This window comes from Struthio camelus, chromosome W (genome assembly GCF_040807025.1).
Source record: "Struthio camelus isolate bStrCam1 chromosome W, bStrCam1.hap1, whole genome shotgun sequence".
Classification (NCBI taxonomy): domain Eukaryota; kingdom Metazoa; phylum Chordata; class Aves; order Struthioniformes; family Struthionidae; genus Struthio; species Struthio camelus.
The window spans coordinates 19,671,117-19,777,105 of NC_090981.1; the positions used below are offsets into that span (position 1 = coordinate 19,671,117).

At 40.5% G+C, this 105,989-nt stretch overlaps 3 protein-coding genes across 5 annotated transcripts; 1 reads left to right on the top strand and 2 right to left on the bottom strand.

Moving 5' to 3' along the window:
• Positions 1 to 5,592: 5,592 nt before the first annotated feature.
• Positions 5,593 to 32,923, bottom strand: LOC104150266 (lamin-B1). Its single transcript, XM_068925776.1, has 11 exons — positions 31,996 to 32,923; positions 20,062 to 20,218; positions 19,105 to 19,230; positions 17,816 to 17,986; positions 16,150 to 16,275; positions 12,991 to 13,211; positions 11,846 to 12,071; positions 9,197 to 9,301; positions 8,615 to 8,734; positions 7,702 to 7,818; positions 5,593 to 6,348 (listed from the first exon to the last, which is right to left on the bottom strand). Exons 1-11 carry the CDS (start codon positions 32,346 to 32,348, stop codon positions 6,307 to 6,309), a joined length of 1,764 nt encoding a protein of 587 aa, XP_068781877.1. The 5' UTR covers positions 32,349 to 32,923; the 3' UTR covers positions 5,593 to 6,306.
• A 24,549-nt stretch (positions 32,924 to 57,472) lies between these two features.
• Positions 57,473 to 68,769, bottom strand: LOC104150265 (phosphorylated adapter RNA export protein). Of its 3 annotated transcripts, XM_068925778.1 has the most exons (6): positions 67,805 to 68,082; positions 67,649 to 67,717; positions 65,675 to 66,294; positions 62,658 to 62,778; positions 60,614 to 60,697; positions 57,473 to 58,894 (listed from the first exon to the last, which is right to left on the bottom strand). In XM_068925778.1, the coding sequence occupies exons 2-6, from the start codon at positions 67,649 to 67,651 to the stop codon at positions 58,625 to 58,627; spliced, it is 1,098 nt and encodes a 365-aa protein (XP_068781879.1). In that variant the 5' UTR covers positions 67,652 to 67,717; positions 67,805 to 68,082; the 3' UTR covers positions 57,473 to 58,624. The 3 variants fall into 3 exon arrangements, with proteins under 3 accessions (XP_068781879.1, XP_068781878.1, XP_009682700.1); XM_068925777.1 differs by lacking the exons at positions 67,649 to 67,717; positions 67,805 to 68,082 and adding an exon at positions 68,509 to 68,769; XM_009684405.2 differs by having other exon boundaries at positions 67,649 to 68,164.
• Positions 68,770 to 74,976: 6,207 nt separating this feature from the next.
• Positions 74,977 to 92,110, top strand: LOC104150298 (alpha-aminoadipic semialdehyde dehydrogenase). The gene is made up of 18 exons (XM_068925779.1): positions 74,977 to 75,234; positions 75,602 to 75,655; positions 76,645 to 76,710; positions 78,392 to 78,472; positions 80,138 to 80,261; positions 81,463 to 81,595; positions 82,231 to 82,275; positions 83,294 to 83,371; positions 84,315 to 84,412; positions 85,116 to 85,157; positions 86,445 to 86,539; positions 87,500 to 87,584; positions 87,878 to 87,984; positions 88,769 to 88,885; positions 89,325 to 89,422; positions 89,588 to 89,661; positions 90,659 to 90,734; positions 91,607 to 92,110. The coding sequence occupies exons 1-18, from the start codon at positions 75,031 to 75,033 to the stop codon at positions 91,659 to 91,661; spliced, it is 1,632 nt and encodes a 543-aa protein (XP_068781880.1). The 5' UTR covers positions 74,977 to 75,030; the 3' UTR covers positions 91,662 to 92,110.
• Positions 92,111 to 105,989: the final 13,879 nt, after the last annotated feature.

Consider the following 105,989-nt stretch of genomic DNA (forward strand, 5'->3'; position numbering starts at 1 on the left):
ATCACACACTTACCTTTCTGCAGTATACCCACGAGAAAAGCAAGCGTGTGAAGTATGCTCTTTTTAATAAAAGGCAAGAACAGGAAGGTGGGTGATGCTGATGTCTTATTCCTACTTCTACGCTGAACTAAAGACCTAGCAGAAAGGCGGCTCCTCCTGGCTAGCGTTGCTTTTCCTTCCATTAGTTGAGGCTTTTCTTGCTATACTGCGTCCAAATGTGGATTAACAAATTTCACAGCTGAAACGCTACAGCAGAATTCCTCCAACAGCAATGGCATGCAATATTTTTTGCTTCCTAATAGAGGTAAGAAACAAAATTAACTGCAGCACTAGCTAGAGCTAGCAAAGCTCCTGGCAGTACAATGACATCTTTGTTATGCTGTCCTTAAAGGCTTTCCAGTTAAGCAAAAGTAGAAGTCAACTCTCCCATCCTTTCATTAAAGTTAAAAAATAAATGAATAAAAAAGGCTCGATCTTTCCCTATCCTTTCTTTTGCAGCTGGCCTTGCCATTTGCATTCTTTTTCCATATGAGAAATGCTAGAGAGGGGGTAGCATTCAATACTTTGAGCTGAAAATGATAAAGCAGCAGCAGCAATTTAAGCCATCAAAAAACTACAGTCTGAGAAGCAACAGACATAATACAGTTCTGTTCCCTTCTTTCACATCCTCCTTTCTGATGATAAAGATTGCCATCCTAAGTGTTCAGAGTTGGCCACCCAGAGTCTACTACAATTCAGTGTTAATGACATGAGTGCAACGCAAAATGAAGACAACAAATTTCACTTCTACCTAACCTTTTCCCTGAAAGCTTCGTCTATCACATCACGCCAAACAACAAACCCGACAAAATTCAAGCGAGGGTAAAGCAGTGGTATCTGATAAAAGAATGGTAGTGAACAGACAAGATATCAGGAAGCTGTTCGATTCCTTAAATTTCTACTGCAGTGAGAAGAGTAAAATAGAGGAAGCAAGAGTGTAACAGTTTCCTCCTCAAGAAGAGGGGGAAAAAGCAGCACACTGCAATAGATGAAAGAAATTGATTTGGAAGAACGGAAGCGAGTTTTCAGAGACAGAGCAGACCTCTGTGTTCAACTAGAAGGAAGTCACTGCACAAGCAGGATTAAGAGCCTTCAGGTTTTTGCACTCCACTATGTAAGTCTGTCAGATTAAGACTTCAAACTGTCATTTAATTTTATTTATTAAAAAGAGCTTTGCACCAGTCACATAGTAGGAAATAACACAGGGTGATTTGACAGCTTAGCACGGTAAGAAGGGAATCAGAGCCCATATACGTAACAGGCCTTGATGCCACAAAGATAACCAGAGCTGCAATCAGAGTAAGATATGAAAAGCTACTGGGAAGACCACTTAGGCATAGAAAAAGAGCTAAAATTCCCTTTCAAATTAAAGTAAGTTTAAAAAAAATTTACTGTTAATAATTAAACTCTTCATCTGCTACTGCTTATGAGACCAAGCTCTATTTAACACCCAGCTGCTTAATTAAACAAGCATTTTCCTTACAGACAGAATGGAATATTGCTGATTTTACTGACAAATACCGGTTCAGGGCATTCAAAGGTATTGTAAATACCTTTAAAAGGTATTAGCATATGCAAAATGTACAGCTGAGGCCCCCTAGCTTTGTAAATACCTAGCAGGCCCTTAGAACAAGCCAGCCTACAGTAACATTTGTGCTATGTGACTTAACTCACAATGACACCACCCTACACGCTGTCTCACTGTTGTCCCTCCATATTTCTAATTTCTCTTGCTTTCAAACAGAGCAATAAGAAAATGTTTTCAAAACCAAAAAGCTACATCTCTCAGCAAACAGCTGCCAAGTTTAGTATTTGTGATTGTTTCCAATTCTTACCAATTTCTTACTGACAGCCTCTTAGGCCTCATTGTGGCTATGCTGCAAAACATTTTTTCCTCCCTTTGATGTTTAAATGTTACAGAACCAATTACACTTTTTCCCAACTCTTTATCATAACTGTACAAAATATTTTCATAATAAAACTTGTTAAAAAAGTTAATCAATGTTGGTATTCTATCCACAACTTCCCATTTCAAAGACTACCAAAACACACTATCTTCAGAAAAACACTGCGTTGCATAGAAAACCGATGTTGCAGGGTTATTCCACGATCTGTATTAGGGACAAAGTTGAGTCAATTCCCAATAATCTCTTCTGTTCATAAAACTCAGTCAAGTTACTAACTATGAAAACTCAGAGCCAGAAGTTAACAGATAACTAGAGGAAAATCAGGAAACTCATCACACAACCAGTTTAAGCTGAAATGCTCCTTTAGTGATACTCCCAAATGTAACCTTCCTCTCTTCAGAGCTGGTCACAAAGAGGCCAAAAAACCCCTTGCATTTATGCAAATCTGTGAAGGAAACTGGAAGAACGCAGCACAGGACTTGCAAGAGACTGCTCTTGTAGTCTCAATGTACACCAACAAAATCAGACTTTAAAAAAAGCTAACTTCTTCCTTAAGCCAGTGATGGATCCAGCAGAGTATCATCACCTCAAGGGAAGAGCGGGACCCTTAATTTTCACTGCCCTACGTCAGGGAAGCCTACTGAGCATTCCCATCCATCATACATAGCCTCCTTCCCTCTACAAAGCCATCAGTTAGTGTCCTATTTGGTACAAGAGCTTCAACAGTTTTTATTCCCATCAACTACTTGTTTTCTTCGCCTGGGGAAAAGTACTTCATAGTCAATTAGCAGGCAACTGCTTCTTCAAAAGAAGCACTCATGTCTTTCCACTGGACGTACCTATCCTGCTTACAGTGCAGTATGAATATAAAAGGCACTGCTACCCAGATTTGGAGTTTCCTCATAAAAGCACCTTCTGCACTCCAGAAACACTCAAATTAGTTATCAAAATGATATGCTGATAAAACATTTAAAATTCTTCACGAGATTTTAAGACTGGTATTAAAGAGTGTTCCTTTTACAGGATTAGACAAGCAAATCATTAACATCTATTAAACGGGAAGATCCCTTTCCATCTTTTGCTGTCTGCTTGGGCAAATAGGATGCAGGTAAATGCAGCAGAAGGAAAAAGGTCAGAGACAGAAGGGAATTAGCAGCATCGAGCTGCAAATGATTACACTGCAGTTTACTAATAAACTTGCCCACCGTAATCCCAGGATGCACTTTCAAGGTTTGCACCTTTTGCTACAAACGGATCCAGACTCAAACTTTCACAGAATTGAGATCAGCTGACAGAAACACATAACTTGCCTCAAGAATGTTCACAACACGATGCCAGGGCTGTAAAAATCAAACCAGCTACTACTCAAGACAGTTCTTCGTCTGATTTTCACAGGAATCAAGGTATTTCAGCAGAGAAGTATCTAGCAAAGGGTTTTACTTGCTGTATGCAGTACGTCACTAAACAGTTTTCATCTGCCAGAATAATTTTTATCTGCAGAGAATTGTCAACTCTGGAAAGGTCCGAATTTACCTAAAAATACGCTTCATATATTACAATAAAAATAAGTAATAAGAAGCCCTACCAAAACTTTCATCACAAGTTGATTGTGTCTACAGAGCTAACTAGGGTACTATTTGCTTCTTCCCCGGCTCATTACCTGAATAACGACCTCCAGAAAACAGCGAAGAAACACATTTCACGTAACATTGAGTATAGCTAATTAGCTCATTTTTCAGCAGTCAGATCCCTTTACCAAATCCATCAGCCTGCATTCTCTCTCTCTCTCTCTCTCTCTCACCCACACAGGTATGCGCATGAAGGCAGTAACCCACAACACCCAGGGTGATGTGTTCTGCATGCAACTCCCAACTAGCAGGAACAAGAGTTCTTATCCATGTTCTGTGTGACTGAGGCGGGGGGAAGGGAATTAGTATTCCCACAAAAATCAAATTTTCATTTGCTGCATACAGTGGCCACGCATATCCCTCAAAACTTTCAGCTGGTGTCAAAATTGTTTTCCAATAAAGTAATTAAAGGCTCAGACTACCTTTCAGCAATCAAAATGCACTTCTGGACTTCGGGCCAGGAAGGGGAGAAGGTGGAGAAGAACAGAAATTCATTGTTCCATCCAATGAGGCAGAAACTTTCAAACGCTATTTTGGAACTTGTGGGAAAGACCGCAGGACACACTTTAAAGAAACACTTTAATAGCAAGATCTCCATCTTGTGGTAGGATGCTTCACTCTAAAGATGAGCAGCATACAAAACAGAAGGGTCAATTTCCTAACACTTTATGCTAGTTTACAGAAATACTTGTAACAGCAGAATCATCCTTCCAAAATAAGCATTTTTCCCCATCAGCATCCATCACAAGAGTGCTGATTTACCAGAATATTTGCAAGACTCATCTAAAAGCTCTCAAGTAGCAGCTCCTAGCTATGCATTCAGCTGAGACACAGTTACAGGACTTTTCATAATCCTGTGGTGACAAAGCACAGCCTTTACAAAATCTAGAACCAAGAACATTGATTACACTGGAGTCTTCCTATTATGAATTAAGATGGCAACTAATGGCTACGTGCAAAAGAGCCCATTAAGACTGTTGTTCTTCATCGCTGATTGGAGGGGCTACATCAAGCCGCTACTGGAATATGTTGCTAGCTTCCGCCATTAGTTTTAAAAACAATAAACAATGAATGGAATTAACAGTTTCCTACAATAACATAAAAGGAGAAGTGTTCCATTTAGATGGGAATACTATAGATAACCGAGACCATAACGAACTGACAGCTGTTAAGAGATCAAATTTAGAAGGATGCAGAGCATAATAGCATACAGAAGCGATACTTAAAGGGAAATGTTTACACAGAAAATATTATAAGAAATTGCATTAAGGTTTACACTGTGGTTTAACGCAGTTATTTAAGCCAGCATTACTGCCGGGAGAAGCAATCCCACTAATCCTTGCCCCTAAGCCAATCCCCTCACCTTGTGCTGGCACGAGGTCTTAATGCTACCATGTAGGTAACCCTGATGGCCAACTAAGGTGAAAGACAAACGCAGAACAGTCTAGCTTTGTTACATAAGAAATACTTCCAAATTAAGACGAAGATAACTACAGTATTTCCAGAATTCCACCAGACAGTGCTTAAACGGCTCAGCCTGGTACTCGCATTGGAGAAAAGGAGCCCGTCCAGTAAGAACATACAAGCAAAGGCAAGGCAGAAACAGTTACACAACAGAGAGAATTCGAAAAATGCTCTAAAAGAACTCATTTCCCAAATGTCAAGGTAGGTCACCCGTGATTTTAAAGAGAAATCTTTACACGTCAAGTGTCACCGTTTCACTTACACAGATGCTTCTCCAGCTTCAAAGCCTATCAATTCTAAATATCCAGTACACTCATTCAATTTTTAGCTCAGTTCTATTGAAAAACAAATTCCAAAAATTTCATATCTGAACTGTCTCTATAGAGACACTTAATTTTTTATTCAAAAGCTTTTTCAGAGATTAGATGAATGCAAAAAAGACAGAAAAATTTTCCACACTGCTTGAAGTTACAATTATATGCCATACAAATCTAGACTAGGTTCCTAAAAGACGTATTTTTGGAGCTCTTACAAATTGTAAACAAACAAGACAATCCATATTAAAACAGCCTTTTATTTGTTAATATCACATAAGAAAATTTAAGCCGGTTACACTATCTTAAAAACACAACTAACGCGTTTAACATGAGTCCCCTTCCTGAATAAGAAATCTAAGTAAAGAAGAAAGTACCAATAAAAAACAAGTTTTGCTGCATCCTTCATCCTCTGAGCGCTTACATGATCAACTGGGCTACGTTCTGTACTTTTTTTTGAACAAAGCTGTTCTTTTCTATAAAAAATTTTGCAACCTTGATAGCATTGTAGAAAAAAAAAAGTCTTCAGTACAAAAAAGTTCATAGTATCGAAAATGCCTTCCCCTTCCCCAACAGCACCTAAATATAAAGAGGTCAACAGCAGATGGCTAGTCTACATGGTGTAATCTAAAAAACCAAACCCCAAAACACAGTGGCATATTCCCATTTTAACAAGGTTTAAAAAAAGACTGGCATAAAAACTGGGTGGGTGGGGATGTCATTTTTCAAACAGTACATAGTTCAGTGTCAATAATTCACATCTTGCAAGAAAGTTACAGATAATGGTTTCTTTTACAAAACTTCCTTTTCAGTGACAAAGGAAATTAAGGCCATCAGACTCGCAGCTTAAAAATTCACATAAAGAAAATATAAAAATATGTTGTGCTTCTGAGAAGGCTCCGTTCTGTAGGCAAGGATTACCATAATTTGAGGAAGATGGCTGACGGGAGGAGTTTACATGATCGCACAGCTTCTGTTAGATGCCCTTGGGTCTCCCTGTTATGAACAGAAAGGGGGGGGGGGGCGGGGAGGTTAGCAGCTCCAAATAACATACTGCACATTTTTAATATAGGCAGTTATGTGCCTGGCATAGTCTTAGCAAGAGTCAGTCTGCACCAAAGCTGTAATACAGCCTGCAATCCCCAGCAAGCTAGACATCCTCTTCTGTGAGAGGTAATGGAAGATGGGTACCAGATATACACAAGTTAAATAATTCTTATTGGAATCTCAAGCTAAAAATATTATTTAGTTCAGATAATTGGTAAGTACTGTGAGAAGCATATGCAAATATTTCTAGGCTTTTTCATCAAAACTAACTCACTCTTGCTATAATATTTTTACTTGAGAAAATAGCAAGACATGCATGTTAGCTGAACTACACAGTCCCAGAAATCAGAAGAGTAGCTTGAAGCACTTTAGTACTTTTGCGTAACTGCAATAAAAATCTGTCTATATTAAATTCCACAAAGTTATGATTCAGTCAAAGCCTCAAAAAATTTGGCTAGCAAAAACAGCCATTTCCAAAGCAGCCCCAACTCTCTCCATTTTTTGCTTGTTTATATATGCACGCTGAATTAGTGGTCTAGATTACTTTGCATAACTGACTCGTTAAGATATATACTAACTGAAACGCAGCAGAGTTTTAGCCAAGGTAAGAAACGCAAACTTTGCATTACAAGAACTTCTTAATGTTTGTTACCTTTATTATCTTTTTAGAAAGGCTAACTTCATGGTCAAAATCAGAACACAATGGGTAAGGCTCAAAATGCACACCACCAAATAATATGTTATGTTTCAGTATTCTCTTACATTTCAAAACATTTTATGTTGTTATTTCAAGTTCAGACATTTCCACTGTCTTTAGAGCTGCATTTCTTCAGCATGCCCAAGGCATTTTTTCCTGATAGTGTATTAACAACATAGGAGATATGAGGTTTAAGTTCTCAAAGCAAATGACTATAGATTTATGTGAACTGGTTTAAGCCAAATTTCACCATAAGCAATGGGCCCAGGGAAAAATCTTACCTGAAAAATCATATAAGGAAAAATCCCACAACCCTTCAGCTTCAAAACCTTGTTTTAAGACAGTCCAATTCCCAGCCTCAAGGGAGCATGTGAAGCAATTTTTTTTTCCTACTAACTTCAATAACAAAGCTTCATGCTTTTATTAAATTACTGTATGGGGGGGGGGGGGAGAAAAAGACGAACAAGCTAATAGCAATGCTAAACCCCGTAAACTGCCCAACTTGTTGAGGTTACAAGGACAGTTCTTTCCCAAAATTTCTTACTTGTATATTTGGGTTTTCATCCTAGAAAAAAAAAAAATTAAAAGAGCATTTAACATGACACCTGCTGGTGAAAAAGGTCTTCCTCCTCCACAGCTTCAACTGCTTCTTCTTCCTCGACCTCCTCTTCTTCACCTTCGCGTAAAGTTGTTTTAAAGACGGTGCTTCTCTGAGCAACCTCCTACAACAGAGTTAATTAAGACTTGACTGCTCTAGTGATCTGGTACTGATCTCCTTACATTTTGAGAGAAGGGAGTTCCAGCTGTTGGGAAAGCTACCCAAGCACACTGTGACTGTGTACAGCTGTACACGAAAAGTATACAACTAGGATTCATAATGCTTTAGTTTTAAATCTCTTTCAGTGATTAAAAGGAGTTTTTCTAACAAGGACTTCTCAAACTTACTCAAAATTTATTTAAATATTTTATTTCAATTGCTGAATGTCACAGCAACTGATCTACCTGGCCAAAGTTGGAACCTCCACCTTCCCAGAATTAATGGCTCTTTGTTAAAACCAAATTCCACTCTAATTTTCCCCACTCCCCACAAATACACAAAAAGTGTAAATGAAAACTAATTTAAGGGACAGAAGAATCACTGAAAAGCATATAAACACCTTTAACCCTCAGAGTATACTTTAAGACACAGCCCAATTCATGGCATTAAGGGAATATCGGAACAAATAACTCTTTTACTACTTGTGCTCAATATAGGAGGAGGGAGAACAAATTCACAAGCTTCAAAATATTGCAGTCCTAATTTACTGTTAAGTTTCTGAAGAGAAGACAGAGTATGCTTAGTTGGAAAGCAAGAAGAGAAAGCCCTACTCAATGTAAGGCTACTGTTCCTGGGAAGCCATCTTAAAATCACGTTCAAAGCCCTGACAATGGTTCTGCCTTCACCTTTACTGGAGGAGACACTGGAATGGCAACACAGTCAACGAAAACAAGTTTAAATATATCCAAGGTATTTTTTACCTCTCCCTGAGAATTTTTCAGTACAACTTTCACATCTTCACCAGTGCCCCAAGAATTCTGGTTCTTCCAGATGAGGTCAGTGGGAGGGCTAGCAGTTACTCCAGCATTTGCAGCCCAAATCTGGTAAGAGAAGTTATATGTAAACATTACTTACTAGTCTTATACAATATATTTTCGTGTTATCTGTTGAGTTAACACATTCCATTTAAGTGACACAGGTGAATTTTCTCCAGTTAAAAAAAGCAAGCGTCTGCCTAGCCACTTCCAATATTTTTTTTTTTTAAGTATTAGAGCAGCCCCACATTTTTTAGGGCAAGCAGAAGAGCGTTTGAACAGCTACGCATCTATCTGCAATCCAAACTATTGCTCCATGCAGAAAGAAAGTTTCTGAAAAATGTGGCTCCATCTACCAAGAAATTAGTCTTCCCAGCAACTGATAAGATTAACTTCAATACAAATTGAGGAGCTTACTTTCAGAATACTTACATGAAAAGGACAAAACTAAAAACTGTGAGTCCTATTAAGATACATAAATTGTCCTAAAGCCTGCTTCACAGGAACAACTGAAACTTAATAACTTACTGTAACAGTCTGGCCTGCTTTCAGTACATATCTTGAGGTATATTTGTAAGTAGCAGAAGTGTCTCCTATTTTTCTGATCATCTCCCAACCTCCCATAGGTTGATCCTAATAAAAAGGAGGAAAAAAAAGAGTCAATTTCCACCAGCAGTTGTTTTCTGTTACATTTATGGGGTATCTTTCACATAAAACCATATGAGATGTACAAAGCTTTTAGTAACAACGTTTACTACCACTTTATCTTCAGTATGCAAATATCTATTGCTTTAGTTAGATTAGTCTTACTTTTCATTTCAAATTAAAGCTGAACACATATTTTTAATTGGTTAATTTGTTAAATTGGTTTTAACTAGTGATAAACATTTAAATTAGAATTTTGTTATAGCTTAGTCCATCAGATATGCAGATATGTACTGCAAAGTCATTATGCATATATATTTTTATATATGTAGTATTGCAAAGAGTCTTTATATATTTTTTCATATATAGATATAGACATACAGCTATCCATATCGAGATATATCTCTCTATACAAAATATAAAGACTCTCTGTAATTACATAACACTTCTTCAAAAGCAAGTAACTTCTTCTGGACCTACAGGATGGACACCTAAGCTTCTGAGAAAACAAAACATTCTTGCCAGTCTTTCTAAACTATGCACTTCTAAACATGCACATTCCCTCGCTACATACTCCTTTTGCAAGAACTACAACTATTTTTCCTTTCAACTACTTTTTGCCTATCAACTTACTTTGATAAGCAGTGGCAAATCTACATATAAGCCCGTATACAAGTCGTCATTATAGAATGAGTACCTCAAAATAAATGCAGATCTTTTTCCGATACTCCCTCCCGCCCCTCCCCCCAACATTTTCCAAACATCAGATAGTTGTCTCTGGAACCTGAAAACAGAGTTAAAAACATTGTAAACAAACTGTTATTTATCTTAATGAATATGGACATTCAGTTGGTCACTGTAACAAAATATACCATACTTGCATTAAAAGACAATTTTACATCTTTTGTATCTATATATATATTGCTCTATTAAACACTTCTAAACATTCCAATGCACAGCTTACTACACTGCACTACAGACAGTTGCTCAACTCTGCACACCTTCCCAAGCCCTGTAACCAAAAACCACCCAGGGCTACTGACAGTAACAAAACTGCTGGTATACTCACCAGAGCTCAGAGACTGACAAAGGGAATGAACCTCACACGGTACACAAAAGAGGGAAAAGCACTGAAAAACTCAAAGGGGATAACATTGACAGGTCCTAACTCACTAGAAGTAGGCTTTCATTTGTCAGACTTCAGCTACCTAAAAATTAGCTGTCTAGACCAGGACAGTTTGTCAAGGCTTCTTCTATTCATTAAACAAAGACTCCTTTGAGTCTTTGACTCCTTTTAGAGGACAAGTTTCACCCTGGATTAGGTGATTAAGATGCCTATAATGACGTACTGCCATCTAGGAGTTTGCAGGAGTTTGTCTCTCCTTTGATGAAAGGGAACAGAAACATTTAGAGCTAGTCTATTTTTTGTCGTTTAAAACGTCAAGAGAAGCTCCCTTCGAGCAAAGCTAACGGATCTGTCTACGTTACACAAAGTTTGCGTGTCACTGAAAACAAAGAATGCAGCTTATGCATTTCTAAATACAGCTTTGCTGCAGTCAGCACAGGTCAGGACAAGAGTTATTCAGCCCTTTTCTGTAACTGAGCCAGTAAGAAGTTAGGTCTTGTAATTCTGATGCCCTCCTGAGACAATGCTTAATCTCCTCTTCTCCTAGAGGAAAGATATTTAAGAAATTTCAGTCCTCAGTCTCCAGCCTCACCCTGTGATGATTTGTATAACTGCCTGTATGCAGCACAGAAACGTCATATAGAAATTACAAGTAACATCTTGAGGGGAAAAAAACATTGACTGCAACAGTTAATAACCTTTTGGGGGAAAACAGGAAGAAGTAGTACCCTCTGACCAATGAGGATACAACCCCCCCTTCCCCTGCTTAAAACAAACTCCACGCTATTCGGAAGCGGCCTGTTCAAGGATTTACCTAGCAAAGGACCTAGACGCTACCTAGAAAGAAATAATCTAAACAGCCAGTAGAGAGGAGGCTTTGCTCGGGCTCTGAAGGCTGCTTCTTTTAAAAACTACGGATGCAACCAAGGAAGAGGAACTGATTTAGAGAAGCTATATGCAAGTAGAAGGAACCTGGCAATTAAATTTTCACCTTTACTTTGCAATCAAGTATGCATTTGTTTCTGGCAGTGACAAACTTCTGAAAAGACTCCCACAGTAGTTTACATCTGCTTTCATTGCTTCCCGTCACTGACAACGTTAACTGAATAGTCAGATTACTTGCAAGAGACAACTATGAAGAGTCATTTAGTACTCCGGTGGGTGCAAAACCAAAACATTAAACTTTTGCCATGAAGAGCATTAAAAATCATCAAAAAAAGTCAGCATCAACCCAAAACGCTGTTTGAAAGAGCATTTTGGGATGCACCAACTCAACACCTTAGGGCCACCCCTTTTATACTGCATGCTTTAGCTACAGGTCAACATAAAGCCTCAAACGGGGCTGAGGATGCCTTATATTTCCAATAAGCCCATTGCAGAGTTGCATCACACGTTCATTTTCAGACCTGTTCAGAGGTGTTCTTCAAACGGATGAATTTCCCATCGACATCTATCTCTTCAATAGAGACGTTTCCTGTGGCAGAAGCCGAGTGGGAGATGCTGACACTACTGCTGGCTTCAGATTCTTCTACATCGATCCTCTTTCTCTTTCCTCTGGTTGTACGTACACTACGGCTCGATGAAGCCCGTGAAACTGTCACTCGAGAAGATGGACTTGGAGAAAGTTTCAGTCTAAATTGAAGAAAAGAAACAAAGTGCATAAGTTATACTTGATTTTACATTATTATTCCTTCATTTATAAAACCTTTTCTTCTTTCTCTCCTTCTTCCCATGAGGGAAGCCAGATACAACCAGGCTCTTTTAGCTAAAGATATAAGAATATTGTAAATAAATATTGTACCCAATAGTGATGGACTACTATATTAAGATCATAAAAATATCCACATACACTCATTAAGGCTCGCATTCCTAGTCTAATGGAGCAAGTAAAGAACGGAACCGAAGAACTGAAGTCATTGTCGGAAACTTGCGCAAAAAACAAGTCGCACAGCAACTTTGGCAGTTTCACCTCACGCTTAAGAAAAATCAGCACAGACTAGTAGGACCTAGTTCAGAAACACTGAAATATCAAACTACTTCAAATGACAGCTGTGACCCATAAAGCAAAAAATCCTTAATATTGCTGAACCCTGGAGTCATGTGTGGAAAACGTAGCTACCTCCTAAGCGGGGTAATCATAAAAGCGACTACTTTATTATTTCTATTCTATCCTTAAAGAAAACTGGCTGACAACTAAATAACCCTGTAATTACTTCTGAAAAAGAACATTAAAAGCAGTACCAAACAGATGCACAAATGACAATTCATTATGTCCCCAGGACATATCAGAGGAAACGATGTCAGAAAATCTTATCAGAGGAATGATGTTTGTTCCTCCAGAGAGCTAGTGGCCTGACACTCAAGCAGGATGCTTTCACAGAGACTTGAAAGTGTGCGCCGTATATGAGGGGGAGAAAAGAACAGCACCTCAGACACAATGGTAAAGCACCTAATGAACGTGCTTTTCAGCAAGAACTGCCTTTAACAGAGAATTAGACAAGCGAGTCAAGCACACAACAACACTAACATTCATTGCTACGTTCTTTCATACCTCTCTTCTTCACCCTCCAGCAATTTCCGGTATGCATTGATTTCCATATCCAGGGCCAGTTTAACATCCAGAAGTTGTTCATAGTCACTCAACTGCTGCTGCATCTGATCTCTTATCTCTGCCATTTCCCTCTCCTTGTCAGACAGCATTTTGCGACAGTTTTCCCTTTCCTTAGCCAAGGTGTCCTCAAGCTCTTGCATTCTATCTTGCCATGCTCTAGACTAGAAAGCATTGAAAGACACATCAGTGGTGCAAACAGGAAAGTTCACTCACACCTCCAAGCATTCTGCTATTCAGGCATCCTAGATTTCAAAAGTAAGATTAGATTAAGCACCCCCTCCACTTTCTGAATTCAGTCCCCTCCATCTTCAATTGCCTGTTTTCCACCTTATTTCCTACAAACGTAATGTCTTTAGTCTCAATGAAACTTGCACCTGTCACATACTCAAGCAATTGTCCATGCAATGCTTTAACAGACAAGCCATCTGCTCCTTTTTCCCAAGATCTGAAAAAAATATTACCTCAATCGAAGTTACTCAGTCAAGAAAAACAGAGCTTAATAGTCAGGCTGTGTTTAAGACACGCTAGGCAGGATGTAGAATGAAAGACTCAGCTCAAAACTTCAGATCCTGCAATAAGTAATTTCTCTTTAGCTTTCAGATGTCTGTCGCTTGCTTCAGTCTACTGCTGCAGATTCCAAATTCTGTTGGAAGATACTCTAAAGGAATAGGAGTTACTCTCAGTGAATATCTGTCTACCTATTATTAAAGTCTTCAAGGCTTGCTAGAAGTACAATGGTAACCGGTCCATGACGAAAGCTACTTTCTCACATACTTCAAAACCGTATCAGCCAGTATGTATGCATTGTACACAGAGAATGGAACGCTTATTAAAGATTACCCAAGTGATCTGACTTTTAAGGTTTACGTTCCCTGAGCATTTTTTCTTCTCCTTAGCAGGTTCTTGCGGTATTTTAGTTAAAGGATAGACATAGGAACAAATGCCCCACCCAGAATCACCTTGCCTGGTTAAGCCACCAAGTTTGCTAGGCAGGTACCCCATTCAGGAAGTCACCACAGTCTAGACATAACGAAAATAGGCAGCTTTAAAGACTGAGGAGGAATACCAGCGTAAGCAGTTGTTAGTCTTCAAGTCAGGTGAGAAGTTTAAGAAAAGGAGTTTGAAGCGTCACATGGAAGATTACACTGGAAGCTACTACAGAGTTTTAGTGCTGGTAACTCAAATCAGAGACACGCATCAGAGAGAAGGGAGTTGTCTTCTTCCAAGCAGACAAAGCTAGTTTAAAATTAGGGCTAGCAAATAGAGAACAGTCTGATTTCTTGGTATTTTAGTAAGTGACGTCACTCATGCTACGAAAGAGCGTGGCAGCAAAATTGACTTTTTTGGTAGACAACTGGTGTCAAACTGGCAGAGGTTGATTGTGATAGCCCTGAATTACATGACTCATACCTCTGCAGATTTAGAAACAAGTTCTCTGAACCCTGCTTTCGCTGCCAAGAAAGCAACAGAACACAGATATCCAACTAACACAAGAAAAAAGCTAAAAAATCCATGTTAACTGAAATACCAAAGAAAGATAGTGATAATCTAAAGACAGTAGAGCTAAGCAGACAAGAGCCTCAATCCAGCTCTTGTGCAACTTCATGCACGTTCATTACGTCATCTGATCTCCTCCAGAGATTAAACCATGTATGCATCAGGAAAACTGGAAAGACCCATTAGTATTTGCAAAGTTTGGGAGGGAATTAGTAAATAAGGCCCCTTGCATGTACTCTTCACTTGAAATACACAGAATTTGGAAATCCTATAGAAGTCTACTGTACAGTAGGAGGAATACAGTAGGAATTCAAAAAACATCACTAATTACAAAAATGACTGAAGTTAAGTACTATTAATAATTTATACTTTCCAAGGAGAGAAAAAAAAGCAGCTTTGTTCTATTTTCACTTGATTAATAAGTTATAAAAAAGCTGCTTTCAGAAGCAGACCTCAACATCTCATTTTCATTCCAAATTTTCCAGTGCAATGTGCATAAAGCTACTCCCAGTAAATAAGTTACTTCTGAATGTGTGGTGTATCATGGGCTGTGTCATACTTTCATATGTGTGACATACGTGCTCTGTGATCTGATTTTAAGCATATCTAGCTTAAGACCCTGCTCTACAGACACTCGAGAAGAGTTATTTGATATATTTCTCAGTCTCACATTTCGCCCTAATCCTGGCAAGATCAGCATATTTTTTTTTAAAGTTCTCTTACTGGCTCTAGGGTGAAAGATGGAGTAAGAAGGAAAGATACCAAATAGACAAAGGAACTGTGTACTCGAGCTCTGGCTTTGAATCTTGCTTGCTCAATGGAATTCCTATATCGGATGTTCAATTTTCTATAGAACAGAACTACATTGTTTAAAAGTGTCACAGACTCTTATCAGAGAGCCTGCACCTAACGTTGCCTCATCTATCTAGAAAATAAAGTAAGACTTCTGTTTGGTTTGCACAGAATCTAATGCAGTGGGATCAGATCCTTACGTAGCTCTAGGATATGTTACTTTAATTTTTCCTGCAGTTTAAGATTTTCAAATGACACAGAATTTCACCATTTCTTAATATGATTAAGAACTTACTAAGACGTCACATCGGCACGCACTTCCAGCAAGCGAACTTGAGGGGAAAAAGCCTGATGTTTAGGCTAGGCTCTACAAAGCACTCGAGGCTGGCTCAAGACTAGCACATGTAAAAGATCAGCTATAAGGCAGAGGAGGACAGATTTCCCTCATATATGCAGAATAACACTGGAATGAAAAGCAGCAGCAGAAACAGTTTCATTCCAAACCTTGTCCAGTAACCGATCTCTGTTACTTTTAAAGCAAACATAGTAGATGTTTTTTAAGACAGACACTAATTAACAGTACTGCCTTTCAGATACTCCCAGTAGCAGGACATTGCACAAAAGATAAACAGTTCAACTTTATCAAAAAGAAGTATTAAGGAATTTGGAAGTGTAGAGAACAGTAAACAGAAGACTAACGCAAGTCACAAAAATGAATACACTTAGAAGTTAAGGGAAAGAAGAAGTCTTTTATATTAAAAATCAGTAATTCTAATTAACAAAGCAGAAGAGTCACAAATAGCTCATTACCTCTTTCTGAAGACTGGCAAGCTGGGAAGACAGATTTTCAATCCGCATGCGACTTTCTGTCAGTTCTTCTCTTACCGAGTTGGCTGTCGAAGTGCTCATCTCAGAGGACAGTCTAGCATTCTCAAGCTGCAGTAAGTCACATTAAGACATTAGTTTCAAAGCAATTTTTATTAAAAGAAAAATGAGTCACCAAACAAAACCACACATAGCAGCAAGCCACAAAGTTCCTCTCTGCAGCTGTAACGCAGTGAAACATCTCTTTTTAAGGGTTAAATAGGCTAGCTCAATTACCATGCTGGATTGAGCTACCTGAAATCACAGTCCTCTTGAGTATTTATTGTAGGATTAAAAATTTGTTAAGGTTTCCCTTGTAAGCATTACTCAAGTTGGACTGCTAAGTTCCGTTTTCACGCTGGCCAATATTTAGCTTTATACTGTCAAATACTATAGCACTGTTTTTTTTTTTTGATTATGCTTGAATGATAGAACTGAAATTACAAATTCTCAACAAAAACCAAACAAACTAATGTTAGTTTTCAGCCTCGTGTAAACACATTGGCAATATGACTTAAGATTACAGTACCAGTGCCCTGAGTCACCACTTCTTCATTTTATCACTACTTCAGACTCAATTTTATCTGTTAATGCAAACAAAATGCGGACATTCAGTTTTTAAACCAGCTACAACACTCCTGTTGAATAACACCACATCTACTTAGACAGCACTACAGACTAATTACTGAATTTATAGCTTCAGATGAAATGAAATTCGAAAATGTAAATAAAGAAGTACCCCTAAGAAAGGGGACGAAAAAGCCTTAATTATGAAAAGGCTTTTTAGGTTAGTAAAAAGTCTAAACCAAATATTTTTGACCAGACTTTACTTGCAATCGTTTTCTTTCCCCTAGTTTTTCCAACTCACATTGAAGCCCTGAAGATAGGCAACTGCACACCATTAAGACTATAACTTTTCACTGAAAACTATACTAAGAAGTTAATACAAACTGAATTTATCTCTGTTGTAACACCCCACCTTGTCTCTAAAGATACCAACTGTGAGAAGTATAGCCACAGAAACCAGGTTCAGTTGAGACATCAGGATTCCTCTATACAGAAGTGATGAATCATAGTAGAGGAAGGAAATTACAAAGCATAACTGATTTCAGTTCAAACGTGTTTTCACTCTAGGAGAGTGAAGAGCAGAAATCACTGGGTGTGGTAAGGCTTCTACATAACAATGTCGCATGCAGGGTCAGAGTACTCAGGATGCCATCTTCTCAGAAAGCACTTTCATGAAACAAGCCTTATACAAAATATGGCATACCTCATTATCATCAAGATTGTGTTTCTACAACAGATTTATAATAAAAAAATTAATTCTCCTCGCATTCACAGTGAGCCCAGTACTAGTGACATTTTCCACACAGTCAATTCACTTTTACAGTCGCCACCCTCATTCAGTAGCTACGTTATTGTGCTTCCTGAGGTTTAACCCTGCTCCTCAAATGAAACCTGAAAATACAAGTTCATATTCAGAAGCACGATAATTTTAAACCAAGCTTCAGAATGAAATCCTCTGGAAGGCAAATAATTACACAGGTTATCCTTCCCTTAAATAAAGCAAAGGTAAAGTTTCTCAGACAGCTGAATGAAAAGATGTTCTCACTTTGGCATGGTAAGTCTGTTCCAGCTCTTCTTTGTACAGTTTCACTTGTGCGTCATGCTGCTCCCTTATTTCATGAAGGGCTTGGGCCAGTTTGTGTTCATACTCAATTTGACGCCCAGAATCAACCTCAACTAGGCGAGTTTCATGTTTTCTTCTCGTCTCATTAATTTCCTGAGAAAAACAGAAAAATAACCTTCAATGCATATTAGGCAAAACAAGTTTTAGAACACTATCAGCCAAGAGCAATTTGTTTTCTTCAGCAAGTAATACAGCTTCTGGCTAGCTTTGCAGATAAGCATTGGAGTAGTTTCTATTTGGCACTGTTTCTACTGAAATGAATTAACAGTAGTGAAAGACTGGAAGTTTCACAAGACCATTTCCCTAGTCTGATCCGCACAGGACCTTATTCTTTAACAGCGAGTCATTGAAATAAGAGCTAGGATATCATCAGCATGTAAAGTCACACTGCCTTCTGACAGTTGTCTACACTTTCAAGAAAATACAACTCATCATTAGCAGATCTTAAAAATACCACCCCTAAGGAAGCGAGGGAGGGGGGGCATCTTAGGTATCTTTCATGCTTGCACAAAATGAAAGTACTGTAAAATCAAACGGTCATTTTCACTAGCCAGTGTTCTGCCCCCACTTACTTGTATGCTTGCCCTTAGTTGCTGGAAAAAAGTGATTCCAACAATATGATCAAAGCTGAAAATAAAACTGGAGAGGAAATGCACATATAGAACCAGAGACAGTACTTTTAGGTATATTTGTTATTGCTCTAAGGCTCCCCCTGTAGTACTGTTAAGTACTACAGGGATAAAAGAGGGTGACAAGAAAAAGCTATAAAAGACAAGAATTCAACAAATTCTGGCTCTTTCAGAAAGCTATGAAACTTAAAAAAAAAAAAAAAAAAAAAGTTCCAGGTTCATAGCATCTGTTTTGGTGCCATTCTCCATTTTATTTCTCATGAAGACACTTGTGGGAAAAAAAAATTTTTTTTTAAATTTACTTTTTCATAACTATGAAGAGAAACATACATGGCACCATAGAGAGAATTTAATATAAAGGAATATGGAACATAAAGCTATGAAAACTTCTAAGTCCACATCATTTTTCTACAATAGAAAGATGGAAGCTTTCCAGCTAAAGTTGAAGTAAATCCTGCTTTGAGTAGGAGTTTGGACCAGATGACTTCCCAAAGTCCCTTCCAATCTAAGTTATTCTAGAATGAGCACCAGTTTTTTTTCTTCTCTTTAAAAATGTGAATTCTTGACACTGAATCACTTTACCTCCTCATACATATTTTTACGGAATTCCAAGTCCTCAATGAGGCTCTGACAGCGATTTTCAAGATCCACCTTCATTAAAGTTTCATCTGCAAGCTGTTTCTTGGCAGCAGCTAAAGAAACCTCAAGCTTTAAAAAAAAAAAAAAAGAAGAAAAAAGGATTCAGCACAGCAAAGGTTATAGAGCAGAACTCATGCGACACAAGGATCTCAGTTACTGAGAAGAAACAGCTAACTGTGAGTTAAGCCTTAACTTTAACGATTAAAAGTTAACAAAAAAATCAACCAAACAAAAAACCAAAACAGTATCTTTCTTTTAAAGTTACTTACACAAGTGAATTCTAAACACTGCACATTGATAACTACCATTTTAGTATCAGTTATGACTTCTCCTTACAAATCTTCAGTTTTTCTACTTAGCAAACACCATCTCTAGGAATTCAAATATCTCCTAGTCTTCTCCTATTGCCTAATGCTGCTAAAGATCACAAATCAAATATTTCAAAGGATTAACTAGCACGAGATTTTCTTTTTCTCCCTGTTCTATTACAAGTCCAGAAGATAGAGAAGTACAGGCAGAAGCAAAGGAGGGCACAGCGAATCACAAACTTAAAGCTGGGAGGCACTTTGGAATTTTGAATTCTGCTATTGACAGCGCCATCCCTTGAAATGTCATAGTCTGCAATTTTTAAAGGTGCTCTATTTCACCACTCACATCATGAGTAAGGTAACTGAACAATACTGAACACAGGCAGACACCTACTGAGTACTGCCTCCAGCTCCGACAGTGAACCATAACTTATTTCTAGTATTCGCTAGATGACTGCTTTGCTTCCATTTTTCGGCTATAAAGTTGCATTTTATCAGAATGAAGTGTAGGTCTTTCACTATGGATGTACCATACATCTATAAAACACATAATTTGATGGCAAAAGCTTGATAGTGTACCATTTCCTCTCACCTGTGCAATTTGATCTCTTAAATCCTCAAGTTCTCCCTCCAGGCTTTTCTTATCACCAAGAGCTGTGGCCAGTGCAGCTTCTTTAGAATTGAGGGCTGCTTCAAACTCTCGAAGTTTGACTTGGGCTCCATTAAGATCAGATTCCTTTTTTGCATAACTGTAATAAACCAGAGAAAGTGGTTAGGGAAGTCTAGAAATGCTCCAAAACAGGCTGACGACTAGGAAAACACGGTACATTCTGAATCTTAAAAACTTGAGTCACCTAACAAAAACATTTTGTCTTGGCTTAATTTGCTCTGTTTCAAATAAAACAGAACTAAGGAGTTTCTCATCCTATATAGCCACAGCGTAATACTGGGCCTGGGCTGTAGCAACCCTAATCTAAAGGGAACACAGTCAAAGGATTTTAGAATTAAAGCACACGTGGAAAAGGGAACAGCGTGTTTGTTTGCAATTAAAGACACCTTTTGTCATCTCTTTAGATAGCCACTGTAAAAGGTCACATCTTCCCCAGAAACTTAACAGGAGACAGGAAGTTCCCCCATCAGAAGGCCATTTTCGTAGGGCAGAAATAAGCAAGGTTTCCTCACTTCCTTTATCCATGTGGGAACTTGTGTGGATTCACCATCGGGGCTCCAAGTAATCCCTTTCCAGTTAACAGAATAACATCTTAATGAAAACTATGCTCAGTATTTTTAAGCCAGTTCTCCATTAATAGAAGCTGTAGCCTACTGAACTGCTTTGCAACACCCTTCTGATCACACATAATAGCAAAGTTCTACACATCACAGCAAAGATATCCAAATCCTGTCTACATAGTAGTCTGGGCCATCAATGAAACTGCACTGGTAAAGAGATTCCGGTGTCATTTTCCTCAAGAAGGCAGACAGTCAAGCTTTTCGCATTACTCCTCAAACTAGTTTTCACGTCTATACAAGTGGTTAAACAGTTTCCAGTGGGATTATTACTTAAAAATGCTTATGCAAACAAAGAAAACAAAAGAGAAAAGTAAAATACCTCCACACAAACCTACACTCTTCAGCTTAAATTGAATCATTCACAAACAGTGCTACAATAGGTTACTACCAAAAATAGGGGAAACATCTCAGGAAAAGCATACTCAGAAATCAAAATGACTGTTAATCTTTAGATGTCACATGCAGCTGTGTTTAAGTATGTGTAAGAAAAACTCTTTTGTCTTTTAGCCCGTTCTTTTCTCTCTGGGATTTCCACACATCCATATCTCGTTAGGAGAGCAGCATATAAAAGTCTTAATCTTTATAATCAAATTATGAACATTTTACATAAAGGGATAGGTTCACGCTCAACAGAACAGCAGCTATCAGGTTTCTGCTCAGCTTTCACATTTCTCTTTGCAGAAACGAATAAAACCAGAATTCACAACACTAAACTCGGGAGACTAAGAAGCGAGTGAAAGATTCTTAAAAACGAGATTCAAAGTGTTTTAAAGCATGAAAACATCCACTACTTTTTAAATCAAGATATCGCACTAACAAGAAACAATAGCAGAGCTTCTCAGCAAAATAGGACCAAGATCAAATCAACGTACAATTTTCAAAGGAGACTTTCAAATTTAGTAGATGCTTTTTCAAGATCACGTATAACAATATGCGAGTAACATTAAACTCGAGAGAAGTGTGTGCACAAAGGCTTCCAAAAATCATCTGTCCAAGTAAGTAAATTTTTAGACGATTTCGCATTGCAGCCACAAGATGGCGGGCTTTATGTAAGAGACGTAGCACTGGCTGATGTCCAAACTCTCTCGAGTAATCCCACATCCACCAAGGTGGCACGCTGCAAGAGCATGGGATACACAGGCTCTTGTATGCACTAACAGTTTTTGAGACAACTGAGAATCGTTTCTACTGTTCAGGCATATCTAGAAGAAAATGTAGTCCATCAACAGCATTTTACTCGCATTTCTTAGACCCGACAGTTCAGAACAGTTGGGTCCATAGATCAGACAAGAGCACAGGCTTTCTGTTTTTGTGTGCTCCTACTTCCAACTCTCTCCACTACTCACTGCAGGCCTACTAGCCTGCCCCTCCCCTTTCGGGCAGGCCTGCCAAGAACTCCAGCACGCAAGGAGGCCATCCGGCAGAGGAGAAAAAAGGAGAAAAGTGTCTCGCTACGGAACGTCTGCAACAAAAACCTGTCTGCTCATGTTATTGGGAAGGATGAGAGCCCAAATCAGGCTTTCCTTGGCTTGACCAGCGTTGAAGAACGCTTATCCAAAACACGCAGAGAGTACCTCATGCATGCTGTTTCACTAGGCTTCATGCTGAGGTCAGCCAGTCAAGCTGAATCCTGAAACTACAGTCACATGTACATAGCTTGCTTCAGCTGCACGGCCCCCAGGAAAGTACCCTGTAGTTGAAGAGGGAAACATTCCCCATACTCCTTACCTAAAGTTATTTTGTTTTTTATTACTCTGTAATGAAAATACCCATACCAATTACAAACAGGCAGGTAGCTAAAAACAGAGCTCTCGCAACTGGAACAACACTGGCAAGATGTATAATATATACTTAAAAATAGTCTGATTAAAACCCAATACACTACCCATAGCTCTAAATTAGGTATTACCAGTTACATCAAGGTATTCTCCTCGTTTATGTTTTTAAGAAGACTGACTATGAAGTCATCCTATAATTTAATTTGACTCAAGTCACAGAAGGGGGGAGTATTAAAATTAAGTGTTATTAGTGTTATGAGTTGTCTAATTAAAACTCATCTGAACATACTCTCAGAAAGAAACAAAAACTACAGCTCAACACCTCACACACTGAAAGCCAGATGAAATCTCAGCAACTCAGTGTGTCATCCCAGCCCTAAAGGAATATGGGAAAGCGCAACGAGATCACAAAAAACTTTCAATTATGAAAACAAGTACCCAATGTATACTACATCCTCATACCTAGTAATTTCTACCAGGAAGAACTTTGGTCTCTCAACAATAGCTAGCTTTTTTCTCCACAGAAAGTCAAAACTATATTTCAAAAAATTCTTCTTTCTGCAGTGTTCAGAAATTCAGCTAGAACTCCTTCGAATAGTTTGGCTCATGAGAGAAAGAAATAAAAGCAAAGAAATAATAGTTGACTTTCATCTTCCTCAAAGAATAAACTCTTTTTTTTCCTTCTCTTTTGACTTTAATCTATAGAAAGTATATGGATCTTCTTATCCATGAAACTGTAATTTATTTTTAAGTAATGCAGAACTAGGACCTGACTAAACAAAACAGCCATTTCCCCTTAATTTTCTCCCCACTTCAGGGAGAAATTGCACTTCAGAAATTTAACCTACATCGTTTAACTCATATAGATTCTACAGACACGTAAAGGATAAACACTCAGACTCTGCCTTAACTGATATTATCAGCATTTCTTTCACTAATGGAGCTGCACCCACAGATTGCAATAAAATAATAAAATCAATTCCCTTTGCCCAATATACTCCAGCCTCCCAAGCAGCTTGACAAAAGCAAGCATTTGGCACTGCTACTCTCAGAGGTGTACACCTAAGCCCCATGACTGCAGTTCATACACCTCACCAGTTTACCTTTATACAAGCTAATTTCTCATACCAGATTCAGTCCAGCTGAGACACGAGGCTCCAGACAGATTAGGCTGCTCACCATTCCCCAGATATACGCTGTAAAGTAGAAAAAAAATCAGCCCACGCACCACAAGCTACTGTGGTTGTGTCCAGTTGCCTGCATTACCTTATTTAAAGCTAATTCAAAGTTCTCAGAATTACAGATAGCTTAGGACAATTGCTGTTTTGGTGAGACTATGTGGCCCACTGGGCTTGTAGATCAGCAAAAATGGCCAAGCCACTAAATAACTCACAGAAAGAGGAAGGTTCCCTTTTCATGTACTTGCAATCACCCCTCCTCTTGTGTCAACTCTGAGGTTCACTTGATCTCCTAGACCGAATTTCTTTCTAAACTAGCAAAAAAAAGTCACCCGGGAAAAACATAACAATTTTCTATCTACTTAATAAAATGAATCGGTCCCCTGGAGCCAGATAAACCCCACACCCAATACAAGAAAAGCAGCAAGACTGCTCCTTTCAGTGGATAGCTAGATCTCAAGCCGCACTCGGATGTGGTTTCATACTCCCATGCACCTGACAAGAGCAGGATGCCTCCCTAAGGGAGGTCCTTTCCTATTCTCCCACACCTAACCCCTCATTTGTGCCAGCACTTAAGAGTAAGTCGGATCACAGAGCTAAGTGTTACCAACACTAACTGAATCCTCCTCAAAAAACAGTGGGTCTCAACCGCTACATGGCATAGCTACAGAAATGCTCTTGCCAGCAGCAGAGCTAATTATGATGCAGACCACATTTACATCCATACAAAATTACATGGTACTGCACCTTACTGAGCTGTTCTTCCACTCTAATTGTAGAGAAATATCAAAAACAAAAAATGGACCCTGGTCATGGATTTTGTGGGCTAAACAAAATATGAAGCATTAGTATTCCTGTTCCCCCCCTCTTAAGGTAGAGGCAACAATAAAGCTATGTTTTGCAAGGAAGCAGCTGGTAAGTGACATTGTTTGAAAGTGTTCATGTTTCTGTATACACTTATAAAAGCAACTGGACAAGAAAGACTGCCTTCCCTCCAAATAATATAGTGTTTCAGGTTATAACTTGGTTCTAGCTTCTTTCATCTTATCTGTTTTAGTCAACCGAAGACAGTGACCAAAGTGTTTGAAGGGCACATTTACTACTCAGCAGTAACTCTTCTCGAAGAGTTCAAACAGTTGACCGCTTGAATCCTTCTCCACCTTCTCTACCCAGCAGTCTTAGCAGAACTTTTATGCAAGAAGCGCACACATCAAGTCATTGACCAAAACTCACCACACTTAGGGGATTTGAAAAAGAGGAGAAGGTTACAAGTACAAGAACATACAGTTCATCTGAATAAAGCGTGATGTGCTTCTGTATTTGCAGAATAACAGATAATTCAGGATGCAGCAACCCATCTGAATCCAAGGGAGTGGCGTAGAGTCATTTTGCTGACCATTAACCTATCTTTAATGAATAAAGTATCTGGTCTCCTTTCCAGCATTTCATGTTACTTAAAAATATCTAGCTCATTAATATGAAATTAGGATGACTTTTGGGGGAAATAAATGGGGGATGGGGGGGGAAAAAAGATCAACAGTAGGTCTGCCATAAGAGCTCGCAAATCTTAACAGATGTGGTAACTTTTGAAAACTGATTAAAGATAAAAATAAAGGAAAACAGTCTCTGCAGATTCAAAACAAGGAACTCACTAGCTGCAGCAAAAATCAAATTGTGGTCACACAGATTCCTTTACCAGAAGATATATTTATACAATATATCAATATCCCCGTCAAGGGTACCTTAAAACATGTACCTGCAAAAACGAACAAAGAATTGAAAGTACTTGAAAGTGCCGGTCCTATTACAGGTCCCAAATACAGCCACAGCTTGAATTTTCTGTAACAAATCCATGCTAGAAACAGATCCCCTGTTAAATATCAAGAGGTAACCAAAATTTCTGCAGAACATATTTAATTAAGATTTTAAGTTAAATAAAATTCTATGGAAGGTAGAAGCCAGGTACTAAAGCCTTTCACAAGAACAGAAGAATAAGTTGTGTACAGATGCCTAAATAAATCTGAATCAAGGTGTGAACATCCAGCAGGGATCTCATCAAGTAATACACTTATAATTTCACTATATTCAATAGCAGGTGGTCTCAAACTCCCAACCTAACTAGTTGAAAATTATCCTATAGCCTTCTCCAAGCCTACTGTTTCAAGTTATCATTATATGTCCGCATATCTGAAAACAAACCTTTAACTCTCACCATCCTACCCTCCAGCACATCGTTCCTTGCATTGTTGCATGCAACAGGAAAGTCCCTACTGCATGGAAGACACATTCTTAGATTGTTCAAGTAATATTCTTACATTTCATTTGATTAAGTTATTGTGCAAAAAATTTAATTAACCCTCTTCCTTCTCTGGGATGCTGTCTCAAAGGCATACATCAGAGTTCAGATTAAAGCTCAGCAGCTCCCCAGCCACCAACCTTGACTTCACTCCAAGAGTGAAATACACTTCAAAATGCATATTAAATCAGCTTCCCCAAACAGTACCTCTAACATATTACAACGAACCACATGTGCACCACAGGAAAACCTGTAACAGCTGTTAAAACTTTGCCTGCATTAAGACAACATGGTTCTTCTGAGCAGTTGCTCAGTGTACCAGCTGCACTGGGCCAAACACGTGCCCAGCAATTGAAGCTATAGGCTGACATCAAGCCTATACTGATGTTTATTTTACTACTCGATCCTACCTCGGGAATTCACTTCAGCATAAAGATGGAGAAGGAAGACAGATTTAAGATACAAGGCAAAAAAGCTAAAGAAATCATTTCTTAAAAGATTAAATGCATTGAACTACATATAGTACCTTGCCACAATTAATTGACTATAACCAAAAATGTGTTGCAATGCAAAATTTATAGTGCAATGACAGTTATATCCTTTACCAATATCTTCAATGAGCTACATAATGCGCTACAAGTAACTCTGAAGAAAACTCTCCCCCCTAAGAGGACAGCTGATGCGCTTCAGCCTTGGACAACTGCCACAGTGAAATCTCAGCCTGCCACAAAGACAAATGTAAACAAGGAGTTTCCTAAATGAACTAGCGTAACACCAGTTGACACTCCCTAAAGGGCACAATCATCTCACGTGACACAGAAATCAGAACAGACAGACATGTCCAACTAGAAGCCTTAACCTGTTGTCCATCTAAATATATCCCCATCACAGCATTCATCCGACGAAATTCATCCTGAAACTTACTTGATCTACGAGCAGACACAGTAACATAACAGTAAGTCTGACTTACTGAACGGTCCTCAATCATTTTAACATGGCATTACTAGGTGACAAAATTGTGTCAAACTGCACAATGTAAACTGTCATTAGGTTAAGTGCTCAAGTTACAGAGCAGAATTTTTCTTTTGCCTCGACAACTCTCCCTGGTTAGCAGATACCGCAAACAAAGGAAGCATGACACACTCCCTCCCGTAAGAGGGAACTTAATCCTGCCTGTAGGATGCCGGAGCGATGGAGCAATTCAAAATTCTGCTCTTGCATTTGCCACTTACATTTATCTTTGTGTGTTTCATAATGTCATCATTTCCTTCACTGCTTTTTCAGTGTTGTCTGCTCAGCTCTTTTCTCAAAGAGCTCGAAACTTGCAGTATTTTCAAGTCCTGACCAAGGTTGCACAGTTCTGACACAGGAGGGACATTCTACCTAAAATCAGCAGCTAGGAGTTTGGTGCTGAATGGAGCTCATGAAAAGCTTTGAGATTCTAGCTGAAGAGTCAACTATTTCCAGGGTAATAGGGAAACTATTTAATTTCACCTTCATTATTCCTAGGCAAGTCAAGCAGCTGGAAATTCATTGCATAGACATTTTTTCCATGTATCAATGAAGCTTAGATGTCCAGAATGCCTTTAGTCCTGCACTCACAGTTAGGTTTGCATCCAGGCCACAATTCTTCACTTTGCCATCATCAATTTGAATCCAATATTGTTCTCAAAGAGACCATCTCCCACAGTGGCCTAGCTACCAACCACGGCTCCCCTGCCATAAACACTTACAAAGCTGTCCCTCCTCTTAGGGCTCTCCACCATTCCTCTGCACCCCTCTCTCAGGCCAACAGTGCCTGCATGATGGCCTGGCAAACAGGATCACAGCTCGTTTTCCAGTCAGATCTGTTTCCCCATCCTGCTCACTGTGGTATGGAAGCAAGAACACAGATCCCGGAGCTCTCAAGACTGTTTCTAGTTAGCAGGACCATCTAAGGTCATTCAGAACTACAACTCAAGTTTACTACAATTGCACATACCGTTCAAAGGAAGGAAATGCAGGAATTCTGTCACTGACAGGAAAGTATACAGTAAAGTCTTGCCTAATCAGGAAAAAGGAAAAAATAAACTGGAAATATTGTTAAACTGACAAGTTCTCCCAATTCTTTCACAAATGAGGGAAAGAAATAGGATTTCCCTCTTCTCCACTGCCCAAGAGGTGACCAGGAATGACATATGCCTTAACTCAAGGGTACCTGGATTTTTTTCCCGTAACAATCTTGAGATGAGATTTATTTTGGCTTATCTCCCGCTGTCCTGTCACAAGCCTCCTTTTTTCTTTCATAATCATGCATATCATCTCCCACCCATTCCTCAGAATAGAAGCAGAGAGGTTTTTCTTTAACCTCACTTTTTTTTTCTTGCTCTTCAAGATTTCTACTAAAGAGAAGACTACTACACCAGCACCTACTGCATGACAGGCACTCCCTAAAACCATAGTATCTAAGGAGTTCACTATATATAGGAACATCAAGTATAAAAACAAGCCACAGGTCTTTGTGAGATATTATAAATGTGAACAGAACAAGGCTCTGATACTTATGTTCAAAAAAAAACAAAAAAAACCCCATACATGAGACAGAAGCCAGATAACAGAAAATATAACAAACAAACTTAATTTGATTAGAAGAGTAAGAATAGCCCCACAGAATTTTGAAGGTGACAAGAAGCTTAAGTTTGATCCACTAATTAGATGGAAAATCAAAGAACTAAGAAATGGGTTGGAATAAAACAAGTACATAAAGCACTCCAGAACAATTTTGTACTAACTAGAGGACACAGAGCTGTACGTGCATCCAGGGAAACAAGAATAACCACCTGCAAAAATATTCAAATAGCACTGGAAGGGCAGCTAGACCAGGATTCATTTTGGCCAACTTCAGCCAACTAAACAGCTAAACACGTACGGCTCCTTCCACAGTTAGGGGACGTCTCCAGAGAGCAAGTTATCCTACCGTTTCTCTCCATTTATTCCAAAAGGAATCCAAGTATCCCTAATGACAACTAGTCATCTGACTCTTAGGGTAAGGCTACCAAGACATCAAGTCAAGTGAACAGCTTGCAGCTTGACGAAAGACACAGTCCTACTCAGTCCACTTCTCTCTTCTGCTGAGAGCCACACCCCATATGCCAGTTCTCATACTTCTCTGCTCAACCAAAAGAAAACTAGATCAGCGGGAAAGAGTGAGCAGCTTTCTGCCAACAAAACGATTCAAGTCAGTTTACTGAATAACCAAGACAAAAGCCAGAATCAAAACTAGGCCGGTAGCGTGCATGTATGGCCCCGTCTTCTGCAGTGGTAACACACTGCTAGACTGGCTCAGCTACCTTGTCCAAACGCAACCTTACGCAACTAAGGAGAGATGAGATGAACCTCACACCAAAGTCCAGGATGGGTATCTTGCAGAGAAGTGCAAGATTAAGTATACTCTAGAAGGATCTAACTAGAGCAGTAAGCAAGCCAGATTATTCCCAATGTCTTGTGGAGGAGAACTGAGCCAAACCTCTACTACTACAGTTACTCTGCTCAGTTTTTAAACTAGATGGAGCGTGTACACCACACTTCAGTTTTCTGAAAGGGCACAGGCACTCCTGTCATGAAGATGCAAACTTTCACCTCACATTGCAAAATGAGATCTCTGGAACTACCAGTACACTCATGCACGCTTGTGCAAAGTGTTTTAGAGTCTTTTTGTTAGTTTTTAATATGACTTAACAGCTGTTGAGACAGCCATCAGAGAGTGTTCTCCAAATCAATCTGAAAGCTTTGTTTTTAAGACTTTGGAAACGTAATTACGGATCAGCTCAAATATCCAGAAAATACCTATATCTTAAAAATACACAGGGATGACTTAAGAAACCGCATACCAGAAAAAGGTCTGCCACCAAACAACAACAAATAACCACAGACAGATTTAAGTAGAATCTAGCAGTCTCAAACAGTATTAAGGAGTTCTAGTTCTGAACTAGAAACTCATCGCTGCTTTGTAGCGTACAAAGACGATCTCTGACACAGGTATGGATAACTGAGAATATTGAGTAACAGCACTTCAGTCATCATAAAAGGCCACAGTTGCAGCACAAAAGCAATTTTACACTCATCAAGTTTTTGCTAAGTGTGACAGTACAGGAAACTATAAACGAGAACATGAAGAACTTCCATGTCCACATTATTAAAGCCCCAATTACAGTTGCAGAAGAGGCAGCTTCTACTGCAGATTGTCTCTTCTTCCCAAGCCCACACATCCCCCGTATTCTTCAGTCAGCTTCTGAGAAGTGTCAACCTTCCCCTTGAAGTCATCAGGAAAGAGACGGAAACTCTTGGCTTGACTGTCAGGTCAAGTCATTTTGACACCCATCTGCAGTTACACCTTGCTTTCCCTGTCACTATCACGGACCTCTTTGATTTTAGAGCTTCATAGGGGGCACAAAAGAGTAACCACAAGAACTATACTCACTAATTAGAAGCTCACAGCTTTCATTTTTGTTTTTTAAACAAAGCTAAGAACCCAAAAAGATATCAGAGCTATCTGTAGACATAGAAGAACATCAATGTACTAGTTTACCTATGAAGTATCTTTTTCATTATCAAAATCAGGACTAAGACTATATTTAACTGAAGGTCAAAATTAACAGATTGTGCAAGAGTAAAGTGAGACTAAAAACGTTGTTCATTGTTCTCTACCTTCAGCATCAGTCCACAGACAACTTTGTCATACTAAGAATGAAATTAGGCCAACTTTGCTGTTCTAACCGGACTTTCTGAAAGCTAAAAAAGGTAGAATCTCTTCTGGCAATAGAAAACTACAGTAGTTACAGAATTAAGAACTAAATTAAAAAACAAGTAAAAAAAACCTAAAACTAAATCAAGCCAGTTGTGCAAGCCACAAAAGCTAGTGGCACAAATTAGCTCTTTGTCAAGAGTGTAAACCTTGGGGTTGTGCCTTTGCTTGCAATTTTGAAGCTATCTGACCACAAATCTGCCTTTAATAACCTTTGAGTATCCAGAAAAAACAACAGAATTTTTTTTTGTTTTTTTGGGAACTCTACTTATAATACATTCAAGCATTTTTATATTATGAGAGTGCATCTTTTGGGAAAAAAAAAAAAAAGAAGTCTTTTAAAAAAGAGCAGAAAACCTACATTGCAGCACGACCAAAACCCTAGTCCACTTGCAGTTTTCTTTCCTCAAAGCCACTATGCAAACAAACCATCAACACTTGGCATTTTTCATCCTGAAGCACCTTAAACCTTACAGCGAAAATAGCAAGGAAGAACGCCAGGCACTCACTCACAATACCATTTATTAAGCGTACGCTGGATCGGGGAAGGGGAGAAGAAGGTCTTCCTCACTCAAAACCTGGAGCCCTCAAGCACTAATTATTTCAAGACGTATTCAGGCGAAGTTTCAAGGCAGCTTCCATTGCCGCTGTAGCCGAAGCGTTTCACGCTGCGATACGAACACGGGGGAAAGACGCCGTGTCTGCAGGGCCCCGGGGGGAGGGAGGGGTGCTGGGGCGCCCCATGGGGCACCTGCCAGCGGCGGCGCTGGGGCAGCGCGGCGCGGCGGGACGGGGCGGACCCGCCGCGGGGCCCTGCCCGCCGCCTCCCGCCGCGGGGGCCGGCCGAGGCGGGGCGGAGCGGGGCTGACTCGCTCACTCATTCATTCAAACGCTTAGCCCGGCGGCGGCACATGGCAGCGGCGGGCGAAGAGGAGGAAGCGGGGGGAACAGGGAGATGGAGACGCGCGCTCCCGGGCGCCCACCTCTCTCCGCGGGCGGGCCAACGCCGCCACGGCGGGGGAACCTGCGGGGAGCCCAGCCAGCAAGCGCCAGCGCACCCCCCCCCCGCTCCCCGCCTCCAGGCGAGAGATAAGCAGGTCGCGGGAGGAGGCAGATGTAAAAGGCGGGCCCGGCCTGTCAGACGGCGCCCCCCCCCCCCCACACACACACAGACACACGCAGTCCCTCGGCCCCCGCTGACCTGCCCAGCAGCTGCTCGTGCTCGGCGCGGATCTTGCCCAGCTCGATCTGCAGCTTGGCCCGCTCCCGCGCCGTGTCGTCCAGCGCCCGGCGGGCGTCGGCCAGCTCGGCCTCGTAGAGCGCCTTGAGGCCGGTGACCTCGCGGCCGCGCACCTCCTCGCGCTCGGTGACCTGCAGCTGCAGGGCGCTGTTCTCCGTCTCCAGGCTCCGCACCTTGTCGATGTAGACGGCCAGGCGGTCGTTGAGCTGCCGCAGCTCCTCCTTCTCCTGCAGCCGCGAGATGCGCGTGGGGCTCAGCGGCGTGGCGGGCGCGCTGCCCCGGCCCCGCGGCCCCAGCGGCGTGGCGGCCGCCATGGCGGGAGGCGGCGGCGGGGGGAGGGGGGGAAGGGAAGCTAAAAAGAGCTAAAAGCCCCGGTGCCCCCGGGCGGCTGCGGGGGGGCTGGGGAGAGCGCGCGGGGGGCCGTCGTCGCCGTCCGCGCCTCCTTCAATCCGGGGCCCCGCGGCCAGCGCAGCAGCGGCAAAAAGCCTAAAACGAAAACAAACAAAAAAAAAAGCGGAATAAATAGCTAAAACCCCCGGGCGGGCGGGCGGCGGCGGCTGCAGGGCCAGGAGCGAGCCGAGAGAAGCGGCGAGCCGGAGCGAGGAAAAAAAGGAGGGAAACCAATTAGGAGGCGCTTCGGCCGCGGCCGCTGCCGATTGGCTCGGCGGGCGCCGAGCAGGGATAAAGGCAGCTCGGGAGAGCCGCTGCCCCGAAAAAGCGAGCCGGGATGGCGGGGGCCGAAGCGGCAGGAGCAGGAGGAGAAAGGAGCCGGCTCCGCGCCGCCGCCCGCGCAGCCACCAGCGCGGCACCGGCGGGCTCCGCGCCGCGATCCAATATGGCCGGCACCCGCCCAGCGCCGCCGGCCCGCGCCCCCGACCCTCCGCGAGCCGCCGCCCACGTGGCCGGCGCGCGGCCAATCGCGCGCCGAGGCGGGCCGGGCGCCGCTCTTCCCTGCGGACGGGAGACTAAATTCAAAACCCGCCGCCGCCTGCAACTGTCAGCGGGCGCGTGAGGCGGCGGGCGCGGCCCCGGCCGGCCGCGCGGCCGCCCCGCCCTCCCCAACCGCCCCCGGCCCGGGGCCTCCTTTGTTGCCGCCTTCCCCCCCGCCCCCGCCGGAGCCGCCGCACAAAGGGAAGCGGCCCCACGGAGACCGAGCCCCCCCCTCCCGGGGCCCGGCCCGGGGCCCCACCGGATGCCTGGGGAATGGCGGCGTCGCTGCCGTGAACCGCGGCTCTCCGCCCGTCGCTTGAGCAGCCAAGCCCGGGGGAAGGGGGGGCCCGCAAATGGCGCTGGTTAGGCTCCGCACCCCGGCCTGGCCGAGGCTTGGGGGAGACGAGCTGCTTGAACGCGGGTGAAAACAACCTGCCGCGCTGTCTGTCGCGGATGTCCCTGCACCTCCCGTCCGGGGCGAGGCCGGCGTCCCCGGCTGCCAGCAGCCCCGGGGGCCGCGCACTCGCCTGCAGAAAACGCTGTTAAAGAGACGGGGAAAGAAAGGACGGTGCCGCGTCCGGCGTTCCCTGTTCCCAACCTTTCCCTGCAAGCGGCAAACACTTAAAATTAGGTGTTTGCAGGACCAGGCGTTAAGTTCCCTCAGCCGAGTACTCCCACTTCAGTATTCAAAGTGTCATTATTCTGCTCGCCTGGCTCGCCCCAGGTTTCAGCGCTAGCCTTTGAATAGTCCCTAGCTGGTGCTAGTCTGGCTCCTGAAGGTTTATCGCGAGTGAGTTGCCACGGCCTCAGTCCAAAGGAAAAGCAGGAGCCCTTCGGCGCCCTGAGCACAGCATTCCACCGCAGCCAAACGCTGTGAACCGCCCTCAGCAGGCTGCGGGTCCTGTAGCAAAAACAGCAATTGACAATTTTGACAGATAACTCCCCCAGTAGCTGGATAGTAGAAAGTAACAACTGGAAAGAGGAGAACAGCAAACAAGTCAAAGGCTCGGATCCTAAACCCCATTGTCCTCTTCACAGAAATCCCCATAGGAACGGCTTGTCGGGAGGAAAACGCTATGATTTTCTCCTACTGCCGCTTCCTCAAAATCATTTAATAAGGTTTTCCTCTACGCTAATCCATGACTATATCCTAGAAACCTGGCAGTTTTGCCCGGGACATGAGATTGCCTGTATGGAAGCTCGGTACCACTGTTAGTTCCAGCACGTTTGTTGTTCTTTTTTGTCGTCTTAGCAAATTTCCACTGTTAAGTGACATCCTCTCAAAAACATTTTTTTTAATGCTTTCTAATCGCAAAAGCACCTATAACTAAAGGTAATTTAGCTGTAGTGGGGAGTTCCCACTCCCCCCCCCACCCCATACCGCCTCTGTTGACACAAAACATCGTCTATCCCTTTCTCCTTCTCTGCCATTCCAGCTCTATCTTATCCAGCCCTCCGGAAAATAGCAAAGCTGGCTAAAAAGAGCAATAGCAGCTGGAAAAAAAGGCATTTCATCTCTGTAGCACCTGCTGCAACATAAAATTGTCAACAAAGTAGGATTATAGCCCAAGGTAGTTTTACACTGCAGCTGGCACTAGAGTGAAAGGATCAGTATTCACAGGCAGCACAAGAGCCAAATAAAATTTAAGATATTTTATTGTAGTACAAGCTGAGCCCTCTGCAGGTTTTTAATGCTGACTCTGATTCTCTCTGCTTCTGAGATTTAATTTAGCACCGGGTTTTAAATCATCAAACTTTCATTTAATGACAAAAAGGCGTATTATTTCCATGCTCCCCTCCCCATTATTTGTTTTGCAGTTAGTATGCCTGAAAAGAAACATATTGTTTTTCCCCAAAGAGTTATGAGTGGGATTCTTTTCATTTCACCTCCCTTTTAAAAGGATATATTTAAAATCCAAACTGTACTTCTTAAGGAGGCCTTCCTTTTCTCCTCAGGAGTCTCAAGCTTTAACTTTTTGCTGCTGAAGCTATTGCGTTTAACTCAGCAGCCTAGCACCGGAGATGAAATTAGATGGGGCTTACTCAGCAGACCAGATTGTCTAGTTCTGGACAAATTAGATGGAAACAAATGTAGTAGTAGTGGCTAGTCATCAGTTTCCTTATTATAATGACACAGTAAAAGAACAAAAGATTTTTCTTGCCAAGCCCATGTTTACTTTCTACCTGACTGTATTTTAGGTTTTTGGCTCAATCAAAAAAAAAAAAAAAAAACCACTGTAGCATTTCCTATATACACTTTAAAAAGCTAATAGTAGAGTCTATTGAAATCTTATTCTTTTCAAATGTCATCTTTTTTTATGGCTTCAATTACTGCATTAGCTTCTATACTGAAGCAAGTTAACCATCAATAATCACACCTTCCGATTTCCTTGCCATTTGCTTACCTCTGAGATTTCTTTCTGATGTTAGCGTGACTGATTTCATCTTGTTCAAGGAGGCTGAAGAAAAACTGAAAAGTTCAGCCTTTAAACTGTGTTTTCAGCCTTTAAACGAGTCAGACACTTGTGAAACTGAGTATCAACACTGTTCCTCTTTGCTCTTGGCAGCTTAGGCCTGATGCACACCACGTATATGATATACTTCCTTTGCATAAGCAAGCCTGAAAGTGCCATTATTAAATCAGCCAGAGGGGTCACTGCTCAGCAGCACAAGGCAACCATAAGGGGCTGAGCGTTGACACTCCCATGACTCCTCCAGACTGCTGCCCAAGGGGATCAGAAATGTTTTCCCTACCTCAAAGAAAAGCCAAGGAATGTGATGTTTACCCTCACGGCTTACAGCTCGACTCAAACATTTTCAACTTATTAAAAGTGAGGCTTCGATATGTTTTATACCTCTTCGAACCGATAGCTAAAATACCTCACAGGGACTTTAATACAATTTCTAAGTGCCACCTCATCTACAGTTTAATACACTTAACATAAATTGTCCGTTTCAGGCATGCATACATGTTGCAGACCCAGCAGGCTCTACTACGTTCGGACTCCACTACACTTCTACGATTTTTCACCAGGACAATACCGCATTCATTCTTCTCATTTTTAAAGAGGAGCCTAGGCGTTGCAGCACGCACCGTTTAACGGCAAAGGTTTGGTGTGCATGCCGATTTAAATAAACAGACTTCTACAATCCGAACAAGTTTGCCGAAGATTAATGTAGATTCCATGATTCCTAGTACATGAGTCATTTTTACTGTTGCCAAGTTTTTATTATTAAAATAGAAATTTTTATATATAATCATCATTTTTAGCTAGACTTTACCATTAGAGTAGCCAAAAGTCATGGTAAATACAATGTGCAAATGTGTCAGTACTCTGAAGGTAAACGTTACTGCAGGGATTCATATATGATTCTTCTAAAGAAGACACGGACAAATATTTTAAATTGCATGTTACCTAATCTAATATCAGTATTTATCAGTGAAACACTGTCTGTTTGTTTCCACTTAGGGAATGTCCGCTAAAGAAGAGTCCAACAGAGTAAATGCTGCAGTCTGAGCTTTAAAGAAGCAGAACAAAACGACAAAAAGAAGTATCACTGTAATAGAAATAGTTAACAAAATACGTAGCAGGACTGACGTTCCTCTCCGCTATGTTCCATGTTAAGCGTAACGTCACTGATCTAGTATTTTTATAACATCAGAGCACAAAATCGACTTGTACACACATGACACCACATCTAGGCAGGTTCCAAAGTCCAATTAAGTTCACAGCCCAGCGCTGAGAAAGGTCCCTTTCAGTCGATTTCCCCCCTCATCTGATCTGATAGTCCTACAGTACCTAATTCTGGCGAGTTAACCAACAGGTTAACTTTCTTACTTATCTAGTGAGGACTGGAGAGCACTTTTGGGGGCACAGCAGCTATGAAGCAGAACCTCGTATTTTCCCCTTGGCATGTTGCAGAGCGCAGAGTGGGGGGACAGCGGTGTTTGCAGCTGTTCACAAAGGCAGCGAAATCTGGAGACTCCTCACATCAACAGATGGGATAATGGTAATACTCCTCCCTCTTTTTTTGGCTCCAATAGCGCAAAAATTATGCCAGTCAGACAACTAAGTGCTGCACGGTCCTTGTGTTTCTAATTGCTGCTCCCTATTGCTCATGTATGACTGCATTACTTTTAATAGGTCCCCTCATGGGCAACTTTAAGACTTGCCTATGAAATATTCCTTAAAATATTAATTTTACACTGTAGCTGACCAAAGTTCAAACAAAGCTGTCAGTATTTCCTCCATGTAAATGAAACAAAAATAGATTCTGCAGTTCTTCCATTGCTGTTTAAGATACAATGGAAAGATCAGTTTTTAATTTCTGTAGAGTCTCTCACATTAAAAAGTTTTCTTTAATGTTTTGGGGGATCTCCTCCTCCAGGAGGAGTCAAGATTGGATAAATAAAAGGAACTGGGATACACCCTTGCCAATGTCTCATTACTGTATGCCTATTATACTCTTGAAGGGCTAAGAGAGCCGGGAGAGGGGAAGCAAACGTAGCCTGTAGTAGCAGTTCAGCTAAGAAAGGAGAAGCCAAAAATAAATAAATAAATAATAACAATAAAAATATATATATATATTCTCACCACAGTCACCACCACAAGAACTGTAGTGCTCCTCAGCATTCATTACTGAAACTATCACTGTTCAAATTGCCTTATTCAAGCAAGTCCCAGAGTTTCCAGTTGTTATAAGGCAGAGAAAGCCATTTCGGGATGCACGTTTAAAGGAATACACACAGAGCGCTCGTTGATTTTGGCTGAGATAATGTCCAGGGAATAGTCTACCTGTCCTGCCGAGGTGAGTTAAGTCACTTCCCACAGTGACTGCAAAACCCCAAACGGGAGAAAAAGAAACTACAGATGGTAAAGGAGAAACAGGAACTGATAATTATACGTGTAGCTCCACATGAAGATCTGCTGAGCACGCTAAAAAACAAAACAACAACAACAAAACATTATGCAGAACTAGAAAGATGTTACACTTCTGCAGAATAGGCAATCAGCTATAAAGCAAATTCCAAATAGAGAACCTCCTTGCTTATAATACGTTAGCACAGACGCCTCATGGGTATAAAAAAGTTGGAGTTTTTGGAAAAAGGACTTTTTGCAGACAAATTACAGAGGTATTAGCCACACTACTACAGGAGATTGCTTTGCTGTAGCTGGCGACAGAGTAACTCCGATTCACTTTGTACGGACAACGATTTAGACATCACATCAGTTGTTGCCAATTCTTATGATTTTTAAGGAGTTTTACAACTGGGTATTTTTCAAAGACTAATTACCTAAATTTCTCTGATTAATCACAACTCAAAGTTTTAGTGAGCGGAGTCTTGTCCTTTTAGCACTAGGGAAAAAAATATCGAAAGTCTGATTCACTACAAAAGCAAACATCTTTCATTAAACAGTTAAAAACTTGTTCTAACTCAAACCCAGTATCTGACAGGTAATACCAGGCATAGCAAGTTTCCAGATTTCTCTACATTAAGACGAGCTCTCATATAGCTGATCTGCTCCACATCTCTGAGCAAGTTTAGCACAGAGTTTCAAGAAGCTGGATTTTGATACCCTGTTGGTCACTCACGTATGCTGCTCTCTCACCAGTGATTTTACACATGGGAATAAACACGTGGAAAAACCATGGGAGAAAGATCCAACTATATTTAACACCATGAATCACAGCGCTCACCAGACTGGCTTCTCCATGCTGGCAGAGCATAAGAAAAATAGCACTAGCTCACAACAACAACAAAAAAAAAAACAAAACCAAACATTACAAGCCATGCACACTGATGATGGGATGCAGCAAAGAGTAAGTAACTCAGGTTGATGCACAGTATTAGCATTTCTTTGCTTCCAGCAAAAACCTAGCTCCAGGAGGCTTTAAAAGTTCAGTAAGCATACAGGGTAACAGCCATGTAATGCATCATAGCGTACCAAATCGGAGCTTTCTCTCAAAAAAAAAAAAAAAGCATGCTTTTTGAGACCTGCGATGAAAATATAGACATCCTGGAATACGGGCAGAGTCTGTCTGCTCCTGCTGATGCTGCTGTGAGTGACAAGGCAAATACAAGAAACCTGTAGCAAGTTTCAGGTGTAGACATGCCCTTACATTTTGTTTTATACCAATAGCCTCTTTTATGTGGCTGGGAAGATAAGGAGTGTCAGCGTTTGTTCTAAGGGTGTTGCAGCTTCCATGCAGGGGTTGGAAATGCCAGTTTTCACTTCATATGTTCAAGGAGTTAGAGGCATGTGAATACCTTATGTTTTTTAAAATAAATTAGCAAGACAGTCGTTATGATTTTAAAGCTTAGCATCTTGACTGTAAGGTTCTTTCACAGTGTTATTCTTAAAGCAGTCTTACAAAAACTGTACTATATTTCAGAGTTAGGAGCTATGATTACCTCAACGCTTCAAGGGATTTCCAATATGGAGTACTGGCGTAAGCAACGATAGTCAGATATTAGTATTTACGCACAAGATACTGTAAACTGCAGCACTATTACAAAGCAGTTTAAGACTAGCCTTCTTCCTAAGCATTTTTCCGTAAGGCAAAAAAAAAAATCCTTGATCCTCATTGAAAATAAAATCAGATAAGTTCCTTCTTTCCCAGGGCCTAATTCTGCTTCACCCGAAGGCGCTATATTCAATTGCAGGAGGATCCAGCCTACCAGCAGGATAACAAAAAGAGTGCATTGGTACATCACAGTCTTGTCACAGAAACGTTTTAGTATTTGCTTTATTAGTCTTTGAGTGACTAACTTGTTAATATAATCTCAATTTAACTGGTATTAACAGAAGTTAATAGGTGGATTGCAATAGTGTTATAATTAAAATAGGAACAAAGATCATTATCTATGTTTATTTTCCTCATAAGGCCAGAAGAAGGTAGGTGTGATTCGTCGGTTAGTTTGGCAGACCATTAAAACTTCGTAGCAGACAAAAGTATAATAAAAATATTGCAACTAATAGGACAGCAAGTCACAGTATTAAAACTGTCGTCTTATACTCACAAAATCATTTATTTAAAATATAGCATAAAAGATGCAATATCAAAAATGATCTTAAGTCCTATATTTTTAGGAGGTATGGAAGTGCAAAGAAGTACTACGAATTTCTTATCTGATACTGATAGATAAATATACCGCTTTGAGATTCATGCGTAAACAAATATCCAGCAACAGCAACAGGACCTTTCTGTTAGTTATGACTTCTTGCACTGGCATAACTGTAGCTGACAATTCAGAATAAACATCATTTCTCAGCTGTGTAATAGTCCAGAGACTATTTCTAACAGAATGCTCTTTCTAACAGAAATTCAATGTCTTTTCTGCTGCTTTTTTTCCACTGAAAATAGAATTCAAGAAACAGGCAGGCTTACTTCAAAGTCATAAGTTAATAGTAATAACTTGTTCCAATATTAAGCGTTGCTTTAGCCTAATCTGTGAAATCAATTCCACTTGCTCCACAGAGCAAAAAGTTGCAGTCTTCAAAATTGTCATAGCAGTCTCTTCCCAGCTCAGCTACTTGTAGCCCTGAACTGTGAGGTAGAGGGATTACGAACAGCAAGAAAGCCATATGACCACTCATGCAGCTGTCCTTTTTTTTTTTTTTTTTTTTTAATATTTTGAGAAAATTCACCAAAACTTCAGTAGGTAGTTGCAAGAACTTTTTTTTTCTTTGCTAAGATTTCAGTTCTTGGACTCTATGAATACCACAGTAACTAGAAGTGAACATAAAAGATTTTCAGCTCCACAGGTAAAATAGAAAAGATATTTACGGCACATTGTTGTACAGTCTCTACCACATCTTATTGTTTTTATACTGTAGCTGTATTTCATTGTGGTGTGCTTCCTCCTGCTTCCTGAAAGCAATTCAGATGCAAATGTTCATAGATTTTACTATTTTACTACTTTATTACTTATTACTCTTTAAAAGTAAAATCTTGTATCTACTAAACCGGCTCTGCCAGTACTTGCAGTATTTCATTTCACCCTCCTCATCGTCATAATTAATAGGCAGAGCTATACAGTAATAAAAACCTCAAACCGCATGCAGAGAAAGGATAAAGGGTAGCAGAGGAGCGATGTAGATGGTTGTTTATCTTGCATCACTCAGCTAATCTGCATGTAGAAATCTGAATGGTGAAAATAACATGCACACACACAAGCAGATTACTTGGAAAGCAGGATTTCTATTCCCGAAAAACCAAAGCCAAACTTGCCAATTCAGAACACCCTTCAATTCACCCAGCGTTGGGCGTTATAAATGCCATAGCAGCACTGTGCCTTACTGGGGTACTGAGCCATTCAGACTGCTTTTTATTCGCTGTATTTAAACAGAGGTAAGAGGCAACCTTCCTCGCAGCTCAGGAGCAGAGCCCACTTAGGTCCTGCCGTTCTGAAATCATAATTGTGAGTCAACAGAGTAGAAATTTCAGCAGCCACCGACCGCCTGTGTACATTTACCACCACACGCAGGCAAAGATTCACACTGCAGAAAGCGTTTTGCAATACGTAATCACTATTATATATGAGGGTATATCATTTTTTCTGGCTGACCAAATCAATACTGAGGAGTACACAGATGATGCATCTTTCTGGTCAACAATTCACTATGCAGTAAGAGTTATTTCACACACTGAGAAGACATAAAAATAGAATTTGAATTAGGTACAGAAATTACAAGCAGGTTCTCACCTTTTAAATTACCAGTAACATTATCATAAGCATCATTCTTTTACGTAGCAGCACAAAGTAGGAGGCCATGAGGAGTCTCTTACCAGCCCTGACTTCCTGATGAACCTCCCTACAACAACAGGCACTTTTCTTGGTGTTGATAGGTACAGGGCAAAACATTCAGTAACAAGGATGTCGACTATGCTAGCATATAGGATTTTATTGTACAGATCCTCTGCACTCCGGTAAAAGTGACTTGACGCTACCATGGCCTTTCGCGGAACAACAGATCATCATAATGATGCTCGTAAAGCAAGGCAAATTTTAAAAAGCCTGCTAGCTGTTTTCCCTTCACACGCACGCTAAACGATGCAAGAACGTCAAAAGTTACCTACAGAAAACGAAAGATGGTTTACTCCCTTTTGGCTTCAGGGACTGAAACCATGTTTTGCTCTTGCCTCCAGGATCCAGCAAGCAAGTTCTCTCAAAAGTCAGCTCATTACCCCAGCGTGAACGAGCAATTAAGACCACATAAGCCAAGAATCAACAATACAAATTCGATCTTTCTGTGCCCACGTGCATCCCTCTCGGGGGCTATATCCTGCAGTGCGTTGTGCTTACCCACTCCAAATTACATTTCGAATTGCTTGGCATTTAGAAATTTCCCTCAGCAGGATGGGCAAGGAATCAGCATTTTTAGTCACATCTCAGGCACTCGGTTAATCTTCTCTTGGGCAATAGTTTCACTTGGATCCTTGTAAAATTATTTTACATTCATCATCGGTTGCCAGGCACATGAAGAATTTTTGGAATCCTAAAGCTTAGTTCCTCACGGTTTAAGAGATTTGGGTATTAATTCCAAATGGCATTTCACAAAGGGCCAAATTCTATCCAGGGATAAATGACTGCTCATCCATACTGACTTTAATAGGATCTGCTTTGCTCAGCAGAGGGCAGGATTTGATAAAAGGCTCTTATTTGATTTTGCATTGATTGGCAAAAGCAAATACTGTATACTCCTCTTGAAGCATTATTCAAACAGCAAACAATGTTAAACACTGCAAAGAGGACAAGAGTACCAAATAAGGACTCGGGTTAAAACTCTCTTACTGATAAAGCACGCTTTAGAGTTAGTCGACAGAAACCTTATCTCAGGAATAAAAGGTACTATGGGTACTCCGCTTTGTTATAGCCTGCAAATGGGAAAAGAAACAGTTTCTGGTAACAATGCATTCTTTTAAATAACCTACTTCTACCAGGTTGTTATAAAGAAAGCAGTGTAGTGCAAATAAGGTAATTGCTAAGATAATGATATGCTGGCTGCAAAAAAAACCTCCTCTGCTTATCCAGAACTACATTTGCAAACTCTAAGAATCTGTTCATCTTCCAACTTCCTTGAAGGCTCAAATAGTTGCTCAACTGGTTCAAAAAAAATTCAAGAACATCTGAATAACTCTTTTGGGCTTTGCGCCAAAAATTGCGTAACATCTTACAGAGATGACTTAATTCTGAAAACATGCATACAGCCAGACAATAGATAACCTGAAAGATATCCTTTCCAAAGCTTTTCTGGGCTAATGACCTAATGGAACAAAATTCCATATTTCTTTTTTTTCTTGTCCACGAATCTCATTAAATATGCTGTGGCAAAACACCTTTTCCTCCTCTGTATGCTACTATCTAACAACATCACAGGAGAGAAATATGCTGTATAGGAGCAACTAACAGTGACTGAGGAAGTCGTCTTTTTTTTTTTTTTTTTTGGGTTCAGGATGCCAGTATAAAAACTAGGCTTCACTTTCCATGAACCGCCTAGCCTCAGAATAGAAAGCCCCTATAAAAACCCTCTGCATCATAAACCTCACAAATTATATATATTAGCTTTTTTTGTTTGTCTTTGAATCTTTACACTTTAAAGCATCATCTGCATTCATTAGAAGAGAAAACTCAGTATCTGCCCACCTCCCATGGCAATTCTCACAATTACCTAAGAGCAACGTTTGAAAAAGTAATCTGCTAAATATCACAGACTTAGAGGAAAAAAACGTGAGTGCCGTCCACGTAAGGGAAGTGCTCAAAAGAATGGTACATAAGCTCGAGTCCTTTACAAAGGGGGGAAAAAAGAAAACATCCTGAGTATTAGTTTGGTAGGAAAGGGACATTTAATCAAAATTTACTTGGGAAGACTGTCCGAGCAATAAACACAAACTGCTATGGCTGTGTATCCAAATGAAAAAAATGGGAGCTCAGGATGGAAGCTAGATGTATTATCATGTGCTCTTTTTCATCTACTGTTACATCAAGCTCTTTGAGTATAAGGAGGCAGATGTTTTAGAAAGTCGGGCTCTCCAGTAGTTTCGGATATAGAGACCGACCAAAACACCACCAAACTATAGCTACCCACCGACACTGTTCCAATTAGACCAGATTCTTGTTTGTGCCCATGCTGTTCAAATAATTGCAAGTTGTATTCACCTCTGTCTTTGCACTCAGATAGTCCTCTCCAGAAGTGACTGGGGTAATTTTTGTGCCTAAAAGTGCACTCTCAAACTTTTGAATGTGCAGTGTAAGAAAAGTGGGATGTTTGTCTGGAGAACACTTTGTCATAAATGGACGTCTATCAAATTCAGTCCTATTACCTATTATTATAGATTAATGTACATTTAGAGTTCTACAACACAATATTTTTGAAACAAGTTTGATGTGCTTCTGTGAAGAAACCAGCTTAAAAAAAAACCCTTCCTATAGTTGCACCTCATCTGCTTTGACTTCATGATTCACATCAGTAAAACATGAACCACATTTAGAATCTTTATTAATGATATCACTTTTTTTTCCTCCACATTCTTTAAATCTGTGACACCATTAAGCCCTTTACCTAGAAGGGTCACAGTTTACAAAGTACCTTCAATCCTTCTGTTTTATAAATCACTTTTCGGCTTTATAGGCTTCTATGCAGCACAAGCTTCTTTTTTTTAAGAAAAAAATAGAATTGATGATATATGTTGGATTAAATCTCACTGAGTTTAGTAGGAACGACAAATATCCTTTACTCTAGATACTGAAATTTCTTCAACTCCTTCACTGAATAAATAGCTGAAACTATTGATTGCTGGACATTAAACGAAGCTGGCATAGGAGAAGTTAGTTATGTGATTCCACGGCATTTCACTGTATTCAGACAAATTCAAGGACTGGAGGGAGCATGGCATCCATGTGTGGAAAGGAAGCAGCAAGAGTACAGAAATAAGTACAGAAAAGAAGCAGGAAGCCAAGAGAGCAGGAAAGCACAAGGGAGTCGAGCCTGGGATAAAGTCTAGCAAAAGCACTTTTTGAATAAAGTATTAGATCTAGGGACTCAAAAAAAAAATCATTTAGAAGCGTAAGTAAAGAAACTGTTTTATGATTTGATTCCTCCTCTTGCCTGTAGGGAAATATATTTTTAAAAGTAGGGGTTGTTTCCATGTGGGGTCACTGGGCTTTTTTCTTTATTAGTTTGTTTTGGTATATTTGTAATATCTCACCACAGAAATAGTTACCTCCCTGAGCCAGTTTCTCCCTTACGTAGAAAGGGCTCTATCTGGGGACTCCACAGGTTAACTGTGAAAGGTAAAGAAGCATAATGAACTTCAAAAACACAGAGCTGCTGTTACATACAGATGCCCTTCTGCAGTTTCCAGCAACTGTTGCCGTTGGATAGATTTACCATATATATCTCCCTCAAGCTGGCTCTGGGACAGATCTACCAGTCAGTTTTCCCAGAGACACAGACCAGCAGTGTGAATAGCCAGGCTGGGAATTTGGACTTCCACTACATTTCAAGCAAACCATCTTTACAGGTCCTCAGCCTTAAAAGCGTTTTGAGCGAAACATTTTTGGCACTGCAAAAAGGCATTTTAAATTTTAGTCAGAAGGTCTCCAGCCAGCTTGGCGATGTTTTGCGCTATACTTCTGCCTTCAAGTCTCCCTGACCTTTCAAGCCACCGTAATTTACTGCACGCTTTAAGAACTAGTGCCGGTAATTTAAGTATAACGTTGTTATCCACCGCTGCAAACTGGGGGGGGGGCGGGGGGTAAGCGTTAGGCCACGTTAATTCAGAGCGTGCCTCCCTCGCCTACATTAGATGCTTTAAGTGTTGCAGCTATTAACTGCTGAAACTAAGGGTAACCTCCAGCATAGGCTGAATACTAGTAAATCACAGACTAATTCAGGAGAACGAAGAGCAGTCCCAGTGTTTCCAGAAGTGTTCGAGTAATTACTTGTAATTACAGTACTGAGGCAATTCAAGGATGTGGAAAGAGAGCGATTTGTAGAGAGATGGAAAAGGCGGTCTAGCAGAGAAGCGCCTTTCCCATCTGTGATGGGCGCTGTGATGTCCCGCCTAGTCCCAGACCATCTCCCTTCACTTTCTCTTAGATCCTGCTAGAGTTGATCCTCCGTCTTCTTACTGTCATATGCAGTTTGTTAGTTTGATTAGCAGTAATAAAGAGCACAAAAATCGTCATTGTGAAAGCTAACAGGACAGTGGGTAAAACGAGAAAGTAAGAGAATAGGACTTTAATGAGTATTATCATTTTGTAGTAAAAAAAAATTAAAAAGCAAGTAACAAAAATACTTCTGTGAATAGCCACAACAGCCAAATGCCACACGATTTTTTTTTTTTTTAAAGACTTCCACATAACCCACATTTTCAAAATACAGCCCCACAGCAAAAACCATAAAGCTTCTTCCAAATCACAGAGTTACACTAACATGTGCCACTTTTGTGAACATTTATTTATAAATAGGATCACTCTTCCTCTCCAATAAGCACACCCAGCCTACATGAACTTAATCCCACAGGTAGCTCCTTTTGCAAAAAGCTGTTTCCATGCCTTTGCTTCCCTAAGAAACGCTTCGGGCAAGAGCGACACTTAGAGGAGGGAAGAGATGAAACACTTGCTGCTAAGCATTTCCTTATCAGGCTTGTCTTTTTTTTCCTCCATTTTCCTGCTGATGACAAGCCAAGGGTATGGTGGGTGCCTCCACTTGAATGACCCCCCCCCCCCCCCACGTCACTTTTAAATAGGGCTTACCGAGTCTGGCGCCAGCTCCTGCTGCTGACACTTCCTTCTTGCACAGGAAACCAGATTTGTGACACCAGCTGTTTTCCCAATAACTCTTCCTCTGGGGAAATTTAGCCTCCCACCACAGGCCAGATCCAGATTTCTCAGCAGGCTTTCTAGCTGCCTCGCACTCTTGATCAGGAGACGTTATCTGGCATCTGAAGAGAATTTCCTTCCGGGATGAAACTGCTCAGTTTGGCCTCTTTCTCAGCTCTTCAACCTGGAAGCTCTGGAGAGTCACTGAACTTAAATCTTTCCTAAGTGTCCTCCCACTCTTTTAAAAAAAACACAGACATTTTCTCTCAGGTCTCGCAAAAGACCTCGGACAGCTTTCAAACACCACAGCCTAGCTCCTAGCCTTGTGCCCCTTAATGTTTTTCCTTTTTTTTTTTTTTTTTTTAAAGCAACATGGAGTAAGCCTACCCCTCCAAGTGAGGCCCGGCTGCAGCCACCTGAAGCTCAAACTCTCCCTTCAAAACGCTCTACAATAAACAGGACAGAAATTACTGCCTTTGACTGAGTAGAAACAAAACGTCCGAGGGGTCTGCGTTCTCCAGCTGAAGCCTGACCACCTTTAGAGAGGGTTAGGTCAAGCATTTAGTTGTCCCCGTGTTGGAAATGAGGATAACAGACGGCTGCACCGCCGCGTGAATAGCGAGATTCTGGAGACAGACGTGAATATGGAGGAACGCCGGGAACAGCCATACAAATGCAACAGGAACATATGGGTGACGTTTTCTCACATATCGCTCTTAAAAAAAAAAAAAATCCCTCAAAATACTGGTGAAATCACTTTTCCCAACACAACTTTATAGATAAGGAAGGTTGATTACTTTATAGAATGAAAAAAACCTGTTTTTTTTTTTTTCCTGAAAGTAGCTTTCTTGAGCAGCCTCACTACAACTGCACAAACGTGTGTTAGAGCAATGTTTTTAACTCCAGAAGTTGTCTGAATAAGAAGAGAAAACACAGCGCGTAAACCACTGGCCATTAGCTTATGTCACTGCTCTTGCTATTACTATTACTGAGGAAGCCAACAGGAAATATTTGGAGAAAAGCATTATGATCCCTCCTCCTCTTTCTACATCAATCCACTGCTTTAACTCCAACTCTTTAAAGCTCACTGTTTTGAATGCATCGTCTAATTTTCCTTCACTGCAAATATTTCTCTCTCCTCCTCCTGGTGCAAGGTCAAAGGCTGATAAGCACACGAAAGCAGTCGTGCAGTCTGTCTCCTATAATGAGGTACATACACAGCAATGGGCATTTTCCCTCAGGCCCCCGTACCTATTCCCTTGCAAACTGTGGTTGGCACACTGTAGATGCTCTACTGGCTCTTGAAAGAGGTTTGCTGAACCACACTGCACAGCGCGTTTAATTAAAAGGCTAATAACATTGTGTGGTGAACTGTCAAATGTTTAGTTACGTTCTCTTGATCCAAAAGGTCGAGACACACTGATCTAGTTATTTTTAAGTGTTTCTGAAGTAGCTGTTACCACTCCTGAGAATTTGGCAGTTTTGAAATTGCATGTAATTACGCCTTTCAGGAGAAATCTTCTGCTATTGCCCTTATAAACTCATTTTCTCAGAAAAATAAGATACTTAAAATCCTTTTAGGCCTGCATCTCAAGTCCTTTTACTGAGATGGTTAAGCAGTACTATTAGCTCTAGTTCACAACTGGGAGCCGTAGATTCCCTAGACTAAATTGACAGCTCCAGAAAGGCCTTCTTTTCAAGAGGCTCGCTGGAATAGCCTATTAACTTCACTCTCAGAAATTTGTCGGGCAGAGGCTATGATTTCTCAGACATCAGCAGAGGGCTATATGAACTACATGAACGAACTCCTTCATATCTGCTGTGATCTCATCTGCGTAACTCCCCACACAGTTGTTAAGGTTAACTCGCACTTGGGTGTTACTCTCAAGCTCGTCTCACATACACGCTCCTCTGTTCCCTAGGCGGGTTGCTTTACAGAGGAGACTGCAACGGGCTTGTGGCTCCCTACTACCTCTGAAATCATTTCTCTGCTAAGGATTCACACGCCTGTGAGCTGGTGGAAAAAGTAAACAAAGGTGGAACAGGGAGGAAGGAAGGGAGGAAGGGAAATGGTCCGCAGAGGGACCAGGCAAACTGGCCTACTGCCTACCCAATATATGCTTTTATGTCTATCTGCAGGAAACTCACTGGGGTGTTCACACTGCCAGAGAGAGCTGCTGAGCACAGAAAATACTCGACAGCTGAGGCAGGCTGCCAGGGTGTAAAGAGCAATGCAAGGAGGAAAAAAAAAAAAAAAAAATCACTCTATTCAGTCACCTGGCTATCAAGCGTAGGGAATCCTAAAGCCCCCGCTTTTCTTGCTCGGCGTCTACTTGTTTTCATTCATTCCTTCAAGCGCAAAGAAGATTACAGCTTTACAGCTGTAGCGCTCACGTATTCATTTGCTCTATGCTCTCTTGGCTAAATTGAGAGAATACAAGCGGGCAACTGCATCCTAAGTCTAGGGAAGCCAAGAACATGTTCAATCTGTAACCCACAGAGGAAAGAGACTGAGATGTTAAATTAAGCAGAGTATTGCACACTGTTGGACGCAAGGCCCGTTGTGGGAAATTTCCCAAATGTACTCTGTAAAGTTCTGTTTCTCTCAGCAACAAATGTCTTGCCAATAAGAATAGCTATAATTAATCCTTTAAAAAGTGTGACACTGCTATTCCTCTTCCATCTGAACATATTTTGATTTCTCTAGAAGTAAGCATACAAACTGAAAACACTACAACCAATAAAGCACTGGAAAATGACAACTTGATCACACAAAAGGTTCAATTTACCTCTGAAGGTTTTGTCAAAAATAACGAATGACTTCACTGAAGCATCAGAGAGCCGTGTGAGAAGTACTGCAGATGCTCTCACAGAGAAACTACTCTTGAATGCCTTTCACTGGGGAAAATCTAAATAAGGTAAGAAATTAAGCAGTTAGCAGAAAATAAGCTCAGAGGAATAGCATGACACTCCAGATCAAATAAAAATAGGACATGATATATGACTGACATGTTTTCAGAGCAGGGAGAACAACTTACCTAGCAGTAACAGCAGTGATACATTAGCTCATTTGTATTGCCTTTTGTATAAAAGAAAATTGTATCAATCACAATCACAGATTTTTATGCACCCATGACAGGAGTTCTGCAGGGAAAAGATATTAAGATGCAAAATATATACTACCTACTTTTCTAAAGAAATATAAATGCAACTATTTTAGATTTGAGACCTTTTAAGGAAAAAAACCACTGCTTGGGGTGTTAATATTTCTAGGCACACAACACTAAACGGATAGCAATTATGAAGAGAATGTCTTCAGAGCCCTTCTGCTCATTTGTTTCCATGGTAATTTTGTTTTTCTATTAATAAGTACTTACAACTTTGAAGCCAGCTTTATCTGTTCGATTTAATGGAGAAAGTCTGCTACAAACCAGAATACGCAGACAGAATAACTTGATATAAAATAACTTTTGGAGGAGAATAACCTAAAACTTTAGCATATTATATTTTAAAAGATAACGATAATAAAGTATCTAGAGAATATGTTTACAGTAGACAAACTTTATTATCTCACATAAGGTAGATGTGAAAGAAATAAAACCCGGCATCCAGAAAGTGTTTTCTGAGTTTTTTTTTTTTTTTTAAATATCCCACAACATTTATTAAAAAAAAGTCAACACCTTACAAACCAACACTAAAGATTTTTGCTTTCTTTAAATGTGCCACTTTCCACTCTCCAGTCTGAAATTGAGGCATTTCCACAAGCGAGGAATTGGGGAAGAGATCTGCAATGCAAAATTAAATTACATCTCCTCTTAAATGTGCCTGTGTTGGACTGAATCGCTCCACAGTGAAGGTACTTGCATGGCTGCAACCAGCTGCTGTCATTTGTGGAGTTTATATTATTTTATACCCAGATTACTTCAGCTGATTCTTCATTTCTTCATATTTTTCCTGATAGCCCTTGAGAATCTTTCCACATTTGTCTCCTTTCCTTTCTTTTTACAGGATGTCAGTGACTGCAGAGCAGAAATTCTTCCTTCCACCAACAATCAAGAAATCTTACTTCACTATAGTACACTTGGGAGCAATTTAGTCCAACTACAGAGGCGTTAGAGACAAATAAAGAGCTAAACAATAGGAGTTGGACAATTTCCAGAAGCTGGTGCTGCAGAATTGTACATTTCCTGCCTATGTTTCAAAAATGTGTTATTTATGTTTGACTTAGAGAAGAGATGTACTGCTTTAAAAAGTGAATGAGGTAAGGTGGGTCAGAAAAACATCTCCAGAAGGACAAGGAGGGCAGGGTGGGGGAAAGCACTTTCAAAGGAGATAGGAGACCATAAGTGATTGTGCTGCTACTGATTTCTGGTAAACTGAAAAGGAGCTGAAAAAGATCCCAAGCTTTGGACCTACTTCAGAAACATACCTATCTACATCTACTTTCTGCTTTCCAACCATAACCTCGGGTCCAAAATATTTCAGGTTCTCGTATCCTTTACCAATTACAGCAGGCCAAATTTTAAGGCGATTTTTTGGACTACTCTCTAAAAAGAAAAAAACAGAAGAATCCACACAGTGATTTGATTCAGTTTTGTATGCAATTTAAAACTTACAGTGTATACAGTTCAAACCTGACTATAAGCCTAAGAGGAAAAAGCAGGTCAGAGTTTTCTCCTGCAGGCAAGAGCAATCACAGATTTCTGGTATCTGGATAAATGAGAATGTATAGGGATATCAGCAACTAACATCTTCAGAGGCATTTTTTCTTGAAGGCTTTTTCTTTCTTCTCCATGGCAAAGTCTTTCACGGTGCTCCAGAAACAGACTATCTTCTGGAGCTCCAGCATATATTCCTGCAAGTTCTGCATTCTGAATAAAGAAATTCCAGTGGTTAAAGGCTGTCAGTGAAAAACTCATCTAGCCTAACTAAACAATAAAGGTAAAATAATAATTATAAAAACTGTACTATTGCTTGGGGAAAAAAAAAGAATACATGCAAATTTAAGACACTAATTACCAAAAAAAAAGAGCAACTTCTGGAAAAAAATTTTGATATCGTCTTTCAAAGGATCCTCCATTAACAGATATGCTAGCAAATGTATATTCAGCACTTAAAGAGCATACACCCTGCAACTGCAGACACAACCTGTTATTTCCTTTAGAGAAATGGGAATTTAGCATCAGCTGAACTGTATACCTTTTGAAGTATGCAAATCTAACGTTCATAAATATGTACGGAGTCAGATAATCTAATTAAATAAACAGATTTTACTTCCGCGTGCTTTGCATATCTAGCTTAATTGTAGTAGTTATTAGGTCCCTAGGTAAAACTACACAACGTTGGGACCACTTTATTGGTGGGAGCAGCAACTGAAATCACATACTTATAAAATACTGACAGAATTTTGGCCTCAGTTACAGAAGACTAATCAAAGTATGAATTTGGATAGTGTTTAATTTATTTATATGCAAAGAATTCTCTCCTGAATGAGAGCTAACATAGGTATGTTTTAGACAAGAATGCTGATATAGCCAAACACAAATAAGCACTCTGAAGTCTTCAAGGTCAGAAACATTTTTTCCCCTGTCTATTTAATGACAGAAAGTTGTTGGTCTGCCTTTTTTTTTTTTTTTTTTAAATGTGAAAAATTAATCTCTAGGCTGAAACTGATAATGACCAACTTTGATCTCAAAGGAAGTGTCTTGAATAACTACTCGTTTAAGGTCCCTTTATATGACTTCAGGTATGTTTTTTTCATTTGCATTGGTCATCAGTATTTAGACCTAGATATTTCTTTTTCTGGAAGTGTTTTTGGCTAGGCCATATTAAACCCATCGTAGCTGTGTCTTCCCTCTTCCTTCCACATTTTTGAAAAAGCGTCATCTACCAGCATTGCAGATAGTGGGAAAGCTTCAAATATGTCCTTTCTGCAAACTGGGAAGCATTGTTTTGCAAATATGTCCCAGGGCTGGCAGGTCACAGATGAGGTAGAATGCAATAAACCCAAATTATCACGAGGCCATAGTTCCTGCAACGGTTCTCACCATATGCAAAATGCTTACCAGCTGCCTACCGAATCAAGGAGATGGTCCTAGAAAACGGCAAGCGTTGCCTCTCCCTGCCAGTTTGCCGAATCCCTTAACTGAACAACGATGCAAAAGTTCTAAGACCGGGTATTTTCAGAATCGCTGAAGTACCACAGTAGTTCAGGTATAGGCCTATATCTTTGAACTGTTGCTGACAAATAGGAATTAGGAATAAGAGAAGGGTACCCAATACGTCCATATTTGCTGGAGCCATGAATACGCTTCTCCTCCTTGCACTAAGAGATTTTGAGCTTTAAAGAAGTGTCTCTGGTAAACTCTTCCAGACACGGAAAAACCAAGAGTGAAAGGAAAAGCAAATTTTTTTTACGCGTCAGAGCAAGAGCAGCATAAAGGACATCAGAAGTTAAGGGGATAAGTAATAAGAGATGTCATAGCCAAGTATCATGATAGATTGTAACAAACTATTTTCTGAAGAGTGTTATTTTCTCAGTTGCCCAACTGACTCCTCCATGCCTCTTGTTTTACTCTGACAAAGTAAAAGGAATTCAACTCCTCCATAACAGTGAGTGCCATAATTAACGCAGTCTTCTTTTCCTTCACCATCTCCATCATCTTTATATCTCACCATCGCCCTTTTCCCCTTCCTCTCCCCCTCTTCAGCTCCCAGATCTTGATGCTACCCAGTCCTCAACAAATTTGTATAGGAGTACCTCTGCATATTCAACAAATCTGTATATGAATATCTCTGCATGTGGGACCAACTACCTCCCTCTCTCTCAGGAGGTTGGACACTTCTGTATCTAGCTGTTTCTCATAACAAAGGAGTCACAGTCCAATAAGGCCTAGAGGAATTTACTGAAACAGTGCAGGAAGTTAACAACTTCAGCTTTCACTGCTCTGCCAGAGATTATTGCTTTCACAACTGTTTAATAAATTCTGCTAGGAGCAATTTTGCACAGAAAAACAATTCTGTGTGAGTGTGTATACCTATATATATATATATATATACACACACATACATACACACACACACACGTATATATATAAAAAATCCTCTAAACATTTTTAATTATTACGGTTTTATTTTCAGTTACATTGGGGGTAAGGATTTTTGCAGATGTCCTTTTGTCCTGAAAAACATGCAATCTGAAGCATGGAAAAGAAAGCATGAAAGATTGTTATCACTTTTTACTCAGAGGATTTCAAGGGTCCTTGAGCTCAGTAAATAATAGTTCATTGATTGTTTATTTGCTAAACATACATATTATTGAAAACGTTTGAAAGAGCTTTTTTCTCAATTTTTTTTTCTGATTTCTTAAATAAGAATATTTTCCTGTTGTTTCTTTGCCAATGTTACAGAAACCTTTTCATTTAACAAAACTCAAAATCGTTCTGCTAATTTTGGATTCTATCTTGTCCACTCTCCTTGATCTCAGTATCAGACTTGATATTGTATTGATTCCCACGTTCCTGGAGTGTCTTGATAGAAATTCCCAATTCTTTTTTCTCCATTATTTTTCTCTTTCTACCTCTAATTATGGGCTACAAAGAACCTTCTACTAGCTTAATTTTGACCCTCTTCTCCCACTCAGGCTATTTCCTTCTCAGTAAGAAACTAACAAGTATTAATAGGTGCACACTCTCTCAAGCCTATCGCAGAAGTTGGTCCACGCTAACCTTGCAGCTGCTTGGCTTTCTCGATAAGAAATCGAGAAGAACAGCTTGAACAGAAACACACTGAAAACATCTTCATCTCCTCCACCTATTCTCCCATGTCAGATTTCACATTTACCCCGACGATCCACAACTCCGGCATTACCATTTCTTTCGAGACTCCTTTATCCAAAACTGAGATTCAGACCTTCCCAATATTGCTTGAATACCTAACGCTTCTGCTCAGTTCTTCTTTACCTCCCTTCACCTTTACTGCAAGATATTCCCTAAAACTTTCTGAATAGTTCAGTATTTCTAAAACATTGGACTTATGCTGACTACTTTTCTCAAAAGCAGAAACAAAAGTTGCATCATTTCTAACTGTTCCACTCTCTCCCTTCATTCCAGAAACCAGTTCAAATTGTACCCTACCCACTTGCTCTCTAATCAACTTGTTTGTTAGTGCTTTCCTGAATAAGTCAGCAACGACAACAAAATACAACCCCCCCTCCTCCCCCAGAAAGACAGGATTAAGTAAACACTAATGCTTTGCAAAGTGATACAATACAAAGGAAAAAGTTATTTAAGAGATGCTGGTAACTGCCTTAGTTTGGATTTTTTTTTTTTTTTACACTATTATACAGTCAAAACTAAGAGAAACAGAATAAAAGATTTAGACGTGTTTTAGACACTGTGAGCTTCAGAATAGAATGTCCTGCCAATAGCATCAAGATGCTACAGAGAATAGCAAAACATCACTGTCTGGCATAATTTCAAGAACTGAACTCCGTAGGAGTTACTGCGGATACTCAACTCCTTGAAGAACGAGAGAACCATTAAGCTGCATACAGCAGGAAAACACTTTCTGGTTTCACTACCTTTAAAATTAACTTCCTGTTCTTCATATCTTCTTTCCACGGCATCACATAAAGCTCTGGGATCATTCCGTGCTTGCGTGAGAATTTTGGCACGTGGCAGTTAACAAGCCTGGAGGATATAACAACGTTTTAGTGACATCATCCGATAAAGTTTGAGAAGAAAACTAGTTGCCATATAAGACTCAAGTGTTCTTGGAAGGGGAAGAAGAATCTTTAATATTGTGATTATACTTAAAGCAACAATCCTTTCGTGATCCATTGCAAAACTGAATCGTATAAATAAAATACCCTCAATCTCCCCATGATACCAAAAAGCATCATTTTCTTTTCAGAATTTAGGATATAAGGAAGAAAAACGATACTGCTCACAAACAAGCTTTGTGTTTTCAAATTAAAGCATACTTCTGTTATTTGGACTATCTGCTTCAGGCTCGATACAGCTGGCTTTGCACACTTGTAGCTTAAGAGATCGAAAGTGGTATTTGTCCTGGCAGTATAGAGCCTGTAGTTGTAGTAATTTTGATGCTTCGGCCATGTCTGCTCACCAGAGGTTCTTAGGAACAAAAAGAATACCTTGTTTACACTTTAGTGTGTAAAACATCAACTACTAAAATCCAACAGCCAGGAATACCAGTTCCCAGGCAGAGCACAGCCCACACAATCCCATACAATCTCTGGTCAAAAGCCAGAGATGGCAACACCACAGGGCTGCTATCTCTTGTCAGTACCAGCTCAGGAGAGACTTAGCAGGTCCAACACATGCAGGAGCTGAGAGAGCAAAATCTCTGCTGCTCCCCCTGCTTCTTATTCCTGGGGTGGTCTGGGGGAAAGAAAACAGAGGGAAGAAATCAAAGTTGATCCATGGAGATTATCACCACCAGTGTGTCCCTATTAACACCTTCCAGCAAGCTCAGTCAGTTACAGTCAGGTCTATGGCAATACAGGAATACAAGAAACCAAGTTTTCTTGCTCACCCTTGTGCCTCTGCATCCGTCCCTTTGGAAGCCATGGTGGCTGCAGCACTAGGCTCCAAGGCCTTGGGCTCTTCAGCTCCAGGACTACCCTATACGCGGCTTTGTGACACAAGCGCTGCCAGGCCAACACCGACGCATTCCAGCGCGGCAACACCCGGCCCAAAGACTGGTACTGATGCCTGCGCTAGGCTGCGCAGAAGGGAGACTCAGCCCTGCAACTCCACGAGCAAACCAAAGCTTGGCCATAGCACTACATAGAAAGGGTTGCTGCTTAATGCAGTCTCTTCAATAACAGCAGCAAAACCTTGTGCAAGTGCAATGAATTCTGCTCATTCAATTACTATTTTGAAAATGCTTCCTTTTGCAAGGACTATGTTGAAAGCCAAAAGAATTGAGAGAAAATACTCAGTCAAAGATTAGTCAGTCAGACACTGACAGGAAAGAATTAGCACTATCATCCTCCTTTTGTTAGAGGAAGACTTTACACACTGTTCCAGTAACCCTTACCTGGGAAATCAACACTAAAAATAATTACAATAAATATAGTCCTAATTACTAGCAAATTATGTGACCAAAAAAATAATTAAACCACCATTAACATTTGCTGACAATATCTAGAAAAGTTTTAAGAGATTTCCAAGGAGTTCCTAAAACCCGTATCAAATGCTACAGTCCCAAACCAAATGGTGCAAAAAACGTTGCCTCCTTTTTATAGGAGAATCAGCTCAGTATGCTGATCACCATACCTTTCCTAGCAAAGCTAACAATCAGATCAAAGCCTTCAGTGGCAGGAAATACTACCAGCAAATGGACGCTTCACAGCTGTCAAACTTCTTAATAACAGGGAATTCAGACACATCAATAAAAAGATGCAGAAAGGTCAAAACTCTTAAGTAAACTGAATTTAGTAAAGCATATAATGGAATACGCTATACGTTTAAGAACTCTTTCTCCAGATGTCTTAGTAAATACAAGCTGTTGAGAGCACTGAAACTGTTCAGTATTGTAATTGCATTAAGTGTTTCTAGGGAAATGCTTCTCTTCTGAAATCCAATAACTCCCAGGTGAGCAAAACTTTTATGTGCAGAAGTGTGTTGTCAGGTTAGAAAGTGGATTCATTCATTAGTATTTCAGAAATATTTTATACTGGAAAATAAAGCACATATAATTCACAGAAAACACAACTTATTAGGGATATAGTATTTTAGACATCATATATATTCTTCTGTTATACTCCCAAAACAACGTTCAACATAATGTTCAACATAAAACAGATATCTTCAAAACTTACAAACTACGCAACAGTCTTCCGCATCAAGTAAAAATTATCTCCCTCTTGCATTATCTCCCTGTTGTTTTCATAACAGTCAAAGTTAAAAACTTCAGTATGTCCATGAGTTTTTACGCTACTTCTACCGCATACATGAGAGGAAGAAGCACGGAAACAAGAATTGCAAGGTAAAGTGTTTATACCTCCATATAAGGTCTTGAGCAATATACCCCTGAGGGGGAATGCAAATTAGTACAGTCTAATTACGCAGAAAGAGTTGCATTATGATTGTTTCAGAACAAAAAGATCTGTTCAAGTTGCGTGTGTTAATTATGGAAAAAGCTTACACAAGAACAGGTAGGAAGCTCAAACCACTGTTATAAAATGAAGGAGTAAAACCTGCTGTAGAAATTTACAACATACATGGCTCAATAATGCTTATTTGTAGGGCTGTTATGCAAAGGTCATTCACTATTAAAACTTAGACTGTTCCAGAAACCAACCTGCTTGTACAGGTCTTACTCCTACAAACACTGCTATTCCTGTCAATACACTGCCATATCAAGAACACAGGATCTTTTATGTCAAGACTTAATACAGTTAAGTTTCTGCTCAACTGCAATTATGAACAGTCCCCACTTGATTATTACTTTTTATGACTTTGCTAGCTTCAACAGATTAAATATGATGTATTTGGTTAGAACACAGCCTTAATATGCCTTAATTCCTAAACTTAATGTGGCTAAAAAAAGTTCCTAAGGAACAAACACAGTGAAACAGAGCTGTTTTCTAGAAAACTTTAACAATTTTAGAGGACACAGCAAACAAAACAGGACAAACAACATCCTTCACACTGTTAAATTTAGTGAAGAATTATGTCATCTTCTTTAGCATCAAGTATTTCCCCTATTTCTGCAACTTATGAAAACAAGTAGTCATGGAATTATAATAAAAGGTTGATTTAATATATTTTACAAAGACTTTGTTATCAAGTACATTGAGAGCTAAAAGATCTCTAAATCATGAGCATTATCAATCTCAATAACATCTTCTGGTTCCATCTTTGCTTCATGATGTCCTTCCTGTAAATCATCCAGAGAAGCCAGAGCCTCATTTGTGTCACTAGCAAAAGTCTCTCGAGACGCATCATCGTATTCTTGCAGGTTGAGCCCTTTAATGGCTTTTTTCATTTTCTTTCCTAGAACTTGTATTCTCCTCTTCTTAGCAGCCTTTTTGTTTTCATACTCCTTCTGGTTTTCCAGATAGAAGATTTCCTTGAAGAAAGAAAAAAACCTGGCATATGTTTTCTTTAGCAAACACTAGTAAAACTGCATAAGTGGAAAAAATCTCCAGATACTTAGCTACTTTTTTTTTTTTTGGCAAGTAACTGCCAATATTTAACTAACAATATTTAACTAAGATATACACTATTTAAAGCAGAATATGATCCTAGATTACATTCAAGAAAAATGCCCCATGAATAATTTTACAGCTATGTAATTTCTCAATGACTTCAAATCATCATGCAATTTATTTTCATTTTCAAGAAATATTTTTTATTCCAAGTTGCAAAAAAGAATTTTACTAGGAGGTAGGCTGCAGAGAAAATAAGGCCAAAGGTTCTATGACACCCTGAACAAACTTTCCTCTAGAACTCAAATTTGAGTCCAAGTCTCAACCTTTACTGTCCAACACGTGAACCCCTTTTTCTCTACCATAGAATACAACTGTTGCAAGTTCCCTCCCTATTTTAAGAGGCAGAAGATCATGCAACAGGACTAAGCGTTGCTACATGATTTTTTCTGGCCTAGTACACTAAAGAACTGCATATGGAAAATATTAACACTTTTTTCCCCTCCTCTAAAAGCTGCAAAGTCAAATATTAAGGACATGTAAATCTGAGAAAGAGTTGTGCACTTGACAGCCTCCATGATGGCAGTAGCGTGTGTACTTTTTCCACAGGAATCCTGTTTCATTCTGTACATCAAATGATCTCTCTAATAATCATTCAGGTTTGTAAAGTGAGAACTGCTGCCTCATTAAAAACACTTTCGTGTATCAGCAAGAGAAGAATGAGGCACTGAAATACAGGGGCAAGGGAGAGAGGTGGAACAGTAGTTTTTTTTGAGATGGGGCAAAGACTGACCAAATCCAGAACTCTGTGCAACTTCTGTAAGTTGCAAAAGGTTTTTTTTTGTTTTTGTTTTGGACAATCATAGCTGATGTTGATTCCTCTCTTGATTCACAAAATGAGAGGCTGGGATGATCTACAGAGTGAGGGGTACCCAAATACAAGTGAAAAAATGAGTCATTCTTTGAGCAGAGGTCTATGAAGTGGCAAATATCATGAAAAAAACAAAAGTTGTCTCAACAGAACAAAGACAATATTATCTCAGATTACTTCATACCACAAAAACAAAGGCTGTAATACTTATAAGCTCACCAGACTAAAGTGGTGAACATCACAGATTTGGCTAGTGAGCAAATAAGTCTAGGTTCAGACCAGAAACTGACTTAAGAGCAATTACAGCCTAATGCTATAGCTGCAACAATGAATATGAAACAAAAATCTTATTTTAGGAGAACACCATCCTGTCCATGTACAATGAGGCAGAGCTCCAGAGGGGGAAATACAATAGCAGCTACTGTAAGGCATATACAAATCAAGGAGAATATAATATTTCCTATCTCTTCAGGCTCTACAGTCTCAGCCTCCTCAGATTTTTTTTTGGGGGGGGGGGGAGGGGGAAGGCAGCGAGAGCAACTGGCAACACATAAAGAGCGTTCTCTTTGTGTAGCAGGAATGACAATTTGCCAATTATAATTTTGCTTATATTTTTCATATGAAAAGCTGGTTTATTTGAAATATACTTCCTTCAAAATATAGAGTTAAACTTGCTTTAAAAGTTTATGGAAAGGATTCAATCAGAACATTTCTAGTTAAAAAGACAAAGTTTACTTGGGACAATCATTTATACTCCTGACTATTTTACCTTGATTTGTTGTTCTTTGATGCTAGGTGTGTTCTTCAGCAGGTTTAAATAAACTCCCCCTGGTGTTCTTCTTCTAGTACCATTCTTTATAAGGGAAAGTGTAAATTAGTAATTAAAGCAAGCTTAAAACATAAGTGTTGATATAGAAATATCATTTAAAACAATGCTTTGTATTGAGACTGAATCCAGAAATGTAAGTTCTGTTGTATTAGGTATCACATAACAAGCCTGGTACGTTTTTGTTTGTGACTAATCTAGTCATAAAAGCATAAACAGCTCTACATTTGGACATGGGATGTACGAGGTTTCAAAAAATTTGTTTCAGAGCACCAAACCAGCCTGTGCAGCTAGGGGGGGGCAGGTGGGAAGGAGGAGGATTGGTTGGTTTTTTTTTGTTTTTTTTTTTTAAAAACTGTTCAATTACATACTAAATCTGATTAGGTAGCAAAGGAACAAAAGCCTACCAGCATTCTAACTACTTTCACAACTATACGCAGTAATGTAAATATTAGGTTAGTTATTCAGACCATTCCTAACACAGAAGCCCAGTAAAAAGTCAAAAACCAGTTTCACAAACTTAGATATAATATTACAAAACGAAATTCTGCCTAACAATTCTAAAACTTATCCGTACGTGCACAGAATTTTGCATTTCTGCTTGAGAGGTATAAAATACAATACGTACTTTAAGGCCTTTCCCCATAACATACTGGTTCCATCCTTCAATAATATTTAGTGTAACATGAGTAGTATGATGCACCACAGTCAAGCATGAACAGACTCGGCTTTAAAAGCTCTGTAAATTCTGAGCATTTATCATGCTCTTATTTAACTACCACTTGTGATGTATAAATAGTATATAAAATTGAACTGTCCGTTACTTCAATGCCTGGATTCCATATTAAAGGTGATACTTTTGTTGTAAATAACAAATACATCTCAAAAGTTATAAGAAAAATACATCTGAAAAGTTATGAGAACAGGGAAGCTCCATTTTAAAGCACTTTCTTGCAATACTAGACACCATATACTTTTATCATCCTAGTAAATCCCTAACCAATAAAAATAGTGTACTTCATTCACATTTCAAATAGTGTACTCTTGAGTCGCAGCCAAAAAGTCTGTGCCTTTGTGTATTATTGTATTATTTCATCTACTTGTCAAATACTTGCTGATAAACACTTTAATTCTTCAGGACTATTACTGCTTTTAAGAAAAGTTATTAGCTGGAATTATTTTGTGACGACAGAACTTAAAAAAGAAAGTATATAAAAGTGTCTGAAATTATTTACCATTTCCCTTCCCCTCCCCCTCCTTTTTTTTCTTTTTTTAAATATTTGCACTGAGGCTCATTATTTAATAAAAACTAAAAATATACGCAGAATTTGATAACCTAACCAGCAAGTACAGGCTTTTTACCACGACTTCTGCCAGAAATCAGTACTCACTTCTGCTCTGCAGATATACACGATGAATTTTATAGCCAACGGTCCAATACTGAAGTTTACAGGTTCCCTCTTGAATGTTACTTTCAAATGTGACATTAAAAATATATAATACATTGTATTTGAACTTCTGATGGTATGCTGATTAACCTAGTAGAATGGCCAGTGGTGTCAAACATCCACCTGGCTTATTAAAGTAACAGGGCCAGATGCTACATCTGGATCCTAAAATTACAATCTTTTATTCGAGCTTTAGAATCCTGTAGTCTTTGTTTGTGAAAGAAGCATCCTTAGGTAAGATAAAGTAATCAATGTAATGTTATCATTGGAGTCAACTATTGATTTTTGCCCAAAAAAACCTTTTTGGGCAATTTCCACATTCATCCATTTCACTGTCCAAAACCTGCTGGAAGATTACATTAGCATTTACTGTTAAAGTATTTTCATGCCTCAGACAAAAGAGTCCTGGAAGGGTGACAGTAAATTAATGCATGGAATCTGGGAAAACCTGTCAAACGTAAGAGCCATGCAATAGTATTACGTAAGTAACTCTGCAAGTAGAAAAATCCCCTAAACCCAAAACATCAAGTTTTTCTTACCACTATGAACAGTCCACCGTTTTGTTCCACTTCAGCTGTTTCCATGAGCAACTCGATAGCCTTCCTCTTTCCAATTATTTTCACTACTCGGGCAATTAAATCTTTCTTTGGTTCACAAAGCCTTTCGGGGAGGGGGTGGGAAAGAACATATTTACAGTCAGTAGAACTTCAAGTAAAATTGACCATAGAACATTAACAGTTAATAATTTATTCTGTGGGATAGAACGCATTTCAGCGTGCATTGAACTGGCTTTGCTGGCTTCTCAAATCTGCTTTCAAAATACTGAGCTTCCGAGAGACTATAATACATAGAGTATGCATTTTTACAATTTGCTTCAATAAAAATTGAGTGATTTTTTCCCCTCTACTGCCATGTGAAAGATTAAAACAAATGAGAAATGGCAGAGACCTGTACAAAACCTCTGAAAATACAGCATCACAGTCTGCTGTGCAAGATGAACTAACTGCACACAAAGGAGTTGTTGCGAGCATGAAGTGAGCAAGGCAGTTAGGTTAGAGTAAATGGAAAATTTAGGCTAGTTACAAATAATCTGCATTTAACAATTAAAATGACAGCACCCTTTACAGTTAAATAAACTGTTATTGGAAGTAAAAATGAGCGTAACAGTTCCTCTGTATCTTGTGCAATTCAGACAAGCCTGCATAAGAATAAAAAGGAAACAAGTCCCTTGGATAATCTATTATAACCTATCATATGCAAACAGCCAAAAAGAGACCCGCAGCATTACTGGGTTAATTGCATTATTTTGCTAGTAATGGCGTCCTAGAACAGAAACTTTCATCAGTTTGCACAAAGAGAGAGGCTTTAACGGCCTCAGTTCACTGTGTAGGAACCTGTACTTCCACTGAACAAAAAACAAACAAACCAACCAACCAAAGTGTAAGCCCACAAGTCAAAACCACTTTTCCAAAGCAAGAGTTAATACTCTGAATTCTCACATTGTAACGATAAAGCTTCTAGTAATGCTTAGTCTTAAGCCTACCAAAATTTCTCAAAAACCATCCAACCCAAGAGCTTCAAGTAACATTACCTTTCTACAAAGCTGCATGTGTGGCAATGATGGTTCTAATAAAAGGTCTCAAACCACTCATATTGTCAACTACTTAGGAACAACCAGGCTAGCTTCAACTACTTCAGCTGTATGACTGAAGTTACCCAAAATTAAACACTGAAATTGGTATCTTAATGACAATTGTCCTAACCATGCAAAAGGCTTTATACTTTGGGGATTAATCTCATTGAGTTCAATGGACTATTAGGCACTGGAAATTAAACGTCATCTCAAATATTTACAGGACTGAGTTACAGGTATGAACCATTCAAAGAGAGGGAAATGTTTCTGTAGATGCAGTCAACTTCATCATTACTAGGATTTCTAAAAATTTGGTTAAACTCTGCTAACTTCTGTTAATAGCACTGCCACTTTAAACAGACACCTCTCCACCTAGTGGTGTTCGTTCTGCCCCTGCACAACTCTCCTATACATGCTTTAAAATCAAGAAGTTGTGCAGCCCAACAGAAACAGAACAAGATGAAGGGGGAAAAAAAAAAAGCACAGAACAGTCAGAAAAGCTCCTTGATTTCAGTTTGCTGTGTGAGCCAGCACAAGGAGAAGGTATGAATCCAGGCATAGATGGCACAATGCAGTACAGCTTAAGCAACAGAGCTCTGATGTGTATAACTCCAATCCTACCTATCCAGTTCAGAACAGCTATATTTAAAGATTCAGAAAAGAGGGGCTTCTACGTTATCTTGATGAAACTCAATAGAACAAAGAGACAAAGCTACGGAGAACAGCTAATGACACTAATCACTGGCCAAACACTGTATCAATTCTGGTTTCTGACAATACTAAGTTTCACATGTTACACATTAACAATGCCATCTAAATAAAAACTGGGTTTGTCGACCAATCTATAATTAGCAAGTGTTGTAACTTGTGCTCCATACATCACTATAATTCTGTCCCCTTGCACATGCATGTTACAGGTAATTTGTCTACTGAAAAAAGGATGGTGTCAGCTTAGGTCACTCTAAATAAGAATGACTGCCGTCATGTGCCCCCCCAGCATCAGTCCAGTGCTGCCAGAGCCAGCTCAAAGGAAATTGTGGAGCTAACTGGTTCTCCAAACTAACCAGTCTGAAAAAAATACTGCCCCCCCCCCACCCACCCACCCCTCACCTCCTGCAAAAAAGGCTGTGGACAAAGTCCAAGTCCTATCTAGCTCAGTATACTTTATTTAAATACCAGGACCGTGCAAAGAAGCAGGTAACAGCGAGTGTGCGCATGGCAGGAGTTTGATAATCCTGCCCTAGGTTGGCATAAACTATCACAGAACTGCAGTGCAGTTTCGCAAAACAGAAAGAGACAAAGCTTTATTTCAGTACTGGCTCCTAACCTTGGTGCAGCCCACAGTTACAACAGCAGCAGCAAAATGTCTCTTCAGACACCTATACTTCATGCACATTAAGAATCTGTGCACTTCAGGATTTGCGCTCTCCAAAACTCTACACAGCCCAAGTAATCTATAACCTCAAAGACTTGTAACATCCACTTTTTCATGGGGACCGCAACAGGTGTCCATTGTTGATCACCTTCATATCCACATTTTTCATCATGTGGTAACACAGCTTTACCTAGAAAAGCCACTACTAAATCTATATCATGAAAACCAGTATTTCTCCTTGCCAGTGCTCTCAAGCAAGCAAACCATTCCGGTAGACCTTTTCCAAAAAAATTCAGGGTGTTTTAACTCTCCACATGTAAAGCTTTTCAACTGTGTCAAACTCACTGTTTCAGAATTAACCGAAAATGGTATCACAGATGCTAGACAGTATTACCGGAGATTTCTACAAGATACCAGCTACGATGTCACATTTATATCCAGGATTCCGGAAACACGCACAAGGCACTCATGCCTTTCAGAGTTTAGTAACATTTAGCTGTCGGAAAGCTCTTCCAGTATATAAGGAAGTGAAGAAATACTAAACTCACCGATAAGCGATTTCATCTGCCACTTTTTCCTCAGAATCTTCTTCTGTTATCACATACCTTCCTTTATAATTCATTTCTTGTCTTTCACCCAATCTGTCTTTCACAGGCCGCTTCCGTTTGAAAAAACCATGTCCATTTTCTTCTTCTACAGGCAATGTTTTCTTGTCATCATGCATGTATTCATCCAGCTCTTTATCTAAAGTCTCTGCCTCCTTTTGCTGAGCTTCTTTCATTAGCTTTTTAGCCAATAAATAATTGTAAGTCTCAGACTGTCTGCTTCTGTCAATACTACCATCCATTCCTAGAATCCCAAGTTCAGTAGCCACCGCATCCTGACTCTGCTCCTGAAGTACCACACCCCAGATGTTGTTGACCTTCTTACCCCCTGGAACAGTTTGCTTTTGCTGGCTCTGGGTAAACTGAAAGGGCTCAGATTTAGCAGGAGGAAGGCTGGCACACTTCTGCCGTTTTCGTTTCCACAGACAGCTGTCGTCATCGGATTCAGAAAAGCTCTCATCGCTTGAGTCCACACTTTTGGTTGTCCGATAAGGGACACTTGGCGCACAGGATGAAATGATGCTCTGGAAAGGTCTGACTGAATTGTTGCCATCATGTGATTTCTGAAAAAGTAAATGCCCATTTACTCCTATAAAGAAGAGCTGTCAAGTCACATCAAAAACTTGACTAGTTAGACATAAAAATTACTGATTCTGACTAACGTGACAGGGCAGTCCTCTGCGAGCACCTTACGGGCAACTGACAAAAGCATCTGATGAAACTTCTGTATTTTGAATGCTTGAACACAAAAGACAGCAGAAAACATACATATCAAGAGTAACTTATTTGACTGAAAAAAATTACATTAAGAAAATTAAGTTAAGATCATTAGGAAATTGGAAAAGCTACTAAAATTCCCAAATAAAACAAACGACAGCCACAAACAGTAGCTTTAAGACGACTCAAAGAATAAAACATCACAGCAACTTAGCAGAAGATTTTGTAACAGTCGAGAAGCCAATGTTCTCTCTGGAGTTTGATCTTTCAGACAGAGGTCTGGAGTAAGAATTTGTAACCACAATAGTGTTCACAGAAACTCAAGTCAAGAAAAATCAAAACAAACCAAAAGACACCTTGGATGCTGTACAGACATTGGGAAGCTAACAGCATACCGTGATTCTGATTCAATCAGGACAGCCCGTAGTGTGTTGTTTGCATGTTTTCCCCCTGATTTTTTTAACCAACAAGTAGCTATAGACTCACTGTAGCCTGTTTTCAGGTGGGTCCAAAAAAAAAAAAGTTTTAAAATACTTTACAAACAACTCTTACTGCTACAAGAATATTCAGGAAAGGCTAATTCCCCATTTACCTGACTGGCAGTCTGAAACACCAAACTAAAACCTGCTCAGAATTAACATACCCCAGAATTCTTATTCCCAAAGCACAAAACTTTGGGTCATGCTTCTGTGTCGTTCTACAATAAGCATTCTTCTAAATAGCAATTCTAGTTTTCCCCTAATTACTTCCTATCATGAAGTTAAATACTATCACATGATCTTTAAAAACAGTCTCATCTTCCTTCAGTCTTGGGTTAAATATAAACCTTTCTTTAACCCTTCCTGTTCTTCCATCACCATTATAACACCATTTCCTTTTCTTTCTATTAGCAGGCAACAGAGACCGAAGTAGTCTTCAATCTATTTTATCCCACCATAAAATACAAATCTAAGTTAAAACGCGTTCAATAACACAAACTAGTAGCACACAGTCCACAATTCTACAAACTAAGAAAAAAATACATCTGTAATATTTTTTGTGCTACATATCTCAGAAATACATTACAAATAAAAAAAGGTAACCAAAGACAATAAAAATCCTTACATATACAGTGCCATGCACTCATTTATACTATCTTGAAGCCTTTTCCTATCCTTGTACTACCCTAAATTCCTCATGTAACTTCATGATACAACTTACCATGAAAACTGTAAGAGATACTGGAAAATAAACAGTATCTCTTCACCAACCGATGCATACAAAAGAGTTCTAAATCCAAGGGAAAGCAGTATGTTATTAACAGATTTCACGTGTTCCTAAAGCTTTTTTTTATCATATTTTCCTGAAAAGACCAACCATAACGCAGAACATTCTCCTTTGCTCATCCAATCCAAAGCCCAATAAACCCCAAAGCTCCCCCCCGCCTGCACAGAATTTTGCCTAAATAAGCAGGCATCGGAGGAGCAGGCTAGTTCCCAGATCCTGAGCTCGGAGGAAGCGATTATTCTTTAGGAAGCCTGTTTCTCTCCCAGCTGTTTAGGCTCCCGCAGGACACGGGCACCTGTCCAGCTCGGCTGTCCTGGCAGAGAAGGCCTGCAAGGAGCTCACGCTCCAGAGAGCACCGCCCAGCGTTTCCCAGCGCCTCGAAGCAGGGCATCACGGGCACATGGGAGGGCCGTGAGCCTGGCCTGCAGCCTATCTCATGTACTTGTGTGCACCGGGGAGGTGGAAAAACGGGGAGGGCGGCGCCGCGGTGGGGGGCGGACACGAGAGGCAGTCGGGCGGGGAAGGTCGGGCCGGCAGCGCAGCAAGCTGGGAAGGAGGGACGAGGAATGCGAGGAGGAGGAAGATGGAGGGGAGGAGGGGGCTGGGCTCTCCCGGTTGCGCCTTCTGCGCCCCGCTGCCAGGGGCTGCGCAGGCACCGCTCCCGGCCCACCGCCGGCCACGGCGCTGCGGCGGGGAGGCAGATCAGAGCTGAGGGAGCCGTTAGAGCCGCTGGAGCCGTTAGAGCCCATGGACTCGCTCAGCGCCCGCCTTCGTCGCAGCCTCCCCTCCCTCACCTGCTGCGGGTCCCCGGGAGAGCCGACGCCGGGCATATCGGAGTCCGAGCCGGAGAGCTCCCCGTCCTCCACATCGCCCTCCATCCGCCGCGCCTCCAACGCCATCTTCCCGCCGCGACGCCGGAGCGCGGCGACTCCCGGGCGGCGGGGGCGGGGCCATAACGCAGGCCTCCCCCCCCCCCCACGAGCGTCCCTCTCCACCAATAGCGGCAGCAGCAGCCGCTCCTGGCAGCCATGGCGCGGAGCGCGGTGCATGTCGGGACCGCCGAGGGGAGGTGGGGAGGGGGGATGCGCGCTGCCCTGCGCTGCGCTGCGCAGCGCCGCCATCTTGTCGGTGCCGAGCGAGCCCCGTCATCTTGTCGCAGTGGTGTCGCGACGCTGCGCCAGCGTTTCCTGCCGCTGCTGTGGCGCGTCGTCTGAGCGCCGCCGCTCCGAAAAGGTGTGAGGTGGCACAAAAAAGCGGCTACGCAACAGAAATCCCTTGTTAATCTATACAAGAATCCAGCTAGGTCACTTACCTCATGTCTGCGCGGAGCCGGCAGGGCTGTGCTCGGCGCTTAGGGGCTGCTCAGGCCCCTGCTGGTGTAGGCACCACAGCATATAACGCCTTTCATCAGTGCAAGAAGCAGTATCGTGAAAGCTGTTGCGTTAGCGTGGCAGTAAGATGGCCCCTTGTGATCTCTGCAGCACTTTTTTGAGGTATTTCTCTTTCTCTGATGTGTATTTAGGGGGTGTTTTTTCATCCTCTGTCACCCAAATTAGAAAAAGCCTGGAGAGATGTTTTTTGAATCTCTCCATGAAGCCCTACCACAGAGCTCTTACTAAGCAGTCATTGCTTCCCCTTGTCACTCAGACGTGGGACCATATTGGGCTGTTTCACATCTCTTCTGGGTGACCTTATCTGAAACAGCAGTTACGCTGACTGCCTGCTACCCTGATGATTTGGCGTTGTAGAAATGTTGGTGCTGTTAAAGGACTGACCTTTCAGGAAACAGTTAAATTATCTGTTCGGCTCCGTTTGCTTATGCAGCAGCGGCCAGAAATCCCGTAAGGAAGATTGTATTTATCAGCATTTGGTTTTGGTTTAACCACTGCATGAGTAAGCAACCAAATAGTTTTAGCAAAATCACCGTGGTTAGGTTAGCCCTACAATCTCAGATCTTGTATCAGAAGGGAAGACAGCAAAATATGTTACTCTAATAGAAGCTGTTAAAAGTTAGTTGCCCCGGGATGTCAATTTACTAGTCACTTTTATTGCAATAAGGATCTTAAAATGAGTTTACTTGTGGTCGCAACAAAGCTATATAAAATGATAAGGTGTCATAGGACCTGTCCTGAACTAATCCCGCTTGTATACCACAAATCTGTGATGTGCAGAACTAGAAGCAAATTTAAGCAGCAGACTCAACCATGACAAGTCCTCTATAAAAGCGTGCTGAAAACTGAAGGCACCTAAGAAAAGCGCTTATACTAACAAGCTACTTAGTTAAACTTCAGCGAAATACAGAGGTTTTTTGTCTTTGGCAGAGTTCTGCCCCGGTACCAGAGTCTATTTCCATTAATATTCTAGTTTGTTGCTGAAAATTGAAGGGACCGGTGCTCAAGGGTGGGATGTATGTACCACAGTAACAAAGTGGTATGCAAACACATGTCTGAAAGGAAACTTTGGTGCACAAGCGGACATGCTGTTGCTGACTTTCATGAGCATCGCTAGAATGGATCTTTACCTGTCTGTTTGAAAGCTTTGGCAGAAATGATAATTTGAGCAACCTTTGTACCTGTTTGGCAGAAGGATGATCAGAGACCAGTTTTAAATTTCACATGTTCTGAGCTCTGCTCTCATTAGTGGGCATAACAAGTCCAAATGAAGGATGATGCAAATTGTCAGACTAGCATGACTGTGCTGCCAAATGAGCTTACCTAATTTCAACCCCCAAATCTGCACATTAGAATTATTCTCACTGAAATTTGCTTTAATAAATACAGGCCTAAAATATCAGGCTTAATATGAACATGTGGAACAAGCTGAAAAAAATTCATACTGTAGTCAGATATGGAGCTTTTTTTTAATCTTCTGTACCCCAAGTGGGCATGTTAAGGCTTAGGTACTAATATAGCTTCTTGATGCACAACCTTTTTGTATCCTCCAAGCTCTCCTGCTATTGTTCCTGCTTTACAGGTATGGAACAGAAGCACAGGGTGTTATCTATACTGTATTTCAGGCATTGGCCTGAGTTCACGCTTCTGTTTCATGCACAGTTTTTGTAGGCACACCTGAATTTAGATGTGGGCTTGGGCACACCAGGAAGAGAAAGTATGGGCTCGTGTTAAGCTTTTGTGCAGGTCTAACCACATCTTTATCTACATCTGTATGACAGTGGATGGTTCAAAAATGGTACGACTGGCGTGACTAGTACTACATAGCTGATTAGAGCTCAATATGATGCAGACAAGTTGGCCCAGAGTCCTTCCTAGAAGAAATTTGGCACCACTTGTTACAGCGACAGTCTGAACTGTTTAGATGCCCTGTAGCAAAATGGATGAACAGAGCCAAGTCAGGCCCAATGCCAGGCTTTTGACTCTCTTTCTGGCGTGACCAGTAAGGTAGTCATGGCTGGAGGAACTGATTACTTACTTACAGTGACGGAAGAAGTCTGTGGAGGAGCTAGGAGTTGAAACCATGTTGTTCAGTGCTTCAGCTAGCGTGCTAAGCATTTGACAGTCCTACTTTTTTGCTAGAATTCAATCCAGAGGTTGAAGACATCTTGCAAATTTGTCATTGTGAAATACTCCTTTGAGCATACATAGATATAACCCCGAAAAGATAAAAGTCTGCACAAGATTATGAAATACAGTAGAAGTGCAACCTTTCAAAGTCCATCAGGCCGAATCAGCTATATTCTGTGTAGGTACTGAGTTCAGAACCTCAGTACTTAGCACTGAGAGAAAACCTGTCTTTCTAGTGACTTTCTGAGGGTGATCTCTCTGAAGTTTCAATAGGGTCGCGGGAGTTCATAATCTCTGCAAGGCATCTTGCGTGTTTCAAACGCAAACACGTGGGCTTCTGTTCTTCCTGGGGTTTATTGTGCCAGTGAATAATAGGCAATGACAGTTATGGCCACAAAGGCCTCTTAATTAAGTGGATCAGGGGCTCTTTTAAAAGCCTGTTCTTCCCTGAGGCACCTATGGATGGAGCTGCTGAAGTTCCCACTTCACCAGATGCTGCATACTGTACAGCCAACTGGAGCCTATTTGATCTCAGATACTAAATTAACCTTTTAGGAATAAGGTTTATATTAGGAGTAACGCTTACCAGGAGATAGAACAACTCCAGAGCTGCTTTATACCTCTGGGTCACTAGATCAAAATAAGTTCACTCTGGGTCAGATGTGATTGGAACTTGTTATCTGACATGTTTTTGGTGGCGTGTATGAAAGTAATGGATGGCGTCATTCCAGTTTCAGCTGCAGACTGGACAATGGAAAAATAGCTATGGAGACTGACCTGCTGTATCATCCTAAGAACAGTTTTCTGAGGTCAAGGCTATGAAGGCACAATGTCAAAGGAGAGGAAAGAAGCTTGTACTGCTGTTCTCTTGACTATGCTTGTTCTGTAGATAGATGTAAGGTTTGATCATCTTACTGAAGAAAATGTATTACCTTTCAGACACATTAATTTCAAGTTGCTTTTGCTGAAGATTCTTCATATGTTCCCCTCATAGTTAAATGTATTGCTGCCTTTTGGATACAGGTTTCATAGTATCCAAAGCCAGTTTTCTTGTACAAGTGAGAATTCAGTCTTGCATGCAGTGACACCAGTGACATGTTCAGCTATTGAACTGAGTACACAATAATTTTCTTTTCTTGCTTTTATAGACCAGAATGTGTCTTTTCATACTATAATACTACTACTACTAATAATAATGCTTCATTCTGATGCAGCACTTTTCCTGAAGTGGTTTGCAAAGCAGGTCAGTATCTGCAGAGTACGTAAAGCTACAAGATAGTGAGCTTAAGTCATTTTCCCAAGCTTGTGGAACATGCTGGTGAGAGATCCAGAAACAGAATCTAGGTTTGCTGATTTCCCATAGAATGATCTGCCCACAGAAAATGAATTTCTCCCGTGACTAGCCTGTCAGGCCAAGTCTTAATGTAGTACCTTAGCAACAGACTTTCGGATTAAAATCCTCTGCCTGTAAACCTTGCCAGACTACTTTATAGCACTAATTTGATTATAGCATCCAAAGATACTTTTCATTTGACAAAATTAGTTGAGCAACCTTTTCTTAAAGGGCAAATCAGTTATAGTTAATACTATTACCAGTAAGCAAAATTGTGTAGTTGTGGAAATCGAAAGATAAGCTACAGCACTTAGTCGTCATCTTGAGATCAATGGGATAATTTTTCCCCCTTAAGTGTGTACTAAGTATGTGCTTTAACCTTAGTACGAGGGTTTATCCCTAATTGGTTTGGTCATTCAGAAAACATTGCATTCCTGAAAACAAATGATAATTTTATTCCTGAAAACAAATGCTAATTAGTGACCATAATAAATCATCTAAATTCCTATAGCCATTTAAAGGGAATTGCAATTGGAAAGCATGGGATAAAAATTACTTGCAAATTTGCAAGACGAGTGCATATCAATTGAGGTGTACAGGAAAGGAGAAAGAAAAAAAAGAAAAATTGTAAAATCACAAGACATTTGGCATGTGGATAAGTGGCAGGCCTAGAACTTTAAGTTACTGTTATTCACCAAGATTCTCGAAACAGCACTGAGTTACAGGATGAAAACAATGATACAAACTGCTGAATATTATTTCTCCTTATAATAGCCACATTTTTTCCTGTTTGGATGCCTATATGTTCTTATTTCCCCTCTGCTATTAGAAATACTCAGTCCTGACTTTTCTGGACGACTTTGATAGGCTTGTGGAGGACCTCAGGAGTAAAAGCTGAGTTACAAGTTCTCAGATGCCAGCTGAAGTCATAGAAATATCTGGCTTAATTCTCTGCTCTTGCCTTTTGTGTATTGACTTTAATTCAAGCCAAACCAATGCTTAACAGGCTTTAGAAAGCAGAGATGCATTTTACAGAAAGTCCCCCCAGAGTATAAGGCAGCGTGGAATTTGGATCCAGAAGATTCAGTGGCCCTGTAATCAAACTAACCAGTAAAATTCAGTGAAACTTAGGACAGAACAGGTGGTAGTCATGAGAGCATCAGCCACTGACTAATCTGGACCATGTACCCAGTGGCGGAGCAGTTTGAAACAGATGTTTTTCTACTAATCTTAGAGTTGCATAAAATAGCACTTCCTGGGATCTGTTAAACTGTGCACCTCTGTCCTGGCAAAAATAAATGTTTGTACTTGTAGGTAGACTGGTGCTACAGTGAGCGAAGCTCTGACAAATGAACTCAGCGTCAAACAGGAACTGGAGAGAGTTGCTCCAGAGGTCCTGAAGAAACAATGCTGTTGTTTCCCGCACTTTGGTACAGTGGTTTCTGAGGAACGGACTTCTTTTGAAGTTCTTTGTTAGGGATTATAGACTTAATTTGGCGTTTTCAATGATGGCTACTTACCATTTGCCAGTGACTTTACGATATAACCCCCATTTGTGGTTCCACCTGAACACTGTAAAACAAAGGCATCCAAAATCAGTAGTTACTTTTGTCATACCTCGTTTTAAAAGCCTCGTTTCTAAAAGTTTTGGATGGGACAGGTAACCACATTAGTGGACTGCAGATACTCCTGTAGATAGTGTAAAGAAAGCATGATTTCCCCTAGCCCCTCTCCGTCTCCTCACTTTACTATTTGTATTAGCATTTTCTAGCTCACTGAGTGTAAGAGAAACCAGTTATCAACTCATAGAGTGGAAAGGATGAGTGATCTTCCAGCTGTTGCTGGAAAAATAATCCTGTACAGAAACACCAGAACGCACTAGCTGAAGAGGGGTATAACTAGGGCAGCCCAGAGTCCTTGCCGTCTTAATTTTCATCATCCTATTTTAGAAAGGGATCGAGCTTTAAAGTTGTGCAACCATCATTTTGGTGTCAGCTTGAGAAAACAGGCTCTGCTTCCTTGGCGTGAAGGAAAGATTTTGCTCTAACCTCCGCTGATGAAGTCACTTCATGGGTGTAGGGGTGACAGCTGTGGTTCCCCAAGTTCCTCAGCACCACGACCTTTCTGTCCTTCATCAGCCCTCGAGGAGGGCCGCGCCTTTGCAAAGTCTGTCCAATGCGAGTACAAGGGAGAGCCTGGCGCTGCGCCCCGGCCGGGTATGGGGCACGCGGCAGGGCTAGCTTTGCTGTCGCCTGGGGCTGGTATCCTCTGGGGGGCGAGGGTGGGGGGACCGGACTGCGGGAGGACGAGGGGCTCTAAACACTCTTCGTTGCATCTTCCCGAAGTCCCTGCAGGGCGGGGGCGGGGCCGGGGGCGGGCGGGGGGCGCCGCCGCCCCTGACCAATCGGCGCGAGGGGGCGGGGCGCGGCGGCCATTGCCGCGTGCCCCCCCACCCGCTGGCGATGCTGGGGCTGCGCCGCGCTGCCGCTGCCTCCCTGCTGCTGCCGCCGCCGCCGCCGCCGCCGCGGGCCGCGGCCTGTGTCCGCGCCGCCGGCTCCATGGCCGCCCTGCTGGTCAGCCAGCCGCGCTACGCCTGGCTCCGCGAGCTGGGCCTCCAGGAGGAGAACCCGGGCGTCTACAACGGGCGCTGGGGCGGCAGCGGCCAGGTGGGTGGCGGCCCGCGGGCGGCGCTGGGCAGGGGCGGGCGGGCGGGCGCAGGCAGCCGGGGCCTCGGCGGGGTCGCCGGCCCCGGGCCTGCCCTGCTGTCCCGGCGGCCCCTCCTCGGCGGTGATGTACTCCCGGTGAGCTAACATCAGCAGTTAGGCTGTTCCGAAGGCGTGTTTCTTCCAGGTTCAAGTCTTTTTCTTGGCCGTCTGGCTACGCTGTGTAGTTGTGCTACTGAAATAGAGGCTTCTCTTGCATAATGTCCAATAGTTAATGCTGCCTTTATTCCATAAACGCCTGAGCATTTCCCGTTACCTATATATATGCTCTTGACGCCCAGCCTCTCTGTTCTTGCATGTCTGCCTGCAGGTGGTGACGACCTACTGCCCTGCCAACAATGAGCCCATAGCCAGAGTCCGCCAGGTAAGCCTCGTGCAGCCGGGGAAGCCTGGAAAAGGGGCATTTGGAATATAAAGACCGACAGCTCTGTGGGAAGGGGGAGTCCCCCCACCTTAGTGCCTAGAACGAAGAAGTTCTGGTTGTTCTGGTAGCTGGTCCTTTTCTAGAGCAGGTTTGGAGGAGTGCAGACCTCCTGAGGTTGGCGACTCCAGGGATCTAGAAGCTGTTGGATCACAACGTAGATCCATCTACCAGAAGACAGTCTATCTACTAGAAATGAGCCTCTGACTTCTCTGAAAAGAAGCAGCAGGCTGTTATCTTTTTTTTCCTCCATAGTCTCGCAGATGTTGCGAAGAAAGGAGGTCTCTGCTGTCCATTTTCATTTGTTTCCTGAGAAACAAATGCAGAATAGGCAGAATAGTTGTAGAATTGCTGCTATTCAGTGAAGCTATGTGGACAGGAAGAGGTGTGAGCAGGAACAATGTGACATTCACATGATAAATTTATGAAAGTTTTCAGTACGAGAACAGTTAACCCACTCCTTTCCTAGGTAAGGATTCCATTAGCCTATAATGTCCAGCGAAGCTGCTGATCCTCACAGTCTTTGTTCACTATTTTCTAATAATAGTGTTATCTGAGGTTAAAATATGATATATAAAGTATGATGAATGCCTCCATTATGACTACTTTTTATGGAGCAGCCTTTGTCATCTGAAGGAAGACGACTGCTTAAGTTTTATTTTTTGTGTAGGACACAGATATACTTGCCTGAACGTTTTTCTTTGACAATAACTTCCTTCAAGGAACTCTTCTGCTAGCACATGGAAATCAACATACCAGACTGGGATCAAACTATGACAGGGTATAACTTCCTGTAAAAAATGGTATTCTGCATTATCCACTGGAACACCTTATGCTTCAGTTGAACTCAGTACCTTTTCTGTTTTGTTTTGTTTTTTCCTGTTCTCACTTTTCTGTTCTCACTCTTTTCTTTGACATGCTTATTTGTTTAGGCAAGTTTGGAGGACTATGAAGAAACAGTAAAGAAAGCTAAGGAGGCATGGAAAGTCTGGGCTGATGTAAGTTAACAGGCTTATCTTCTAAAAATCCCTCTCTGGCAGGTAAAGGCCATTAAATTGCCCTTTTAGTTGGAGGTGTAAAAACGTTCATGTTCTGTACATTAAAGCAAAACTCTGTCATGAGGACCCCAATAAACAAATTCAGACAACTCACACACATTGCCATTAAGATACAAAGATGAGGACATTGACTTGTGGAAAATGTTTGTTTTTAAAAGCCTGGCAGATTCGCCTTAGGTCTGTGCCTGAATTCCATTGCCAAAAGGTCTGTTGAAGTTAAAAAACCTTGTAGCAAGCAAATTATCCCACTGGGTGTGTTCAACTTCATGTTGCAGCATGCTGCCTTCCTGCAGAATACTTGAATATCTAACTTCAGATGATAATCTCTTTCTTTTGGGATGAGGAAGTACGAGTGTCACTTTTTGTCCACCCATTCAGTCCTGATACTTCACAGAGCAGCTATGTTATTCCAAAACTTTATTGCTGCCTTGCTGTACCAGACAATGGCTCGTGATGCTATTCTCGCAATATTTTTACTTAGTAAGCTGTACTTACAAGTGACCCTGTGCAAGCTCTGTCCAGCCAGCTTCCATTCTTTTGCTGGCCATGCAAAGCTTGTCATTGCAGATACCTGATATCTCTTTGACACAAGCTGAAAGCCTGATTTTATTTATTTATTTATTTATTTATGGTATTGGGCATTCTGTGTTTACCCAGCAAAGTACTTTCTCTTACCTGAAGAGAACAAAGTTTAGGACAAACGCCAATGCTTCCTCAGCTCCCTTGGAATATGTTAGTATATGCTTTTTGTTAAAATAAGTGAATATAACGTTGGTGAGTGCGTGCAGGCTCATAATGTGTTTGGAAATAATCTGAAAGCACTCTAACAGATAAGAAAGAATCAACGTATCTAATGCTTTGAAGCTTGCTCTCAAAGCTGTTTGCTTTTAATTTGTGAATTACGTTGTTTTTAATGAGCTCATCTGAAAGATTTTGTCTGTGAAAATATATGCTTGCATGGTTTATATATTCCTCACTTCTCTCTTTCCAGCTGCCTGTTCATCACTGGTTTCTAATCCTGTAAAAAGTATTGCAGGTGCATGGCTTATTATTGATCCTATCTATTGATTCTTATCTAACATATACTGATATCTCATCAAAAAATCTGTTGATGTTTGGTATGTTTGTTTAATTTGTCAGTAGCTGGGGCTTTGAGATTAGAAAACGATGCTATATATCTCAGTATCTGCTAACATAAAATGTCTGTAGCTACTGTAATATTGAAAAAAGGTTTGAAAATACTGCAAAAGATCAGAAACTAAGAACTATGATTTAAAAGGAAAAAAGCCCCAGGCTTATGTTTCCTGACGTCCTGTTAATTGTTTTGGGACATTAAACAGAAGCAGCAGAACTAGTAATTTGAATGTTTCTGGTAGTATTGAATGGAAGTGAGGTTTTGAACAGGTATAAGTGTGTGCAGCGTTGTCAGTCTTGATGGGGCGGGAAAAGTCGACCGGTTTACATAATGAAAATGAGTTTAGTAACTATGCCTTGAGAAAATAGGGGAATCAGCAATCAGTGCATCTCACTGCAGGGGAAGAAAATTAGCAGTATATATGTAGCAGAAGTCATATCTGTTCAATCTCAAATAGATTCTTTTATTTTCTTTTATTTTGCCTAGATTCCTGCACCTAAACGTGGAGAAATAGTGCGACAGATTGGTGATGCCCTGAGACAAAAAATCAAAGTTCTAGGAAGTTTGGTAAGGTGTTTTGAAAAGCAGCTTGACTTCTGGAAAAAAGGTCAAAGCTGTTTTGCTCTGGTTTTAATGTACCACTCTGCAATACTAACCTTCATAACTATTCAAATGCTCTGTTGGTTCTGTTAGCTTTCCTGAAGAACTTCTACCAAAAAAAGAAGAAAAAAAAAGAAAAAGAAAAATATAAGACTGCTATTTGTCATCCTACACTGAAAATGATGTTTCGCATTTAAAATAAGAAAAGAAATTGTAATTCATTCGGAGCCTGTACTCTGGCTACAAAGATGGTTAAAACTGTTGCCATGCTGTTTTCCCACTTCCCGTGTCAGATAGGACACTGTCTGATACAAAAAATGTCCTGAAAAAAACCCTTCTTCTAATACAGAGCTTTTAACCATGACCTCTTTCTGGTGATCTGCAGGATTTTGAGAACTTAGATGTGGAGGTCTAGGACTTCAGAAGTGAGATGGTCTTAATGAGATCTTCTTGCAGAGCTGTGTAGGATACAAAGGTTGAAGTGCTGTTCCTTTAAAACGCTTGCTAGTTGCTAGGGCCGTAAAGGAGACAGGTGCGGAACTTAACCACTTTTCTTTAACAGAGTTGTCTTTATGTGCTGCTATTCAGAAATAGCCAGCCGTTCTTGAATAACTCCATGTGTAGTCAAGCTCATGTGGCTAACCTTCAAAACTGTGTTCTGCTATTTCCCTTGATGTTGGATCCTTAGCAGAGTTTTGGGGGTGGAATTAGAGTGCTAATGTACATTTGTGTTCGAAAACAGTCTAGTTTCTCTGATGAGCGTGGAGAGGCAGGTTTGCTGTATGCTCTTTTGACAAACCTGATTGCATGTTGCTGAAGCATGCTTATAGTTTTCCCAGGGCTTTGGGACCACAGGCATTATGCAGATAACTAGAGGTATATTTAGTCACCTTTATTCTAATCTTTGTGTGGGGAATAAATTCTCGTGGCAGTTCATTTTCCTCACTTAAGAGCTTCTTCAAAGCACAGCCCTCAACCTTCCTCACTTTTGGGATGTCACCTTCAAGTACCAGCTTACTCCAATGTGTCTGCTGTGCACATCTAGCATACTTTAGCAGAAGACTTTAATTTTAGAACTAACTTTTAGAACTAACTAAAAAACAATCAACAAATGGTATTTAACAACCTGGGTCACTAAAAGACTATGGATGACTAGTCATTTTCAGCAGTCTCTGAAAATTGGATCTCTCAAACTCACTTTGAGATGTTGTAAGATCTGTAGTTTGCTTATGAAAAATTTAACCAAGCGTTTTGTTTTAGTGGAACAGGTTAATCTTTCTTTTTCAATTTATTCCATGAATGAATGAAAATGTCCTGAAGGAAATGCAGTGTTGCTTTGGTCCGAGCCTATGAGCCTCGTTACTTGTGGATGTAGTTTCAGTAGTTTAGTCTTAATTTCCTCTGTTGAGTAGCTCCTATTCTATGGGAATGCGACTCCTATTCAACTGTTGTGGTTATTATATTTCTTTCTTTAAGTTGAATAACTCTGGAAGAGGTGCATCTCTTCTAATGAAAAAAATTGTATTAAATCTTACTTGGTGTACAGTCCTGACACTAGCAGGAGACAAAATATATTGGAAATGCATGTGGATTTTGAAAAATATAATTATGTCTTGCTCTTAACGTTTTCAGGTCTCTTTAGAAATGGGAAAGATTTTTGTTGAGGGTGTCGGGGAAGTGCAGGAGTATGTTGACGTCTGTGACTATGCTGTTGGTTTATCCCGAATGATCGGTGGACCTATTTTGCCTTCAGAAAGTAAGTATGCATGCTATTTTTTTGCATTAATGAAGGGATGGAGATAAAATGTGTTGACTATACAGTGATGTACTGCAGAAAAATCTCTGCACTGTGAGTTCTGTAGGAAGAAAGTTGTCTAGGAATTGATTTGCTGGTAGGCAGTAGTGTCACCTGATGAAGTATCTATTCTGTGGCATATATGAAGGGAGATTATAGATTTTCCCTCTGCCTCTTGAAGCAATAGATTCTCTTTGCTTTTTCTGTTAATAAAGGTGCTGGAAGAAAGTATGTGAAAAGTACAGCAGTGTGCTTAGAAATGAGGCACCTTTTTATCAGTTACTGGCTAGCAAACAAAAGCCTTCCTGTTAACTGAATAGTTAAAATAGCAAAAATAATTGTTGCCATGTGATTATTGATGTTTTTTTTTTTTCTTGGTCTAGCTGACCTTGTTATAGTAAGCTGTGGAACACGTTTAATACTGTATGTGTTTTATCCTTGACCATAGTATTAGAGTTTGCCTGAAAATTAAGATGAAACCTTTTTCTTTTTTTAATGATAGGACCTGGTTTGTAGAGTACTGAAACAACTTTCACTGTAATAATAGCCACTCTTGTGCATTTCTGTGGCCTGAACATAGGCTATGGGAAACAACTTATGCACCGAGATGCTGTCATATGCCAGAACTATTTACATGTAGTCTTGCTAGACGCAGAAACGGGCACGTGTCCTCCTGTTTTAATGTGTGGCTTGTGACATTCTTCTTCCTACTTCTGATTTTCTGTAGTAGATGTCTGCATTACTTTTTTTTTTTTCCTAATACTTTCATAACAACTACTACTAGAAAAACATATTCTGGCTGCAGCAGAACTCAGTCTGTTTTTGTCCTTAAGAATGTGCATTGTTTCCATATTTTTTATGAACTCCTTGTTTCAGAATGGGTTGTTAAGTTCTGACCATTTGAAAAAAAAAAAAAAAAAGTCTACAGTGGCCTGTGAAAAGGACAGAAGCTGAGTTCTGCCTGTCTCAGTGCAGAGACCTTAATTAAACCGTTGGGCAGCTCTCTGCAAACTAATGCTCTGATGAATGAAGGCCAGCAATGAATGATGAATGAGTGATGAAGACCAACAAAGCTGGCTGTGCTTGTAAGGCTTTATGATGTCCTTTTTTAAAAAAGCATTCGGTGGATGCAAATTGCGTTATGTTGTGTCTTTGCCTTCAGGACCTGGCCATGCCCTTATAGAGCAATGGAACCCTGTAGGGTTAGTAGGAATCATCACGGCCTTTAATTTCCCTGTAGCGGTTTATGGGTGGAACAGTGCAATTGCAATGATCTGTGGAAATGCTTGCCTCTGGTAAGATATTGCTCTCCAACATGCTAAAAGTATTTTAAAATTACAGTGGTATTGTCTGAGGCATGTAATTACTGTCAAATGTTTAGTGTTTCTGTATATATGGTTCCATCTCATATAGGCTTAATTTCTGTCTATTTATTTTTAAGATCACTTGCAATCAAAAAGCTTCATTTTATTTTGTGATAACCCTTTTTATGAGGGGTTGAGCTCCAGGACTTAGCTACATGGCCTGTTAATAAAGAATCCAGGTTGGGGCCTTGGAGCACTATTAGTAAACAAAGTTAATATTTTCAGAATTGGTACAATTATGATTAAGAATCTAAATAAGTAGTTTACTTTCTCCTTCCTTTCCGTTTTATCTACCTGCTTCACTGTAATGTCTTATATAGTCCTTGTTAACACTGATCTCAGCAGAAGCTCTGACTGCTCCAGCTGTGGAAAGAAATGTTTTGAGTTTCTATTTTAACACGCATCTGAAAACTTGCCTGACTTAAGTGTGCTGTGTTTGATATACCATAAAAATTACATGTTTGAAATATTTTCCATTCTTGGAGGATGTTTTCCATTCTTGGAAAATAAAAAGGAAAATAATTTCATTCATATGAACATATTTGGGTTTTTTTCTTTCTTTTCAGGAAAGGCGCTCCTACAACTTCTCTCATTAGTGTAGCTGTTACAAAGTGAGTTGTGGTTTCTTTTTCTTTTCTTTTTTGCTTTTTAAACAACTTACCTTCTAGGCTTTCTGTGTGAGACAGTGTTTGGTGGTGAGAGGAACTTTTTCCCTTGTTATGTAAACAGGAGCAGGATACCTAAGGGTTCTTCTTGAGACAGCGCTATTCCTCTGTTGGAAGCAGGGCTAGCTGTGTGGTTTGTCTCCCTGTAGAAAATGAGTCACTCGTGAAATTCAGCTCCCCGCAACGGCACACTCATGTTTCAGAATCATCCCTTTATTTGGGAGTCTCAGCCCAGCATCAGCACCTGTTTTTAAGACAAAATCTCCTGACTGGTTGTGTAGACCTATCTCCTGATGATGCCTCCACATAACCTTTATTATCCAAAAGTAGTAACACCACAGCATGTCCTCCCAGGGTTCAAAATTCATTCCCAATACAAAGGAGAAGAACTCTGAAGAATAAATGTCATAGTGATATGTACTGTAGGTTTGTTACGAAGCATTTATTATGTTAGCATTTTAAATGCTTGTCTATTGCATGCTACAGATAGCATTTAAATATAAATGCTAAATATAAATAGGCCCATTTCAAATAACTAATTAGTAAGTGTTGTAGCTTTAATATTAATTACTGAGAACATGGCCCCAAACTGTTCCTGAGTATTTTATTTAACTCCGTGAAGTTACAGAAATATCTCTTTCTAGTGGAAGCTGGTGAAGGACGGTATGGCCAAGATTTTTATGCACTGATGTAATGCTTCTCTGTGACAGCTTTGTGGATGCATGTGGAATATATTTTGAGTCTTATTTTTGTGCGAGCAGTAGTTGTAACACCAAGATCCTTGAGGAGAGGAGTGTATCTATGTATTGTACAAAGTGCATGTGAATTAAAATTAACTGCAAGACTGCTGCTCATTTAATATCTGCAGCTTGTTCACGTGCATGCTGACACAGATGTTAAGGGTTTACTCCCTGTTACGTGCATCTGAAGGAGATCTCAGAAATTTTTCCATCTTTGATTCTAGGATAATTGCCAAAGTCTTGGAGGATAACAAAGTGCCTGGAGCAATCTGTTCTCTGGCTTGTGGTGGAGCAGAAATTGGGTAGGTAACATTTCTTGTGCCTTGTAAAGAAGGATAGAGGAGGAAGAATAATTTTACAGGCAGAAGATCCTCAAAGAATATTCTAATTTCCAGGAGTTCCCCCTAAATGCAAGTGCCTGTTGCTGTCATTTTTTTATCAGCTAGTCTGAAGTGCTGGCCTCACTGTAAATGTATAATGAATATCTCTTGTGTGCTGTTGTGACATGAGCTGCTAATAAGTAACTTAACAGAAATTCCAGTTTGGTGAAGAGCCACTACTCAGTTTATGTTCTACATCTATCCCATTCTTTTTACAACCATGCAGTACATATGCTCAAAACTAAGGAACATAGCTAATGCTAAATTCCACTCCTGCGCTCTTAAGAGTTTTTACCTTCTAGCCCAGTAGCCTTCCTGAACCACTCCCACTCCTTTCTAGGAGATTACATCCCCATTTTCCATGCTCATGTAGGACAGTGCACTCGAGCATAGATCCGTACCTGTGCTTGGAAGCTGCACACGTCAAATTGTTTCATTTGATTATTGCAGTGTGGTAATAGTGTGTGCAAGTGTGTATTTGGATACCTCTTTTGAGTATTTCAACAGAAGACAAAACAAGATAGATAATAACTGTGGCAAAAAGTCGTAGGCATGCTTATTTTCTTAAGGAACATAACAATCAGAGCTGGTCTTACTACTTTCTTTGGATTAGATTTCAAAGTTAGTACAAGTGATGTTCTGGTAATGATGTGGCATGAAGCAGGGGAGGAAAACAGTCTTGTTCCTCTGCTTTTCTGACTAAGAGCAAGCTTTGCTGACTCCTGTTCCGTCACTGACCTATGTCTTTCAGAAATGTGCCTTTGGCTTTAAAAGATCTCCCTGGTTGCATTTGGTTTATTTGTAAGCAGTGACCAGCTTTCCCAGCTATTTGCTCTTCTTAAGCGCGGTGGTATGTCTCATGCAGGACAGCAATGGCGAGAGATGAGCGAATGGACCTGCTCTCTTTCACCGGCAGCACGAAGGTGGGCAAGCAAGTAGCGCTAATGGTTCAGGAGAGGTTCGGTGAGTATGGGGGGGGGGGTCTTTTCCTCTTCATTTGTTTCCTTGGTTGGGAAAAGTAGGGGATCCCCAGGGGATTTTAAAATTACAGCTTGTTTAATTTGTCTTTCATTATTTCTTTCAACTCAGTGGAAATGTGATGATGAAACTGCTCACAGCTAGAGACTGCATTTTGTAGTTAATTCTACCACAATTCGGGATATTTCCTAAGACATCCAGAAATCCACAGGCCTACAGTTAATTTTCTGGGGTTTTCCATGAATGTAGTTGTATGGAGATTGTCAAGGTGGACAGTCAGGGTCTATGATCTTCTGGGAACCTGTGTGTGGAAAAATGTAATTTCCCCCTTCCCTGACCCCGCCCCCCTTATACTCCGTACAAATGCAGGAGAAAAGTTATGATCTTTGAGATGACTTTTTTGTTGCAGATATTTGGAATGTATAGGCCTGAGTCCATGCTGCTGGATTCTAACTTGTGTTAGTTTTGAACAGAAAACTTTCTGAATGGATCTTTTGCCTTTTATACATAGGCAATTCGGAGGAGTGTTGCTGAAAATTCAGAACAGATTGCAAAACTTCTGTATATTCAGAGAAAGATGTTTAAAGATGTTTAATGAAATCTAGCTCTAGCCAGAGATGTATCACTGAATGAGGTGCAGTGGATACATGTGTGACTGACATAACTTGCGTTTTGTGTGTTTTGTCAGGTCGAAGTCTGCTAGAACTGGGAGGAAACAATGCCATTATTGGTAATATGCACTGCAACAATTTAGTCCCATAGGCGTTATTTGAAAGTTAGCAGTGAAACATTTGTAACAATTTGTCCTTTTTTGACACTGGGGGTTTAAAAAGTACCCAGGAGAAGGTATCTTTCTGTATGTCTTCAATATTGAGGAGGAGTAGTGTTTTAAGACAAAAAGGACAGTTTGAATTCTTACATGTATGCGCTGTTGGAAAGAAGGAAATGGGAGAGGCAGTTTCCTTCAGTAAAGGGATGTGGACAGTGCTGCTAATGAAATTTGATTTTAGGATAGTTCTAATCTCTCAGTCACTACATTTTTTGCTTTAAGAATATATGTTGACAGTAAATAGACATCTAAGTAGCATAAGTGATAAAATAGTGTCTTGAAAGCAAAGCATGCATATACAGTAGCATATTTTATAGATTTAAGCAGCTTAGGGAATCATCTAGTTCCCAGATGATATAAATACAGTAAAACTGGGCAATATGGCAGAAAAAAAAGTACAGACTCGCTACATACCTAAAGCGATGTTCTGCTGTGTTACAGTTTTCCATTTCACCTTTCTGATACTTTAGAAATTGTTTCCCTTTTCATTGGAAAGTCTTGCTTTTGTGAAATTGGCTTTGAATGGTGGCATAAACATTGCTTGCCTGGACTTCTTCCCAGCTTTAATAGTATTTTTGGGTACTTACAGGACTTCTGTGGGACTGGTTAAGCTGAATGATGTCTTTGGGATCCTTTGAGGTTTATGCATACTAGCTTCACTGTAACCATCCTGCTGTCTTCTAGCCACATGAATTTGTTCAGCTGTTTTCATTTGTATTTCACAATATTGCGTACCTGTGCATTTTAGCCTTTTTTTTTTTTTTTTTTTTTTTTTGCTTACCACTTGGGTACACTTTACCCTTGATTCTTTATGCTACTAGAATTCTTACAAGTGACAGGAAGACAAGGTGAAGAAACAGCAAGAAATTTCTTATAGGTTCTTGAGTTAAAATGAAGCTGAAATTCCTTACAAGCTTTGCTGGAATAAGTCTTTTTCAGTAGGTCAGACAGTCCAGTTGCATGTGGCTCTAATTCCGAGTATATAAGTAATAAGAGTTTTGAGGTGTTCTTGTGTATCTTAGTTTAAGATGCTAGTGCTACTATTCCCAATGCTTCTTGGCCAGCCTGTCAGAGTTTATTATACTCTGTTTAATGTCTGGGGAACTTAGAGGACCTTCAACACATAAGCACTAATTTGCATGTTATCTGCTTAATTTAGTGACATATTGATGTTTAACTTTCCTTAAGTGTTTGAAGATGCAGATCTGAACCTAGTCATCCCGTCTGCTCTATTTGCTGCTGTGGGAACAGCGGGTCAGAGGTGCACAACAGCCAGAAGACTAGTGAGTAAATGTGTATTGACTGGTTTGGGTAGCTCTGACTTTGAACTTAATTCCAAATGTTAAGCTCAGGAAATGCCTAATAGTTATTAGGTAAATTTACCTAATTTATCATATAAAAATATATAATTCTAATAGATATATAAACATAAATATCTATCTATAAATAAAAAAATTAAAAATACCTCATATTATGGAGGACAACCAGTAGTCTTTGGAACACATTTCTACTTGTCTAAAAACAATCTGATAGGAAAGTAAGACGGTAATGTGTCATGCCACTGTAATTCTAATTCTAAACAATTTCCTTGCATATGTTTCGAGGTGTACCTGGTGCTAAAGTCACAAAAATAAAACTCATTGTACTTCTTGCATTTCTCTCTGTTTTAATTGCCAGAGCTTATTTGCCTGTTTCTGCTACAAATTTTGGTGTAGGGTTTGGATTTCAGCAAAGCAAGGGTGCGTGGTGCTTGCCGCCCCCCCACCCCTTTTTTTATCCAGTCATTTTCAACAAATTCAAGTGCGTTATAATGTCCTCATATGGCTCTGTAGTCTTCTTTTCAGTATTGGCCTGACTGGGTAAATATTCATCAAAAAAAGATTTGATTAAATTTGGGCAGATAGGAAAGGTGGTGATTCCTCACATTTCAGAAATAAGAATCAAATGAGTGTTGAAGCACTTAACTTGAGAGTTTACAAAACATCTTGATGTCATTGATCTGAGATGGAGTTAAATTAAAACAGGGATTCTGTTCGTTTGCTTCTCAGGTGTTCATGATTTGATTTCATGGTGTTGCTGCTCTTTTGAGGCCTTGCTTATGTGTTTATTTCTAACTTTGTTATTTGCTGAATATGAGCCACACTACCTCCGCGCTCCCTTCTGCCCTCTCCAAACTGCAGTAGTACTTCAGGAGTAGTGATACAGGCTTCGCTGTCTTACAACACTTATCAATTTTTGTTTAGTTCCTGCATGAAAGCATACATGATGAGGTGGTTGGAAAGCTTACTAAGGCCTATGCCCAGGTCCGCGTCGGTGATCCATGGGATTGTAAGTAGCTGTTTTCAACTCATAGCTTTAGGAGAGGTGTTTGACTTTTTTGGTTGAAATTCCAAAGTGATTTTAGATCAAAGCTGTCTAATTTTACCTGTTGAAGTACTTTAGCAGGGAATAGGGATAACTGGTTTCGTTTAGAATACAAACTGTGAAGGGGAGATGAAGAATCCAGCTACTATTGTTCATCTTGGACAGAGTAAATAATGGCTCCCCAAATGTCATGATAAGAATATTAAGGAAAATGCACAGTTTTCCTGAAAGAGTGTCTTTGGATCCTTGCTTTTTAGCTGACACGCTGTACGGGCCTCTTCATACCAAAGAAGCAGTGAAGATGTACCTTGATGCAGTAGAACAAGCAAAACAACAAGGTGGCTCTGTGGTCTGTGGTGGGAAGGTGACTTATTTTTATTCTTCCTGCTATAATTACTGATCTAAAAAAAAATGCTGTAACATGGTGGTTTTGGCCAAGATCGTACTGCAGTTAGTCATGTCAGCCATTATAGGATGGTAAGTTAGTCTGAGAATGTCAGGATTGCAGTCCTTCATTTAAGGTAAAGATGGCACACTACTTGAAAGCCACCTTCTCCTTCAAGAAATGGTTAGGAGCTTTCCTCCATTTCTTGAAGTATTCCCTAGTCACACAGGATGATGAAAATAAAAACAGCGGTGTAAATGGTATGTATCATGCGTGTAATGAAAAATGGCTGTTCTGTCCCTAGGCCCTGGGTTCACAATATCAAACTTGAAGAAATCCTGGAGATTCAAGTGTTGCTTGCACATCTCCATCATGTGGGATGTTTAATTCTTGTGGACTTACAATCTGGGAACTCTTCTGTTTTACTGGCACCTTCTTTACTTCTAATGCCTTTAAATTTCTCTTCCTGGCTTACTAGTCAGCTTGCAGGTAGGAGAGGGGAAGCGTATTTTTGTCAGCAGTTCGAGTTTGAGATTTGATTGTCTGCCTAGCAGACTAAGTTATGCTTTTGTATTTTAAATATTTAAAGAAGAGTCAAATTTAAAATATTTATCTACTCAGATGGCCTGACCTTCCGTTTCTGATTGCTAGGTACAATTATAGTAATCAGACCATGAAGGATTCCCTTCCTACACTGGTAGCTAAGCAGATTGCTGGTTTGGCTGAACTTACTTGGCTGTTTCTTCTTTTATGTGTTTTGAAGGTTATAAATCGCCCTGGAAACTACGTTGAACCGACCATTGTGACTGGCCTCCCTCATGATGCACCCATTGTGCACACGGAGACATTTGCCCCCATACTTTATGTACTGAAATTTAAGGTAAAATAGCAAGGGAAAATTAGTCTGGTGTCAGGAATTCTGACAGAAAAGTCAAGAGAGATTTCAGGTTTATGTCATGTCCATGCAGTTGTCCTAGCGGTTCCAAGAAGCAGTAACTGTTGCTCTGCACTGTGGGGTATCCACTGTAATAGCATAAATCAATACGAAGCTGCTGTACGAATCTTCACTGAAGAGCACTGGAGTTAAAACAGGAGTCTGCATAGGAATAGATTTTTGTTGCTCAAGTCAGAGAGCAGGTTGTGTCTTTCTTTGCAATGGCAGAGGTATCCTGTCCCTGACTTGATGCATATGTATTTGCCAAATGGCATTCAGTATATTGCATTGTGGCCGTAGCATGTTGGGGATTTTCCCACAGTGCTTCTTTCTAGCTGCTTGCTTTGAGTAGGCATAGTTTAACCACTGACATGCTTCTCCCTAGGCAGAAGAAGAGGTTTTTACCTGGAATAATGAAGTAAAGCAAGGTCTCTCCAGCAGCATCTTCACCAAGGATTTGGGCAGGATTTTCCGCTGGCTTGGGTATAGCTCAGATTATTTTTCTATCTTCCTACAGGATAGGATCCCTGTCTTTCATGTCTCTTGTAAACCTATGCACAGTGCTAGCTGAGCATTTTATAGTCTTCATTTAGGGGAAGGAGTATCTCTTGATACTGAGCAGTAATTGAATCTTATCTCCATTCACAGGCCAAAGGGATCTGACTGTGGCATTGTGAATGTCAACATCCCAACCAGTGGGGCTGAGATTGGAGGTGCTTTTGGTATGTTATTTGCACGGTCTGTGTTTTTTGTCTGTGAATGATCAAGTGCTCTAGTATTAGGTCTAGAGACGTGGTAAGACTTGGTACTATTCCTCAGGTTTCATTTCTTGACTCTGAGTGGATTCTTTTTTTTTTTTTTTTAATGACCGTATTGGCTTCTCATGCAAAGAGAAGCTTCTGGAGCGGATAAGAATAAACCATTACAACTCTGAAGCTAGTATAGTTTAGGTCTCTTCATGTTATTTTTCAAGGCTTCAGTCTGTTCATGTAAATGACTAAATCTGATGAAATCAGTGAAGTTTGTTTTGAATTACACTGCTGTAGCAAACAATGGAAATTGGCCTTGAGTTTCAGCTTTGGAAAAATACCTGTTTTTGGCTTTTAAATATTCCACATACCACTTTTTTTCCTTATCAAGGAAACGTAGCCCAGAAGTTGTGTTCTGGTTTGTTTAAAGATCTGACTGAGTGCAAAACTGTTAAAATCAAAGTTTTAATTAAAGGAGTCTGGAGCATGTTTGTGGTATATGTTTGCGTGTATATATAAAAATTACAGTGTAAAGTATTTTTGTGAGAGAGTCATTAAAAACATTTTTGCTTGTTTTTTTCTCTTTTGTATATACCAAAGGAAGTTGGGGGAGGGAAGAAGAAATATTAACCTAAGCATTTAACCGGTATGAGAACGAGCACATTGTTGTACTAGCATCTCAAGTTAAAACAAAATGTCGTTAAAACAGCAATCTCTAGTGCCAGTGTGATGAGACCTTCAACTTTAGGCAGATGTTTTTTGGATTGAGAGCGGGGAGAGAGTTGACTGCATGAGTGGTATGTGGTGGTATTCTTGTAATTTATTTTGCGTTTAGTGCATGGGAAATGTAATAGTTTTCCATCCTTTTTTTTTTTTTTTTTTTAATAAACGTTTCACTCCTGGAATTAGTCCAGATTTTGGTGCCGAAAAAGTTTCCAGTTTTCACATAACCTTTTTGTTTTTTCTACAGGTGGTGAAAAGCACACTGGTGGGGGAAGAGAATCTGGAAGTGATTCATGGAAACTTTATATGAGACGGTCGACTTGGTAAGAGACAAGTTTTTAATTCTAAATAAATGCAAATTACAGATAAACTTGCCAAAGTCGAAAATACATGCATCCTTGACTGCTGGAGGTTACCTTCAGTAAATGTGAGAAAAACATGTAACAACAGAGTAATTACCATTTCTTCTTGGAAGAATTGGCATTTGTGTTCCTAATGGAAATTTATGGGAAGGGTCTAGTTAAAGTTCTTTCTTGTCCTTTGAAAGGAAAAAATCCTTTTCCTGAGCAGGGTGAATCCTAAGAGCTGGAGAAAGAAATTCTTTTTTAAACATAGTTGGTTTGTTTCCTTTTGATTTTTGTTTTCTCTCATCTTGCCTGATGTTAACTCATGTAAAAATTAAATTACTGAAACTTATCGTGAAGTATGTGATGTGGGAACCACAGAGAGCACAGACCACTGTTGCCAGTCATGAGTAATTTACTTAACTGCCAAGTATCTCTCCATAAATCTCCTGACAACTACCCTGTAGTGGTCTGTGTTTCCCATTCCCTCCTGCCATCCCCAGGCTTTGCCTGCGCTAACCTGGTTAGCAGGCAAAGGCGTACCAGTGTGAGAAATCTCGCTTTGATTTTTCTGTGTGGACATTCGGTTAGTAAGAAATTAAAAATAGAGGATTGTGTTCTCTTTCTTCTGTCAGAGAAGAGATAACGGGGAAGGGGCAATGTGGTCTTTCTCTGTATATAGTTACTATATTGCAAACTGTAGTACAGTCAATTCATAACTTGAAAAAGGCAAATACATTATAGAGGTCTCTTGTATACACATGACAGCAATCAAAAGCCTTGTACATAGGAAACGGACTACATAATCTTGATGACCAAGACTGCTCTCTAAACACTTGTTTCTCTTCCAGTACAATCAACTACAGCAAGGATTTACCTTTGGCTCAAGGAATCAAGTTTCAGTAACAACCTTACATATGGCCATGCCATGAACTCTCCTAGCATTTCAGAATGAGGTACCTTCTAAGCCTCATGGTGAAGAAAATTATCTGAAACTCAACTGCAGCAACGATAATAATTCTGTCAGGAAATCAACTACTCTAAAATCGTTTCACTTTCAGTGTATCAAATTACTCCTTTAGTCTTCAAATTAAAATTATTTAGTCTTTGGGAAGAAGGGATGGTGACTGAAACTAAACAAACTTGGAATCGAGTGGCCTGAATAATCTTCTCTTGCCTTATCTCTGTGCTTCAGTATCAGCCCTGTCTGTATCCCACACCATCTGCTGATATATACCGCTAGTAGGTCCATGCTTTGGACTACATTACTGAGTGTCCTACAGATACCTGGTGCTGCTGGAGGGTCCAGTACACAGCTATTTTTCAATGCACAAATAAAGGTACTTTTTGTGAGATTCTTCGGGCTTCTAAGTTTTTTGTACAGTGTTTTGGAGCAGGTATGTTCAGCTGTTTTCTTATACAGAGCTGCTAGGTGGAAGAAATGTCATTGGCTAAACGGACTGCTTTAGTTTTCCTGCCTCTCCTTCAGAAAGGAGACTTTTACCCCTTGTATTGGGACATAAGGGCTAAGATCACAGGCTACTGCGGTCTCTTGGAATCTCCTCTTAGGCCAGAAGGATTCACAGTTGATTCAGGTTGTCATGGCTCTTGTGACACCCTACCACCAGACCAGCTGAAGAATCAGAGATGTAGCCAGGAGGGAATATTCTTGTGAAGGAAGTTTTCTGGGGCAAGGCAAGTTGCTTCTGTGCTGTTTCACCTTAGATGGGCTTTTCTGTTGGCTACTGAAGACTACAATCATCAGGAGCTCATTTGGGAGTTTTGTTCAGCATCCGAAAAGAGAAAAGACGTGATGCTCTAGGCTGATTGGAGCTTTCCGATGAATAACTTCAAAGTTTTTTAATGCGCTGTTGTTAGAGAAGAGTTTCTTTTCCTCTCAGTCTTAAGTACCAAATTTCCACAATCGCTGAACCTGGCCAGGCCGACCGGTTTGGGCTCAAATTCTAGAACTCTCATTTGGCTTTTGATTTATCTTGATGTTAAGATCTCGTAATAACAACGTAGGCAAAATTGTGTTAAAGGTCCAAAGTACTGCAACGCTATCTGGCCTTCTTTCTTCGTAATACCTAGTTTTAAAATAGGCTATGTATTTGAAATTGTACATCTGTGTTGCAGAAAGTATTTTGGGTGGCACTTTCTAGAGAACAGGTAGTCTAAGCTTTTCCCTACTGAAATTTATGAGGCTCTTAAGGTCAGGTTAGCTCCCTGCACGTTCTTTGTGCTTTGTCATTGAACTAGGAAATAGCTTTTTTGAAAGGATACTGTGCGTTTTTACACACACATAGAACTGAAGTCACCTGAGCAGCAGATAAATCATTAGCAGATAGAGGGCAAGATGTCTAATTTCCAAATTTAATTATCGTGAACATAGCTCAAATTATAGAGGTTGTATTTATTGACATTGTTCTGTGGCACTGAAAACCACTATGGTGCACTGTCTTAATGAAAAGTAAGGTCAAGAGCTTCTTTTTCCCTTTCTTGCCACTTATTAATAGTTTTTGGATAGCCTCATTCCAAGCAGGTAAACAAGTTCAAAATAAATAGCCCTTTTCTGTTCATGCCACATGCATTTTTCTGTAAAGTAAAGGCCTCTTTACTCTTTTGGGTAAAATAATTTCACGAGTCTATTGGTTTAACTTAAAATGGAGTTTCTATGCACAGGAATAAAGTTGGCCGTGCCATCTGTCCTGAGATATGTTGTCCAATGTCTGACCAATCTTCAAATCATTATCTGAAAGTGAGAATGAATAGGAAAAATATAAGAGTGTAATTATGAGGGTGATTGTGCTATATAGCTACATGCTAAACTTTGGGTTTTTTTGAAGCTTAACTTGGAATTCTGATATGCACTGATCCCTTCTTCGACACAGACTTTTCAGTAGTCTTGCAGAGGGCAGTCATCTTCAAGCACCTTTGTAACTACCTCTGTTTATAATGAATAATTTTTATTAAGCCTCCTTTGCGTAGGCAAATACACGTCTCTATCAGTAGATTACAATTTCATTTTGACTTTTGCCGAGTGTTTAAAGCACTATTCCGAAGATCATGATATCGGCATAGTCACAGAGTTTTGGTATGGCATTACAGTCTAAGCCTGTAGCGTACAACTGATTCTTTAACACTTTGTCGGCTTCCCAGACAACTCTGAATTCCTTAGATGATTTTTGCAATCTTGCTCCCCCCATTTTATTTATTTAGTTACCTGTTGTTAAAGAAGCTTCTCTGAGTTGACTAGGTGAATGGCTTTCAGTGAAGCAGGTCGGGGCAGAGCGCCATTTAAAGACTGGCTCCAACTGTGGATTGTAATAGTTTTTTTGGCAAGGATGTAGATGACTATAAACAGTCATGTTTATGATGAAGTAATAAAACTAAAGTAGGCTTAAAGATACTGTAAACACACTCCTCAGTTTCTAGTTTAATTAGGAAAGTCCATTCAGGAGACGGTAAAGAGCATTAGCTGTCATTGGGTTTTCTCACCCAGAGGAAGGCAGTTCGAGTGTTCATAAAATATGTCTGGGAGCTGCTGGTGTGTGCAACAAATTGGAACTTGCGGGTTTAATACAAATGCTGTCGGCAGCTTCCACTGTTGCATAAACTTAATTACCGCTGAGTGTGTAACACCAGTGAATAACAAGTGGTAAATGACACGTGATCAATAATTCATTTGTTAGCACTGTATCGCTTACTGTGAAATGACCTTGATGGAGACAGTCTTGAAAGTAACTTCCTTTCTTTTTGCTATATTCTCTGTAGCCAAAGAAAAATACAAAGTCTACAGTTGTCACTGTAACTTGATAAACAAATATAGCAATTGCGTCTATAATGAATAGTGAAAAATCAGAATTGCAGGCTGTGACCTTTGGTTCTATTGCATCCTATCACAGGCTCAAACAGTAGAGAAAATAGCAGACTGTTGGTAGTGGAACTGTTTTCAGCCAGGTGATGCTACTAGTCAATAGTCGGTCTCAAATTGGATATTTGCAAACAGCCATCCTTCAGTGTGGAGTTTAAAAGAACTTGGAAAGAGCTCACTGTTATCTTTCAGTACTCACAGAACAACCCGTTCATGTTATATCATGCTGTTTTCTTGTGATATTTCCCTTCTTTTAAATCTATGGGTTGTTGCTGGATGGGTTCAAAACCTTGTGATTACCAGAACTCTAATTTGTGCCTCCTGCGTATGTTACTGTATGAGAAATTATACGTGGAGTTGCTGTTTTCAGGACTCACTACCCTACACTAATCCGTTCAAGTCTTCTGCGTTAATCTCAACAGGAGCTATATGTAAATGGGGCGCTACACTAGAGCTCTTTTCCCCGATTCTTTTCTGAATCGTCCATCTCAACGGTGCTGCCTGCGCCAATGTGTTGCGCACGTATGGCACGAGTGTATATTCTTATTGTCTTATGTGGAATGGGACACAAATTGTTAAAATTGGTACACGGGCAAATGACGTAATCACACAGAATTAAATTCCTGAGTAAAAATGATGGATTGGCAAGGACTTTTGCAATGTCTTCTGCTCAGTGTTCTGAAATGTGTATTCTTTGATGTGCAAAACACGCTGTCCTTTGCAACATGCCTAGTGTTTGAAAACTAGTGGATTAATTGAATTCATTTGTTTGCAAATCTCAGTTGCCACTATACTGCTTTTTGCAGTGCTAGGTGTCAAACCTTGTATTTTGAATGTGGTTTTTGCAGGTACCAGATAGAAAGATACAATCTCGTTCACAATATCTCTTTCTCTTGCTAAATTATCAGTCGCCTTTTTTTTTTTTTTTGGTATCCAATTTACTGCTTTCCTGCAGATAACAGGGAAACGCTTCTGTATTTTGGAGCAGAGACAGTAAGGTGCAGCAAACCATTTCTTTACGTTGTGTTCCTCTCGGTGTCGCTGTTGATCAGAGTAAAGCTTGCTGAAGAGAGGCAGAACGTATTTGTTCTCCAATTCTCTCTTGCACATGAGGTCACCACAGAACAGCTTTACCATTCATTAGGCAGATGTGTAAAACACAAGCCTCTTCTTCTGAATGTCTTTTATATTCCAGCACAGCTGGGAACATTACTTCTTAGCTGGTAATTAAATCCACTTCACTTTGCTTAAGCCTCGGTTGATTAATGCAGTTGTTGTATAAAACATTAACTCCAAAAACCAAAAGAAGAAAAAAAAGTATTTCAGTTCAGTACTCATTGCCAAGGAAGAGCAAACAAATTATTTAATACACGCTTTACCTGGTACCTTACTGTTCTCTGACCTTATGGCTCTGTTTTCCTGCAACCCAATTTTTAAGTTGGGCTGAAGGGAGCAAGCAGTACAAGTTCCTTTTCTGTGTCTTAGAGGAAGGTGTGTCCTTCCACAGCATTAAAGCCTGGAAAGCTGGAAGTTGGTGATAATTGTGGTTTACTTCCCTACCACTATCCCTACAGGTGTCTCAAACCTCCTTAGTAATAGTAATGAAGTTAGCATTGCTGGTTCACTTATTTGGGGAAGTGTTGTTAGCTCAATAGTTTACGTAATGAAATGATAGCAAGCAAGGTTAAAAATAAGAGGCAGAGGAAGAGCAGGGAATGAATTCCAGCTTCTAACTTCTAAGGCTTTTATTTAATCCCCAAACTATGTCTGAGCTCTTATGGTCTCTCACCTTCTGTGCTTTTCAAGAGACTACTCATTGGTCCATGATTTAGACTGGGCGATAATGATATAAACCACTCAGTCCAATGTGGCTGCTGCAATTGAGAAGTGCCTTAGGATGTGCAGCATCCTAAGCATATAGCTCTTCTTTGAGTTATGTTTCTTTTAACCTGGTCCTGGAAGCTACTTACCAATGAAACACTTGAGTTTTCATGAGTCACTGATGAAATGCTACATTTTTAACCGCAGTTGCTGGTATTTTAAAAATTGTAACACGTTAGTTGGGCACCATAAGTGTGCAAGATACTCATATAGCTCCCAGAGCGTAAACTTCTTTCTAGCTCATATGCATAAGTATTTGCTTATGATTGTACCTGTTCATGACTCTGGATTAGAGAAACTGCTTGTTCGCATGAATAAGGGATTCTTGTTCACCCCATAAGGAGTAGTAGAGACATCCTTCTCTCAATTTGACCCAAATGGTCTTGATTTGAGGCAGAATAAATAGCAGAGTAAGGTCATGGTGATATTCCATGATATAATATAAGACAAGCTATCATCCTAAGCTTTTTTATGGTATTGGATATTCAGAGGCCGAAAAAACAATGCAAGGATCTTAGCTCAAGGAAATGGCGTATGGGATTAGAGGGTGACAACAAAAGAGACAGTGAGAGGAACTTATGGCAAAAAGAAAGAAGATAGGGATGGAGCGCAAGGTAGAAGATCTAAAAGTGGTCAGTGATCCTAGATGAACCAAGCATTGCCGTTCCAAGGCAGCTTGAGCCACTATTGGCTGCTGTGACCCTGTCTTGCCTGTTATCCCAATTTTATGTCCAAATTTTTTGGTTAGTTGGTTTGTTGATTATTTTTCTATCAACTTAATGCTGCAGTGGCTCCCTGCAGGGTCTGACGAGCAGCAGAGCTGGGCAAGGGAACCCATAGGAAAGCAGCAAGCAGCTGTTGGCATGACTTGGGCTGCCCTGGAGTTGGCTGCACAAAAAGGAGGGGCCTTGAAAGTGAGAATGAGGAACTGGAAGCTACCAGTGAAGGAGATGGTAAAGCCAGGGTGAAAGATGCTGGCAGTATTGCAGAGGAGAAAGAGGACCATGCTTTCAGATGCTCAATAATACATTGGGAATGCTGGGGAGGATGAGGTCGGCCTATGGGAAATGGGGCAGAGTACACAAAAATAGGATAGATGGACAGAGTATGTTTTTGGATGTGTTATAAAGGAATAAAAGGATAAGCGAATAACTGGATAAGTACAGGGAAAGGAGTCAAAAGCTGTTTGCTAACACATTAGGCTGCAATTAGGGTAGATAAAGCATAGATAAACATTCACTATGGGACAATATCATCTTAAACTTCAAAATCTGCTAGAGTTCATTGATTGGAGCATGGATCTGAAAGTAGGGCAGGCCATCAAACTGTTTGCTATGATAGAAAGCAAACAAAAGGCTCTGAGAGCAGAGGAAACATTCTTATTTTGATGCTTGTGTTTGTTTTAACGTTCGCTGAAAAGCTAACCTTGCCAGTAGCTTAGCCTATGTTATTCTATGTTGGGATGTTCCAGCAGGAAATGGTAAATACGAAGCATACTTTGCACAACTCTTTTTTAAATGAATTCTTCAAATGACAAAGTTGCTCATTTCTGTAAGTCAAAAGTTAACCTGCCTCTTTGGTGGTTTTTTGAAACTGGGTCAAGAAATCGGCATTTCAGAATCTACTGATGTTTTGCAAAGGTTAAGTGATTTGCTTGGCTCATGATGGTCCTCAGATAAGCAGAAAACATATTTTGACTGAAGGGGTTAAACGACTAAGAAAAGAGAGCAAACTAAGTTCTGGCATAGACCTTTATTACAGCTGATATGACCCAAGTTGGAACAATTCGTTTTTCTCCTAAATAACCTAGAGACAAAAATACGTTTTCTGTGGCATTTCCATGATTTGTATTTGTTTTAATTGTTTCTCTGCTTCATCATTTCATAGCTTCTCGTTCCTCAGTGCTGAGGTGAGATTAGTCAGCCTTTATTTTGTGGGTTGGTAAATCAGTGGAGCAGAGCAGAAAATAATTATGCTCTTCTTTTGTGCTTATTCTGGTTTAGTATGTTTGACTTCAGTAGAATTACCCCAGAATTGTTTTTGCTGAGAGTGGAGAATCTGGAGCTGGATATGTCTCTGCCAGGTTGTTTAATTAATTAGGACTGGAGTTATTAATCCTTGCTGTCTTCCCACAGTGACTGGATGGGTACAGTGAGCATGGCCCAAGTACAAAGTTCTCACATCTTCCTCTCTCTTCTGAACTACCTTTGTTCAGCTTCAGTTTCCTCTAGAGCTCTTCACCAGGAGAGACGGCGGTACAAGGGATATTTTTCTGAAATATGCTATTCTGCTGCTTTAATTTTCTAGGAAATGAGAAAAGAAATAGAAATAATAGCTCATTAAGCAAGGCAGAAGGCACAGTGCCTGCTGTTTTATTTGGAGTGCAGAGGCTCACCTAAGCATAGAGATGGATTCCTATAATGGTACTTGGGCACCTGCTGCTTGAGAACAAATAAGCAGACGCTTGTTTTAGTTTAGTTTTAGAGCTGCTAGATGTCCCTTTCCTACACAATATACGGCAAGTCTTGGAAAGACTGGGAACTGGGAGATGAGAGGCCATGAGTTTCAGTAAGCTAATTTCAGAGGGGGGGTGGTGGTAACTTGGTTGTTCTGCCTTCCTTACAGAGCATTGCTGCCTTTCCCTTTGTTCCTTTTCCCTAGCCAGCATGTTGAAAGGCAGGCTCAGAGCTGCCAGCTGCCCCAGGTACAAACGCGTGCCCTGACAAGGGTAGTAGGCAGAGCTGGAGAGTAAGCAAGTGAGGATGGCCTTCACCTATTTCCTCCCAATTTGCTGTCAGCAGAGTCTGTTGCCAGGCATCGGAGGTACCAGCATCCCTTCTCGGGGACACAGGCTTTTATCAAATAAAGTCCTCATTGCCAGCGAAGCACGGGTGTGACAGCCTGACTGCAGTGGCTCTGAGAAAGACAGTAGTGTGCGCTTGCAGCTGTGCGACAGCCTCGCAAACTGAGAGAAGTCTGCTCTGGCCTAGAAAACATCCAGGAAAATGAGTCTCTCTTTACAGTTACCCATCGCAGTTTTACACGCGGTAAAAACACAGCGGTTTCGGTAACAAGAGAGCTTATTGCACATAGCTGTGGCCAGAGCATTGTAAAGCAGGGTTTTGGCTAGCACATTGGATTAGAGACTGAATAAAGTCTGGATTAAGCTGCCTCCTACCCCTGGTGGTGCCTGCATGCAGCCTGTGCTTCTCTGTCTCTGTGCCCTGCTGACCTGCCCAATGCTGAGTAAGCTGCAGTCATGCAGCCTTTGGCTGCCTGATTCAGGGTTTTGCAGAGCCAGGGTGAAGGGATCTCACAAAACCTAGCTATTACTGTTTTCTTTTACAGCCTGGTGGTGGGGAGGTGCAGAAGATGATGATCCCATCCAAGTTCTTTCTTGAATATGGTTAAGCACCACTGAAAGGGAATTATACATCCAAAGCAGCCTCTTGCAGATTTAGCTCTAGGCAGTAAATATGTTTTTACCATGCACATCACCTCCAGCTTCTCCTTCCTCTACCAGACTGGTCAGTCGGATGCTCTAATCCAGGTCAGAGAGGCAGCACAGGTGAAGCAATGCACCTTTGTACACTGTTTAAAACGACCCAGCTGATTTTCCTTGAAGCAGATTACTGCACCACAGGCATAGTGGTGAGTATAGGAAGAAGGAGCACGTGAGCAGGAAGATGGGTAGCAGCAGGAAAGCCTTACTGGCCTTTAACCAAGGCAATTGCTAGCAGGTTGGACATCTGTCACAGCCTGCCATGCTTAAGTGCTTCATGTTACAGAGGTCAGAAATGTGTATGCATATCAAGTGACTCAGGCAACTGTTTGACTAAATCCTTAGCAGTCAGGCAAGGCTATTTTCTTTGTGCTCGTTTTTAATCTCTTCAGGAAAGACATTAGCCACACACCCCCTACGAGTAGTACAATAACTAACACTAATGTAGCTGGCCACAAAGGTCCTGTGAGGGGTTGCTCATTGCAAGTGCTAGATAAGTGGAGGAAAGGCAAGTAGTGTTAGTCATCCAAAAATCCCAGCACTCCTGTGGCCCGGTGCATGACACACGTTATTGCTAATCAAGTCCTAGGTTAGCAAATTCCTATTTTAATTTGCTAGCCCTAGGAGAGAAATTTGCATGTTACAAGTCATTTAGAGGACCAAGAAGAACCACTGATCCCAGAACAGAGGGAATCAATGGATATTTTCTTCTGTCCCATTTGCATTTTCTGAACTATGCCCTCACACGATTTTTTGAAGGCCTACAAGATTTTGGTAGCAAAATTATTGGCCTATTTTTTCCTCAAGTAATCTATATTTGAAGTAGCAGCTTGCAGCAACTTAACTGAGTGCAGCTTCTCTCATGTTGTCATTTGCTCTGCTGCCAAACGGCCGTCAGCGGCTTGAGCTAGAAGCCACTGTTTGCTCAGCCTGTATGCTCCCAGCCACTGCAGCAATTCACATTTAATTTGCCTTATCATGTGTGTTTTGCAATTGCCTGCGGTGCAAAGCAATAAGGAATTGCCCTTGGAGTCCAAATAAAGACCATCACTATATAGAGAGAGTTTTGTCCTTTGGACAATTTCTTGATCCTAAATTGATTAGAGAATCCAGGTTGCTACTGCTTACTTTCTGCTGTAACAAGTTTTCTAGCTTCTTAGTAAGGCTGCCAAAATTTGTACTAGACTGATTAAAGATGTGAGGACAAGTATGTTGGAGCAAACATCAAGACTTTATTTCAGCTCATAAAAGATCTGCCTTTACTCTCCTCAAACTGCACATCCTCATTACTCTGTAATGATGCCAAAACTTTTGCAACACTTACTTTACACTTTTAAGCCCAGTATGATTGATAAGCACGCTACAATCTCCCATCATTAGGCTGTGGTTGCTAGCATGTGTACAAGTTAGTTCATTTACAAGATTTTTGTGTCAAGTTCAACCTAGCAAGGAATAGATGGTTCTCTCCTAGAGCATCCACTGTCCCTCGGTGAGTGAGAAGACATGTGCCATGCAGTGAGGAAGGAGGCCATGTGGCCAGAGGCGAACCCCACCGCTCACGCCCCGGCAAGCGGGACCCCCAGTGGGACCAAATGGAAGTGCGTCTCCTCTCCCAGCAGCAGGGACACATACCTTTAAGAGGTGATACCACAGGCAGAAGTAACAACTAGCAGAGGTGGTGAACTGTAGTAGCCAGAGTTCCAAAATTTTCCCAGGCAAGGTACATTATGGAAAGATTTTGTCTGCAGGGGACAAGTGTGGAAATCTTCTATTACTCAGGCCTTTTCCTCTGAGCAGAGCTGGATATGCAAAGCTTCAAGGCAGGAGGGAAAAAATCCCATCCCGCTTGGAGCTTTTCAGGTCCACGCTCCAAAGCGCCTTTCTTGGACATCCCAGAACAGCATGTAAAAATAATTGAGGGGCTTGAGCAGAGTGGCTACTGTACATTCACTGAAGTACTCTTGAGTATATTGTAACAAGTTTTATTGGAAGCTAGTTCAGGGAATTTTAAAAAACCAAAACAAAACAGAGAAGTGTTCTTACTGATAATGACAATACCAGAGGAAGAATCGTCAAAGGAAAAAATGCATGTTTTATGATTTAGACATTAACATCTCCATTTTCCCATGGGATTTGAATGTCTCTGTTTTTGCAATACGTTATCACACACTGTAAAAGAGAGAATAGATGTATTCAGACCGCAATGAATACGCACACACTGGAAACTAAACTAGCTTAAAGATCTCTCAGTTTGAGAGCTGAAAAATGTATGTTTCAAAAAGAGAGAGAGAAGAAAGGGTCACAAAACAGACTTTAACATGCCATGAATATCCATCTTCATTCTTGTTTACTACTTCTCTTGCTGGGATATTCTGTGTTCAGGCAAAATGATTAAGTAAATAAATATATTTGTGATTATCACTTGTAGGAACATTTTGCATTAATTGTATCTAAAGTGATGAAACTTAAAATTACAGTGATTACTAAAAATGACATACAATATAGGATGAAGTTGTTACTGTATTACCCTAGCGCATTCCCACTCCTCCTCCCCATATTTTTCACCAAATGCAGAAACATAAATGGAATATCTAGTATTAGCTTATAGAGCTTACTATAAGCATTAAGAGATCCAATAACTTAGGGAAAGATTTGTTCCTTAGAGCAGAGGATGGAGTTTTTCAAGAAACAGAAGAAACAGAAGGGAATGGAAAAAGAAAAGTGATAAAAAGAGAAAATAAGAAATGAAGGAGGTAGTCTATGTTTGGAGTTAGTGCCTAGAGACTAATTTCACTTTTCAAGACAAGGAGGAAAAAAATCCAATAAAGCACGTCAGCATGTAACCTTGCTTTTGCAGGAGAAAAATGAATATTGCAGTTAGCTACAGTCCATCTTATTGTGAGGCATACTTGCTGTGACAGACACGCTTCCAACTTTGCTATTACAGGCTCACACCTTTAAAATAAAATCTTTGATTTCAGTAGGTTGAAACTAGTAATACCACTCTGAAATGTAATGCGTCACTGTCCGCTTCCTGAGGGAACACAAACCAAAAAAAATCATGGGACAAATGCAATATTATTTGGTAATCGTATGTTGTTACATATTAAGAGGAATTTCTCTCTTATTTTGACAGTTGAGGGGAGCAACCACAGTTGCATGGAAGCCTTAGCTGATGCAGTAGGCCCATCTCGCCCAGAGCTCTGTCTGTGACACTGGCCAGCAGCGGACCCTCAGGGAAGCGTATAGGTACAAGACAAGCACACAGAGATATTTCCTCAGAGCATTCCAATGCTGTTTCACTTTGCGTGGAATCGAATTACAGAAAACAATAGAGGGGGAAAAAGTAATAAGAGCAGCAGAGTTCCTAGGTATATTCTTTCAGGTGTTGCTCAACAAGCAGTTCTTGATATTAGGCTGCTTTACAGACTCTCCTTCACCTTCAGATAACTGGTAAAAAAAAAAAAAATAACATTTTTGGATGGGTTACCACTTAGCAGATCCACTTTTTGATCCAGATCGTATTGAGCAGCACAAGAAGGGAAATGGAGGTAGAGGACAGATAACAGGCAGCAGTGAGTAACAAAGTAAAGGGCTGCCTGGGATCCAGGTCTGAACACCTTCTTTTCTTCAGTCCTAACCCTAATCCAACTTTCATGCTTTCATGAATTCAAGTAACCCCCAAACCAATAAATGTTTTCATGGGAAGGTTACTCTGATGGTCAAAGAGTGATTTCAGAACCAGAAATGTGTCAAGAGAAGTGTGAAAGATGTGTTCTCACAATCAAGAAGTTTGAGTCTTTAAAAATCAACAACCATCTTCCATCTATCAGTTACAGTAGATCAGAAAGACATGGTTTAGAAAGCTTGACCAATTCCAAATTGTGTAATCTAGATTTTTTTTTTCATGCGAGTTATTAGCTGCATCACTTAAAACTGCTGGGGGAGAGGAGGAGGGGAGGGAATAGCAATCTCTTGGCCCTAGTATTTTAAACCAATTTCACAAAGCATTTATTTTTCAACTAATTCATCCTAGGAGAGAAGGTTCATGATTCATTACATAGGTAGTGGAAATAACTTTTAGTATAAGCTGACTTTCTTCTCACCTTGCTTCCGCTCCAGAATGCAGCCACGTGTGCATACTGGCATGGTAGCAAGCCACAGGTGCTGGAAGGATTCAGAGCTACATTTTGCCCTGCATGCCAGGTCCAGCATGTAAGGTTATAATTAAGTTGCTCATTACTTTTTTCCCATGGAAAGAGCCCTCATCTCTATCTGTCTGTAGATTGTGTGAAAAGCTGATTTTTAATTTCTTACTTGACAGCACACGGGAATGATTTCCCTTTAATCTCCTGCTAAGCACTGGTAAAATGCCTACTCAGTGGAAAATTACCTTATCAATACCATTAAGTAAGAACAGCAGTTGAAGAGGCCTTTATTGTACAGCCCAACCCCCAGGCTACCTGCATTGCCAAAGACTATTAAATCCTTGTTAGGAAGTTTAACATGGAATATTATTCTTTCAAAACAGGATGCACTTCCTACCTCATCATGCGTCATGACTTTGAGCTTGCTGTTTGTAATATAAAGCCTAGAAAAGGCTAAGGTGATCTTTTCAACTTTAAGAACATAATGAGCTTTTAAGCGGTATCCAAATCAACTCAGTACAGAAGTTCACAAGGCAAGCAGGTCACATACGCAATAGAAACATATTGGCACAGGCTCCACACCTGATACTGGGGAAAAATTGCTGTCTAAACTGAATTCACAGAGGCCAGCAACTGCCAAGCCTAGTCAGTAGAAAACTTACACGGAGGGCACTAATTTTGAGGAGGCTCTTCTCAAGGACCTAATTTCTTTCTAAGTGTTTCAGCGCAGATGCCTACTTGGTAAACAGACGTTCAGCTCAGGGTAGTTTCTCCTTCCTGTCAAGGATTACAATGGTGAAACAGGTTTGGACCTTCCAGGGAGGCAAGTTTCTGGCATAAATCCTGCCCTGTATTGGGCAGGGCGGGGAGGGAAGCATAATACAAAGCAGCTGTAGCTTCAGTAGGAGATACTGGGAATATTTTTCTACTCTTTGTAGGTATTATAAGCACAAGCCTAGGGAATGCTTCATTAACATACAACTGCCTTGAATTTCTGCTCAAAGTCTCCTTGCTACCATGCTGCAGCCTGACCACTTGCATGTAAATTGTAATGGAGCTGACAGCAGATACACAGAAGATAGTTATAGAAAAGCTTCTGATGGGGTTATAGAAAAGCTTCAGTTATACCAATCCTGTTGGGTATACTCTGAGAGCACTTACCTAATCAGTTCCTTCTTGGGACCATGCCCTTTGAAGGGTGTCCTGTCATGGCAGCTGTAGACAAGGGCTCTTAACCATGTTGCCATAAGGCAAGTTACCCAAATCCTTTTAGATTTAATCCAAGCTGAGCAGGCACAGTATCACTGGCCAGTTTGGCTAAACGGAAACTTGAGGGTCAGTAAGAACCATCAGGAGGAGGAAGCAGAAAGTCTAAACACCAGCTAATTCTGCCTACATTTTGGATAGGAATTGTTTTAGGCATCACAACATCTTGTAGAAGCTCAGGGAATAAACTCTTGTGAGTGCTAGTTCTTTTATATAACCCTAAAGTTGATCTTCCTGACTCAGCGCACGTAGCCTACGCTGTTGAGTTATAATGATTTGACTGATTATTTAAAACCCAAGGAGGCTATTGATAAACAGGGAATAACTTAAGAGGCAAATAAATGAAACTTATTGCCGTATTTTGTTGTGGCTATTAGCTAAGCAATAGGCCATCATGAAGCTCCACATTTATAAAGTCAGACTACATTGACTTTATAGCCCAGGACAGCAGAAAACTTCTGTAAAGTCTCATTACATGCAACAACTTTTAGCTAAAAAGTTTCACAGAGTTCAAACAATATACCTAGAAGTACCAAATGAGATTAGTCCATTTTTGCACTTGA

Bases quoted from the DNA above. Each gene is read 5' to 3' on its own strand.
- LOC104150266 (XM_068925776.1), bottom strand. From the start codon at position 32,348: ATGGCGGCCGCCACGCCGCTGGGGCCGCGGGGCCGGGGCAGCGCGCCC. The intron at 17,987-19,104 runs GTAAAGTGATTC...TGTTTTTCTCAG, and splicing joins GTAAAAATATGTATGAGGAG to GAAATTAATGAGACGAGAAG. The intron at 12,072-12,990 runs GTATGAAAGAAC...TCTTCAATTTAG, and splicing joins CTGGAGGGTGAAGAAGAGAG to ACTGAAACTTTCTCCAAGTC.
- LOC104150265 (XM_068925777.1), bottom strand. From the start codon at position 68,763: ATGCACCGCGCTCCGCGCCATGGCTGCCAGGAGCGGCTGCTGCTGCCG. The intron at 66,295-68,508 runs GTGAGGGAGGGG...TTACTTTTTCAG, and splicing joins CTCCCGGGGACCCGCAGCAG to AAATCACATGATGGCAACAA. The intron at 60,698-62,657 runs GTAAGAAAAACT...TCCCTTATAAAG, and splicing joins ACGGTGGACTGTTCATAGTG to AATGGTACTAGAAGAAGAAC.
- LOC104150298 (XM_068925779.1), top strand. From the start codon at position 75,031: ATGCTGGGGCTGCGCCGCGCTGCCGCTGCCTCCCTGCTGCTGCCGCCG. The intron at 85,158-86,444 runs GTAATATGCACT...ACTTTCCTTAAG, and splicing joins AGGAAACAATGCCATTATTG to TGTTTGAAGATGCAGATCTG. The intron at 89,662-90,658 runs GTATGTTATTTG...TTTTTTCTACAG, and splicing joins TGAGATTGGAGGTGCTTTTG to GTGGTGAAAAGCACACTGGT.